General features: G+C 37.3%; 1 protein-coding gene across 2 annotated transcripts; it reads left to right on the top strand.

Annotated features, from left to right (window-relative positions):
• Positions 1–77,382: 77,382 nt before the first annotated feature.
• Positions 77,383–143,007, top strand: LOC131067009 (short-chain dehydrogenase TIC 32, chloroplastic). 2 transcript variants are annotated; one of them, XM_058001922.2, is made up of 9 exons: positions 77,393–77,959; positions 105,033–105,099; positions 139,313–139,341; positions 139,447–139,655; positions 140,560–140,678; positions 140,836–140,940; positions 141,029–141,104; positions 141,429–141,582; positions 142,545–143,007. In XM_058001922.2, exons 1-9 carry the CDS (start codon positions 77,777–77,779, stop codon positions 142,671–142,673), a joined length of 1,071 nt encoding a protein of 356 aa, XP_057857905.2. In that variant the 5' UTR covers positions 77,393–77,776; the 3' UTR covers positions 142,674–143,007. The 2 variants fall into 2 exon arrangements, with proteins under 2 accessions (XP_057857906.1, XP_057857905.2); XM_058001923.2 differs by lacking the exon at positions 139,447–139,655 and having other exon boundaries at positions 77,383–77,959; positions 105,033–105,104; positions 142,545–142,988.
• Positions 143,008–144,179: the final 1,172 nt, after the last annotated feature.

The following is a 144,179-nucleotide window of genomic DNA, read 5'->3' as shown; positions in this document are numbered from 1 at the left end:
AGAGCTACACTATTTTGGAGCTTGGAGAGGAGAGGAACAAAGGAGAAGAAATCAAGAGCATGTTAGGAGGTATTTGGAGATGCCTCATCATATTTATCTCTTTAGTTAGATATCTTATCATGCTTTTGATATCTCTTTTGATATGTTTGTTTAGATTAGTTTTTGATTGATTAACACTAATGGTTTCTTGTGTGTTGTGTGTTATTTATCATTGGCTAACCTTCCCCTTTTGCAGAGCATCAGAAATAATGGTTCATCTTGCCACCTTATGACACACTATGACCCCTTATAACACCACATGGTGTCATTAGAAGTCATATGGTGTCCTAAGGGGTCATGGGATACCATATGACCCCTTATGACACCATATTGGGTCGTTATGAGTCCTATGGTGCCCTAAGGGGTCATATTGTGTTTTACGACCCCTTAAGACATCATATGGTGTCCTAAGGGCTCATGGGACACCATATGACCCCTAAGGACAACATATTACCCCTTATGACACCATATTGGGTTGTTATGGGTCCTATGGTGTCCTAAGGGGTCATATTGTGTCCGACGACCCTTTAGAACACCAAATAACCCCTTAAGACACCAAATTGTGTCATTATGGGTCATATTGTGTCCTAAGGAGTCATATTGTGTCATATGATCACTTTAAGACACCATATGACCCCTTAGGACACAATATGACACTTTACGACTCTATATGGTGTTGTTAAGGGTCCTATGGTGTCTTAAGGGGTCATGGGACACCATATGATCCCTAATGACAACATATGACCCCTTATGACACCATATTGGGTCGTTATAGGTCCCATGGTGTTCTAAGGGGTCATATTGTGTCCTACGACCCCTTAGGACACCATATGACCCCTTACAACACCAAATTGTGTTGTTATGGGTCATATTATGTTCTAAAGGGTCATATTGTGTCATATGTCCCCTTTAATACACCATATGACCCCTTAGGACTCGATATGACCCTTTACGACTCTATATGGTGTCCTTATGGGTCATATGACCCCTTATGACACCATATGGTGTCGTTAGGGGTCATATGGTGTCCTAAGGGGTCGTGGGACACCATATGACCCCTAAGGAAAACATATGACCCCTTATGACACCATATTGGGTCTTTATAGGTCATATTGTGTCCTAAGAGGTCATATTGTGTCCTACGACGCCTTAGGACACCATATGACCCCTTACGACACCAAATTGTCTCGTTATGGGTCATATTGTGTCCTAAGGGGTCATATTGTGTCATATGACCCATTTAAGACACCATATGACCCCTTAGGACACAATATGACCCTTTATGATTATATACGGTGTCGTTATGGGTCATATGACCCCTTATGACACCATATGGTGTCGTTAAGGGTCATATGGTGTCCTAAGGGGTCATGAGACACCATATGACCCCTAAGGACAACATATGACCCCTTATGACACCATATTGGGTCGTTATGGGTCCTTTGGTGTCCTAAGAGGTTATATTGTGTCCTACGACCCCTTAAGACACCATATGACCCCTTACGACACCAAATTGTATTATTATGGGTCATATTGTGTCCTAAGAGGTCATATTGTTTCATATGACCCCTTTAAGACACCATATGACCCCTTAGGACACAATATGACACTTTACGACTCTATACTATGTTGTTATGGGTCATATGACCCCTTTTTACACCATATGGTGTCGTTAAGGGTCATATGGTGTCCTAAGGGGTCATGGGACACTATATGACCCCTAAGGACAACATATGACCCCTTATAACACCATATTGGGTCGTTATGGGTCCTATGGTGTCCTAAGGGGTTATATTGTGTCCTACGACCCCTTAGGAAACCATATAACCCCTTACGACACCAAATTGTATCGTTATGGGTCATATTGTGTTCTAAGGGGTCATCTAGTGTCATATGATCCCTTTAAGACATCATATGACCCCTTAGGACATAATATGACCCTTTATGACTCTATACGGTGTTGTTATGGGTCATATGACCCCTTATGATACCATATGGTGTCGTTAGGAGTCATATGGTGTCCTAAGGGGTCATGGGACACCATATGACCCCTAAGGACAACATATGACCCCTTATGACACCATATTGGGTCGTTATGGGTCCTATGGTGTCCTAAGGGGTCATATTGTGTCCTACGACCCCTTAGGACACCAAATTGTGTCGTTATGGGTCATATTTTGTCCTAAGGGATCATATTGTGTCATATGACCCCTTTAAGACACCATATGACCCCTTGGGACACAATATGACCCTTTACGACTATACAGTGTCGTTATGGGTCATATGACCTCTTATGACACCATATGGTGTTGTTAGGGGTCATATGGTGTCCTAAGGGGTCATGGGACACCATATGACCCCTAAGGACAACATATGACCCCTTATGACACCATATTGGGTCGTTATGGGTCCTATGGTGTCCTAAGGGGTCATATTGTGTCCTACGACCCCTTAGGACACCATATGACCCCTTACGACACCAAATTGTGTTGTTATCGATCATATTGTGTTCTAAGGGGTCCTATGACCATATAACCCCTTTAAGACACCATATGGCCCCTTAGGACACAATATGACCCTTTACGACTCTATGCGGTGTCATTATGGGTCATATGACCCCTTATGATACCATATGGTGTTGTTAGGGGTCATATGGTATCCCAAGGGGTCATGGGACACTATATGACCCCTAAGGACAACATATGACCCCTTATGACACCATATTGGGTCATTATGGGTACTATGGTGTCCTAAGGGGTCATATTATGTCCTACAACCCCTTAAGACACCATAATCTCTCTCTCTCTCTCTCCCCTAATCTCTCTCTCTCTCTCTCCCTCTCTCCTAATCTCTCCACCTTCCCCCTCTCTCCCCTAATATCTCTCTCTCCCCTCTCCCCTAATCTTTCTTTCTCTCTTCCCCCCCCCCCTCTCCCCTAATCTCTCTCTTCCCCCCCCCCCTCTCTCTCTCTCTCTCTCTCTCCCTCTAAAATATGAATGGCAACAATAAATAATAAGGCAGCAACTTGAATAATTTTTGGGACCACAAATTTATACATTAAAATAACATATTCGATATAATCCGATATCCGATTTTTGTAAATAAAAAAGAGCCTCGTGGGCCATTTTGTGGATTCCAACGGCCCACATTCTTCACATTCTATTTTTTGTCGACAATCACGGGTTTTCAGACAGATTCAAACAAATTTGTGCTTTTCAGAGATTTTTTAAAGTCAAATCTTACATTGTCAATCATTTAGGAGCATCTTTGTGGAGGTAAATGGGGAGTAGTAGTCGTCGGAAGTCTAAACGCAAAAGAAAACTTTCAAATGACCAAATTGAAGTGTATAGAGAAAGAGATAGAGAAGGTCATAGGAGGAGAAGACAAGGTATGTTAAATATTGCTAATGTTACTCCAAGTGAAGAGGAAATTGAATTTGAAAATGTTGAACAAGTTATTGAAAACGAAAATGTAGATTTTGAAAGTGAAAATTTTGAACATGTTGAAAATGTTGAAAGTGATAATGAAAATGCTTAACATGACGTGAGAATGGAAAGTGAAAATTTGGGAGTTGATAATGAAGGTGTCCATAATTTTGGTGTAAATATGATTTTTTTTGACATTGGAGGTGAAAATGTAGAAAATTTTGACATAGGAGGTGAACATGTGGAAAATTTTGACATTGGAGGTGAAAATGTGGAAAACTATGACATTGAAGGTGGAATTGCTCAGCCAAGTGAACAATATGTAACACCTAATTACTTAAAAAATGAAGACCCTCTCATGGATGAAAGACAAATTCCAAATCCAAGACCTTTAAGAACCTCTAAATGGTTACTTGAAATTGATGAGAACATTATTGCGAATCTTGAAGGCAAGAGGTCAACAAGAACCGTTCGATTGTGGGCTACACAACTTTTCGACCAAAATTTTAGCAATAAGACATTGACTGAGCAATGCCAACTTTTTGTTCAATTGCTAAAGATGAGACCATTACTAAACAAATTGAAGATTTGTATGAACAAGAAAATGGAGAGAAATTCGATTATTGCCAAAAATCTATTTGATGCTCTCAATTCTATTGGAAAGAATACCAAGGAAAGAGATAAGAGAGCCGCTCAAAGAGTGATTACAACCTCCTTAGTAAGTCATCAATTGAGGAAGGCTCGTCAAATGAGACAAACTTGTGTTTATTTGAACATAAACCGTAAAACTTTGGATAGAGTACTTGCACGAAGACAAAGACTTGACGACCCACTTCAACATGATACATAGGATTTTGGTGGGAGGCTTCCATGTGTTGATAGAAAGTTGGCTTGTTTTAGTCAAAGTTGTGTTCAGTGTGATTAGAATCAGTGTGAGTCAAGTGAGTGGTTTGATACGTGGGTTCCCCAATATCCTTGTCAAATGATGACATGGAAAGTTCACTTGAGTATGACCGTCTATCAGATCTTGTACAACCAGGACGTGTTTTTTGTAGTTGTTGTACTGCAATGGAATGAAGAGAGATTAAAATATTGGTTGGCACAATGTGTATAGGGAAAACAGAAGTTAACACAACCAGTGACAGATGATGATGGGCTCACATATCCTACAGGTTCAGTTGTTGTTGTGGGAACTTGGTTGCGAACATACATGATTAGAAAGAATGGCATACCTGCATTTGAAGACTATGAGAGACACAAAACCATTCTCATGTATTCACACCTTATTATAGCTACAAATGTCAAGTTGTTGGAGCATCAAGCAAAATCAAAGACCAAAGACCTATGGACAGTGGCTACTGTTGATCATGAAGCAATACTGGACACCCTTAAGCAAAGAGATGACACTTGCATTTCATTTCAAACAATGATCATAAAACCTTAATGTTCAAGTCTATTACATGTATATTAAGGATGTGTTCAAAATGCAGGTCTATTGATGAACACTTTTTTTTGGCAACACGGTTTTTGCATGCACATGGTGGGTACACTCGATATAATTCGAAGGGACATATTTTTGCAACACGACTTATTATCATGCATTTGATGAGCTTTACAATTTTTGTTATTAGACAACACTATTTGACACATTTTGATGATATAATTATCACAAAACCTTTATGCTCATGCAGGGCTTTTTGATGATATACAACACTATCGCATTATGATTTTTGCGTTAGTGGGTTCTCTTGATATAATTCGAAGGGATGTATTTTTACGGTATATAATCCCACCTTTTCATTTATTATCATGCATTTTAGTTGAAGTTATTATCACAAATCCTTTATGTTCATGCATACATTTTATGTGTAGACTAACAATTCTTAAAAATATAGGTTCATGCTAGATCATTCGTCGTTGACTAGTTTACTCTTGGTGATGGTACATATTCCTTTGTGCATTAATGAGATTAAATTTTGTGCATAAACACTAAGTCAAGTGAATGTATTGCTATTTAGAAATGACAATATCTACCATCATCTTCAACCATGCAGTGAGAAGGGCTTTAATCAACATGCGTCTTTCTTCAAAGTTATGCTTGTAGACTTTACAGAGAAATTGGTAAGTTTCATAATTATACAATCTTGTACGTCTTAAAAATGTTTCAAATTTTCTATTTATAATTTGACAAAATAATTTGTATTAAGTGTTATAATTTGTTTCTTGTAGCACATTCATTCCACATAAAAAGGTTGCTTATTTTGGTCTTCATTTATATGAAAACATTATTGTACGTAAGCTTTTCTCTTAGGACATGAGGATGTCTGATGCAGATGAAGTGGTATGTTTTATTTGTATATGCATTTTAATTGATGTAACTTTTTTATGATGATATACGATGTCCATGAGCAAATTGGTTTGGTTATATTGATGATATACAATGTATCTGTACATGAGTACATTGGTGTAGTTGTATTGATAATGATGAAAAATCATTATTGCATATCTGTTCATGGATGTCACATTCAAGTGTAATGGTAATTATGTGTATAAAATACATGGAGATATTGATGATCATTATGTGTCTACGGTGTAATGCTTGTTTATCTATATTTTTTTATTGAATGAGACTGACAGATTTTTCGACTGAAAAAATGCTTCCCTAATAAAACCGTAGGAAAACTTGAAAAACTGAGATAGGCTTTTGTAGGGACCCCTCTCGTGGCCCCGTAGGTTCAAATAGATTGTTCATAGGTGCCATGGATTCCGAGTTAGGGTCCATCAAAGTTTGACAATTTTTAGCACTTAGGATGCTCAAGGGACGACGCCGGTAGGGAATGACCTCGAGCGTTCAACCGAGTTGGGGGGGGGGGGGGAATAGGAGCATGCATACGGTAATAATTCCTAACTGGACATGTCAAAACCAACGGTTTGTTATCACGACGAGCACAACGAGAAATTGGCCACACGACAACATTCAATTGAATGAGACTGACGATTTTTTTGCCAACTGAAAAAAGCTTCCCTAATAAAACCGTAGAGAATCTTGAAAAACTGAGATAAGATTTTGTAGAGACATCTCTTGTGGCCTCATAGATTCAAATGGATCATTTGGAGGTGCCACAAATTCCAAGTTAGGGCCCATCAAAGTTTGATAATTTTTAGCACTTAGGGTGCTCAAGGGACGACACTGGTAGGGTATGACCCCGAGCATTCAACTAAGTGGAGGGGGGGGGAATAGGAGCATGCATAGGGTAATAATGCCTAACTAGACATGTCAAAACCAACGGTTCATTATCACAACGAGTAGAATGAGAAATCGGCCACGCAACAACATTCGATTGAATGAGACTGATGATTTTTTTGCCAACTGAAAAAATGTTGCCCTGATAAAACCATAGGGAAACTTGAAATACCGAGATAGGATTTTGTAGGGACCCCTCTTGTGGCCCCGTAGGTTTAAACAGATTATTCACAGGTGCCACGGATTCCGAGTTAGGGCCCGTCAAAGTTTGACAATTTTTAGCACTTAGGGTGCTCAAGGGACGACGCTGGTAGGGTATGACCACGAGCATTCAAATGAGTGGGGGGGCGGGAGAAATAGGAGCATGCATAGGGTAATAATGCCTAACTGGACATGTTGGAACTGATAGTTTGTTATCACAACAAGAAGAACAAGAAATTGGCCACGCGACAACATTCAATTGAATGAGATTGATGATTTTTTTGCCAACTAAAAAATGTTGCCCTAATAAAATCATACGAAAAATTGAAAACCCAAGATAGGCTTTTGTAGGGACCCCTCTCGTGGCCTTGTAGGTTCAAATGTATCATTCATAGGTGACACGGATTCTGAGTTAAGGCCCATCAAAGTTTGATAATTTTTAGCACTTAGGGTGCTCAAGGGACGACATCAGTAGGGTATGACCCCAAGCATTCGACCGAGTGGGGGTGGGAAAAATAGGAGCATGCATAGGGTAATAATGCCTAACTAGACATGTTTGAACCGACGGTTTGTTATCACGACGAGCAGAACGATAAATTGGCCACGCGACAACATTAGATTGAATTAGACTGACAATTTTTTTGCCAACTGAAAAGATGCTGCCCTAATAAAACCAACAAAATTTGAAAAACCGAGATAAGATTTTGTAGGGACCCCTTTCATGGCCTCGTAGGTTCAAACATATTGTTTGCAAGTGCCACGAATTCTGAGTTAGGGCCCGTCAAAGTTTGACACTTTTTAGCACTTAGGGTGCTCAAGGGACTACGCCGGTAGGGTATGACCCCGAGCATTCAACCGAGTGGGGGGGGGGGTGGAGAATAGGAGCATGCATAGGGTAATAATGCCTAACTGGACATGTCAGAACTGATGGTTGGTTATCATGATGAGTAGAACAAGAAATTGGCCACCCAACAACATTCAATTGAATGAGACTGATGATTTTTTCGCCAACTGACAAAATTCTGCCCTAATAAAACAGTAGGGAAACATGAAAAAACCAAGATAGGATTTTGTAGGGACCCCTCTCATGGACCCGTAAGTTCAAACAGATCGTTTGCAGGTACCATAGATTTCAAGTTAGGGCCCGTCAAAGTTTGACAATTTTTAGCACTTACGGTGCTCAAGTGACGACGACAATAGGGTATGACCCTGAGCATTCAACAGAGTGGGGGGGGGGAATAGGAGCATGCATAGGGTAATAATGAATTGTATTGTATTGTTCATTAAATGAATTGTATTGTTCATTATACAAACAACACTTATGATGAAATGAAATGAATTGTATTGTTCATTAAATAATCATTATTAACCATTGTTAATTATTGGATTGAAGATTAAAGTTTTCCATGAGAACACCATGCACACATGAGCAACTATTTATATGATCAAATATCAACTTATGTATATATGAAAATGTCAAATGATTACAAGTGTATGTCCACACACAAATATGGCATAAACACTAACTCAAACAAAATGTATGTCTATATACGTGAATGTATGACCATATACAAAATATACATGCCAACTAGACATGTAAGCATCCCAAAACTATCTATAACATCCTAAGCTATTGATGGATCATCAAAATCGATCCTCTTCTCCGCACTGCTTAGCTCTAAAGGATCCTGCACAAGAAAAAACAAACCACAATTAAGATTAATTATATTATATAACTCACATTTGAAAAGTTAACATACAAATGAACTATAATTGAACTATTCTTATTTACCTCATCTCCACATTTTCTCTTCAGCTTTGGAGGACTCTTGATGTATGTCTCCGGTAGAGGAGGTATGTTTTCAATATTTTCATACACAACCTACATATGTTCACAAACATGACATTGATACAAGTTAGCATATAATTGTCACTGATAATAAAGAATTATATCTACTAAATACAAAATAAAATAAACACACATGTACTTGAGGCATCTCTTCTTCTTCTTCTTCTTATTCATCTTCAGGTATAGTGGGTGTAGTCAACAAGGATGTGAAGCCAAGAATTTTTTGTATATATACACAACAAATATATGAAACTATCAATCTATGTCTAGACGTGTATAATCATTATAAGTTATTTAAACTATTCATTCAATCATATTTGCATTCAATTACCTTTCCCTTGTCTCCAACTGCACTACCAGATCCCGAATCACACAGCCCCGCACTCGTGCTACTTGTGTCCTACAAGAGTAAAATAAGATATACATTCAAGTTACTACACAATCTAATTAATACCAATATAAATGACGAGCATGTATGTACAATAAAATACAAATGACTAGGTGCAATAATATATGTATCGTAAAGCTATCAAGGCCAAATGAAATGGCCGTCAAGGTGCCCTCCTGGATCTGTGTCAACTCCTCCTCTATCACTAACTATTAAATAGACCATGTAAATAAAAATTAGTAATTAATATTATCTAGATTATAAATATTCATTTAAAATATAGAATGAACTATGAAAATACAAATCTTACCACTACATCATCAATGTATGATGAAGGTGCCTCCTCGCCTCTATCATGCGAGGACTCTCCAGGGTATCCTCCAGTCTCTCTCATAACATCTGGTGCATCATGCATCTCATGCACCTCATAATCTATAGTGTGCGTAGGAGGATCAACAAGTTGTCCAACTGGACCCAAGCATACGTGCCCACACATGACACAACTATGGGGCATGCAAATGTGTGGAGATGAGGAGGACGTGTCAGTGCCACCGGATGCACTGCTACCATCAAAAGTAGGCTGAGCTACTACCCCAGCCTGAGAAACCAAAAGGCTACTCAAAGAGTGAATAGCCGATATGGTCTGTGATGTTGTCTCACAGATGATATCTGGATGCTGCACTGGAGGTGGGGGATCAACAGGAGGAGGGGGACATATGGGTCCTGGACTACTCTGACTGCCCCAGGTCTATTTTGGGGCATACCTAAACCCACACCTTGGAAAGGTTGTATGTCAAAGTAGTTCGCATGTTTTCCTAAAACAAACTCGGCATACAATTTTTTGATGAAGTAGAAGGGGACATCATGATTGTTGTTGGGTGGTTTATCGAAAACCATCCACCAACGTTCCCAAAAGTTTTTCACAATACCATCATTTGTGCACCATTTAATAGAAAGTTTTATTTTTTAGGGGTCTATGGGTTGACTAGTGCAGGGATTCACAAACAATGCGGCGATAGCGGCTTTGGATATCTCGAGATCCCTGATCTCCTTATAGGACAAGCCATTCGCATATTGTTCCCTCATAGAATCTCGCCACAAAAGAGCGACATTATGCTCCTCAGTGACAATTTCTATAGTCTTTATGATCGATGTGAGGGGATCAAACATTGGGTTCAGGCGAGGGATCCTACCATAGACATCTGCAATCCCCCTCAATTGGTTCAAATTTTGTGCAAATAAATCCTGAATTGAGGGGGGGTTTGGCAAAGGAGGGTTTGGTTGTTGCGCTTGTGGTTGATCAATGTTTTCATTGCTATCCCCAATCTTTAACCCAATTGAATGTAAACAATTGAATTTAGTTAACAAATTTGAACAATTTTGTATTTGATTTTAAAAAACCTAGTTTTCATGAAAAAAACATATTTTGAATGAAAAAACAAATAAACATTAAGAAAAATACAAACATTTGATTGAAAATGATGAAAAACAATAAAAAAAATCCTACCTTTTAATGGATTTTTTTGTAAATTTGGGTTACAAAATCGGATATCGGGTCCAACTGGATATCGAATTTTAAAAAATCACGCAACACGTGGGTGAAAAATAACTCACGGGCTGTCACAGTCCACTTATATTGTCTCAGAAAATCGGATATCTGATGGATTTTATCGGATTTCAGATTTTTATAGTTAAATTATTTTAAAATAACATTATATTATATAATATTATATATTATATATTATTATATTATATCATATAAATTATTATATAATATAATATAATATATTATATTATATATTATGTATTATATAATATATAATATAATATAATAATATATTATATATTACGTATTATATATTATATAATATATAATTTATTTTTTAATTTAAAATTACCTATAAAAATTGGATATCTGATATCCGATTTGCTTAGGTGTTTACAATGCCAAGGTGTACTAACATCCGGGCCAAGCAAAAAGTCAACACGAATTTTCGCGTTTTTAGGCGAGTGGAAAAGGCTATTTTTTTCACATTGCCACTTTTTGGCACCCCATGATCCTGCACTAACCCTCTACTAACTATTTAATCTAAAAAGGAGAGTATGATATATATATCTGATAAAGCATACATATACACTTTTTATTTTATTTTAACAAAATCAGAAAATAAGGGAGAAATTTTTGAGAAAGATGAGAAAATAAAAACTCATATATTATTTGAACCACCCTCTTTCACATTTAAACAAAATCTATATTTTAAAAGTACATTTACCCTCCAAATTTTATCCACAAGAAGAAAAAAAAAAACATGCATGCAAATATAAACCCTCCCCTTCTTTCCCATTTAAAAAAAAAGAAAAAAAAAAAAAAAAAAAAAAAAAGCATCAAAAAAGAAAATGAGATTGGAACCTAGATCTGCATGATGAGAGAAATCCTTGTCGTTGATTCAACTAAGAATTCCTTGTTCTCATTCCCAACTATCCTCTTTCAATCCTCTTCCTGTAACCTTGTAAGATCTTCTGCCAAACTTCTAAAATCCTATCTCATACAATGTAATATGTGTCTAAAAATTTCTCCTACAACTAATAATTCAAAGACTGCTTAATCACAAAAAAAAAACAATGAACTCCCCCATTCCGAAAAATCTAGACTTCAATATATAGAAAGGAGAGTCATTTCCCCACTACAAAAGAATTTAATTCATTTAGAGATTGTTTTCCAAAATAAATTCCAAGCAAAATGATTAATGTTATAATGGGGGTTACATGCATATTAAATTTGAATTTGAAATTCTTTCATGCAAGATATATTCCTTACAACTTGTCATAGTGGCGGTTACATTTGACCATGCATTTAAAATTTGAATTCAAAATTTGCTTCTAGAATGTTCTCATTTTCTGCTACGACATGTGCTTGATTAATATGTTGAATAAATAAATAATTTTTAAATTTATGTTCTTATGAGTGAGTCACCACTTATTAATTCTTCTTTTAAAATAATTCCACCCTTATTCAATTTCCATCAAGAAATATAAATTTCCACATAGATTTACGACCTCGAGAGTGTCACCACTATTTAATTATTTTTCTTTAAAAATAGCTTCAACCCCATTCTATTTATCATTTCTTAACATTACTCATGAAAATCAAAACAATAATAATAAGCATAGTTGTAATAGCAGTAGTGATAATAATAATAATAACAACAACAACAACAACAACAATAATAAAAATAACAATAATAATGATGATAATAATTATAATAATAGCAAGTCATATCAAGGTCCAAAAAGAGGGTTGTGACATTAATACTTTTAACAAATAATTCTAGAGAATCACCAAACATAAAATGATCATTATAATACTTTGTTATTTTTTATTCAACAACATGCACATCCTCATCAATACTCAATGTCAACTTGAAGTCCTTTCTTACATAGAGTTATCCTTCATGCGAGTACATATGTGTCCCTTGGCTGGACTTATTTTTTGTCTAAAATGATACGTCTTTTACGAATAATCTCTCCTTAGTGAATGTGTGCAATCTTTTGCTAAGAATCCACTTTCTCTAGCAATGTGATGCAGGACCATCCCCGGTTCATAGCAATCTTGCATCAACCAAAAACATTTTTTTTCTATTTTGCTTTCTATTTGCAATTTCAGCTTTTCTTTCTGTGTGTCCCAGTTTTGGCTCATCGGATTCCGTGGAGTTGGATTCTACTTGAAGACTTGATCATCTTTCTTAGTACCAGACCGCATCGCATTTGGATCATTTTCTGGCAAGTTATCGCTATTGGTTTCCTTGACAATTTCCTATTATTGGTTGACAGTTCTTTTTATCAGTTGCCTGGACCTATTTTGGTGATCTAACGGAACCCATTCCGAAGATTGCGGAGCCTTGGGCATTGATTCTGATGTTCCTTGGCGTGTGGCCAAACTTTTCTCGCGATCTACACTTCATCCTTTGGATTTTCGGGAGGAATCTCTTGGCGGAGGTCGACCTTGTTAATTTTACACTTTAGGTCTTGTTCTTCGGGTGTTGATCTCTTTTTGGGCTGACCAGATCCTTTGGATTGTATATATAATTGTAATAGCACATTAGAATATAATCAATCAAAGAATCAAGTAGCGAGACTGTGCATAGATGATAGATCTTAAGATTCAAGGTCCCAGTTGTGACCTATTATGTACATTCTACTAGGCCTGTGAGCCAGTTATGCTATAACCCGGTTGTTACTGGTTGGTTGTAATCAATTTTCATAAAATAAAATAATTTGTTATGCATTGCCTCCATCATATCTTTGTGTTTTCGTTGTGTTACTCTTGTTGACCAGTCCGGATTGATCTCTTTGAGGTCCCTCCTCACTGGTGACTGCTTCAAGTGGTATCAGAGCAAAATTTTGTTCTGGAGGTTGGGTCTCCTAAATTTTTTTTTGTAGGGTGGCGGATTGTGGATCCGACCTACAACTGCAGAGGACTGGCGTAAACAATGGCGCAAAGAGGAGCTAGGAATGGTGGAGTGTGTGGGAATGCAGATACTGCTGTGATGGAGATGTTGTGAGGTATAGCAGCCCAGTTGGAACCGTGGAGGCAACCCAGAGAAGAGGTCGACATATCGAAGATGTACGTGAAGATGAAGGAGAAGAAGCCTCGACAAAACAAGTAAAATTACTGACGGTTGATCCGGATGAGGAAAGTTTTTTGAGGGTTTTGAGTAGGGTGAATACTAAACCTCATTTTACCCCACCGAAATATGATGGGAAGTTAGATTCAGATGAATTGATGGATTGGATCTCAGAGATGGAGAAGTATTTTAATTTTGAAAACACTACAGAAGAGAGGAAGGTGAAATATGCCTGTACCCAATTGAAAGGTCATGCATCTCTTTGGTGGGAGTATTTGCAAATTGATAGACAAAGAAGAGGTAAAGGGAAGATTAAGACATGGGATCAGATGATTGGTCAGTTGAAGTCAAAGTTTATGCTAGCCGATTATCAAGAGAATCTGTTTCGAAAGTTGCTGAATTTGAGACAGAAGGAATCTAGTGTGAAGGAGTACATCGAAGCATTTTACAAGTTGAACATCAGATCTAGACATGTTGATGATGAAGTTGAACAAGTTGCAAGATATTTGAATGGATTGCAGATGTCTATACAAGATGAACTCAGTTTGGTCAAATTGGAGAGTGTTGAAGAGGCTTACTAGTATGCCCTAAAGGCAGAAGAGAACCTAAACAAAAGACATGAACAGAGGCTGAGAGGCTGAAGCAGTCACCGGTGAAGAGGGAGCTCGAGGAGATCAGTCCCAACCAGTCAGCAAGAGTAAACACAATAGAAACGTACAGAGATGATGGAGGCAATGCAGAACAGATAGTTTTATTGCATGATTTTTGATTACATCCAACCGGTAACAACTGGGTTACAACATATCGGCACACAGGCCTGGTAGAATAGATCACGTCAGGACCTTGAATGGAAAAGATCTATCTTCTAAGCACAACCTATCTATCTGATACTCTGATTCTCTGATTGATTACATTCTAAAGCATGATTATAAATATATATATCAATCCAAAGGATCCAGTCGAACCAAAAAAGATCAAAACCCGAAGAACAAGACCTAACATTCAAAATGAATCAAGTCAGCCTCCGCCAAGAGATTCCTCTGAAAAATCCAAAGGATGAATCATAGAAGGTTGATCACACACCAAGAAACATCGATATCAACGTCCAAGGCTCCACCAGCTTTGGAATGGGTTCTGGTAGATCTCTAGAATAGGTCTCAGGCAACTGGTAGCAAAGGAACAATCGGTAACAAGAAAATGTCAAGGAAACCGGTAACGATATCTTGCTGAAAAGTGATCCAAATGAGATGCGGTTTGAAAGAAAGAAAGATGATCAAGTCGTCAAGTAGAATCCAACTCCACAGGATCTGGTGAGCCAAAACTGGGACACACATAAAGGAAAACCGAAACTGCGAACATAAAACAAAACAAAAATGCAAATGTTTTTTGGTTGATGCAAGATTGTTGTGAACCGGGGATGCTCCTGCATCAAACATCTGGGGTTAATGAAAAAGTGAGCCTCTCACTTTGTTGGGGCCAGGGGAAACCAAGACGGTCTATCTCTACCTAAGAAATCTAAGATGAATCTTCAACTGGTATGCTCTTCCAGTTCACAAGATATTCTTTGTACTGACTATTCCAGGTACTGCGCCCAATCCTACTATCCAAAATCTCTTCAATCCGATCAGTTTCCTTCTAGGGAAATTGTTTCTCAAGGTCTACAACACTATCCTCACTGAATTCTGGTTCATGGTACTCATGAAGATCTACAATGTTGAATCTAAGTGAAATACTTAGACTATTTGGTAGATCTATTTCATATGCATATCTAGAACTGAACTTCCTCAAGATCTCACAAGGTCCAAACTTCTTCATCTGCAACTTATTATAAGTTACAATCGGGAATCTCTTTTTTCTCAAGTATATCATCACTTCATCACAAACTTCAAATTCCTTATGTCTCCTCTTCTCATCTGCCTTCTCCTTATATTTTCTATTCATGTCTTCCAAATGTTGTCTAACCTGAATATGCAATGCTACCATGTGATCTGCAAATTCTTCTGCTTCTAAACTCTTCCGGTCTTCACTACTAATGTCTCTCAATTTTGATGCTCCTCTAGGATGTACTTTGGTAATAATCTCAAAAGGTATTTTTTTGGTACATCTATTCACTGAGTTATTATAGGTAAACTCTACTTGTGCAAGGATCAAATCCTAACTTCTAGTTTTATCTCCCACTAAACATCTCAACAGGTTTCCCAAACTCCGGTTAACTACTTCGGTCTGTCCATCAGTCTGTGGATGAAAAGTAGAACTGAACTTCAAATCTGTCTTCATCTTCTTCGAAAGTGTTCTCCAAAAATAGCCAACAAACTTAGTATCTCTGTTTGAAACTATGCTCTTAGGTAATCCATGTAATCTTACCACTTCCTTGAAAAATAGGTTTGCTACATGCAATGCATCTGATGTCTTCTTACAAGGTATGAAATGATCCATCTTTGAAAATCTATCCACTACCACAAATATAGAATCATTCCCTCTCGGTGTCTTAGGCAATCCATGTACAAAATCCATGGTTATATCCTCCCAAAGTCTTACCAGTACTGTCAAAGGTTTATACAATCCCACATTCTGACTACTACCTTTTGCAACTTGACAAACTCTACAACTCTGCACATATCTCTTAACATCTTTATGAATTTGGGGCCAAAGGTACTGCTCACTCACCAATGCAACTATTTTATCAATGCCAAAATGTCCAGCTAAACCTCCACTATGCTTCTCTTTTATCAGGTTCTCTCTCATGGAACTCTTAGGTATGCATAACTGAATTCCCTTGAATAACATCCCATCCTGAACAAAATAATCCAACCATTTGCTCCTATCAATCATAACCGATTCTCTACATGCTTTCCAAGGTTCTGCAAAATATGGGTCTTCATCATACAAGGTCTTCAAATCTTCAAAACCTAATACTGTCACTCTCATCTCTGTTAACAAATTCCTTCTCCTACTCAATGCATCAACAACTTTGTTAGATTTCCCACTTCTATGCTTCAACAAAAAGGTGTAACTCTGCAATAATTCTACCCATCTCATATGTCTCTGATTCAACTTACTCTGATTGTTCAAATATTGCAAAGCTTAATTGTTCAATCTCTCCAATTTCAATTTATTCACCATCTCTTCTGAAACAAGGTTATTTGAACTACCACTATCAATAACAACTTTACAACACTTACCAGATACCCTATATCTGGTCTTGAACAGGTTCTTCCTCTACAAGGGTTCTTCATCTCCTTCGATATGACACAAAGCTCTCCTCATCATCAATTATCCATCTTCCAGTTTATTGTCTGATCCGGTGGGTTTTTCTTCCACCACTGCTGCTCTTCTGGTAGCCTCTATCTTCTTACATTCAAATGCATGGTGTCCTTCTCCACACATAAAGCAGGTTCCTCTAAATGTCCTCATGTTTTGTCTTCCAAAGTTCTCATGCCGGTAACCATCCTATTCTCTCCTTCGATAGAAATTTCTATCATCCTTCCAGTATGAATTACCTTCTTTACTCACTTCCTTGTCTTTGATCTGATCTGTACTGGTTCCTCTTCCTCTAGTATATCCTCTTCCTCCTTGAAATCTTCCTTCGGTAAACCTTCCACCTCTACCTCTCTGTTTAGCCTTTATTGCATACAGGTAAGCCTCTTCAACACTCTCCAATTTGATCATACTGAGTTCATCTTGTATAGACATCCGCAATCCGTTGAAATATATTGCAATCTTTTCAACTTCATCATCAACATGTCTGGATCTGATGTTCAACTTGTAAAATTCTTCGGTGTACTCCTTCACACTAGATTCCTTCTATCTTAGATTCTGCAATTTCTGGAACAATCTACTTGATAATTCATCGGGACAAACTTTGATTTTAACTTAGCAATCATCCTATCCCATATCTTAATCTTTTATTTACCTCTTCTCTATCTATCAACTTGCAAATTCTCCCACCAAAGAGATGCATGACCTTTCAATCAGGTACAAGCATTTTTCACCTTCCTCTCTTCTGTGGTGTTTTCAAAATCAAAATACTTCTCCATCTCTGAGATTCAATCCATCAATTCATTCGAATCTAACTTCCCATCATATTCTGGTGGGGTTTATAAAATGAGGTTTAGTGTTCACCCTACTCAAAACCCTTAAAAACCTTTCCTCCTCCAGATCAACTACCGGAAGGTTCACTTATTCCGTCCGGGCTTCCTCTCCTTCATCTTCACTCACATCCTCAATATGTCAGCCTCTTCTTTGGGATATCTCCACGGCTTCTAACCAGGCTGCTATTCCTCGCAACATCTCCATCACAGCAGGGTCTGCATTCCCACGTGCTCTATCATTCCTAGTTCCTCTCTGCACCATTGATCCACGCTAGTCCTCTACAATTGCAAGTTGGATCCACAATCGGCCACCATACAACAAAATTCAGGACACGCAACCTCCAGAATGAAACTTCGCTCTGATACCACTTTAAGCAGTCACCGATGAGGAGGGAGATCAAGGAGATTAGTCCCAACTAGTCAGCAAGAGTAAACACAATGGAAACACACAGAGATGATGGAGGCAATGCATAACAGATAGTTTTATTGCATGAAATTTGATTACATCAAACCGGTAACAACCGAGTTTCAACATACTAGCACACAGGCCTAGTAGAATAGGTCGCACCGGGACCTTGAATAAAAAATATCTATCTTCTAAGCATATTATATCTATCTAATACTCTGATTCTTTGATTGATTACATTTTAAATCTTATATATATATATATATATATATATATATATATATATATATATATATATATCGATCCAAAGGGTCCGGTCGGCCCAAAAAGAATCAAAACTCGAAGAACAAGACCTAATGTGCAAAATGAGCAAGGTCAGCTTCCGCTAAGAGATTTCTTCAAAAAATCCAAAGGATGAATCATAGAAGGTCGGTCACACGCCAAGAAACATTGAGATCAACATCCAAGGCTCCACCAGCTTCGGAATGGGTTCTGATAGATCTCCAGAATAGGTATCAAGCAACTGGTAACAAGAAACTGTCAAGGAAATGGGTAACGATATCTTGTCAGAAATTTATCCAAATGAGATGCAGTTTGAAAGCAAGAAAAATTATCAAGTCTTCAAGTAGAATCCAACTCCATAGGATCCGGTGAGCCAAAACTGGGACACACAAAAAGAAAAATTGAAACTGCAAACAAAAAATAAAATAGAAAAGGAAATTTTTTTTGGTTGATGCAAGATTGTTGTGAACCGGGGATGCTCCTGCATCAGAGTCAGAGGTGGAAGGTTTACCGGAGGAATATTTCAAGGAGGAAAAGGATATACCAGAGGAAGAGGAACCAATACAGATCAAAACAAGAATGATGAAGTGAACAAAGAAGGCAATTCATACCGGAAAGATTATAGAAATTTCTACCGGAGGAGAGAACCAGATGGCTACCGAAATGAGAATTTTGGAAGACAAGACAAGAGAAAATTTAGAGGAACTTGCTATAAGTGTGGAGGATAAGGACATCATGCATTCAAGTGTAAGAAGACAGAGAATACCGAAGAGCAACAGTGGTGGAAGAAAACCCCACCGGATCAAACAACAAACCGGAAGAGGGAGAACTGTTGATGATGAGGAGAGCTTTGTGTCATACCGGAGGAGATCAAGAGCCCTTGCAGAGGAAGAATTTGTTCAAGACCAGATGCAAGGTATATGGTAAGTGTTGTAAAGTTGTTATTGATAGTGGTAGTTCAAATAATCTTGTTTCAAAAGAGATGGTGAATAAGTTGAATTTGGAGAGTCTGAAACACCCTAAGCCTTATCAGATAGCATGGATTTAGGATGAACATAAGTTGTTAGTGAGTGAGAAATGTTTGGTGAAATTGAAAATTGAGAATTATCATGATGAAGTCTTGTTCGATATTATGCATATGGATATTTGTCATCTTTTGTTGGGTAGACCTTGGCAATTTGATAGACAGGCAGTACATGATGGGAGGAAGAATACATACACTATTGTGGCCAATGGGATGAAGAAAACCTTGTTGCCTTTGGAGGAACCTTTGAAGAATGAAGTCTGTATGAATGCTAGAATCTATTTGGTAGATGGAAGGAAATTCCTAGCTGGATTGAGACATGAGAATGTGTGTTTTGCCTTAATTCTTAAGAAGACTGAGAAATTGGAACCGGAAGGAGAACAACCAGAAGAGATAAAAGAATTGTTGATAGAATATGAAGACATCATTTTAGATAATGTACCTAATGGATTGCCACCTGTGAGAATTATTAGTCATTGCATGGACTTGGTTCCCGAAGCTAGTTTGGCTAACAAAACTACACACCAATTGACACCGACAGAGAATGTAGAGCTAAATAGACAAGTGAAGGAGTTGTTTAAGAAAGGTTTGATCAGCGAGAGTCTGATCCCTTATGCAGTACCAGCAGTATTAGCACCTAAGAAGAATGGAGAGTGGAGAATGTGTACTGATTCCAGAGTAATAAACAAAATCACAGTGAAATACCGATTTTCTTTGCCTAGGATGGATGACATAATGGACTATTTGAGTGGAGCAAAATACTTTACAAATATAGATTTGAAGATTGGATATCATCATATCAGGATCAGAGACAAAGATGAGTGGAAGACGACATTTAAGACAAATGAAGGACTGCATGAATGGTTGGTGATGCCTTTTGGGTTAACTAATGCATCAAGTACTTTCATGAGGCTGATGAATGAGGTATTGAAGAAATTCTTGGGTAAGTTTGTTATTGTGTATTTGGATGACATTTTGATTTTCAGTAAGACAAAAGAGGATCATTTGTTGCAGTTGAGACAAGTTTTGCAGAGGTTGAGAGAAGAAAATTTGTTGATAAATATCAAGAAGTGAACTTTCATCAAGGATGAGTTAGTCTATTTGGAATTTATGATATCTGAGGATGGTTTGAATATGGACCCTAAGAAAGTAAAAGAAATTGTTGAGTGGCCTACACCGGAAAGCATTGGAGAGGTAAGATTATTTCATGTGTTGGCTAGTTTTTACCAAAAGTTTATCAGAAATTTATGTTTAGTTTGTAACCCTACGACTGAGACCATGAGAGGAGATCGGAAGGAATTTAAGTGGACCACCAGAGCAAACAAAATTTTTGAATTGTTGAAGCAGAAAGTGACTGAGCAACCGGTGTTGGCTTTATCGGATTTCAATAAAGTATTTCAAGTGGATTGTGATGCAAGTGGAACAATAATAGGAGCAGTATTGAGTCAGGCAGGGAGAGAAGTAGCTAATTTTAGTGATAAATTGAATGATGCCCAGAGGAGATATTCAATGTATGATCAGGAGTTTTATGCCATAGTTCAAGCCTTGAAGAAATGGAGACATTACTTGTTGCCTAAGGAGTTTGTGTTTTATACAGATCATTAAGCTTTGCAGTATTTGAACAGTCGGAGTAAGTTGAATAAGAGATACATGAGATGGGTAGAATTCTTGCAGAGTTACACCTTTGTGTTGAAGCATAGAAGTGGGAAATCTAACAAAGTTGCTGATGCATTGAGTAGGAGAAGGAATTTTCTGACAGAGATGAGAGTGATAGTATTAGGATTTGAAGATTTGAAGACCTTGTATGATGAAGACCCAGATTTTGCAGAACCTTGAAAAGTATGTAGAGAACCGGTTATGGTAGATAGAAGCAAGTGGTTGGATTACTTCATTCAGTATGGGATGTTATTGAGAGGAGTTTAGTTGTGCATATCTAAGAGTTCTATGAGGGAGAATCTGATAAAGGAGAAACATAGTGGAGGTTTGGCTGGACATTTTGGTATTGATAAAATAGTAGCATTGGTGAGTGAGCAGTACTTTTGACCCCAGATTCATAAGGATGTTAAGAGATATGTACAAAGTTATAGAGTTTGTCAAGTTGCAAAGGGTAGTAGTCAAAATGTGGGATTGTATAAACCTTTGACAATACCGGTAAGACCTTGGGAGGATACAAGCATGGATTTTGTATTGGGATTGTTTAAAACACTGAGGGGGAATGATTCTATATTTATGGTAGTGGGTAGATTCTCAAAGATGGCTCATTTAATACCTTGTAAGAAGACATTAGATGCATTGCATGTAGCAAGCCTATTTTTCAAGGAAGTGGTGAGATTGCATGGATTGCCTAAGAGTGTAGTTTCAGACAGAGACACTAAGTTTGTTGGCTATTTTTGGAGAACACTTTGGAAGAAGAAGAAGACAAATTTGAAGTTCAGTTCTAATTTTCATCCACAGACTGATGGATAGACAAAATTAGTTAATCGGAGCTTGGGAAACTTGTTGAGATGTTTATTTGGAGATAAGATCAGAAGTTGAGATTTGATCCTTGCACAAGCAGAGTTTGCCTACAACAATTCAGTGAATAGGAGTACTGGAAGAACACCTTTTGAGATTGTTACCGGAGTGGATCCTAGTAGTATATTAGAATTGAGGGATATTAGCAGTGAAGACTGGATAAGTTCAGAAATAGAAGACTTTGCAGATCACATGGCGGCCTTGCGTATTCAGGTTAAACAACATTTGGAAGACTTGAACAACAAGTATAAGGAGAAGGCAAATGGGAAGAGGAGACATAAGGAATTTAAAGTTGACGATGAAGTGATGGTATATTTGAGAAAAGAGAGATTCCCGGTTGGAACTTATAACAAATTGCAGATGAAGAAGTTTGGACCTTGCAAGATTTTAAGGAAGTTCAGTTCTTGAAATGCATATGAAGTGGAGTTACCGGATAGTCTGAGTATTTCACCTGTGTTTAATATTGAAGTTCTTCATGAGTATCATGATTCAGAATTTAGTGAGGATAGTATTACAGATTTGAAGAAATAGTTGCCCCAGAAGGAACCGAATCAGATTGCAGAAATTTTGGACAGTAGGATTGGGCATAGTACCCGGAGTAGTCAGTATAAGGAGTATCTTGTGAAGTGGAAGGATAGACCAGTTGAAAATTCATCTTATATTTCTCAGGCAGAGGTAGACTACCTTGGTTTTCCTCTGACCCCAAAAAAGTGAGAGGCTCACTTTTTCAATAACCCCAGATGTCTAATGCAGGAGCATTCCCAGTTCATAGCAATCTTGCATCAACCAAAAACATTTTGTTTTTGTTTTGCTTTCTATTTGCAATTTTAGCTTTTCTTTCTGTGTGTCCCGGTTTTGGCTCACTAGATCCTGTGGAGTTGGATTCTACTTGAAGACTTGATCATCTTTCTTAGTACCAGACCGCATCACATTTGGTTCATTTTCCAGCAAGTTATCGCTATCAGTTTCCTTGACAGTTTCTTGTTACCGATTGACACTTCTTGTTATTGGTTACCTGGATCTATTTTGGTGATCTACCAAAACCCCTTTCAAAGCTTGCAGAGCCTTGGGAATTTATTATGATGTTCCTTGGCATGTGGCCGACCTTTTCTCATGATCTACACTTCATCCTTTGGATTTTTTGGAGGAATCTCTTGGCGGAGGCCGACCTTGTTAATTTTACACGTTATGTCTTGTTCTTCAGATTTTGATCCCTTTTTGGTCCTACCAGATCCTTTGGATCATATATATAATTGCAATTGTGCATTAGAATGTAATCAATCGAAGAACCAAGTAGCAAGATTGTGCATAGAAGATAGATCTTAAGATTCAAGGTCCTAGTTGTGACCTATTCTGTGCGTTCTACCAAGCCTGTGAGCCAGTTATGTTGTAACGTAGTTGTTACCGGTTGGTTGTAATCAATTTTCATGAAATAAAATAATCTGTTCTGCATTGCCTTCATCATATCTTTGTGTTTCTGTTGTGTTACTCTTGTTGACCGGTCCGAATTGATCTCTTTAAGGTCCCTCCTCACCGGTGACTGCTTCACAATGGGGCAGGTGTGTATTCTTAGTATTCCTCCCCTTTCAAAATGTCATCTTTATTAAAGATCTCTTCTATTTTGGAGTTAGATCTCTTCCTCCTTGCGTCCCTCAAAAGGATCCCTTTACACTTGTACAAGATATCTTTTTACAACTATCTTTCCCTTGCTCATAAGAGTTATGTCTCTTTAGCTTGGAGTTATGTGCATTTTTTATTAAATGATATCTCCTTGGTGTCGAATGTGTTTATTTTAGTTTCTCTTTCTATCTTAAGATATCAACATAGGGATATGTTGACATTTTAAGGGGGGGGGGGCATACATCACGGCCTCCTTGTAGCATATGTTCAATTCAATTTGCAGATTTCCTTGCATACAATTCTTTGCTTGGTTATCCTTATTCAAGTTGTATATTTCCTTGCATACAATGCTTTTATTGGTTATCCTTATTCAAGTTGCAGATTTTCTTTCATATAATGTTTTTCTTGGCTATCCTTTTCAAATTTATGTTGCGAATTTCCTTACAGACAATGCTTTGTTTGGTTATCCTTTGCACCATTTTGCATGATGAGTTGAATAGCATAACACAATTTTTTGGACCTTTTGAATCTTCCTTTTCCTTTTGCAGGATGAGTTGACTAGCATAACACAACTTGCTGGACCTTTTGACTCGTCCTTTTTATTTTGTAGGATGAGTTGACTAGCATGACACGATTTGCTAGGTCACCTTTTGAGTCTTCCTTTTCATTTTGTGGGATGCGTTGACTCGTATAACACAATTTGCTAGACCTTTTGAATCTCCTTTCACAGTGATTACACAACATAACACAATTTATTGTCTTAGAGAATTTGTGGCTTCTCATGGGTCACTTAGCATAACACAATTTGCTATCCTGTAGAATCCTTTCTCTCCCCATGAATCCCTAGCATTACACAGTTTGTTAGTTGTTGGATCATGGTTTCTTGCTTTATCACTTGACAAATGGTCTTTCTTCTTTCATGTGACCACTTTTTCTCTTATACTAACATTCTAAGAATGATATTAGCGGTTGAGACATTTTGACTATCGAGGTCTCTTCAACTAGTTGACTTGGAACCTTTGTTTCTATTACTAACCCCTTTTATGTGTTTTTTTGTTTTTGTTTGACTTTTTGGTCCTTTTTCTTATTTTGTCTTGTTTCGTGTGTCCTTGCATATGATTGTGTGAGCTAAGATCCTAAGCTTGGGGTCTCGTTCCCTCAAATTTATTGATGTTTTATCTCTTAGTGATCTTGATCCCAGTTGCTCATATCTCTCTCTATCTCTCTTTCTGATCCTTTACCGTGATTATGTGCATAGTCTCATACTCCAACTAAAGTGGGAGATAGATGAAGCATCTTAAATTGTAACTATTGAAATGTGGCGACTGATCAGCAAAGTACTGTACACTCAGCACGTATCCTCACCAAGGTCCGAGGTCGGGCAAGGCCCTGGGCAGGGGTTCGGGGGCGGCAGCCCTCGAAATTTTTTTTTTTGCCATTTTTCATTGATGAAAACCAACATTGTAATAAAACCCTAAAAAGGCCGACTTTGTTTGTTGCCCTAAAAATGCATGTTATAAGCGGTTGGGATGCTTAAGGCATTGTAAGGTTGATGTACTGTTTTTGCTCGATAATAAGAAAGATTGGACGGCTGTGTATGGTGGACGTAACCCATTGTGGGTGAACCACATTAAATCTCTGTGTTCTCTATGTCCTGTTTTATTTCTTTATCTTTTGTATTTAAATCTGCATATAATTGTTAGTTCATATTTGCTTCGGATCTGATTGAAACCCTAACAATTGGTATCAGAGCGAGGTTTTCTGTAAATTGGCAGGACTTTCAGATTTCAGTGGGAGCAATGGAGGATTCCAAATTCAAGGTCGAAAAGTTTAACGACCAGAATTATCAATTATGGAAAATGTAGATGGAGGATTACCTGTATCAAAAGGATTTGTTGCGGCCATTGGAAGGAAAGGCAAAGAAACCGACCACAATATCAGATGAAGAGTGGGACATTTTAGATAGAAAGGCACTAGGATCCATTCAATTGTGCCTTGCGTCGTCTGTAACATTCAATATAACAGAAGCAAAAATGACTGTAGATTTGATGGCAACATTGGCTAAGTTGTATGAGAAACCCTTGGCTTCGAATAAGGTATTTCTTATGAAGTGTTTGTTTAATTTGAAAATGAGTGAGGGAGGATCTGTAGTGGAGCACTTAAATGAATTTAATACAATTACCAGTCAATTGTCTTCGGTAAAAATTACCTTTGCAGAAGAGGTTAGGGTTCTCTTGATTTTATGTTCTTTGCCAAAAAGCTAGAATAGCTTGGTTATGGCTGTAAGTAACTCTATCTCTAGTAAAAATACTTTGGTATTTGATGATATTGTTGGTGTTATCCTAAGTGAGGAAATGCGAAGGAAAAGCACAGGTGAGACTCCAACATCATCGGGTAGTGTTTTGAATGTGGAGAACAGAGGAAGATCAAAGGAAAGAGGAAAAGGCCCTGGGAATGAGAAGTCACGAGGGAAGTCAAAGAAAGGATGCTCTCAATCTAGAGGAAAGAAAGATTGCTGGTACTGCGGAAAGCCTGGTCATCTAAAGAAAGACTGTTGGTCTCGAAAAAACAAAGAAGGAGAAAAAAATGAAAATGACAGTAAGGAAGCTAATATTGCAAGTAATACTTTACAAGATGCTTTAATCTTATGTTTGGATAATGTTAATGATTCTTGGCTAATACATTCTGGGGCTTCATTTCATGCTACACCCCATAGAAAATATTTTCTAGATTACGTTCAAGATGATTTTGGACAGGTATATTTGGGTGATGATGAGCCTTGTCAAATTGTTGGAAAAAGAAAGATAAAGATCAAGTTGCAGAATGGTAATGACTAGTTTCTGCAGGAGGTAAGACATGTTCCTAATTTAAGAAGAAATTTAATTTCTGCAGGGCAACTAGGTAGTGAAGGTTGCATAGTTACCTTCTTAGACAATATGTGGAAGGTCACTAAAGGATCATTAGTAGTAGCTAAAGGTGCGAAGGTAGGCACATTATATATGTGTATTGGTAACACTTACTCTACCTTAGCTGCTACAGATAAAGTTACTGCAAGAACAACAACAATAAATGTTGCAAGAACAGATTCGATAATGTGGCACCATAGGCTTGGGCACATGAGTGAGAAAGGGATGAAAATCCTTCACTCCAAAAATCTATTGTCATGATTAAAGAAGATTGATTTAGAGTTATGTGAAAACTGTGTTTATGGTAAACAGAAAAGAGTCAGATTTCTCAAGGTTGGGAAAGAGAAGAAGAGTGAGAAGTTAGAGCTTGTACATTCAAATGTATGGGGACCGGCTCAGGTATCATCTTTTGGTGGCTCTTGTTGTTATGTTATTTTTATTGATGACTCAACCAGAAAAACATGGGTATATTTCCTAAAACAAAAATAAGATGTTTTTGAAAATTTTAAGAAATGGAAAGCTTTGGTTGAGAATGAGACAGGAAAAAAGTTGAAGTGTCTCAGATCGGATAATGGAGGTGAGTATTGCAGCAAAGCATTTGAACATTACTGTTCCTTAAATTGGATTCGAAAGAAGAAGATAGTTCCAGGAACTCCACAGGAAAATGGTGTGTCAGAGAGAATGAATAGGACTATTATGGAACGTGCGAGGAGCATGAGATTGCATGTTGGATTGCCCTTACATTTTTGGGTAGATGTTGTACATATTGTTGTCTATTTGATAAACAGAGGACCTTCAACCCCTTTGGATAGTGGTATTCCAGAGGAGGCGTGGACTGGTAAAAAGGTAAATTATTCTTTTCTAAAAACTTTTGGTTGCGAAGCTTTTGTCCATGTTGATAAAGAAAACAGAACCAAGCTTGATGCTAAATCTCAGAAATGTACCTTCATTGGATATGGGATAGATGAATATGGCTATCGGTTATGGGATTTTGAAAATAAGAAAATAATTAGAAGTAGAGATGTTATATTCAATGAGAAGGTTATGTATAAAGAACAGATGTAGGAAAAGAAGCATGAACAGGAGAAACAAGAATATGTGGTGTTGGATGAGATTCCTGAAAATGAAATGCCACAGGTACCTGATGCTCAGTAACAATAGATTGTCCCACAAACTCGTGCAAGTGCTAGACATTCTACAAGGACAAGTAGACCCCCTGAAAGATTTTCTCCTTCTTTGTATTCTATTTTATTAATGGATTCTGGTGAACCAGAAGAATATGAAGAAGCAATGCAGGTAGATGCCAAACAACAGTGGGAACTAGGCATGAAAGAGGAGATGGACTCCTTGATGAAAAATAAGACTTGGGACTTAGTCCCTTTACCTGTAGAAAAATGAGCCTTGCCTAACAAATGGGTTTATCGGTTGAAGGAGGAGGAAGGAGGTCAGAAAATATATAAGGCCAGACTTGTGGTAAAAGGTTTTGCACAAAAAAAGGGTATAGATTATGATGAAATATTTTCTCCAGTTGTAAAAATGACCTCGATTAGAACTATACTTAGTCTTGTGGCTGTAGATGATTTACATCTTGAACAATTAGATGTCAAAGCAGCTTTTCTCCATGGAGATTTGGAGGAGGAAATTTACATGTTGCAACCACAGGGATATGAGGTCAAAGGTAAGGAGAACTTGGTGTGCAGGTTGAAGAAAAGTTTGTATGGCCTAAAGCAAGCACCCCGACAATGGTATTTAAAATTTGATAGTTTCATGGCTGAACACGATTATCATAGATGTCATTCTGATCATTGTGTATATTTTAAGAGATTTGATAATGGCAGTTATATTATCCTGTTGCTTTATGTTGATGACATGCTTGTTGCTGGGTCTAACATGCAACATATAAATGATCTTAAACAAAAATTAGCTAGGTCATTTTCTATGAAGGATTTGGGTGTAGCTAAGCAAATTCTCAGTATGAGGATTACACGGGACAGGAAAAATAGAACCTTGAATTTGTCCCAAAGTGAGTATATAAAGGTGTTGAAAAGATTTAACATGCAGGATGCAAAAACAGTTAGTACACCTTTGGCTAGTCATTTCAAATTGACTAAGCAGATGTGCCCAAAGGCACAGGAAGAGGTTAATAAAATTTCTAACATCCCATATTCATCAGCTGTTGGCAGTCTGATGTATGCAATGGTATGCACAAGGCCAGATATTACACATGCAGTGGGAGTTGTGAGCAGGTTTATGAGTAATCCAGGTATGGAACATTGGAATGCTGTGAAATGGATTCTTTGGTATTTGAAAGGAACTACTATGAAGGCATTATGTTTCAAAGGATCTAATGCTACTCTGAGTGGATTTGTTGACTTTGATCTGGCGGGTGATATTGATTCACGGAGGAGTACTACAGGGTATGTTTTTACTATAGGGGGAACTGTAGTCAGTTGGATTTCTAGGCTGCAAAAGGTTGTTGCACTTTCAACCACTGAAGCTGAGTATGTTGCTGCTATAGAAGCTAGCAAGGAGATGATTTGGTTGCAATGTTTTCTGAAGGAATTGGGTTAGACACAAGAGGATAGCCCATTGTATACTGATAGCCAAAGTGCCATTCATCTTGCAAAGAACTCTGCTTTTCATTCAAGGTCAAAGCACATTCAGCTCAGGTACCACTTCATCCGGACTGTTTTGGAGGAGGGTCAGTTACGGCTTGAGAAGATTCACACAAGTGAGAATCCTGTCGATATGTTCACAAAGATAGTTCCACAGGAGAAGTTGATTTCTTCATCAGTTTCTGTTGGTCTTCTTGATTGATAATTGTGGAATTTATACCAGTCTAGTCCTAGTGTTTTATCCAACGGATGTTGCATGTACAGTGGTGTCGTGTAGTATCAGTCTCTAAGTGGGAGATTGTTTGGTGTGGAGCCTGATCAGTCTCCAAGTGGGAGATTGTTGAAATGTGGCGAATGATCAGCAAAGTACTGCACCGACATTGTAATAAAACCCTAAAAAGGCCGACTTTGTTTGTTGCCTAAAAAATGCATGTTATAAGTGGTTGGGATGCTTAAGGCATTGTAAGGTTGATGTGCTATTTTTGCTGGATAATAAGAAAGATTGGACGGCTATGTATGGTGGACGTAACCCATTCTGGGTGAACCACGTTAAATCTCTGTGTTATCTATGTCCCGTTTTATTTCTTTATCTTTTGTATTTAAATCTGCATATAATTTTTAGTTCATATTTGCTTCGGATCTGATTAAAACCCTAACAGTAACCCTACATAATTTACACCACTTTTTGTGCCTCTACTTTAGTGTGTCCCATCTTAGCTCTTCCCTAGGTCCATTTTTGGCCTTTTCACCTCAAACCTAATGTCAATTGTTTGCATGGAGAATTGAACCTGTTCCTTTAGTTCTGCACTCTACTTTCCCACTCTTTTGCCCTATTTTTGGTGGACCATGGCATCCTTGTCCAGGGCCATCATGTTCGAGGTTTCTTTGTCCTCCTTAAATATGGCCTAAATTAAATATCTTGGTACACTTCCCCTCAATGATTTTGATTCTCGGTGTCTCAATTTGACCATTGGGCTGGCTTAATTGGTAAATTACCTTGGGAACCCTATATAAGAGAATCCTTTTGATTCATAACGAAACATAATTTCATCTACACCCATCATTTGTGCATTCATGTCAAGCGTCTTCAAGCATTCAAGGCAACATTTCATCCCTCCATAGTTTTCAAACATCATGGAGCAGCAAATCTACATCAATCTTCATGCAAGCACGTGTGTTTGATTAGGTCATTCATGTGCATGTCGTGTCAAGTAATGTTATTACATCAACACTTGTGATTACATTCAAAGAGTATTGTATCATCATCCATTATTGATTGAAACAAATCTGAGGTATATCATCAAACATTTACTTCAATATTTCCATTTAAATTTCAATTTAATTCATGGGTTAATTCCAAACCAAGATTTGACCTAGGCAAACCCTTATCAACAACACCATTTCCCTTCTTTCGATGTGCAGACGATAGATTCAGGATCCATGAACAAAGATTCTAGTAGAGAATTTGGCAATGATCAAAGCTAACTTTTGTAGAAGCAAAAAATGAAGGACTAGGTCGATAATTGCTTCTTGGTCCTACAATTTTCCAACAAGCTTTTGAAAACAAATTCCGAGCAACATTCTAATTCTAAAGGTTTCCTATTTGTCCACATTTGATAGCTAGGGATCAGGTCGATAATTCCTTCCCAATCCTATTTTCGATCCAAATTTGCTATCATAAGTGCCTCTCTATTACTTTTGCTCATACTTGGCTCTGGCTCTATATATTGTACCTATAGCTTGTTGTTTATGTTATTTTATGTCAAATTCCCATCATTTACCCTAGATCTAGCCTTTAAATTACATCATTTAAAGTGCATCCTCAACTCAATCAAAAGGGGAGTATAATTCAATTTACATTCAAGCATTTTCCTAATAGAATTATTGTTATATCTATTGGGTTCACTCTCCCTTTTAATGCGTTGTTTGGAAATAAGTGGATTCATATCTTAACCTATGGATCGCTATTTTCACCATCTAACAGACTGAAACCCATAATTTAATTCCATTTAAATTGCATAGTAACTTTGATCTAATTACTTTCGTGGATCAATCAATGATAAATTGAAGAATTAAATTCTCTCAAAACCAGAAGGTTGGTTGATCTAAAAACAATATAAGTTTGACATAATACCATCAATATTATCCCCATAAAATGGATTTGCATCAACCTTCATAAACTTTGCAAAATAAGTGTTTTTATAAATCTTGACAAGTTGCATCATTGCTTTTGAAGTTCCTATTGAAATAATGGAAGTTCCACTTCAAAATGGCAAGAGACTTAACATTTGTAGATGACTAGTGGTATCTTTAAGTAGGAGGTACTCCACATAAGGATTTAAAAGTAAAAAGTTAAAATTTGTCAACTTAAAAAAAGGGACTAAAAAGTCTACATATTGATATCTGAATCTTGCTACACATGGTCACCTACACATGGGAGCTTATCCCACTTCCACTTCTAGTGAACTCATAACTGACCACACTTCCAAGAAGTTTGATAGTCAAAGGATCTTTGGAGCTAGTTGCTCTCCTATATAATTGTTCACAATATCAATGGTGCAAATATTCTCCTCTTGTCAAATTTTTCACTTTCATTTGTAGTAAGTCTAACTTTGGTATCTCATGATCTTGATTCAAATGAAAGGTACCTCTCATTAACCTTTCATGGTTTTCACATAGGCTTGCAACAAACCTAGACGCGAATTAAAAACTCACCCATCTGTTTACCTCATATGGTTTTCAAGATTACCACTAACCTTTTCAAGATTCATGAACTGCTTTACATTGGGGTTTTTTGTTAATACAACATTTTACACTAGGAGGTTACATAACACATAATTTGATAAAATGAAATAAAATGAAATGCCACTAATACAAAAGGTGACCTCATAGGTAATGTGTGATGAGAGATGCTATTATCATCCAACCTCCCATGCCTCCATCCTCCAATTGATTTGCTACATAGAATTTTTTTCTTTTAAGGCCCAGTTTTAAAATTCCCCTCTCAAGATGAATGTCATGTATAAATGATAGGTCATCATTGTGGTATGTTGTGGGAAAACAACAACTTATTTTTCCAAGTTTTGTAAACATGTCACCTTCATCATTTGGCCCATCTACTACTTCTTTATTTTCTGCTTTGGCTTCCTTCACAAGCCATGTTGCCTCCAAATTATTATGGGAATCAAATGTCACCATTTTCTCTATGAAAATGTGTAGATCAAGACTAAGATTGCTGCAATAATCATAGAAAATTGACAATTTTTGAATCTTGGCTTCTTTCTAAAGCAAATAGCCTTTGAACACCTTTCCATTTTCAAGCTTCACAAGAGAGAGAAAATCTCTATCTATACTGCTAGGACTTGTTGTATTGAGATGACTTTTATTTCATGTATTACCATTACGAATCACCTCCATGTCAAGTTCACATTTTCTTCTACTTAGAACTATTAATAGATTCAACATTATTTATTTTGATCCCTACATAGAAAATATTTCCATCGTCATTGTGTTGCCAGTTGTACACACAACATAGATCACATGGCCATAAAATATGGAAAAATAGTTTAGGTGTAATCTATTGTATAGAATGGCAGTATGCCCATTGATCTCCACTACCAAGCTTCCAAAAACTCTTTGAAGATTTGAAAACCATTTTGGCAAGAAGACCATATCCAATGTAGAAATTCTCAACATCATTTTTTGGTGGTCCATAATCTCCTACAATCTAATTTTTCACACCATTTTTGGACTTTTGAACATCAAAATTAATTGAATATTGATCTCTAAAGTACTGGATATAAAATGTATGTGATAACAAAACTACATAACATGCAACAAAAACATATCAAATATAGGCACATATAGTGTATAGTCTATATAAAATGTGTTGAGATAAGAAGTTTCCATACACTATGATAGGGAAAGATTCATCGAGAGTCTGCTTGAACCATTTACAATAATAATGATATATTCTATAAACATGAACTTCATGTCCATGTGATGAAAGTTCAACAACTGTTGCATCGACCATTAATCACTATGTTGCACTCCTATTCCATGTCTAGAGCATGTGATTGGCTTGTACAAAGTCTGCCATGGTAAAGGAGATCCTCTAAAACTTTCATTATCAATTTTAAAGAAAATGACGCAGTCAAAGCAGGGGGATCCAATGAAGGACAACCCAAACTTGTAGCTTAACACATAAATCATGCACAACATACTGGTAACCAGTAATAAGATGCCAAAAACAATAGAAAGAACAACCGGTAAATAATTTGAATAAATCTTAATACAATATGAAGAGTTATACATGCCACATATTGGATCGCATTCTAGGATACAAACAATGCTTACAACACAATTACAAGATTCGTAGATCATCCACATATCAAATCGGCTTCTGGGGATAGTCTGTCGGTTCTACGCTAATCTAGACCTCAGCCTTCCGGCCTCAGTCCAACCGGATCAGAATCCCGCCAGATCTACATCTTCGCTCGATCTCAATACTTTGTCTTTTTTATTCTATCTTCTATCTCCTCAAATGATTCACAAACTTTCATTTATACCATCTGCAAATAATTACAACTCAATCAAGTCAACCCAAGACCAACCGGTTCATGAAACATGCAACAGTAACATGTCATCTCAAATCACTAAGAACAAACACAAAACATAAAATGATGCATGGACCTCCAGGAATACCGGCCAAGGCCCAAAGCAGTGTCTCCAACAATATGCAAGTCACAGAGATCAACTGCAACCCGATCCAACTTAGCTCAACATACTCCCAGACTAACCAGTAGGAACATATCAACTGGGCCAATACCAGAATCCACATCTCACCAGAAACAAAGACAAATGCTATGAAACTTGAACACAAAAAAGATCACGAACACAAGGGAACAAACCCAAAACTACAACACTAAACACTCAAACTAGAAGAAATGTCATGCTCTCAAGCAATTCCACTAAAAACTGCCCAACCGGTAAGAACTAGACCGTTGCTCCTGCATCAGACTCTCGGGGTTAATTGAAAAGTGAGTCCCATCACTTGATCTGGTTTGACGATCTGTTAGTAGGTACTTGCAACTGCCTCAAAGGTTCAACGATTTGTTCAAGTCTCCACCCACTAACTGCCTCAAGCTCAAGCTCCAGGATTAGTGGTATACCTACAAACCTTGCTCTACCTCACGTTCAGTGATCTGAATAAGTCCACAAATTGCCTCAATTTTCTCTCCAACCAACCGGTGCACAAACAACACTCTGTCCAACAATAGGTTCACAAACCAGCTCTGATACCATTTAACGTAATCAAAGCAGGGGGGTCCAATGAAGGACAACCCAACCTTTCATCTTAACACATAAATCATGCAAAACATACCGGTAGCCGATAACAAGATGCCAAAAACAATAGAAAGAACAACTAGTAACAACATAGAACACACAACCGATAAATAACTTGAATACATCTTATTAAAATCTAAAGAGTTATACATGCCACATGTTGGATCATAGTCTAGGATACAAACAATTCTTACAAAACAATTACAAGATCTGTAGATCATCCACATATCAAATCAGCTTCCAGGGACAGTTTGTTGGTTCTACCCTAATCCGGAACTCAACCTTTCGTCCTTAGTCCAACCAGATCAGAATCTTGTCAGATCTACATCTTCGTTCGGTCTCAATACTCTGTCTTTTTTCTTCTATCTTCTATCTCCTCGAATGACTCACAAGCTTCCATTTATACCATCCGCAAATAATTACAACTCAATCAAGTCGGCCCAAAGACCAACCGGTTCATGAAACGTGTAACGGTAACATGTCGGCTCAAATCACTAAGAACAAACACAAAACATAAAATGATGCATGGACCTCCGGGAATACCGGCCAAGGCCCAAAGCAATGTCTCGAATAATCCGCAAGTCACGAAGATCAACCGCAACCCGATCCAACTTCTCTCAACATACTGCCAGACTAACCGGTAAGAACATATCAACTGGGTCAATACCGGAATCCACATCTCACCAAAAAAAAAGTCAAATGCTATGAAACTCGAACACAAAAAAGATCATGAACACAAGGGAACAAGCCCAAAATTACAATGCTAAACACTCAAACTAGAAGAATTGCCACGCTCTCAAGCAATTCCACTGAAAACTGCCCAACTGGTAAGAACTAGACCAGTGCTCCTGCATTAGAAAATAACCATATGTGTGTTTAGAATCTTAAAGACTTTGATTTGAGTTGAAAACAAAATCCAACTCTTCCAAGGAATCCCACACTACTACCTTCTTGTGAAATTAAGAGAGAAACAAGATGCTTTGCCTTCCACACTCTACAATTACACACACAATGATAGAAATTATATAAAATCATAGAACCCACAACCCAAAATCTATATTGATGGATTCAACCCTCTATCACTTCCCATTAATTTTTCTTATTTTAATAATGCATAAAAAACTTGATTTAGATATTTTATTAGTTAATTTTTATTTATGTCAAAATGAATTGTTTAATATAATAATAATATACTTAGTTTAAAAATGATTAAATTAGTTTTAAATGATGTTTCAAAGTTATATGTGAAATTGATGATGATTTAGACTAGATATGTTATGATGATAATGATTTTTGGGCTAACCTATTAATGTGCAAATGAGATTAAGTGGACGTAGGACTAGTCAAAGATGAGAACATGGTCAAGGAGAGGGGTCCTAGCCATTTGAGTAACAATATCAATGATGGGAACCATATCACATACCACATAGGTCATACATATGAATGATAGAATGAATGTTTTCATTTGATTGTCATGCATACATATGATCATTGTTGCTCATGAAAGAATGACTAGAAAAGAAAAAGTGAAATTTTATACCTTGTATTTAATTGTGTATTGCTTGATGACAAGTGTATATTGGAGTGTTATGATAATATATTGTCATCTCTACCTTTCATAAAATGACATATGCAGAAAATGAACAATACAAAAAAATGTATATAATATTTCCCTCTTAAAGAACAATTGCACATAGAACTTATAAGCATACCTATAAGCATGATTGCATCACCATAAGTGTACAGATATGTGGGTATATATGAGTACATATTTATATGCACTCACATAAGTGTATAATGGTATAGGAACACCTACATGTGCTCATAATACCAAACCTCATAACATGGAGGTCGATTATACTAATAATTGCATCCATTAAAACATTGTAAATCATTTACAATATATTATTGGATGGAACTATTTTAATTTATATTGAATTTCATTATGCTACAGTGCATTGGCAAATCAAAATCTATTCATAGAAATGTAACTATAATGTTTTCAATTTGAATGTTGTCCTTAATGATTTAACATGTGGAATCTAGGAAATGAAATAATCATAACATTGAATGTATATCATAGCCGAGCTAATACTGGGTGAGTTGGCCGCCAACCTAGTCATTATGCCACTGAATCTTTTAGAGGAAAATAAGTTGAAAATAACATATAATAAAAAGATAATGAAAACACTCATACCAAGTGGCCAATAGAAGGAAATTAACTTGCAAAAAATATTTAAGTTTTGTCACAACTATGCCAAGAAAGGAGGTCTAAAAGTATGCTAAGAAGAAAAATCCACTCTCTTTTTTTGATAGGTCATAGATTCATTATTCTATGAGAGCTAGAAACACAATGCATGAAGAGTTTTTTTATTCATTTTTGTAAAACAAGGTGAAGGAATCTTGCAATGTGAACTTTAGATTGAATATTATTGCAAATCTAAAACTAAGATTAAACCTTATCAAAGTGATTGTAGAACTAAAACAAGAACAAGAAAACATTACACACACCAAATTTGTGTGGAGAAACTCTTTCGGGAATAAAATCCACCATAGGAAGAGAGAAACACATATTACTAATTCAATAAAGAATACAACAACAATACACATCTTTGTATACCTTTGTAAAATTTGGCAGCATTCTGTTACCTTGGAAACTAAGCAAGACTAAATGAATAACTCTAGCTTAAGGTCCAGATTTATAGAGGTTTGTGACGATGAATGACGCTATGATAAAACCAAACAATAGACACCAAAATCACCTAGAAAAAATCATGCCTACCTCCCAAAATAGTGTCTTATAGATGTTTCTTATAGTTGTCATATGGATCTAGCTAATTTGGGCACCCATGGACCAATACAACAATATATAGTCATAGGTGTTGTGATAGAATCTTATGAAATCTATCATAACCATCATAGATTCTCTTACAACCCCTTACAAGTATCCAAACATCTCAAAATAGAAGATTCCAAGAGGGGATACCTAACTATTTTATCCTTTTCCTAGAGGACAAACAGTAAAGTAACTTTTCTCTTACATGATCACTTTCACCAATGTTGGTTGAACGATTTAACCTCTTATGGGTAAATTATAAAAGACATTAGAAAATAAATAAATTAAATGATTTACAAGGTTTATGCCACCTAAATCCTAACATTCTCCCATTGGACATCATACATAGTAAATTACCTCATAGAGGTACATAATACAAATCAAGTACAATGATCAAGGTCCATGGCCTTCCTGCACCAAGAGAACTTACCTGTTGTTATTGGCTTCGTAAGAGAATTTGCAACATTATCCAAAGAGTCAACTTTTTTAATCAAGACCTATCCATTCTCAACCATTTCTCAAACAAAATGATACTAAACATCAACATGTTTAATATAAGCATGATACATAGGATTTTTGGCCAAACATATGGCACTCCGACTGTCATATCCAATCCTCACTGTCCTGCAATCAAAACCAATACCATTACCAAGTATTTGCAACCTAACTTCCTCCTTGGAAGCATGTGTAGCAGCCATATACTCTACTTTATTTGTGGATAATTCAACTATAGGTTGTCTTTTACTCATCCAACTCACTGTACCTCCAAATAAAGTAAGCACATAGCCACTAGTGGACCTTCAACTATCCAAGTCACTTGCCCAATATGCATTGGCAAAAACCTATATGTCCAATGACTTATCAATATCATCAGTACTATGATACACCAAATAGTAATCAAAAGTACCTCACAAGTATCTTAATACCCTTCTAACAAAAATTGAATGCTCTTTAGCTAGGTTAGAAATAAACCTGTTTAGAACTCCTAATGCTTGGGTTATAGCTGGTCAAATACAAACCATTGCATACATTAAACTACTAAAGACAATAGCATAAATAACATTAGATATCTCTTCAATATCATCATCAAAATTAGGACACATGTATAAACTTAACTTAGTATCATTTGAAAATGGAATACTTACTAGTTTATAGTCCTATATTTTAAATTTCTACAAAATAGTATCAACATACTTACTTTGACATAACCAAATATTTATTTGAACTCGATCCCTACTAGTTTCCATTCCAATAATATATCTAGCAACCCTTGAATCATTCGTATCAAATGTTAGAGAAAGCTAAGTTTTGATCTCTCTAATCATTGTCTTGTTGTTACCAATAAACAACGTATCATCAACATACAAGGCAATGATTAATAACTGATCATCAATAACCCTAATATTAACAAAATGATCCTCTTCACTTCTAACATAGCCCAACTTTAATACAAATGCATTAAAATATTTTTTTGGTCAATAATATAATATTTTATTATTAAGATTTATCAAAAAGAGTACATGCTTCAAAAAACCCCCAACAGTATTGATGGCATAGCATACCACCCACATTTTCTATCTCTTCAATAAAAACCCCTAAAACCCTCCACAGTCACTCCAAAATGGAAAGGTTCAAAGAAACAATATAGAGCATATACATACAATCCAACTGTTATCATGATACAACATATTAAAATTATACCACTGTCATTAAAATTACTATTAAAAAGTCAACTATACTAAACTAAGAAACTAAGGATTCTCAGGTTCATCTTTGAACCTAGCCAGGATTTTCACAACTTCCTTTGTACACGCTCTTGATCTAAGCTCTCGGCCCATCTCCACATGTGCCACTTCATACGCCTCTCTAAGAGCCTCCTCATCTCTCATCAATTCAACAAAAGTCTTGAACATCTCCCAACCGCGTCATGCCATAGCTTTGCACCTTGCATTCAACTCGTCCTCTTGCCTGCGAACAAAGGGAAAAAGATTCACATGTTTCACTATCCCTTTCGAAATGTGAATTCCCTCTCCTGGAATTGCCCATTCAAAGATTGAATCCATACATCCCAAATATTCATCCACTATTAGCTCATGCAACACCCACTTCACAAAAGTGAGGCCTAAGTGAGGACAAAATTGTAAGCGAGTACAATTTAGGATGCTACAAGTCTACACCTTGATTGGACATGAGTTCAAAATGGACCTATGAAGAGATTGTTCCTAGATGAGTTGTGATAACTTCAATATCTCAAAGGATCATTCTCATTCCCCACTCTTGGTCTACTTGATGGTTTATCATTAGAGAGGTATTACCCATCTTTCTTTTAGGTGTATTATGTTTATGCTTTGACTTCTCATGGATATGGATCTTGAGCTTGTTCATTTAGTTCTAGAGGGGTCATTTAAGCAGTTGTCATGTTTATCTATTTATACATTATAATTTATTTATGATGACATTCATTGATATTGAGTTTAGGAGATGTTATTAGGCTTATTCTATTTAATTGGCAATGCATTTTGCTTGAACTTCCTTGGTTTGAGAGACTTACATCCATGTTGGTTACCTGATATATATTTTATTTTATCTATGAGACTTAACAAATGGGTGTTGTTGATGCTATTCTCTTTGTTTTTTTTGATGGAAGAGATCATACTTATCAAAAATTAGCATTTAGAGGCATGTATAGAAGAACATGTTATAGGTTTTGATTTGCATATTCTCTTTGTTTTTTTTTATTTTCTTGGATGGTTGTTTTCACATGGCCTTGGATGTGAGGTCTTGTGTGGAGCTATGACGATCACTAGTTTTGTTGTCATGTGTTGTCACTTGTACTTCATTGTTTTTTGGTGATGGCATGGTGGATCCTTTATCTCTTTCCATTGTTGAGTGTAAAGAACTTTAGATAGATATGGAGACTTGTGGTTAGAGTTGCATATGCAACATATTGATTTTCACATTTTTCATGTCATTGTGAATGTTCCTTGGTACTACATGATAACGATTATACTTTCTATGTGATGCTATTGGTGTAATTTGGGCACCTTGATCTTTTTAAAATTTGACATTAATGGGAATTATTAGATGTGTATGTTCTTTATTGATAGGTTGGGCATTTGAAGCTTGTGATTGCATGTATGTATTTATGGCATGAGGTTCACTTGTGATGACATGTATACCTTTGAGGTATGGAAAGTTGGATGTGTTAGAACTTGGTGTGGGTGCTATTTTAGCTATAGAGATTATTTATTGATACTTACTAATGCATATTGTAACCTCTGGATTGAGTGTTTGTGTTGGGATACCAATTGAGATAGGACTTATGCTTCTTTGTGACAATTAGTGTGGCATGTCTTTGGATAGCTTCTCATCTTTGTGCATTGTCATGATGGAGCATGTGCGCTTTCATGCTCGGGATGGTTGTCACCTTGTTTCTTGTTACTAGTACCTCGAGGGATCACATGTAGAACTTTGATTCTTTGATGGTATATGTGGCTATAGGGATTGTTTCCTTGTTCATGTTTGAGGTTACTTATACCCCCTATGCAATGTATGCATCAAGTGGAACTATTTTAGGAAAAAGGGGTGTTGTACACCCTGCATAATATTTTAATATATAAATCATTATTATTTGTGTGCACTTAGGGGACATAGTGATACATGCATAACATGGGTTTAACATTATTGGGGCTACTTTATGTATTGTATGTAACACCGTGATAAATATTTAATGTGGGGCTTCATATGAGAAAAATATTTAATATTGGAAAAACTTGGTTCCAATATCAAATGAGGGCTTAATGGTTCTATAATTTCATGGTATTAGGCACATGGATTTATGTAATACCACTTGGTTGTTTCATGTGAGTTTATTTCTATAAAAGTAAATTCATAGGTAGTTCTCTAAGGTTAGATACTTCACTATTTGACAAAGGGATTGAGACCGTATCTTGTTAGAATTTGTGAAGGTTTGAAGCATCAAATGGGATGTGTTGTTACATGCTTGTTTATATTGAGTACTTGTACAAAGCTTGTGTTTGAGAAGTGTTCATGGAAGACTCCAAAGATGTATTTTAATGTTTTCATTGTTGAATAATACATGAGTGATGGATTCTTTTGGAGGTTGGGTTTTTCCATTTTTGAGGGTTTTCTTAGGGTATATCTTGCGTCATCTTTGATGGTATGTTGTCTATTCTTTTGCATATGGATTCTAAATGCTTGTTTATATACATTTATCTATTTGGGTTATAGGAGATTTGTCATGTATGGCTAGAAATTTCTAGCAACAAGTGCATAGTTATAAAGGGTCACCTTATGAAAAGTTACATATGATAAATCCTTGGTTATTCTTGCATGATTTTGTACATATGTCATGGTTTTTGTGGGTTAATCATGAAAAATTTCATTTTAATGCTTGTTTTAGAGGTTTAAATGTTGCTCTTGTTATTAATCAATGACAAAAGAATGAAGCCACAATATTGTGTAGTGCAATATAAATCACCGTAGTCAACAATAGAGGATACATGATTGCAACCAATCTAACATTTTCTTGGTGGTATTTTTGGCTTGGGTGAAGGTCTAGACCTTTTAGTTGCCATTATATGTGTGTGTGTGTGTTTAAGGGATGAAGAGTTTAAAACTTTTTCCCCAAACTTTTCCTACAAAAACAAACATATAAAAACATCACATAGATTAGAGACATCAATGGTAGCTCTTGGATGTTGTATATGTTTCTATCCTTCGTTGGAGTGTATTCACTAAAGACAAAATCAACAGGCTATTATGCATTGAATAAACTGTTCTTTATAACTGCTAGTTTTGATGTCATAAATATTTAATTTTGAATATAAATAATTATTTTTGTAGTAAGAAACTTAAAAATTGCCTTGTTTGGGAGCATTTAGGTTTGAATCTTCATGATAGCTACAACATAATTATGAGTAGTAAAATTTCAAAGACTTGGCTAGGCGTGTTTAGTAATTGACAACATAATATTGGACCCTTACACTCTAATATCAATGATATAATTTCTATCTAAGATTATCTGTAATAATAATGAAGATAGTTTTATTTCCATTTGATGTTTGTTATGCATAATATTTATAGATGAAGCATGCCACAAAACAATTAAGCATAGAAATAATGTAAGAAATATATTGTCCTTCATTCATTGTTATTGCATAAATGTACACATAATTATAAGGTGATGGTGAGAATATAGGTTCTCATGATTAAAAATTCCATCTTAATTTTTTTTGGAGTAGAATGGAGTAAATATAAATAAGGCTATATAATGTGATAAAGGATCACTAGGGTAGAATATTTTATATAATATTCAGTGATGTCTATTTATAGAGTAGGTTATTAGGTATGCCTTCTATAATATGATGAGAAGTGTTGAATGCATGTGTGGTGTGCTTTCTATTATTTGGAAAAGGTTTCTTAACCTTGCATTCTCAATGTTCATATTTATTAATTAAAAAAATTAAAAAAATATTTATTTTTTATACCCAACTTGGTGGAGTAACTCCTAGCCTCTTTAACAAAAATCAAAGCTCTTGGATATGCCACTTTAGTAATCAAATTCTACGGATCTTGAATGGACTAAAGAAGGAATATGGAAGGAAAGTAGATACAACATTGATCTATCTTCTCCACATCATTTAATAGCATTGAACATGTGTCATATATTAGTAACAATATTAATGTGCTCCAAATTTAGTAGAATTCCTTTATTTAGCCATTTCTCTTGCTACTATGTTATATGGTCAACTTTTAAGCTAATGTAAATAAAAGCGTCTAAAGTTAGGATCTCATGTAAGGGGGCTTCCTAAAAAAATTTAGAGGGTGTTGAAATTTTAGGATTATTTTAAAGTGGATGGTCCCATAAATTTTGTAGTATAGTTTAAGCTCCAAAATTAATGGAAGCTAGTGGTCTCATGAATTTTATTATTTAGCTTATTCTATTAAATATTGTAATAAATATAAAAAGAATAATTGTTACAAATTTCAAAAAAATTGAGATGGTTGACAAGTAACAAAAAAATGCCTAAGTTGATGGGGTGATTTTTAGTCCCCTAACTTGTAGTTCTAAAAAGTAGGGTTGCTATTTTGCTATTTTTTAGAAAAAAATTCCAATTAATTTAGTAGCAATTTTTTTTGCTCTATGATACCTCTTATTCCTTAAAAATAGATCTTGAAGCCTATAGGACCCAATCATAAGCTTAAAAAATAGAAGCTCATTGGATGGCCATCAAGGTCAAGTACACAAAGCAAAAAGCTTAAAATGTTATTATGATGAAGGCCTATTGTACTCACATAATGGATGTAAAAAAGTTTGTTAATAAAAACCAGACACACTTAATTTGATGTGTTTGTGACACTTAAATGCATGAAAAACAAAAAAATATATATTTTATTTATTTTCCCTCTCAACTACCACCCATGCAGAGTTTAATTGATCAATCAATTTTGTCTATCTCCATCATGCAATCACTTAACTTCATAATTATCTCAATCTAATATTATAATAATAATATAATGATACGACTACCAAGAGGCAAGTCTCTATGGATTGGCTTCCCACCGGAAGCCCATGATGATCATGTGGACGAGGAGGATCTGCAGGCGAGCTCCAAAGACAAGGGTGGTAAAGGCAAGGAGTTAGTCGTAACTAGCAGTCCATAATTTGGTTTCAGTTAGTTTTTTGTAATTCTATGTTACTCTATCTCGAGGGTTACATGAAGTTTTTTGTATACATAGGGGTTTTTTTTAATATGGGAAATCATGGTGGATATATGCATTATTCGAACTGCTGTCATATTTTGTGTTATTTAATCTTTTTTTGAAAAATTAATATAAATCATCAATTACCGATCAAAAAAATTAATAATATAATGATACGATAATGCAATAAAAATAATGTAGTCTTAAAAGATTTTTTGCTTTGATCAATAGTTTAACATAATATAAAAATAAAATAACATAGTAATATCTTAATAATAATTTAATATTAATTAAAATATCATAATATAATAATAATTTGATACTCATTACAATATAATAATTTTTTAAAGTAGAATAATGAACAAATATGGTATCTTTCCGCTTACTTTACCTATATTACTCTAAAGATAGGTATGCTAGTTTTATTAGTTTGACATAACGAATCCAAAATTAATCAAATAATTAAATTTGTTAGGTCATTTGTTAAAAAAGGTGTCTTAGCTCTCCAATGATCATAGAATTCAACATTCTTAAAACTACTATATATATATTAAATACATATATCTAAAGAAATGAGAGAGATATCAATTGAAGCTATTTTATTTTACTTTAAGTTATATTTAGAACATACATTAACATTTAAATTTTTTTGATATCTACATTGTTTTTTCCTTCCCTAATACAAATTTTTTATATTTTAATTTTTTTAATTCAATTATTTCCATCTATTTTTTAAAATTTTAAATCTTAAACTTCTTATCATTATTTAAAAAATAAAAAATTATAAAACATTTTCTTAAAGTGAATTAATTATTCTTAATGTCTATTAATAATCAAAAAAATATTTGCTCTATGGTGTAATCATGAAATGGTAGATTAATTTTTTTAAATATATTTGTTTTTATTTTATATGTATATAAAAGTTATAATTTTGATGATGATATATCTTTGTTTTTATGTGGTGTTTATTTTGAAAATACTATGTTTATGATTAATATTAATATTTTGACTTGTAAATGGTTGTAAAATTTAAACTAAAAGGTATGAGTTTTTGTTAATAGTTTTTTGATTAATTGAAAGTTAAGAATCAAATGCCCATTTCAATTCATGTGAAGCCAAAAATTAGATTTCTAAACTATTTAACCAATAAATTTATAGATAATGAATTTTAAAAATATTTTGGAATAAGAAATTCATATGTTGAAACTAGCAAAAAAAAATATAATATTCATTAATAAGCCTTAATAATTATATATTTTGATTTTTTTTTTTTAAATTTATAATTTTGATGATTATATCATTTTTTTATCGGTAATATGTTGATTTTTATTATATCATGAAATAAAGCACTACAGAAATAGAGTCATTAAACATCCAACCACCCTAAACCACCCACAAAAACCCCCAAACCACCCAACAAAACCATAAGCAAGAACCAAAAACCACCATCCAACCACCCTTCAACCCAACAACCCACACTTGAGTAACAATTATCGAGCACAAAAAAGCTCATTACAATATTGCCATTATCAAAATTTGTTGGCAATTCAAAAAATAACAAACTGAAAGCATAAGAGTTCTGAACTAAAAACTAAACTATGCATATGTCGAACAAAAAATAGGGGTACCCGAGCCACGTCTTGAGCATGGGTGAGTTTCCTCCTCCTCCTTCACCACCACTGCATGTGAACCTCCACCCGTACCTTTCATTGTCACTCCACCATTACTCAGAATCACTACCAGACATGCATTTCTCACCGCCATAGCCTCAGACATTCACCTAGTTTGCGGCCTCAACCTCCATCCATACATCTCAGCATCCTCTGCTTCCCCACATGCCTGCCAGATGATCTCTTCCAACTCCAAGATTTGGACAAACAACTTCAATGCCTCCCATCTGCGTTTCGTTGTCTCCCGGAACCGAGCCTTCACTTCTTCTCTTTGCTTGAGGAAGGGGATACTCCTACATCTTTTTCCGAGTTCAACCTGCTCAACCGGAATACCATTTGTTATATCAAAACCCCACCCTGACACCACCCACTCAAGCAACGAATCCATATTCTATAGATAATCCTTCGACACAATTTCTCGCATAACCTTTTCGATTTCCTCACACGGGGTGTCGAATTCTAACCCCCACACTATAATGAGTGAATAAACATCCACCCTTGAGTAGTATCTATGGTCGATAACTGCCACCTCCTCTCCCAACACCAGTTACATGACTTTCAAAAACAAGGGCTCCTTAGACTTGAACATAGTTTGCAATCTTCTCTCACGGATTAGCCCCCCAAAAAGCTGACATCAATTTGTTGGATTTAAGCGTAAAATTAGCCTCCATTACATCCGCCACCTACAAAACCGCCTTCCTATGTCACAAAAAAATCTCTCAACCTCCAACAATCATTAATCATCCACACCAGTTAGGCATTCATTCTCAAACTTTCCATAAATGCATCCCCCGCAACCACTACAAAATACGTCGGCATTAATTGCCAACGTCAGAGAAATTCACCTAGGCTCGCGTGCAAGGGGTGTGTTGTCCTCATTTTTGTTTTTAAAAATGAAGGACCATTACATAAAAAAATTATCAAAAAATGAAAATTTTACTCTATGGCACGCTTCCTGATGCATAATTTTGCATCTTGGACTGGCTTAATCCTCAGTCCATCCTCAAAACTGTGTTTTTAATTTCATCGCATTTTGGGTTCGTTTGCTATGTCTTTCCTTCAATTTCAGGTTTTTTCTCCCTGACTGTAGGTGGGAAAATTTCCTTCAATTGCAAGTTTTAATGTTTTCTTTTGTTTTGGTCTTTGTAGGGAAATTTTAGGCTAATTACAAGTGCACTTTATTGAAAAATAAGAACTTGTAATTTGCTTTTTATTTCTCCCTTGTTGCTTTTTGGTTATTTAAGTTATAATAGGGATTTTTTGGATAAGTTACAAGTTAACTTGTAATTCTTTTGAAAAAACCCTGTTTTAATGTCTTTTGCTTGTAATAGGGATTTTTAACCTCTATTACATATGTGAAAGTTATTAAAACTTATTGTAGGGATTTTACTTTCCCTTTACAAGTAATTTGTAACTTGAACATCTCTCTCCAAATCCCGATTTTGCCTAGAAATGAAATAAAGTGACATTTAAAACTTGCTATCTTGCTCAAAAACCCCGATTTTCTCTATAAAGTGCATTTTGGGAAATTTTGAACTTGTAATTGCATTTTTAAAACCTGATTTTACCTTGTTGATGGAAAAGTGCAATTTTAAACTTGTTATTTCATCTAAAAAACTCGATTTTCTCCAATAGATGCAAAATCGAACTTGTTCATCTTTTTCAAAAACCCGACCAACCAAGAAAACGGATTTGTTGAAGATTTCAAAGCAATTTTTGTGGAGATTTGTTGAAGACGCAAGGCATTTAGGATTCCATCCTATTCTCATGCATTTGCAAACAAATTTCACGCCATTTGGGGTTTATTGTTACTGGTTTTTTGAGCTAAATTAGCAAACACGTGGTTCCTTATATCCATATTTTTGGCGATTTTTACTCCACAAATCTATAAACTCCTAAGGCATTTTTGCCTTTCATGCCTAGGCATTGAAGTTGGGAGAAGTTTCAGTCACTTCTTGTGCCATTTTAGATGCATTTGATGCCACATTTTTCCCACGTGATCCTTCAAACGCTGCGTTTTGGAGGGTTTTGATGTCATGTGTTCATCTCTCCCTTAGGCGTTTTGCTTTGGGACTCTTAGGCGCAATTCCTCTTTGGCATTTTGGCTCTTCAAACTTGCATTTACTGCCACATTTTTTAGCTTATGGCATTCTGGTAAAAACGTGGCTAGGGTTTTCAATTACGGTTTGTCTCTATTTAAGAGCTATTCTTCTTTCTTCCAAAGATTTATCATCTTTTGGAGAGGCATTTTCAGATTGAAACAAGGTATGATTTCTTTTCTTTTCTTGTTTTCTTGTTTTCCTTTCTAGTTGTAAATAAATATGTTGTTCTTGCCCCAAAAATTGGTTTTGTGAGAGAGATTTTCCCCCTTGATAAGCAATTTTTGAATTGCATTGATCTTCCCCATTTCCCCTCTTTACTTGTATTCGAGATTTTATATCCCAATTACAAGTTGGATGAAAATCATTGTTCTTCCCTTAAGGTTAAAATTTTTAACCATCTTTTGTTGAAATTCCAAGTTGTAAAGATGAAAAATGCCCGTCTTTCCAAAATCGGGTTTTTAAAGCCGGATTGCATGTTCAAATTTCTTCCCATTTTCATGAAAATGTTATTCCCAAAATCTTTCCATTTTTATCCACTCATAACACCTATATCCATACTTTCTATTCACATCATTTCCCGCAAGTCTAATTCCCATTTTTCACCCAATTCTCCATTTACCATTTTACAAGCATACTTGCATTCAGGTTTTAAAAATCCGATTGCATGTGCGCTCTTCCAAACTTGTATACATATAAAATTTTCCCCAATATTTGAAATTGGTCAAAATCAAGATTCCTGGCATTTCCCATTTATTTCCCCTCTTTCTCTCACAAAATCGTGAAGTGCAAGGGTTGGAGTTCTTCCCATTTGAAGAAGGAAAAATGTTAGTTTTAGTTTATTATGATGTTGCCTTGACAATTTAAGTCTTCATCGCAGTATACCAAGTTGTCCTTCAATGCCAGATTTGTCGTCATCTCCAATTCCAAAAAAGATGAAGTATAAATATGACAAGTACCAAAATGAGGTTCCACCTTCTCAAGTATCTTCTCCTTTGGATCGCATAAAAGATACAGAGATAGGGCATGTGGACATGTCGAAATTTGTCAAGAGGGTTGAGGATCCGCAAGATAACAATATGCAGTGGCTGTTGGACAGCCATATCCATCATGCATCTTCTTTCCCAGTGGCTACCCTAGAACTTGAATTTGTTCTCTCTTGCGCCCATCACTTTGACAATGAGACAAGAGCCATTAAAAATGATGATGGTGAAGCAATAATCCACCTTTACGCAAACACAATTGAGAAAGTCTTCATAATACCTCCTGCACCTGTTTATATGGAGATCTCCAAAGATAGTGCAACTGAGTACTATGTGAAAAGGGAGAAGGACTGCAAACATCATATTAATAGGTGGATTCATGAGCCATTAGCCACCTTCTCAAGGTGGGCTAAGTTGTACTGTTGTGACTTCAAATGGGAGATTGGAGACATCATAACCCTCCTCAACAGGATAATCGGTCTTGAACATTCTAATGTTTTTGAGCCCTGGATGTACTAGTTTGTCATGTTCATAAGGCAGTCCCATCATATATCATGGGGAGAAGTCATCAGCAATGCCTTGTGCGAACAACTTGTAGCAGTCCCTTCCACCATGACTTTCTATATGAATTCATACTTAGTGTATTTGGCAGCGTCACTCAAACATTTCCCTAGTCTTTCTACCAAGGGTGACCACTCGCTTATACCGGTATGGGAATACTATGATCAACTGCCTTTGAGACCCAACAAATTGCATTTCAGAAGAGTTCAAGATGCATTCTTCGGTTACTTCATGTGTCAGTTTGACAGAACTCTAAAGAACAAAAGGGTATCAGATGAGGCATGAGAAAGAGTGAATGAGTATGGATGCATGTTTCTTCAATTCCCGACCTTTACCTATATGAGAGTCAAATGCTAAAGTGGGCAGCCATACATGCTCCCTAGATACCCAACTGATAAGATCATTATTATGGAGTTGGGAAGATAGATCATGGCTGTCCACACTCGTCAGTCTGTCAGACATAAGGTTGGAATGAGGATTTCTACAACAAACCCATTGAAAATTGACCGGTATTCTCTTGTCACATCCGTCAAAGCCAAGGCTATGGAGATTGAGATGCAGGAAATTAAGCTCAAAAGGTTTAAGTCCAAAGCTGATTTTGATTACCGGGGTATGAAGGAAAAGATCAAAAAATCCTTCATGCACATGCATCGTATTGAGGATATCTGGGTAGATCTTCGTGCAGAGGTGGAAATTCTGAAGATGGATTATTGCAGGCTCACTGTTGAGAAAGTTGTTGATTTGAATTTGGTGGATATTCCACAAGGGATGATTGATGATGGGCATGTACTTGATCCTGAATATATTTCATGAAGGGTTGAGGAAGCTCCACTTCCTTTAATCCAATAGTCACACAAGGAGTGCATATCCATTCTTGAGAGATTTCAGCCTATCTTGGGTAACACCAATGCTTGGCTGAAAAGTAATATTGTTAGACTCATTAAAATCAAGATTGGAAAAGAAGATGATTAGATGGGGCCTCTTGGACGTAAGTCTGAGATTCGGGTTGACAACAAGGAAGGCACATCATCTTCTGGCACTAGGATCAAATTGTGAGTTAGTCGGGTAGTAGTGCTTCCTCCTGAGGAGGCGACAGTTCGTGGGAAGGAAACGTCATGGTTCCATGTTCAGGTGATTGATCTTGATAATCCAAAAGAAGGGCAACAATCTGATGATGCTCCTAAGTCTCTAGGTTTGGAATTGCCTCATGAGATCCCTTCCTCAATTTCCATTGAGACACCCCTTTCTCCTCCTGACTTAATGGTGGAAGAGTCTCCTCAGAATGTCATTCCTATTTCATCATACGAGCCACCTCCTGATCATCAACAAGAGAGTTTGTTGGAAGTTCCTAAAGATACTCTTGCGTGTATCCAGCTGTCAGAGATTGATACCTCCACTTCTAGTTTTGAATAATTTATGAAGCAATCTTCATGCCCATTGGTTATTGAGCAAACCGTGGTTGCCATCCAAATAGATACTCCTCCCAGGATGACCACAATTGTTCAAACAGAAATTGCTTCTCCTTTGCTTGCAGCTGTTACTAAAGGAGAGTTGATGACTTTACCTCCGTGGCTTAGTTATTTTACCCCAAAAAGGAAGAAGCAAGAAATATTGCCTGATGCCTTTGATTATCAGCAACTTAAACAGTCTAGACCCAAGGTTGCTAAAAAGGCCAAGACTATCTCCAGAGTAACTGTTGACAACAACAAGATGAAGGTAGCTGAAATTGTTGAAACCATTGCAGATAAGCCACTTGAAGAGATGTCAAGTGATCATTACAAAGTTACAAGGATAGAATTGGGTAAGCAAGTGCATGAGGTGATTAAAAATGATGCCTAGTATTCTGTAGCCTCATTGGTACAACGGTATGATGAACTTCTAGCAAAGAAAGACAAGCTAGAAGAGGAAAACCGACAACTTGTGGCAACTGTTCATAAAATTACTAAACCTGTCGTTGAAGGGAGTAATCCCACAAGTTCTTCTGGTTCCCAAGATTCAATTCGTGGAGTTGAAAGGGCTGCTCAGAAGGTACAAGCATTGGATTCCTAGGTTGATCAACTTCATGATCTATGTGCACAATGTTGGTTGTAAAATGGGCTTTGTACTACTTGTTAAGCTACGTTGGTTAAGTATGTTAGTGTCATCGAGGGTAGTTGTTCGTTGCACGACGGTTCCCCACGGGTGGTAACCACAACCCTCGACCATGTCTTTATATATTCTCTTGTACTTGTTGTTGGATACACTGATGCAGAGTGATTATTGTACTAGACATTTTGGCATTAATGAAAGCATTACTCTGAGTTTCTGGTTACTATTCTATCCTATGGTTATCATTTGATTGTTGATACGCAATATTAATAACACACCCCACGGGGTAAACATCTGGCGTCGTTGTCATCTGAATCTGGGTAGCCCCGGAGCATGAATGGACTACGAAGGATAATGGGCTAGCCCATTGTCAATATTATCGAGGGGGATGATAGCCGACTGAGAGAACTTTACGAAGGGGAGAACGCATTGGCAAGCGACTTCATGATCCGGTTCCAAGCGGCTATAGAGACTTTCGTACAAGGGGAGGCTACATAGGAAGAGGTAATCGAGGGTGTAGTTTGGGACGCCCTCAACGTCAGTTCGACGGCAAATAGGTTGTTGCACCAACTCCCATGTCTCCTAGCCCAAGCAACCCTTGCCCACCAGCACTGAAGGGAGGAAACCCAACATGAGGAGTGACGCCAATAGGTCCTCCGAGAGTACGAAGAAAACAACCGTCGCTGGAAAGAGGAGCGTAATGGCAAGCGACGGTGGGAAAACTTGAACCTTGAGCCACAGGGGCAGAATAAAGAACACTCCTACATTATGTACGAGAATTAATGCCCAACTTATTAAATAAGGATATAAATAAGAAGGCACAAAGTGAGGAGTGGGAAGTCGTACAGAGAGCCTTGATTCTGGAACAACAAGTAGAACGTTGACAAAGGCTTAGGCAACTTTCCAAAGGATGACCTACTGAAGGGTTGCCCGAAGGGAACCAAGGAGGTGTCGCGGAGGGTGCAGGAGCACAAGATGAAGGAGATTTCTACGTGTTGCTAGAACACCGTAAGGTGAGAAGCTATGAAGAATTTTTGGAGGAAACAAGGCTACAAAGAGATCTAGTCGAAGAGACCCGGGATCAGTTCAGGAATTTATCCCTTACACCGCGCACGGAGGACCACCAAAGGGAGCAAATAGACGACTAGGGTGAGAGCCAAGGGGAGGGAAATCGTAGGATCGTAGGTGCGGAGGAGGCACAAGCACACGACAAGAAGTACCCCCTCTTGGGACCCATCACACCAAGCACGCGGGTACAAACCACCGTACCCCCAGTCACTCAAACAACAAACACCACCGGTGTGGCTGGGAGTGGTGCAGGTGCACGACAGGCGACACGACCCCCATCTATGGCTAGTAAACAGAAGCTATTGATGTTCAATGACGATGGGAAGGAAGATCCCGTCCGCCATTGCCGCACTTGCGAAACCATATGGTCAGCGAACGGTGTTACCGACTAGGACAAATGGGTAACACAATTTCCAGCAACCTTAAGGGGAGTGGCCATCGACTGGTACTCCGATATGGATAAGGCCAAAGTCAGCACGTGGCCCAACCTGAAGAAGGAGTTCGAGATAGAGTTCTGCCTCCTCAGAGATGACAATGAAATAGTAGCTGAAATCTATGGCACAAAGCAGAACAAGATCAAGATAGTCTGAGCCTATAGTCGGTGGCTCAAGGAACTGTTGGGGAAAATTGAAAGTCAACCAGCGGATGGGTTGAAAAAGAGATGGTTCATGGAGGGACTGAAACACTTCTTCCAGAAGAAGATGAAAATTGTTCCACCAACCTCATACGAAGATGCATATAATATAGAGATGGATCTCGAGAGAGAGAGATCAAGACATCCAAGAAGAAAAAGAAGGATAGCTCATCCGAGGATGATGACTCTTCTGAGGGAAGCAACAGTGATGGCGAGTCCAGAAAAAAGGTGCAAGCCCTGTAGAAGGACATGCTGAGGATGATGAAAGAGTCAAAGGTTATGAAGGGAGGCCCGAGCAAGACCGACAAAAAAGAGCTTTGGTGCACAAAATGTAAGATAGATGGCCACATGACAGGCTCCTGCCCAAAGAAGGCCTTTTGTGATATATGTCAGTTGATGGGGCATGCCACCAGGGAATGCCCCTACAACATGAAAACATGAAACCAATAAGTATTTCTTACGCAAGAACAACCAACTACCTCGGGCGGTACCGACAGCTCCCAAGCGAACAACAATGCATCATCGGGAGGCTACCGAGATAACCTGTGGGGAGGAAGAAACAACAATAACAATACAAGGAGCCAGATCCAATACGACTCCAAAGGCCAACTGATGATACAATGTAGAGCATGCAGCCAATGGGGGCACTTCACCCAAGACTGCCCAAAGGGAGAGGCCACACAATATTTGTGCAAATGGTGCGGACCGAGAGACCACAAAGATGCCACCTACCTGAAGTCTGACGTCAACTTTCTCAATATCGAGGAAACCAAAGAAGAGGAAGTGTTGGCCGTAACCCAAGATAGACAAGAAACGTGCCCAGACGCAGAGATGAAGAAGCGAAGGGTACGGGAAGTACGAGAAGAAATTGAGAAAGAGATACAAGAGAGGGCGAAGGCGAAGGGTACGACGGGTACCTCCAACCGATCAGAGGCGATGGAGGCTATACTAAATCAAATTTTAAAACTGGAGGTACCAGTGAAGGTACACGACCTCCTCCAGATGATGCCTCAATTATGAACAATGTTGCTGAATAATCTCTCCCAACCATGCACCAATAACAACCACCACACGGATGTTCCTGGGGGGTTTGCAATAGACCCTAGGCTTCTGGCAGTTAACACTGGAAGGAACCCAACCATTGTGGAGATGGGTATCCTTGGCACCATTCTAACTGATACCATCATCAATGGTGGATTGGGAGTGAATGTTCTTCCAGAAGAAACCTGGCAGAAGTTGGGGAAGCTGACGTTGTGGCCATCTACATTCAATCTGCTAGGAGCAGATCAACATGGAATCAAACCCATTGGGACACTGATGGGCCAACAAGTTACCATCGGGGCACAACCCTTCATACTGGGCTTTGTGGTAATCCCACTAAATAAAAAAGGGTATGATGCGATCTTAGGGAGAGGGTGGTTGGTGGCAGCCAAGGCTACCCAAAACTGGAAGAAGAATACTCTGTCTATGGAGAATGGAGGAAGGACGTTTATCATAGACCTTGGGACGCAGTTGGTTAGTGAGGAATTGACATCATCTTTGAAATCAGAGGGTGAAGGAGAAGGAAACCCAAGGGACGAAGGACAGGGTTGCATGGAGCCCAACGACGAAGGGATTCTCAAACTGGGAGAGTGCTTCGAGGATGAGACTGGGTCAGTGAACGAGCTCTTCCACTAGCAGATGGAGGATTATGAAATGTTCCAGAGCTACATGATCAAAGTAGACGAACCAAACCAAGTAACAAAGGAGGTGTACCTACCTGAATACAATGAATATTGGAAGGGAGATGCTCGTGTGAGTGACACCACTGCACACCAGTTCCCGAAGGAAGAACCCATCAAGTATCAAGAGGTAAAATTGAAGGAGACAAACCTCAGTGATGTAGATAATCCCAAGATCATTCGTGTCGGCAATGATTGAAACCCTATGTGGAAGGCCGCAGCCTTCAAAATCTTTATTCTTCTTTTTATGTATGGGAAGGAGACCGTAGTCCCTATAGAATTTATGGTTCCAGGTCTTTGGATGGCCATTGAAAATAGACTTGCCATCAACGGCTCCAAATTGAAACCCTACCACGAGAAGCGCGCAGGGGACCTAAGAGGATGGAAGGAGACCCGAGAGGCCGAGCAGGCAACTTGAGAGGCACGGGACCAAAGCGGGAGACTCTGGGGCGAGGCAAACCGAGAAGGATGAAGGGTGATTCGAGAGGCACGGGACCCAAGCCGAAGACTCTTTGGATAATTAGATTAGGAAATTAAATAAAAAAATAAAAACAAAATCAAAAAAATTGGTGACCACGGTGGAACCACTGTCGGTGACCATCGTGTGGTGGAACCACCATCAATGGAGGTCACCAGTAGTGGAATACCATCGTAGGCCTGAAGGAGCACAACGACGACGACAACGGTTTTTTTTTTTTAAAAGGGGTGAAAGGAAAAATACCACGACACGACAAGGATAAATGGTGGTGATGGCATGTGAAAAGAAAAATTGCACTGACATTCAAATAAGCATGCATTTAATTTTTTAAAAAAAATGACGACCATATTGAAAAATCATTCGATGGAGTCTGGAGCCAGGACATTGAAAAAATTAGAATGGAGAAGAAGGTTTTTGGCATCTTAAAATATCACAAAAATGATGTGCACCATGGACTTCCGTGTGGTTCTAAAGGTTGTAAATGATGACACCGCGAGGGGCGTTGCCCCTCAACCTCGTTGGGGCGTTGCCCCAAACCCTGCTAGGGGCACTGCCCCCAGACCCCCAGTTTATCTTTGAGCTACAATACACTTTTTGAGCTGGGCGAAGGGCATCAAAGAAGTCATGATAAGTGTTGGGGTTGTTCCGTACTGTGAGAAAGAAGCTTGAAGCTAAGCATTGGCAGGGAAGCCATAAGCTATAGAGGGAGACAGATTTGGAGGTTATGAACAAACAGAGTTTGAGGGAAGGCATTGCAAGAACACGAAGTCATACGAAACCAGGGAGTTATTCAGTTCAGTTATCAGCCTTTGGGGAGTGTGATGGAGGATTTGAAGTGTATCCTAGCCTTTGTGCCAAAGGGTTGTGGCCACTTCCAGGCATGAATGGTATGCTTTGAGGAGCTTGAAGTATGTCTCGGCTGGACGTGAGGTTGCCTTGGTGGATGCACAGAGGGCTCGGGAGGAGCTGACCACCAGGTTGGAGGCAGTAGTAGCATGAGACTTAGCTCAGTGTACCTAGGAGTGGCTATCGAGGACAAATTGGCTAGGGAGACAGTGTCATTTGAGTAGCAGTTGGTGGAGGCTGAGATTGAAAAACATGTTTTGCAGACAAGTTTGGTTTAGGCACAGGAGGACTGTGATGTCAAAGAAAAAAATAACTCCTTGCGGAAGCAATAATGGTGAAATCCGCTCTTGAGCATCAGATGGTAGCAGAAATGGGTTTTTAGGTGAGGACGCAACAGGTGTATGAGTTTTGAGCTCAACTGGCGTCACCAGTTCCTGCATCTTCTTCATCGGCGGTGCAACTACCTCCTTCAGGGACGCCCCCTTAGCCCCTTCTTCTTAGTGATTTTCTTATTGTATACAGTGTACTTCATCCCCATTTTGTTGTGTTAGTCCTAGATTTTTGTCCTTGTCGTCCAGAGATGACTTTTCTAGGGGGGGATGATGTTGGTCGTAAAATGGGCTTTGTACTACTTGTTAAGCTACGTTGGTTAAGTTTGTTAGTGTCATCAAGGGTAGTTGTCCGTTGCATGACGGTTCCCCATGGGTGGTAACCGCAACCCTCGACCGTGTCTTTATATATGCTTTTGTACTTGTTGTTGGATACATTGATGCAGAGAATGATTATTGTACTAGACATTTTGGTGATGAAAGACATTTTTCAAATGATGTCTAAGTTGGAAACTGTTGAAAATAAATTGGATCAGACTTCTAATACTTTCAAAAATAATTTGAAAAGTGTTGAAGGTAGTTTGACAATCTGGTGCACCATGCCCCAACAACAGTTGAGTGTTCTTCAAGAGCATGCCATTATTCCTTCCAAAGTCATGTATTTGGAGTTCGAAGAGCTTCTGGAAAATAAAGCCCTTGTACTTAAATCTCTCAATGAAGAAATTGATGATGCAATGAGATTGCAGGGAGAAGTTTTCCAAGGTATTGTTACTCATTGTGAGAAGGCCTCTTGCAACATAATGAGTCAGGATAGAGAGCTGTTACCAGAAGAAGAAGTTCTTGCAGATTTACAGATGAGGATTCATAATGAATGGAGAAGCGAACAATTTTCAGCTGCCTCAATTCAAGTTTTGATGAAACATCAAATCTTCTTGCATGAAAGCCATTCCATCTTGGAAGAAAACAATTCTATGCTTCTTCGATGTCACGATACCATCGTGAAGACCATGGTTGTTGCTAAGAATACCCACAAATCAAATCCTAATGAGCTGCAAATGATCATCCAGAAGTTTGAAGGATTCATGTCTTCGCGTGCTGCAGCTTAAGTGTTTTTCAACACTTGGTTGTATTTTTTCAGATTTGTAACCTTTTATTTGTAGTTTTTCTTTTGACAAGTTACATGTAAAAGTCTTTTTGTAAATTGCAAGATAAATCATTACTTGCACTTTTGTAATTACATGTAAGGCAACAACAAGTCTTTTGATAAATCTTCTAGCCTTATTTCTCATTTAAATAAATACATTTATTTATTTAAATTATCCTTTTCTTAAATTAAATAAATATCTTATTTATTTAATTGATCCCTATTCTTCTATTAATTAAATAAATCTTTATTTATTTAATTAATTCATTAACCTTTTCTACCCATGACACATGTCATTCATCTCTTAATTCATACACTACCTACCCTCTTATTATTTTATTATTTTCTTTACCTACCCTTTAATCATAGCCGACCTCCTTTTACACCTCTTAATCTTATCCCTCCATTTTCATATAGTGTCTTCTATATAAGGAGATGCTTCCTTCATTATCTAAGCCTAACTACCCAACTACTTGACTACACTACGCTTTTCATATGCGGTCCTACTTGCAACCACATTCTGTTCTTTGTTGAGCTCTTGTGCACATAAAATCTGAGAGCAAATATATCAAGCAAGATCAATGGAGATAGAAAGAATGGAGATCCAAACCCTATTGGACATGTGATGGTATGATCTTTGTGATTTTATTTGATTTGCATTGTCTTAGGTAATCTTCATATGTTATGGTGGATCTTTGTTGTTGTTAGGCTAGGGTTTTATGGTTGAATCCAGTTAGTCTTCCAATATTATTATTGTTGTATCCATTTCACCGTAAACATTTTGGCACACCCGGTGGGACTCTTGTCCCTTTTGCATTTAACATCCTTGTTGCAGATATTGTATTTTGAAGTTGCAGATCTGACATTTTCGACGACATTTTGGTATTTTCGCATCTGTGTACTTTTGGATCGCGTTTATGGTTTTCTGTTGCGTTTGTGACATCTTGGTTCGCGTCTACATCCTCGACAGTATTTTATTTTTGCAGATTCTGAAAACTGCGTCTGTGTTCTTTAGTCGCGTCTGTGGTGTTTTTAGCTGCGTCTGTGTCCAGAAGTCACGTCTGCGTTCTGAAACCACGTCTATGTTTCATAGAAGCGCATCTATGTTAGAAAGTTGCGTCTGTGTTTGGGGTAACCGTGTCTGTGTACACTTATTTGCATTTCGGATTTTTATTGATTCAAGTTTATAGTCATTCGGTTTTATTTTTAGCTAACATTTGTAGATCTAGCTAATGAAATTGGTGCAGCTTGCCTTGAAAGCAAAATCATTTTGTTAAAGGCCCCTATTTTCACAAAGTCTTTTGGATCGAAAATTTACCTAACTTGTGTGCTTGCAAGAAGGGGTGATTATTTCAAACAATCCAAACTACTAACAAATCTTTGTTGTAGGACCTTGGCAAGGGTTTTTGGATTTATTTTTTATTGTGTGCCTTGTTTTCATAGATTAGCAAACACTTGAATTGGTGCACTAAAATTGAATCATTGTCTTTTGTGTCTTGAGCAATAGGCTCTTTTTGTTTCATCTTTAGAGGGTCTGTCTCCCTGTGTGGTCATTAGGACTACTAGTGAGGAGAGAACGACCCAAGTGGTAGCAAAAGAAAAGCCATCTTCTTCCAAACCACTATAAATAATTGTATTCATGGTGAAAACTATGAATAACGTGTGTTGATTAGTTCATACCGACACTATGTCTCCCCATAAACCCGTTTGATCAAATTTATTTGATCATTTGTAGGGCGTAACCCCTACCGGCTGGGAGCCTTCTGTATTTATAGAGCTGAAAGTGCCGCATGTATGGCCACATGAGCGGATGCCCTTACTAGCACCTTTTTGTTTTAGAAGCCCAAATCCTTCTAGTTGTCGGGGCAGGAGGTCGGACCTCTGGTAGTGGCCCACACACATACGGTTCTTAGTAGAGATACAAAGTTTGCCACGGGGAGTTTTCGTGGGGACTGATGCTTGGCTGACCCGAGAAGTGAGTGCCGAGGGTGGAGCCAGTGAGGTCAAGCATCTAAGTATCCACTCTGAATAGCGTAGCCTCGAGGGTAAAACCCCATGTGGGATCAACAACTATTGTCTTGGCCAGCCATAAGAATTGTGCTTGACTTATTTTAAACATTCAAACATTCAAGACCAAACAACAAAACATTGTGTCTTTTGTGTCTTCAAGTGTATGTGAAACATTTTTACATCAAACAACACACTTTCTTTGAGTCATATTTTTTAGTCTAGACACTTGCAAACATTGAGTCCTCACCAACATTGTGTCCTCTTGTCACGAAAAATAGTCAAACATTCAGATTTGGTCACAAAATAACTTCACAGATTAGAAAAAATTGCACAAATTTTGCAGAAACGCATCTATGTCTGATATAACCGTGTCTGTGTTGTATAGCCGCGTCTGTGAAGGGCGGAAACGCGTCTGTGTTTTCAGTATCAACATTGCATTTACAAAGTCTCAGAATCGCGTTTGTGTTAAACAGAACCACGTCTGCGTCAGGAAATCGCGTCTGTGTAGTATACAGGCGTGTCTGTGTCTAGAATTGAAAAACTTTTACAGTCCAGCAAACAAACATAGTCAGTTTCAGAATTCTTGAGCTTCCTAGGTTATCTCTTCAGGTTTTCACTTAGCATTCAACCTGTCTTTGGGTTTCACACAGTCCATCATTGCTTTACACCTTACATTGCATTCACATTTGTTTAAACTTGAGTCGAAAGGTCTCTTGCTCGTCCTGATCATACTTTATCAACACACTACATACACCAACATTTTGCTAAGTGGTCCCTCATCAAGGTCTATCACCTTTGGGTCTCATTTGGTCTTACTTAGAGTCAAGGTCAACTTACCTCATCAAGAGAAACTATCCTCTCTTTGGAAGCCACACCTACTCTACTACATACATACTTGGTCTTACATTTTGGACATTGCAAGTAAACCTCAGATTCATTTACATTCCATCCAAACTCTTGGTCTTCCATACTCTTTCCATTTTCATCTAGTCTCACACATCTTGTTCAATACCTAGTTCATGGTTGAAACCCGTCTTCAAAAATCTAGGAGAGAAGCTAAAGAGGCTCAAGAGTCTGCAAACATGAGTTCCTATGAGTATGACAATGATATCTTTTTCAATTCTGATCATACTACATTACCTGACATGGATGCCTATAGAAACATTCCAAATGTTGAGAACATGGACACTACAAACAACAATGATACACACAATGACAATATAGACAACTTCTCTGTACATTTAGCAGATGTGGAAGAATCCATTATGGATCCCCGTTTCAATCGATTGGTTGAGGAAATAATGAGGAGGGATAGACAATACTTCTTACAAATGATGGCACAAAGTGGAGCCAAGATCCCTCATGATTTTGACATGTCTCAAATAATGGAACATAGACCTTTGCAACAATCTCACTCCAACATGGATCAAAGGAGGCCTAATAGTGGAGGCAATAGAGGACCACATATGGTGCCTGAATCACCATCATCTTTGTTTCAAAAACTAGAGGTCCCATACACACATGGTCAAGCATATGATACTCACCTTCGCAGACCATTATGGAAGTCTTATGCAGAGAAATATGCTCAACCACATACCAGTGCTAAGGATCAACCACCAAAGCAACTAGATATTCAAAGGCATGCTCAAAATTTGGACACAAGGAAACCCCGCGTCAAATTTGGGGACAACACATTAGAACATGACATGCCTGTAGAGTATGGTATACATGGACAAAGCAAATATTTCGTTCCTCAACATGAATCTATACCAAGTGGTCCATATACACAACATCATTGTAGACCTCCTCCATATGAACATGTGTATGATCAATATCATCCATATATGCAGCATGCTCCTCCTCCAATTGGTGCCTCAAGCATGGGGTATGGTCCAAGGAGTCGATCTCCACCTAAGAGCAATTTGGAGCAACAAATCAGGGACTTACAAAAGAAAATGGAGGACATAAATACACTGAAGCCAACATACACAATGAGAGACATATGTCCTTATCCATTTGACAAAAGCATTCCAATGCCTCCATTTCCTATACACTTTGTGACGCCTAAGTTTGATAAGTACAGAGGCAAAGGGGATCCTAAGGCACACATAAGACAGTTTTTCATAGCTTGCATCAAGGTAGCTTTCGAAGAGACATATTTGATGAGATTATTCCCACAAAGCTTAGGTGATCAAGCTATGGAATGGTTCTCCCAACTTCCACTTGGAATTAAGTCATGGGGTGACTTAGCAGAGGCATTTATCCAACATTTCTCATACAACATAGAGACAAACATATCAATCACTACTTTGTGCAACACCAAGAAAAAAGAGGGAGAGTCTTTTGCATCATTTTTACAAAGATGGAGGAATCTAGCTAGCAAATGCTCTTGCAAAATTCCACAAAAACAAATGGTAGAGATGTTCACCCAAAATGTTAACAAAGACATTGGCTATGATCTAAGGAAAACTTGTTTGTCCCCCTTCAAGGACATCATTGAAAAAGTCTTAGCAACAGAAAAGGTCCTAATTGAACAAGGAGTCATCAAGATATTCAAGGAAAACAAAGATGACTTTAAAGGAAAAGATAAGCCAAGATTTTGGAATAAAAACAAGAACACAGTCAATGATGGTGTTGTTGATGCCAATACAGTATGACCCAAAATCATTTTTTCTAGATCAAGTGAATACTCAAACAAATTCCAAATCATGGAGGAAGTACACTCCATTGGGAGAACCACTTGAGTCAGTTTTTAAAAAGATAGTGGCAAACAAGATAATCACAATTCCAGATTTTCCTCCATATGAGCCAAAGGTCAAACCAAATTGGTGGAATGATGACGTGTATTGTGAGTTTCATAAGAGCAAGGGTCATAAAATAGGAAATTATCATCGACTGAAGAACATCATACAAGATCTCATTGATACAGGTGACATTGAGATTGAAGGACACTCATCCAATCAAGAACATGAAATGTTTAAGGAACCATTCCCAAGGCATGACAAGGGAAAAGCTAAAGCCACAGATGACCAAACCAACTATACCAGAGCATCTTATAACTATGATTCAACCATCAATCACATTTCAATGGATAATTATCTCTCTACCATTATCATCAAGGATAAAACCCCTGAGAATTCTACCCAGAGACCCAGGATCGTTCTGAAAGGCGTTGGATCTTCTTCCGAACCTACCTTTGAATGTCATGTTACAACCTGTCGAGGTAAATTCACTTTGCAAGGTGCTCTAGCTAAAAATACCGCTTCTTCATCAACCAAGCCTAAGTATGACCTTGTAGAACAGTTGGGAAAAACACCCACGCTTATTTCCATCCTTGAGCTTTTACGCATATCCCCCTCACATAAAGCTATTCTTGACAAAATCTTGAGAGACACTGTCGTTCCTACTGATCTGAACATAGACCAGTTTCAAGCCATGGTAGGATACCTTTCCATTCCACACTCTCTTACATTCATGGAAGCCAATGACGCCTCCATAAGTTAGCCACATAATGCACCATTACACATTGAAGCCTTCATATACAAGCATCGCATAAAACGAGTCCTGATAGATGGAGGAGCAGGTCTAAACATTTGTACATTGAGCACTATTAAACAATTGGGATATTTTGATAAAGATGTGAATTCTACAAACAAAATTACCATCAAAGCATATGATGATGAAGAGCGTTCATCTAAGGGCACTGTTACCTTACCTCTCAGAGTTGGGCCAATTACAAAGGATGTGATTTGTCAAGTACTTGATCTTGATCTCACATACAACATATTGCTAGGACGTCCTTGGATTCATGAAATGAGGGCAGTCCTGTCTACATATCACCAATGCATTAAGTTTCCCCACAATGGAGTTGAAATAATAGTTAATGGTGATCCTAATCCATTCATATATTGCAATAACTTGAGACCAAAAACTGAGACCATCATTCCCAGTAATTGTGAAGCTATTCCTTCTTCTGCGTACATTGATCCTGAATCATTAAAACGTTCGACATCAAAACAAGGTGAGCTTAAAGGGAAATTCCAGGACAAAGGCATGAGTGAATACACTTTGAATCAGACCATGTACTTACAACAAGTCATGAGTTCACCAAAAGAATATGGACGACCACATCCTACTAAGCAGGTATCTATCATTACACTTGAATGGGATCCTACAATCTTCCAAAAACGGGGTGAACTGGAAGAAGAAGACTTTTACAAAATGCTTTACAAAGACCTTGAAAATGATACACAAGATCACATTAGTTTACCGTGTGAGAAGTATGGCAAAGGGTTCAAGATTCTACAAAAAATTGGGTATGATGGCAAAAGTCCTCTTGGGTTAAGAAAGGAAGGCATCATTGAACCTTTACAACTTGAATTGACATTCAAAAAGGAACGCTCCAAAGGACTTGGTTTCATGACTTCCAAGGTTCATACTCAAAAGACAGAAGAAGCATTACAAATCAAAGATGCCAAAATTCAACAAGAAAATCGCTATTCTACAGACTCCAATGAATGGGAATGGGGTTCAGACAAATCCTCCAGTGACTACGAGCTCACCAAGACATTCAGAGAACCAGATGAACCCACAGAAGAAGAGGAATTTTATGAAAAATTCAAAGTTGGTCAAGAAACAATCCCTGAGGATTCCACATAGTCCTTGTCTCTAGGTACTAGGTCGAAATCACATAGAATGAGAACACCTGTCCCAGAATGCGCTACTAGTGATGATAATTTGGATTCGTTCATGATCGAGATTGATGAGGAGAGTGCCAATGATGACCTCGATAACTACCTCGACATACCGGAATATAATTGCATCTTCACTCTTAGCCCCACTCACTTCGAAGACATTAAAGGCCTTCCCCTTGTCCACCACCAACTTATTGACTGGGATCATGAAGGACCTGCACAGTTTGACACATTCCAAAATGATGAAGCTTTTATTGACTATCTTGGCATATGAGATGATCTTCCTCTTGGGGACCATAAAGTGGGATACACTATAGAACTCAATAGTGTGGCATATTTCAGAGAGGGTGTCTGGCCTTCTAGTCGCACAAATATAAAAATAAAAACAAACCAAGGGTCTTATGGCGAAAATCACACTGTGGCGCTGTCTAATCCCAAAAAAGTAAAAAGAAAGGATGTATCTGAGGGTGAAAACCTCTCTGAGGCACCCGAAGATGGAAGGCTCAACATTCTCCCAACATCATATGAGGAAAAGTCATCTAGGTTGGTAGAAGAGACTATCAAAACAAATATTGGTACGGAAGAGGTTCCACACAACATATTCCTGGCCCAATCTTTGACGGAGTCAGAAAGGTCAAAGTTCATAAGTTTCTTCAAAGAACGACAAATCAACTTTGCATGGTCATACGCTGATATGCCAGGATTGGATCCGGATTTGGTAATGCATCATTTGACAGTTAAACCGAGGGCAAAACCAGTGAAAAAGAAATTAAGAAAGATGCATCCACAAGTGGCATTACTAGTCAAAGCAGAACTTGAGAAATTATTGGATGTAGGATTCATATGCCCGATTGATTATCTTGAATGGATCTCCAACTTAGTGCCTATCAGTAAACCAGACCGTAGCATCAGAATATGTACAGATTTCAGAGACATCAACAGAGCTTGTCCTAAGGATGATTTCCTGTTACCAATTATTGACTTGATTGTCGATCTTACAGCAGGTCATGCGATGTTATCCTTGATGGATGGATTCTCTGGTTATAATCAAATAAAAATTACATCCGAAGACCAGCACAAAACAACATTCACTTGTCCTTGGGGAACCTTCTACTAGAATGTCATGCCCTTCAGGCTAAAAAATGCAGGCGCTACATATCAAAGAGCCACGACTACTATCTTTCATGACCTCATGCACGTTACTGTCCTTGGGGAACCTTCTACTAGAATGTCATGCCCTTCAGGCTAAAAAATGCAGGCGCTACATATCAAAGAGACACGACTACTATCTTTCATGACCTCTTGGGCAAATCAATAGATAGAGATACACATTTGGACATACTTTTAGTCATCTTTGATCGGTTGGAAAAATATAAAGTAAGATTAAACCCCAAGAAATGTGTCTTTGGAGTAACCTCTAGGAAGCTCCTGGGATTCATTGTCTCAAAGAGAGAAATAGAAGCAGATCCAGCAAAAGTCAAGGCCATCCTAGAGATGCAACCACCACGAAACATCAGTCAACTTTGATCTTTGCAAGGGAGACTTCAATCTATACGAAGATTCACAGCAGAACTTGCAGATAAGTGCAATCCTTTTCAGCACTTGCTACATAAAAACATTAAATTCAAATGGGATGATAATTGTCAACAAGCTTTCCAGGCACTCAAAGATTATCTTTTGAATCTGCCAGTTTTGATGCCGTCAATTCCAAATCTGCCTTTATTACTATACATATCAGCTACTTCAATAGCACTGGGGGCACTCTTAGCACAACAAGTTGCTGAGGGCAAAGAAAAGGCAGTATATTACATCAATCGCACATTGGTGGGATATGAGCTAAACTACACACCAATTGAGCACGCATGTCTTTCCGTGGTCTTTGCTTCGCATAAATTACGACATTACATGCTAACTCATAAGACTAAGTTGGTTGCAAGGATCGATCCGTTGAAATACCTTCTCAATAAAGCAACACTTACTAGGCGACTAGCCAAATGGGTAATGATCCTAAGTGAATTCGACATCGAGTATGTGGACAGAAAAGCAATAAAAGGACAAGCCATCACAGATCAATTAGCAGATGCTCCCATGATGGATGATGTTCCTCTAATTTCAAAATTTCCAGATGAATCCATTTTAACAGTGTCACATGCAAAACCATGGCAATTATACTTTGACGGCTCACACACACAGCATGGGGCAAGAGCTGGCATCCTCTTTATAACTCCTCAAGGGGATTCTATACCAAAATCATATCGATTATCATTTCCTTGCACTAATAACATAGCAGAATATGAGGCATTAACAACTAGATTACAGATTGCTGTTCAGTGGAAGATCCAGGAACTTCGTGTTTTTGGGGACTCTCAACTTGTAATCCGTCAAGCAACTAATGATTACCAAACAAAGGATGAGAAATTAATGCCTTACAAAAGAATGGTGGATGACTTGAAACAACGTTTCACAAAGATAGACTTTGAGCAGATACCAAGAGAGCAAAATTGAGCTGCAGATGCCATGGCTACAATTGTTTCACTGATCGATCTACCTTTGAATGAGACCCGCTATGAGTTCTTGGTGGATAACCTTTTGGTTCCTTCGTATGAAATCTCTCCTACTGAGATGATATGTGTCATTGGTCCTAACTCCCAGTTATATGGTTCCATTTTCACATACCTTCATGATAATACCCTTCCTCCCGAGTCTATCCCTCTCCCTCTCCGGGTCCTGGATCTCATCTGCCTGTCCCTGACAGATCTCCCTTAGCTCAACTAGCTCATCCTCCTCCGCCTCGGCCCCCTGTGCCTCTGCCCGTGGCTCCCCCTATACGGGTACCTATCCCTGTGCCTGTGCCTGTATCGGTGGCTGTACCAGTACCTGCCTCTGTCCCTGTCCCTGCACCTGTCTGGGACCTTGTGTTGCTGGCACCTGTAGCGGCAATCCACCGCGACCCCTCACCACCCGAGCATGTCTCTCCTCTCCCCCCTCCCTCTGTGGCACCACCCTCCTCTCTCTGGCTACACCCTGCCTCCCTTACACAGACGTGCTTGAATTTCATAGACGCGCCTGCATGACACAGACGCGACCGCATTCTGCACAGACGCTTTTCCTAACATAGACGCGCCTAGCACCAACGTAGACGCGCCTAGCGAGCATAGACGCGCCTCGACGTTTTTGACATTTTTTGGACCCTATCCTAGAGCGCATTTATTGCACTACCTAGCATGCATTTATGACAACAATTAATACAACAAAGAACAAGGAGGTTTTGTGGTACTTACCGACTCTCCTGCCTCTGCTGGCCTCTGAAATCGGCGAACGCGATCAAATCTGTGAATCATTGCCATCGCTGTTGACTGCTGCTGCTCTATCTCGCTCTGCACTCTGATCTCTTGAAGGTGTAGATGATAATGAAGATGTTTTCCCCTCGTGGTCTATTTATAGACTACCCTAGCCCTCGTTTCCCGAGTCAGTCTTCATTATCCCGTGACTCTGTCACTTTATCTGGTCAGTCCATTCTAGCTTTTCTTTCTTATTGAAAGATTGTCTGCGATCTTTCCAGACATTTTCATCCAATCTCTCGAGGGGGCATATCATTCTCATCTTGGGGCAACTTTGTATCAGTTCATCTTATCTTCTTTGAAACAACGCGACAAGCCGCATTGTCTCAAAGAGGGGCAAAATGTAGACACCTAAAATTGTCATGTCTAATTAAATAAATATTTTATTTATTTAATTATCTTTAGCTTAATTCTTCTATTATTTAAATAAATATTTATTTATTTAATTAATTCATTTATCCTCTTCTAGCCTTATTTCTCATTTAAATAAATACATTTATTTATTTATTTAAATTATCCTTTTCTTAAATTAAATAAATATCTTATTTATTTAATTGATCCCTATTCCTCTATTAATTAAATAAATCTTTATTTATTTAATTAATTCATTAACCTTTTCTACCCATGACAGATGTCATTCATCTCTTAATTCATACACTACCTACCCTCTTATTATTTTATTATTTTCTTTACCTACCCTTTAATCATAGCCGACCTCCTTTTACACCTCTTAATCTTATCCCTCCATTTTTTCATATAGTGTCTTCTATATAAGGAGATGCTTCCTTCATTATCTAACCCTAACTACCCAACTACTCGACTACACTATGCTTTTCATATGCAGTCCTACTTGCAACCACATTCCGTTCTTTGTTGAGCTCTTGTTCACATAAAATCTGAGAGCAAATATATCAAGCAAGATCAATGGAGATAAGAAGAATGGAGATCCAAACCCTATTGGACATGTGATGGTATAATCTTTGTGATTTTATTTGATTTGCATTGTCTTAGGTAATCTTCATATGTTATGGTGGATCTTTGTTGTTGTTAGGCTAGGGTTTTGTGGTTGAATCCAGTTAGTCTTCCAATATTATTATTGTTGTATCCATTTCACCGTAAACACTATGTTTACAATTAATATTAGCATTTTGACATGTAAATGGCTATCAAATTTAAGCTTAAAGGTATGAGTTTTTGTTAATAGTTTTGATTAATTGAAAGTTAAAGAATCAAATGCTTTTTTCAATTCATGTGAAGCCAAAAATGAGATTTTAAACTATTTAACCAATAAAATTATAGATAATGAATTTTAAAAATGTTCTAAAATGTAAAATTCATATGTTGAAACTAGCAACAAAAAAAAAAGCTCTTAATAATTATGTATTTTGATATATATATATTTTTTATCGGTGACATGGATTTTTAGCTTGGTCCAATTGCCGGGTGAGGCGACAAACCGGGGCCCTCAGTCCCGCATTACAGATGAGGTATTAACACCTCTAAACATTAGTTGTTGGCATTGACAAAACCAATCAATCCAAAGAACCAATATATGAGCTAAGATTTGTCATTGATGTCTAACATTGACCGGTGAAGTGGTATCGGTGGACTGGTGTATCTCAGTAGCAAAGGTGATGAATTGAAAACACATGGAAACAACATTAGAAATAGATGACCAAAGTTCAATCAACTCAAGGGAAGACAGACTAAGCCTATTGGTCTGTCACTCAAGAAGATCAGTCATTTTGATGATGATGAATTCACAAAAGGTGACTCAGGCAAGAAGACTTGAGGTTGTATGCAAACCAAAACCTCATTGACAAATAGGGAAAGAGACTTAATACTAGTACAAAAAACTAACAATGAAAGGATGCATCGGTAATATAGAGTGCAATGGTATACTGGTACACCGGTAAGGCAGAAGGAAGATAGGTGATCACCATTTATCTGGGAGTGGTGATCGATTATTCAGTTGTAGTGGCAAAAGGTGAGTTGGTGCGCTTGTGTCTACGCCAAACTAAAAGTTGGTGAAGTCAACTTCAGTTATCATGCAGTCAAGCGATGATTACTTGCGGATTTTTTGATTCACACTTAAATGACTGAACTCGACCCAGAAGTCACTATTTTTTGGGGATGTGGTGGTAGAATTAATTGAACAGTTGGTGAAATTGTTGCAGGGCGCGCAGAGAAAGAGTGGGAGATTTTGAATTTGAAATCTTCTGAAATCTGTGATTTCTTTGATTGAGGAAACACCCGAAGGTGACAACAGAAAGTGTATAGTATTTTTTAGTTCATTCAAAAATTCTTGATCGTAAAATTTGCAAAAAGATCCTGTAGAAGGCGATCCAAAGTGAAGAGTAGAGTGAGAGGAAGAGCTAAAAAGTTTTAGCAGAGAAGAGTGTACAAGGTAGACCGACAAAGTGCAGAGTCGAGGGACAAAGGACCAACAAAGTGCGAAGCCAAGGGACAGAGGACCAACATAGTGCAAAGTCGAAGGTCAGAGGATCGACAAAGTGCAGAGTCGAAGATATAAGCAGAAAACTGGTGTTGCACAGAGCAGACACAACCGGTGTGGATAGAGTATGATTCTCATTGTGATCTGATCAAGCTATCGGTAGCTAATTCGACATATCATCATTTTGTTGCTTTCTAATCATTGCAACTTAAATCCATTAACCGGGTGGACTTTAACATGTTCCTTTGTAAAATCCCTTAACCGGGTGACATCTTAATTGATGTTCTTAAGTCCTTTAATCAGGCTACCTTTAATAGGGTAAAAGAATTAACGGTCCTTAAACAAAATCCCTTAACTGGGTGGCACCTAACAGTGTCTTTGTAATATCCTAATAGGGATGGCTTGTCATTGTGTGTACTCGAGAAGAGTACAAAATTTGTAAGTTCCTACTCACATCGTGGTTTTCTCCCATTTGGGTTTCCACGAGATAAATCTTGGTGTCACTGTATATCTTTTCATGCATGCATATTCTTCTGTAGTAATTAAGTATATCGATAAATATTAAGTGCAGATTTGAGTTAAAAGTTTTAATTGTGAAAAATTGATAAAGTGTTGATTCACCCCTCCCCTCTCAGCACCGGTTGGGACTAACAATTGGTATTAGAGCACAGGTCCTTAGATTCAGAAGAAGCTTAAACAACTTAAGGAAAGATCCAAGATGATGCGAAAGGAGGGTCCTAAGTTCTCTAAAGAGAATTACACCTTATGGTGTGGAAGAATGAAGCTTTATCTAAGATCCCTAGGAGAACATTACTGGAATCATTTAATCATAGAGTATAATGAACCTTGAGGGGTTCTCACTCCTGATCAGATCAAGTAAAGGCAAGACCGTACTGCTGTTATGGATCCGATTGTTAGCACTCTTTCTGATAATGAATATGCTGAGGTTCAAGATTTGAAAACAACTTTTCATATGTGGAATAAGTTGAAGACAATCTATGGAGGATATCCTCATGTTCAAAAGGCTAAAGTAGACAACGTGAGAGGAAAATATGATGAGATGAGGATGCAGGAAGGAGAAAATATAGAGCAGTATAGCAAAAGAATAAATGATGTAGTAAACTCCATTAAAAGTGTTGGAGGAAAGCTTGAAGAGGATGATGTGGTTAGCAAAATCCTGAGAACCTTGTTGCTACAATATGCCATAAGGGTTTCTACAATCGAGGAACTCAGATCCTTGGGAACAGTTAATGTATCACTTGACTCACCGATCAGTAAGTTGACTGCTTTTGAATTGAGCAACTATGACAACAATGTAACAAATATTGATGTTGCTTTCAAAGCTTCCATGATACATGCACCAACAAGGAGAAGAAAAGAAACCGGAAGTAGTTCTACTACAAGAACCGGTCATTCTCATGAAAGTGACAATCTGTTATCTGAAGAACTTGAACAAGATGAGATTGAAGCTCTATTGGCAAGAAGACTGCCAAGAAGAAAAGGAAAGTATAAAGGTAAATTACCCTTAAAGTGCTTCTTCTGTAATAATATAGGTCATATTGCTTTAAGATGTCCTAACAATGATAGGGACATAAAGGATAATTTCAGAAGCTACAAGGACAAGAGCAAGAAGGAGTGTTATCTTGCAGAAGGAGTCACTGATGAAGAATCAGAAGGATTTGATGGAGATGGAATTGCATTTGTGGTAGTTAAGGAAGATAACACAGAGGAAGGTGATATGGCACTGATTTCTAGTTCAAACCGGTGTGAAGATTGGGTAATTGATAGTGGTTTCACTCACCACATGACCGGTGATAGAAACAAATTTCTTAGCATGGAGGATTGCAATGGAGGAACTGTGAGATTAAGAAATGATGCTCCTTGTGTAGTAAAAGGTAAGGGATCTATAGCCCTAAATGATAAAACAAATTGTGAAGATGTCTAATGGGTAGAAGGGCTAAAATATAGTCTGTTAAGTGTTGCACAACTTAACAATAAGGGTTACCGGTTAGAATTCAATGAAGGAATATGTAAAATAAATGACAAATCAGGAAGTCTGATTGCTACCGGTAAACAATCTAGAGGCAATTTGTTTCACCTAGACGCCACTATAATAGTTGTCTAATGGAAAAGGTAGAAGACAGTTGGCTATGGCACAAAAGACTATGTCATGTTAACTTTGATAGCATAGCAAAAGTCAGTAAGACGAAGTCTATTAGAGGTATGCCTAAAATAGTGAAACCTGAAAATGCTATGTGTAAAGAGTGTCAACTAGGAAAGTTGACCGGGTCTAGTTTTAACAACAAATCTTTTTCATCTAAAAATGTGTTGGACTTAGTTCATATAGACCTGTGCGGTCCTATGAGAACCAAGAGTTTCTATGGAGACCGGTATTTTATGTTGATTGTGGATGACTTCTTAAGAATGATGTGGGTTGTATTCTTGAAGGAAAAATCTGAAGCCTTTCACATGTTTAAAGTCTTTAAGGCTTGAGTAGAGAGGAACCAGTAAGAATCTGAAATGTCTGAGATTAGATAGAGGAGGAGAGTTCACCTCTCAAGAGTTCATGAATTATTGTGAAGAATAGGGGATTATGAGACAAATGTCTGCACCTAGAACACCTCAGCATAATGGGGTTGTCGAAAGAAGAAACAAAACTCTTATTGATTGTGCAAGGACTCTGATGATACAAAAGGATATTCCACATATTTTTTGGAGAGAAGCAGCGAGCACTGCTGTATATACCTTGAACCAGATACAGATAAAGAAAGGGACAAATAAAACTCCCTATGAATTATGGTGTGGATACTCACCTAATGTTTGTTATTTCAAAGTATTTGGAAGCATGTGCTATATCAAGAGGGATGAATACTCTGGAAAATTTGATCCCAAGAGTGATGAAGGAACCTTCTTAGGTTACTCCACAAAGAGTAAGGCATACTGATGTTTGAACAAAAGGACCGGTAAGATTGTGGAGAGTGCAAATGTCATAATAGATGAGTACTTTGAGAAAAATGAACATGATAGCAAGAGTGAACCAGAGGATTATAAAGGGTTTGAGTACATTGTATCGGTGGAACCTGCTGAAGAGGATCCTGTTGAAGTGGAAAATGAAGAAGCTTGTGAAGTAGAACCTGCACAACCGGTAGAAGAAGCTCCAAGAAATGAACCGGTATTAGCGAAGTATGTCAAAAACAATCACTCTGCTGAAAATATCATTGGTGACAAAGATGCAGTAGTACTAACCAGAAGAAGAGCAAGAGAGAATGCCTATATGCTCTCCATAAATGAGCCCAAAACAACAAAGGAGGCTCTAAAAGATGATGAATGGATCAAAGCCATGGAAGAAGAACTAGAGCAGATTGAGAAAAATGAAACGTGGACTCTAGTGCCCAGATCGAAAAACAAAAAAGTGATAGGCACTAAATGGGTGTTTAGAAACAAAATGGATGAAACCGGTAAAGTGATAAGAAACAAAGCAAAATTAGTCTGCAAGGGCTATGCTCAGGAAGAAGGTTTGGACTATGGAGAAACCTTCACATCGATGGCCAGGCTGGAAGGGGTCAAAATTTTGCTGGCCTATGCTGCTTACAATTTTTTTAAAATTTACCAAATGGATGTCAAATTGACATTCTTAAATGGCGTGTTAGAGGAAGAAGTATACATAGAGCAACCATAAGGGTTTGCATCTGAAGATGGAAGAAATATGGTATGCAGGTTGCAAAAGGCTCTATATGGGCTAAAACAAGCACCAAGAGCTTGGTAGGAGAGGTTGCACTCATATCTACTAAGCATAGGGTTCAAAAGAACCAGTGATAATAGTAACCCGTATCTGAAGACTGGAGATGAAAGAAAAAATCTAATTGCTGAGATCTTTGTAGATGACATCATCTCTGGATGAGATGATGAGATGAGTAGAGGTTTTGCAGAACAAATGAAGCAAGAATTTGAGATGTCCATGATTGGCGAGATAAATTTTTTTATTGGCCTGCAAGTCTCACAACTAAAGAATGGCATTTTTATTAGTCAGACCAAGTACACAAGGGAAATTTTGAAAACTTTTGGAATGGAAGATTGCAAACCTGTTGGAACTCCAATGGTTATAGGTTGCAAGCTCTCTAAATATGATGAGGCTCGTGAACCGAATGAGATACTTTACTGGTCCATGATTGGTAAGTTGCAGTATGCAGTACACAGTAGACCAGACATAGCACAAGTTGTTGGCTTGGTTGCCAGATTTTCTGCAAATCTGAAAGAGACTCACATGGTTGCAGTAAAGAGAATATTTAGATACCTCAAGGGGATTGATGAGTATGGTCTCTGGTATCCACATAAGGGAGACTTCAACTCGAGTGTCTTCACTAATTCAGATTGGGCAGGGAACATTGATGACAAAAAGAGTACTAGTGGAGGTGCATTCTTTCTTGGAGATAGGATTGTATCTTGGACAAGCAAGAAACAAAATTGCATATCTCAATCCACAGTTGAGGTTGAGTATGTAGCTGCTGCAATCAACTGCACACAGATAGTTTGGATCAAACAATTATTGGAAGGTATCCAAGAAAAGGTGACTGGACCGGTAGTGATTCATTGTGACAACACCAGTGCCATCGACATATTCAAGAATTCGGTGATGCATTCCAAGACAAAGCATATAGCTATCAAATATCACTATCTAAGGGAACAAGTTCAAGAAAAAGAAGTGATGTTGGAGTATATACCAACAAAAGAGCAAGTGGCTGATATATTCACCAAGCCACTACAAAAGGATACCTTTGAATATCTCAGAGGTAAGTTGGGGGTGATGCCCCTACCTGCAGTAAAGTAAGTAAAAAGGGCTCTATATCAATCTCGTATGATTTCTTAAAAATTTATTTTCCAAGACTAGATTGATAAGTGTGAACTACTCCGGTTAGGGGGAGCAGTCTTGTAAGTGTACTAAAATGAATCTTTGGCATTGTTGTCAAAGGATGAAATATGATTATAGTGTTTCAACATTGGTAAGTAGTGATTGAGCTGAAGTTACTGAAACAAAGTATTACCAATGTTAGGGGGAGATATTCATTACTTAGAGCAAAAGTAATGACTGGTACGAAAATAAAGAAAGAAATGAAGAAAGTACATGTAATTGATAAGATAGATTTTGAAGTGTTGCCATCAATGCCAAAGGGGGAGATTGTTGGCATTGACAAAACCAGTCAATCCAGAGAACTGGTATTTGAGCTAAGATTTGTCATTGATGTCTAACACTGACCGATGAAGTGGTATCGGTGGAGTGGTGTATCTCAGTAGCAAAGGTGATGACTTGCAAACACATGGAAACAACATTAGAAACATATGACCAAAGTTCAATCAGCTCAAGGGAAGATAGACTATGCCAACCAGTCTGTCACTCAAGAAGATCGGTCATTCTGATGATGATGATGTCACAAAAGGTGACTCAGGCAAGAAGACTTGAGGTTGTATGCAAACCAGAACCTCATTGACAAACATGGAAAGAGACTTGATGCTAGCACAACAAACCAACAATCAAAGGATGAACCGATAATATAGAACGCGGTGGTATACCGGTACACCGGTAAGGCAGAAGGAAGATAGGTGATCACCATAAATCTCAGAGTGGTGATCGGTTATTCAGTTGCGGTGGCAAAAGGTGAGTTGGTGAGATTTTGTCTACGCCAAACTAAAAGTTGGTGAAGTCAACTTCAGTTATCATGCAGTCAAGCCATGATTACTTGCGGATTTTTTGATTCACACTTAAATGACTGAACTCGACCCAGAAGTCACTATTTTTGGGGGATGCAGTGGCAAAATTAGTTGAACAGTTGGCAGAATTGTTGAAGGGCATGCAGAGAAAGAGTGGGAGATTTCGAATTTGAAATCTTTCGAAATTTGTGATTGCTTTGATTGAGGAAACACCTGAAGGTGACGACAAAAAATGTATAAAGTATTTTTGAGTTCATTCAAAAATTCTTGATCGTAAAATTTGTAAAAAGTAGATCCCGTAGAAGGCGATCCAAAGTGAAGAGTAGAGTGAGAGGAAGCGCTAAAAAGATTTAGCAGAGTAGAGAGTGTATGAGGTAGATCGACAGAGTGCAGAGCCGAGGGACATAGGACCAACAAAGTGCAGAGCTGAGGGACAGAGGACCAACAGAGTGTAGAGTCAAAGGTCAGAGGACCGACAGAGTGCAGAGTCGAAGATATAAGCAGAAAATTGGTGTTGTGCAGAGCAGACACAACCGGTATGGATAGAGTATAGTTCTCATTGTGATCTGATCAAACTATTAGTAGCTAATTCAATAGATCATCCTTTTGTTGCTTTCTAACCGTTGCAACTTAGATCCCTTAACCGGGTGGACTTTAATAGGTTTCTTTGTAAAATCCCTTAACTGGGTGACATTTTAATTGATGTTCTTAAGTCCTTTAATCAGGTTTCCTTTAACAGGGTAAAGGCATTGACAGACCTTAAATAAAATCCTTTAACTCGGTGACACCTAACAATGTCTTTGTAATTTCCTAACATGGATGGCTCCTCACCAGGTGTACTCCAGAAGAGTACAAATTTTGTGAGTTCCTACTCACATCGTGGTTTTCTCCCATTTGAGTTTCCACGAGATAAATCTTGGTGTCACTGTATATCTTTTCATGCATGCATATTCTTCTGTAGTAATTAAGTATATTGATGAATATTAAGTAAATACAGATTTGAGTTAAAAGTTTTAATTGTGAAAAATTGATAAAGTGCCGATTCACTCCTCCCCTCTCAGCACCGGTTGGAACTAACATAAGTTCTATTATCAACAACCATCTCCTCCTTATCTCTCCAACAATGACCATCTCCAAATTGTTACCCATGAACCAAGACCCCTTATCACTCCATCGATCGCGGTAACACCTTATCTCTCCACCCGCGAAGCTTGGGCCACCACCTTATCTCTCCAAGTCAGGTCTCCTTATCTCTCCATGCTAATACCAAAAAAAAAATACAAAATTATTTTTTAAAGACAATATGCAGTAATAATTAAAAAACAAAAAATAGTAACACAAATATGCTAAAAAATGCAAGATAATGATTGGCTCCTAGCCCACAGAAGATCTGCATTAAATTGGGCGCGGGCAAGAGACATTTTCATGGATAATAAATAGCCAAACATTTTAAAATTTTGCTTTGTGTGTTCTATAAGATGCCGTGGTTTAAGAAGTGGCTACATGTTTCCAATGAGACGCCGTGGTTTAAGAACCTGCTATCTGTGTCCTATGAAATGCAGTGTTTTAAGAATTTGCTATCGATTCCCATGCGACGCCGTGGTTTTAAGTATGCATAAATTATTTTGCATCCAGTCTGATAAACTGACCCGTGGGATTTGAGAAGATAATTAAGTGTAAGAGGATTCGGAAATGCCATGTCCCATGAGCCGCCGTGGTTTTAAATATGCATAAATTCTTTTGCCAGTCTAATAAATCCACCCGTTGGATTTGAGAAGATAATCTACTGTAAGAGGATTTTTCCCATCTGCAATGGACCGAAAAACGAAGAATTTACTATGGCCAGGAAATATTCTTCGAATGGGACTGCTGTGGACGACGGCCCTCTTGTACTCCTATTTCAAACTCTTTTACAAGCGCCTGTTCGGGACCCTCCGCTCTTACCCGCATGTTCTACCTCAGTCAGATTACAAACCAGTCTGTATCGTAACAGGGGTACATATTCTTTAATTTCATCTCCTCCATGCTTATGAATTATGCATTTTATAAGGGTACAAAATAAAAATTTGATGAAAATAATAATAAAGTTTGGTAAAAGAGCCAATTCAATTTGTTCTACAAATGTCTCAGGAGAAACAACTATAATTCAGACTTGCTGTCCTTGTGAGATCATTATTCTCAGAGATGATGGATTGTTCATGTAACTTTTGATTGTTTTTAATGCCCTGCATTACAATGCAGAGTTTTAGGGCATTACAATGCAGAGTTTTTCTTTTCCTTGTAATTCGATAGGTCATTATATTTTCAGAGTAGTTAGTTCTTCGTAACAATGATTTTGCATGCTTCTTTTTGAAGTTGTGGGAAGCCGAGTAGGCTCAAGTCGTGCTGCCGATGCCTCAGTATTAGTCTTCCTAATTGCTCTATAAACAACTTTCTATTTGCTTATGAATTATGCATTGGTACCCTTATAAAATAAATTTTTAATGAAAATAATAATAAAATTTGAAAAAAGAATCAACTCAATTTATTCTACAAATGACTCATGGGAAACAACCATAATCTAGACTTGCTGTCCTTGTCAGATCATTATTCTTAGAGATGATGGATTGTTCATGTATCTTTTGATTGTTTTTAATGCCCTGCATTACAATGCAGAGTTTTTCTTTTCCTAGTAATTCGATAGATCATTATATTTTCAGAGTAGTCAGTTCTTCGTAAAAATGATTTTGCATGCATCTTTTTGAAGTTGTGTGAAGCCGAGTAGGCTAAAGTCTTACTCCCTATGCCTCAGTATTAGTCTTCCTAATTGCTCTATAAACTACTTTCTCTTTGCTTGCAAAGGAAAGCACAGGTATTCTAGAGAAAAGATTAATGTGCAAAAATTAAAATAATATTAAAGAAAATTCACAATGCGCTCCTAAAATCCCTTAATTTGGAGGAAAAACGAGTCACTCTGGTAGTGACAATGTACTTTGACTACTCTTTTTTATTAAGAGCAAAGAGATATACAAGTGGACAATATTGCTTTCTATGTTTGATTCTCCTACAATAAACCCGAATAATCAATAAATCAACTACTTTCTGTTTGCTTGCAAAGGAAAGGGCAGGATTTTTAGAGAAAAGATTATCATGTAAAATTAAAAATAATATTAAAAAATTCATGATATACTCTTGGAAAAACCTCAATGTGGAGGAAAAATGAGTCAATTTAGTAGTGGCAATATGCTTTGACTATCCATTTTTATTAAATGGCAAAGAGATATACAACAAGTGGAGAATCTTGCCTTCTACGTCTGATTTCTCCTACAATAAACATAAATATACAATAATTATCAATTCTCCAAACACTAATGATTCGTATGTTCTCATACAAGTCTTATTTATATATTTTTCAATGCATGGATGAGTTTTCTTTGGCCTTGCACGAAGATCACTAGTAATTGGATATTGAAACTATGCCTGTATAGTTTGTATCTTGACTTTGAACATTAGTATAGTTGTGGAGGCTACTGCAATTGTGGTAGAGTTTTGGAAACCTATTCACCTGCAGTATCATCTAGACTTTGACACAGCCACAGTACAGTATGTGCTTAGTATAGTTCTGCAGCATTGTCAAATACCTATCTATACATCTAAATTTTGTTTTTGTTCCCGTTTTCTTCCTACATATACTTTCTAGATCCTTTTGGATCACAACTCCCTTCTTAAGAAGGCTTTTGGTCCCAAAAAAGCTTAACGAGACATCAAATGAGGAAAGAGTTCTCCTACTCTCTCCTTGGAGTATGTCATGTCCCCTTTTTCAAGAAATTTGTGTTTGTGGACCAAAATCCTAACCCCTGTTTCTCATGCCTCTTTTGGTCAAAATTTGCATGTGTTCTCCCTTTTCACCCCCCATGTGCATGTTGGGTTCTAGAAGTTCTAAGTGGGCAGCTATGTTCATTTTACTAATTTTTTTGCAAGTTGTAAGAGTTTTGGGGTTCCCCTTCCCAGTATGCATTTCTGTCCAATTTCACTTTTCCTTTAATCCTATTAGAGCATTGGTTTTTCCCTTACCCAAGTACCCTTTCATGATCCTATAGATCTCTCGAACCTCGACTCTTTGACCCTTTGCACTAAGTACCTTGTCAAAACAAAAGCATAAGATTTTTTGAAAAAATGGGGAAAAAATTGGGTTTACAAAAACCGTAAAAAATTGCATAAAAATAGTCAAAAACTACTTTTTTCATATATTTAAGGACATTTTCATAGCATAGAGATATTGTAAGCAAATCAAATAGAGACTTTAACACATGATTTGTAGAAAATAGATTTTTCATTGTTTATATTCATATCATTGATTACATTGCACAAAATATGCCACAACAACATAAATAATAGCTAGATGGTGACAGTTGTCAAATTGCCAATTACAATATAGTTTGTGACTTTGTACAAAGTCAACCTATAAACTAAGAACAAACTTCCAAAAAATCAAATGTATCCAATGACATGCTAGAGGGTAGGAGACCTTGATGATGAAGATCATGGTGAGAGCCTATTCTAACTTGTTCAATAATATGAGGATCCAAGCTGGCCTGTGTGATGATATTAAAATCATCAGGCCCAAGAAAATAATCATCATTAGCAAAAATCCACTCAGACTTTGGATCAATCTCGTTGAGGTCAACTGACTCGTCTTCCTCAATAATTCCTGTTTTTACCCATGTAGAAATTAGTCTTTGCCTTACAAGTGAAAAACACAATGAATACAATTTCAACCAATTGCAAGTATATTGAAATTCTTACCTTGAGCTTTCTTTAGCTTCAAGTGGGGGTTGTGAACAAACACCAAGTCATTCATCCATTATTGTGCTAGGCGATTGTGTTTCTTGGAATGTATGTAATGTCTCCACTTTGAAATATAATTTAATAATAAATAATAATAATAAAATTATAATACAAAAGAATAAAACAAAAAATTCATCAAAATATAAAAGAATATAATAAAAAAATTGATTAAAGTTAATGAATGGTCAAAAGGCATGAAATGATAAGTTGTGACTCCCCCAAATATGAGGTATAAAAGGGAGAGGAGAACTCATTTGAAGGGGGGATAATTTGGGAATCAGAAGTGCAGATATGATTGTGTCCCTTTCAAGGGGCAGAAATAATGAAGAGTTGCACCCTTTCAAAGGGTGCTAATGGTGAAACTGTGTCTCTTGCCAAAGGGCATACATGATGAAGAGGTGTGACCTCTCCCTCACATTGAGAGATATAAAGGAAAGGAATCAAAAGCATCCAGTAACATCACCATGGATCAGATCAGATCAAAACTGTTATTAAGTTACAGACAATAACATCTTGTTCTTGGTGGTATGCATGGGGATGTTCTTAATATGTATGCTTAATTAATGAAGCCTGATAATGTTCTTATGCAGAATTCAATAGTAATATTAATATAGATTGCAATATGTATGATACTCATACTTAATTTCATATACATTCATAGTACAACAAGATATTGACATATTTACAGTCCCAAGCTCTTAACCAGTTCTAATTCCTTTTTCTCGAGGAGTGGTGTGATGTTGTTAGGGAGAGGCAGAGTAAAACCATCTCATGATAGATGAGCCCCAAGGGTGAAAGAACTCATGATCTTGAAATCTAGGCTACGGGCCCCAAGGGTGAATCGATTGAGGTTTTGGTAATCTAGGCTGCATTAGGGAGATGGTATCATCTGCCCTAGACAAGCAAGTCTCCCATCTAGGATTAGAAATTAGAATGGGATTAAGATTAGGCTTGAATAAGGACAATGCCTAACTGTACTATGAGAAACACTAATTATTAATTCGTAATTATTGTAACATGGTTGGTAGTAATGTATGTTTCCCTTTGGGGGAATTGACAGCCTATAAATAGGGGGCATTACAATGTATGTGTTAAAAAACACTCCAATTGTGCTCACAAGCGGATGAGTTGCATAGTTGGGTCAAAATGCATATTGTCATCCACCTAAGATTTTTGCATTAGTGACCAAAACAATCCCACCATTGAGCTGAAAAAAGCATTATATGGAGATGATATATAAGAATATCTTAAAAATCTTAACAAATTTAATGACCGTGTTGACAAAATAAAGAGACTCTCTAAAGTTCATAGTCTACTTGGTTGGAAGGTCTTTTTGCCTTCCAGGGCACCCCTAGAAGAGAGAAAACCCCTTGCCTACTTGTACATTTGCAACTCTGACATAGTTTCATTAAATTGATCCCGGCTTGGAAACATTTTGTCCATGCACTTGAAGAAGCCTTGTGTGATTTCAGCATCAATGTGTCTAAATGCAGTCTTGTAGAACAACGATGGATTGAGAAAGTATCCTATAGCATGGAGATGAGAGTGCATCTATCCATCCCATCTCCTATCAATTATGTCCCACGACAATATATACCTATCCATGTTATTTTCCATCCCACTCCTCATCACCTCTTTGGCCCAATCTATGGCCCCATACAAATATCCCATGGGGGATTTTTCCCCATCCACTAGTCTCAAGACTTTTACTAGAGGATCTAAAAATTCTACAATTTGTTCAACTGCATCCCCAAAACTGGTAGAATACAGGTACTTTGCCACTGCTATGCCATTTGTTTGATTTGTGAAGACAAACTCCATCCACTCGACTGAAATAAACATTCGCTTCAAATTAATTTTTTGTTCAAGTATAGTTTGTAGTGCAAGCGAATGTGTTGCAAATCTTGTCACCCCTGGTTGAACTAGCTCCTTGCCCCTTGTGAAAGAGTGCATTATAGACAAAACCCTTGTGTGATTATAGATAAATTTGATAACCATGTGAGCCTTCTAGAATGCCTCCTTAACCCATTCAATTTTTCCAATGTCCTCTAGGGTTAGATCAAGGCAATGTGCTGCATATGGGGTAAAAAACATAGAGGGGTATTTGTCTATTAGGAATTTCCTAGTAACAACACAACTAGCAGCATTGTTTGTGATAAATTGAACCACATTTTGTGGCCCTACATCCATGACTACCAAGTCATACATCTCAAACAATGCAGTTGCAAATTTGATTATATTTGATGCATCCACAAATTTTGAAAAAATAGTGCCAATATCACAAGAGACAAGGAAGTTAATAAGGGTTCGGTTCCTTCTATTTGTCCATTGATTTGACATAATGTTGCAACCACCAGTAGCCCACTCTAATTGATTCTCTTTAACAATATCTTGCACATCTTGTACTGCCTCTTTGAGAATACCAACTATCAATCTCTCATGAGATGGGGCTTTGAAACCCAGGACCTGTAGCTGTAATAGCATCTGCCATACCTTGCCAATATGGAGATTTGGCAGCATGGAATGGCAAGCTAGAGGAGTACTGAAAATTTGCAATTGCCTTATTTACTTGTTCATGGACATTTTTCCTTCATCCTGTACTCTCCAAAGTGGTTTGTGATCTTGGTATAGTACGAGGTTGGAAGAAATCATTTATGGTTCCTTCACTTGTGTTTGGTCCACGTGTTGTAGAAGAAGGTGCTGACCTAGATCCCTTGAAGCCCCCTTGTTCACCATCCTCCTCACCCAAACGATTCCTCCTAACATCTGCAAAACTAGAACCTATTTCAACCCTAGTTCTTGCTTTTTGGCCTTACTCTTAGCAATCCCATCAAGAGATTGTTTTGCTTGACATGTGACATCTGCAGGGCACTATGTGCAAATAGTGGTGTTATTTCTTGTTTCTTTTGCCAAATGCCATTTGAAACGATAAATTCTACCATTGATGTCACCCAGACACCAATTGCATTTAACCTTTGTGCTACTAGCAATTGGTGTACAATGTGTCCACACAAAGTCTTTCTGATGTGGCATTGTGATCAAGAATCAATTCTACAAAAGCATTTTAATGTTGTAGTTATGTGTTGATAAGTGATGTTCACTATTTAGATGGATAAATTTTAAGATACGCACAAAGTTTTTGTAATAAAAAACATGGACAACCTTTCTGTTTTAAGTCCAAATTGTTTTTTTGGAGGCTGCAATCTCTGTAAAATGGTTTGGTTTTCTATGATTCCTCATATTCTTGCAACTTTGTTTCATATGTTTCTTACAAAACCAATTCTTGGATTGAAGCTCAAATTAACTTATGACAGATAATCCACTTCCAATATCTAGTACTACGTTTAGTTGTCAGGTGGACATCGCACAAGACAAAACAGGGTTAAAATTTCAAGATCAAAATTGCATTAATAGGTGACCACCCAATAAAGAAAAAATGTCATTTTCAGTTTCAAGATCAGATTTATATGCATAAGGGCACCTAAGTAAAGAAGAATGAAGTTCACTTTGTAAAATTCACAATTCCCATTATAAGGGGCCCACCTGTATGAGGTAGACAAAGATATGCTTTCAAAGAATGGAATTGCACTATGAAATGCAAACCTTATAATGGAGAATATGTTTGGTTTTTCAAAAGTAAGATTTGTACTATTAGATGCATAGCTGACATGGCTGGACGCTGTTTTGAATTTCAAGATCAAACTATATTCCGGAACTAGCAAAGTGAGAAGTACAAAATCAGTTTTTCGTGTATTTAAGTGCACCCCTAACTGAAGGAATATCTTTTTAAAGATCAAGACTGATTTCACATAGTCAAGTACACAACTGTCATGTCCCCTTTCTAGAGTGGACATCAGAGACGGAGGAGTTGGCCTATCATTGGAGTCTCGTAGGCTAGCAGAGGTTGATGGGGACTCATTCAGTGCATATAGTGATTGGATTTTGGCTTTACAGGCAGTTTGGAGCCAGTTTGGAACAGTTCCTAGATTTTAGGGGGTCTCTGGAAGAGCTTTTTAGCATCTAGGATGCCAACCCCAATGCCTTGCCTGTTTGGGACGTAGCCCCCAATACAGTGGTTTGGATTTGTTTGCAGCTATTAGCATCTTGGAGATTGTATGGCATTCTTTCTGGAGGTTCAGCGATTCTGACAGAGTTCAGCGTGGGGTTTGGGGTTTCTAACCAGTTGGGTGTACTTGGCAGCCGTACGGCTGTACCTGGCAGCCACTTTCCTTCCCACGTGCAGCACTTGGAGGGTTGGAATCTTGCCGCAGCTTCATTCCTGGTTATGTTATTCTTTTAGCATCCAGGTCGGGATTATTCCTGATTGTAATCTACCTGAAATTATTGGAAATCTTCATCTGGTCAAATATTTGATTTTATATTCAAAAATCTGCCTTGAATCGAATTTGTTTTGGCTGTATATGAACTTCATTTTCAGTACTTTGTTCATGTACTTGTACTTCATTATTTACTTGTTGAAAAATCATCAAAATACAAAAAGAATCCAACCCTTCTGCAACTTCTGTCTATTTCTGAAAGAAAATATTAATAAGCAGGAAAAAACTATTTAAAATAATAAAAATTACAGCAGATTAGTAAAAGAGATCCATTAGGGATCTTTCAACAACTGTATAAAGGATATTCTATTTCAAATTGACAAGCACACACCTGGGGAAGAGAAAAGTCACCAACAACTTTGTAGAAAATTTGTACAGTTCGGTGCACACCTCAATGAAAGAAACTGTTTCCAAATTGAAGACAAATTTGTAAATATAGGTGCACACTAAGGGAAAAGAAGTCGGTGAATTTAGAAAGGGTTTGCATGTACAAGCATGCACTGGATTGAAGGAAAAACATTCCAAACGTTCAATCCAAAATTGCATTATGTAATGTCCCCATTTTTCCAGTGATCACTCAAGAGTCCTAGTTTCACCTGTTAGCCACCTACGCAAGTGAAATCAGTGGATAGGAGATGTTTGGCTCACCAGGAGGAGCTATACTTGGTCAATTTTGGAGCCTCATGAAGACTTTTTTCAAATAAAGTTTATAATAAAAGCTTATAAAAGCTTATAAGAGGTTCTAAGTCACTTTTTCCTATTAATAGAAAATTTTAATAAAAGTAACTTTATGAAGTTATAACTTTATTTTACAAAAGTAACTTTATAAGTAACTTTATGATTGAATAAGTAACTTTATATTAAAAGTTACCTTGTACGTCCCTAGGAGTATAAAACATTTTAAAAAGGTGGATAGATGTTAATGATGAAATAACCTTCAGGCTGGGCATGGCTTTTGAGAGAAGAAGATTCCTTGGAATCTTAAAAATGATACCCTTGGAAGTTCGATGTAGGGTTTGGAGGCATAAAGGAAAGGAGGTGATTCATTTTGGAGGTATCTTGATTCATTATTTTTCTTCTATTTGATGATTTGAGGTCTGCAACATCACGTATTAGCTATGGCAGCCATTGGATGACAAAATCCCTTCCAAATTTGACTGTGTGGACGAAATCCCACACTTCTAGCAGCACCATGGCAGCACTGTATGAACAGTATCTGACCATTAAGGGTCATAATTTGCAAAAATCCACCTTCCTCAGCTCTGGCCAGTCTGATCCAGCAATTCTGGGCAGTTTGTAAACAGTTTGCAGCAAGTTTAGCAGTCTGATTTTCAGATCGTACCACTTCAGGTAGGGCCATACCATCATCTCTTGCCTGGGGACCTGTTGTGACCATTTCACACATCGCCCCATTGCAAATGGGGACCCATGTTTTTTTTTTGCTTTTTAGGGTTTGTTGTCTAGGTCTTTTAGGGTTTTGTCAGTTGGCCTTTGCATTTTGAGTGCTGTCGGGGAGATCAATAGGATAGCAAGTCAGGCTTGAGTGATGTTCTGATCCTGAAATTTGGCTAAGTCTGGAATGTCCTGATCCTGAAATTTGACTAAGTCTGGAAACCTGAAAAACCTCAAAAAACTAGATTTTGCAATATAACTCCTGGAGGTCTGAAACCACTCTCAAACATCCTGAAAGTATATATGGAATATAACTTAAAGTATAAGTTCTTATACTTAAATGTTATATTCCATAAAAATTATCCTGATAGAGAGTTCAAAAAGTCAAATTTCGCTCCTGTCCTTCATTGAGGATCTAGAGCGAATTTCGCTCCTGTCCCTCTCCCAGGGACCAAGGCAAAGCGCTCCTGTCCCTCATCAAGGGTCCAGGGCGAAAAGGCTTATTTGAGTCATTCCTGACCTTGTTTGGTCAAATTGAAACATCAAAGACACAATGAAGGACGAAATGAGCATGATAGAGCATCCAGACTTGACAATGAAATGATGAAGTTTTTTTGCCTAGAAGGTCAAATTCGCTCCTGTCCCTCACTGAAGGACCAGAGCGCTTTTCTTTATATGCACAATTTTAGACCTTTTTTGGACATTAACTTTTATTCATAGCATGAAGTAAGGTGAAATCTTCCCTAGCAAAGGAAATTTGAGATGAAAATTGTAGTGATTTGGCCTTGAGGACAAATTTCGCTCCTATCCCTCACTAAAGGACCAGAGCTTGAATTCCAAATTTGCATTATCCTCACAAGATTTAAGTAATTTCGCGATTTGAGGAGGACAAGGGAAGTATGTTTTGCTCGTTGAATATAACTTAAGTGGCTTACAAAGGAGAAAATCGACCCAAGTTGCAATAGGCGCTCCTGTCCCTCTCCCAGGGACCAGGGCGATTTTTAAAGGAAGCTCCTGTCCCTCTCCAAGGGACCAGAGCGATTTTCTCACAAGACAAACTTCGGGCAAAGGCAAAACAAGTTTTATGTTTGAAATGAATGAAAAGGGGCGTGATTGGTACAATGAAGATAATTTCGAAGGCTAGCAAAACACAAGTAAGCTCATAGTTGCAAAATCGCTCCTGTCCCTGTCCAAGGGACCAGAGCGAAATCTTCAAAATGCCTACTTGCCTAACATTTTGAAATGCTATTTCTTGTTGCTAGGACTCAAGATGGAGTGGGGAGTGATGTTCTACGTCTAGAAAGTAATTCGAGGTTGATATGATTAAGAGTTTGTGCAATGAACTAAAAGGTGCTCCTGTCCTTCACTGGAGGATCAGGGCGAAAATCTCTAGAACATCAATTTTGCCTTGCAAAAAACGAGTTGAACATGCACTGAAGGGACGAAAGGGATCATTGCTAGCCCCACAACGTGAATTGGCAATTAAAAAATGAAGGATTGAGGACAAAAGTAGAAAATCGCTCCTGTCCCTCACCAAGGGACCAGGGCGAAAATGTTCTAAGGCACACTCCTTCCAAAGATTACATGAATTGAACTCAAAGTTCCAAATGAAAATGCCATTTTGGACGCCAAGGATGAGGTTTTGAACGTGAAAGCAAGGAATGCAAGGCTTAAAATGCAAGAGCACTCCTGTCCCTCTCCAAGGGACCAGAGCGAGGTTATTTACATTCATTATTTTTTACCATGCTTGGGCGTTAATATCCTCCAAATCGCATTAGATGCCAAGTTCGCTAAAAACTTCGAAATGTTTGAAAAATTTAAATTAAATTGGCATTTAGTAAAGGCGCATGGCATTTAATAAATTAATTTTGAGCCTTAGAAAATCGAAATTTTAATTATAAAGGCATTTAAAATTAATTTTTTATTAAATTAAAATTAAAAGATGAAGCGCTTGAGGTATTATTTTTATTCATTTTATCAAGTCGGCCCCTTCTTTTTTTTAATTTTATTTATTTTTTTGCCTTTATTTGCAAGGTCGGCCTCATGGGTAAGTGGAAGATGAGCGCTCTATATATTGGAAGTGGTTTTTTCACAATTCAAATCATTCTTGCATTATCTCTCATGCGAACTTGAAGAGCAATTTGAGGAGGGCGAAATTCATCTTGAAGGCTATTAGAGAGGCGTATTTCTTGCTAGTTTGGAGGATAATTTCCAGATTTTTGAAGACATTTGAAGGCAAATTTCCAGATTTTTGAAGAGGAAGGTGGAGTTCTTTTCCAAGCTAAAGGAGGTGCATTTTATCCAAGGGAGAGCTTTGATCTACACTTTGCCTAGCAAAATTCATCTATTTTTACATCATTTCTTAGAGTTTAAAACTCAAGAGGAGGTATGGCGAAATCATCTTGACACCCTTATTCAAGGTTTGATTTTTTAGACATTTTTTGGAAAAATCTAAGTATTACATGGTTAATTAGGAAATGATAACTCAAGATTTATCATGAGGTTTCCTAAATTAAAATCTTGAATCTTCCTTTTAAAGTTTAATTTTTAGATTTCAAGATATATTACTAATTTTGAAATGTTGTGTAGGTATCAAGATGGCGACTCCAAGCTCGAAAGATCTACAAGTCGGAAGACTGTCCTCAAGGAAAATCAAGCCAGATCAAGGACGATCAAGCAAGGACAAGGACGACCTTCTTCGATCCAGTCTAGCATCGACAAGGACGGCCTTCTTTGGACTAACGTCATCAAGGGCGACTTCTCCAATCTAGTATTCCAAGGCGAGGTACATCAATCATCCTGCACATGAAAGACACAAGAAGTTAGAACAAGGGTTCGTTGAAGAAGCAGATAGTTCCAGATGAATTAATTAAAGCTAGCTTCTCAACAACATCAAGTTGAATATTTACCAAGTTACAAGTGTCAGACGAGGTGGCATCCTAGTCATCACTTCTCCAGTCAGTGTGGTCCACTTCAGCATTTCTAGATTCAATGTACCTAACTCATGGAAGGTGGCACAAACTCCGATGTACCTACCCCAGCTATCCATTGGTGGAATTTTCTAGAGAGGACATGTGTCCAAGCAATACAATTTTATCATTGGTCAAGCATTAAATGTTATGTAATGGTTGTGACAAACCCTAATTAGGGTTTTCATTATTGAATCTTGGCCATTGATCTCGAATTGATCTAAGCCATCGAATTGTATTGAGGGCACTATATAAGCCCTGGCATTTCATTTTGTAAAGGCAATGGTTAGAATAGTTAGGAATAGTTGGAAGCAGTTAGAAGATAGAGAGAGAATAGCAATTAGAGTAGAGTAGAGAGAGAAGGCAAAGATTGTTGCCAAGATGTTGTTGTAAAAGACTTGTAACTTCATTGAAGAAATGGTGAAATTTATGGGTCGATTCGACAATTTGCATGGTCTTTATACTTCTCATATTTGATTTCATGTTATTAGATGAGTGGAAGAAATGTGCTTGATTGATGGTGGAATTCGTATATCCATACTACTAGCAGTTTGTTGATTGCAGACTTGCCTTGTGTAGTCAACTGGAATCATTCAGCGTAAGCTTAACTTCAATTGTCGCTTCTTCATTGATATGCATCAACCTGATGGTGTCTATGCCTGCAGTGATGATTTGAACATCATAAAGCTTTCCTTCGAAGATCGCACTAACCTTGTGGAGATGTTCCTGTGATGTCAAAACAAGACTTAGTTAGAATTTCATCAAAGATCATCCATTGTTCTTACATTCTTAGTGTTAGGATTAGATCCTTTCCTCGCCCTCATCTTTTTTCCTTTTTTTCAAGTCAAAGCTAGTAAAATCTTGTGTTCCAGCAAATATTCAAAGCAGATCAGACATTCAATCATCAAATGTAAGTCCCCTTGTGATTCCAGCAAATCACATCATACCACAAAGAGCTTATCCACACGTAGAGACCCTACATACAAGAACCTTGAAGTCATCCCGATTGATCCTTTTCGCGACATCTTCAACATTCGGAGGCTTTACTCAAGAGAGGATAAGGTACCTTTAGGTATTTTATTCTGTGTTTGATAGTGTACAAAATACACGTCAACAGGACCATAAAAAATAAATGCAAGGGTTTAGATTCAGTTTTATAGCTCAAAATTTATTGTCAGCAGTAAATAAGAAGAAGTCAAGGGTTTGTTGGGAGAAATTGCATCATACTGGAGCTACATCAGCGAATTAGTGGGGAAAATAGGGACAATTTGGTGATCTCTCCTGGCAAGATTTCAGAATAGGCTTCAAAATTGTCAGTTATTCATTCAATTGTTTTTGATAATTATTAGTTGGGAGAATAAAACATGTTGGAGCAGTTAGAGCACCTTGGAAGCTCCTGTAGCAGCATCTTCATTCAATAAAGTCAATTAAGAAGCTCTCCAGGCAAGGTGTTGGACTCCTGGTAGGCCAACTTGGCATGTTAGTGTTGAAATTCATTTATTCTTGGCATTTGTTAGTTGCTGTTAATAAATCAGATATTCTGAAATTTAATGTTAGTAGTTGTAAATTGTTCGTGTATTGATTTCCAAAACTGCATTATTTATTCTTTCATTCAAAAACCTCAAAACCGCATAAAAACCAAAAGAACCTCATGAAAACCAAAAAATTATATCGCTGGTCAAATATTCAGTTGAGACAAACCAATCAGATTTGTGCCGATCCCTAGTTGGCATCTTTCACATTATAAGGCAGATGCTTGACTGTAGCAGAATGATTTTCACTTTTGAAAGGTGGTTTCATATACATGGGTGTGCACTTGAAAAAGAATGCCAACTAATTTTGTAAAAATGCAATTTTAGCTTTATTGGGTGACAACTGGACATTGTACTAGATCTTGGAAGTAGATTATTTGTCATAATACAATGTTTTGTATTATAAAAACACAAAAATTGGTATTCTATAAAGCAAATACTAAATACAACATTTTAATACAAAAATTTTATTTAAAAATATTTTTGATTAAAAGAAAAAAAATTCCATAATTTTTTGAAACAAAACAAAGATTTCTCAAAAAAAAAAATAAAAAATTATATTGAATGAATATTGAATATGAAACAAAAATGATGATTTCTGAATACCTGGAGCCGCTTATTGCTTTCTCCAAATTCCGACTGTTCATGTTGCTTCCTCCAAGAATGGAATTGCATTGTGAAATGCAAACCTTATAATGGAGAATGTGTTTGGTTTTTCAAAAGTCAGATTTGCATTGTTAGATGCATAGTTGACATGGCTGGATGCTGTTTTGAATTTCAAGATCAGACTACATTTAGGGACTGGCAAAGTGAGAAGTCCAAAATCAATTTTTTGTGTATTTAAGTGCACCCCTAATTGAAGGAATATCTTTTTAAAGATCAAGATTGATTTCACATAGTCAAGTACACAACTCTGTAAAGGATATTCTATTTCAAATTGACAAGCACACACCTGGGGAAGGGAAAAGTTACCAAAAACTTTGCAGAAAATTTGTACTATTAGGTGCACACCTCAATGAAAGAAGCTTAGTTTCCAAATTGAACACAAATTTGTAAATACAAGTGCACAGTAAGGGAAAAGAAGTTGGTAAATTTAAAATGGGTTTGCGTGTACAGGCATGCACCAGATTGAAGGAAAAACATTCCATACGTAAAGTCCAAAACTGCATTATGAGGCAGATGCTTGATGGTAGCAGAATGATTCTTACTTTTGAAAGGTGGTTTCATATAGTTTGTAAAATTGCCATTTTTGCTTTGTTGGGTGACAATTGAATGTAGTACTAGATCTTGGAAGTTGATTATCTGTCATAATACAGTGCTTTGTGTTATAAAAACACAAAAATTGGTATTCTATAAAGCAAATGTTAAATACAACATTTTAATAAGCCAATTATAATACAAAAATTTCATTTAAAAACAAATTTTCAATTAAAAAAATAATTAAAAAAAAAATTCCATAATTTTTGGAAACAAAACAAAGATTTCTCAAAAAATATAAAAAATTCCGAAATAAAAAATTTATATTGAACGAATATTGAATATGAAACAAAAATGATGATTTTTGAATACCTGGAGCTGCTTGTTGCTTCCTCCAAATTCCAACTGTTCATGTTGCTTCCTCCAAATTCTGAGTGCCGCGTTGCTTCCGATTGTGCACATTATTCTTGTCGATTTCTCCTCTTACATGACCAAGGATACCATGAATACATTGCATGACATGATTTATAGAACATTCATGGCATTTTTTCACTGTTTTGTGGCCGTTTTAGGGTTTTATTGCTGTTTTTAGGGTTTTTTTTTGTGATTTTTACACCATTTAATCACACGATTTAAACTGAAAAGTTGGTGGAAAATTGTTGATGAATCTTTCCATAGTTTTTTCAGGAAAAAAATGTCGCTTGCAGTGATTCACGATTAATTGTGACTGATTGTGATTTATTCTCGACTAATATTTAAAAAAATATATTTTAGCTTCAATTGTAAATTAAATGGATAACAACTTTCTTTCCACTTTTTGATTGCCCAGATCCTATAATGGGTAAGGTGAGAGCGTACAATGTTAGGATTACAATTAACTGAAAACAAATTGTTCAAAGCGATTATTAGGCAACAAGCCGACCAAGAACACTTATTTAGTGGGATGCATATGCATTACTAGAAATTAAAATTGCATCTTCCACTTGTCTAGTGGTGAGTGAGGGGCACATTCACTTATTCAACGAGAAAGCTTATACAAACCTAAAAGTAAATAACAACTTTGAGCACATCCACTTGTAGTGGGAAAGCTTACGGGAACTTCCACTTGTTAAATGGGAAAGCTTAACAATATTGAAAGTAAAGCAAGCTCCTTCCACTTGTCCAGTGGTGGGTGGTTATAAAAAACTACTTATTTAGAGGGGTAAGTATCAGTAGTAAACAAGAGCAAATCGCTGGCGGTACTACCATATAGTGTTACAATGCTAGCGCAAACATAAACATGTCAAACTAGTGATATATTTGTTGTCATAAAATGCTGATAAAGATAACAATGCTGACACAAGTGCTGATATGAAAAAATAATTGATGAAATGCTTCAGAACAATGTGCAATATGAAGAACAAGCCCACCCAACTTGAATTGACAAGAATATACCATAAATGGATGAATGGAAATCTGGTTGCAGGTTTGCAAATGGACTGTAAACAAGTTGTAACAGGTGGAATGGCAAGGATAATCACCTAGCAAACTGACTTTCACACATCCAGCACACACCCAACTTGCAACTTCACTTGTAATGCTTTGAAATCACATCAAAGACATATCATGGCATCATCAAACTAAAGCAATATCAGACTGATAACTAAAAGATCATGTGTAGGTCTGAAAACACTCTGAAACCTGCTGTAGCAGGCCCAATCAGCAATTTTAAATACTTAGAAATATCAACATACTCACTCTCAACACAGTTCCAAGCATTCATAAGCTGGAAAACACATCAATGGTCATCCAAACTTCAATCTGACAGATTGGAGGGTCATTATATCAAGCTGATAACACATTTGAGTCAGGTACAGGTCTGGATTAGGTGCTGGAAATGTAGGAGCAACACCATTAGTTTGCATCACCACTTTACCAAGTTTCAAGATCTCAACGCTAAACTATTTGGAGATGAGTTAGCAAGTCAAGGTGCCACTGTTAAGCATGAAACAGGACCCAAAAGCAAAGCAGCCTACTCCTAGCATGATCCACACCACCTTACAGCAATGGTATGGTTGGTTCACAATGGTACAACCTTCTTTGCAGTTTTTGTGCACACCGCAAATGTATGACCAATAATATAGGTGACAAGGTGTTCACTATCAGCAATGAATAGCACCAAAATATGGAATGCCTAGATCAACAACCCTCACACCATCTGGTCATACACATGTACACCTGTGAATTCAATACAGCCAACAACAATCCACCTCTTCAATCGCTCTTTTTAATGCTGAAAAAACCCTTAACAAACTTCACCAAAAATATCAAATCAGCAACTTAGAAAGCATCGAATACATCCATGACTGGAATCCAAAATCTTAACCTTCGATTTGCAGCAATGGTGATCTCGGAATGAAATCGCATCAAATCTAGCTAGGAGGTTTTCGTCTCCGAAACTAGAATTCTTAAGAGGGTTTTCATCCTCAAAAGATTGTGGAAGAACCCAAGTTCATTCTGACAGCATAACAATATGATTCATTAGTATTCGAAAAAATGAGCCCCAACACCTCCTTATATAGCCTCTTTTTCATAGAGAATTTGCAATTTAAAAATTATAATAATTCATTTTCACCTCAAATTGCGTTTTTGAAATATGAAAATTCATTTTATGTGTTGAGGCCCCCTTATTTCTCCTAGGCGTCCACTTTTGAGGGACATAAACATCTTTTATGAAAACATAGCTCTTAAGACATTACTTTATTAATTCAACTTTAGAAACTGAAGTGCACCTGAATTGCAGAAAGCACCATAACGATATTGGAATATAACTATGACCACAACATGATGAAATTTAAGAATTAGGATGATGATCCGAGCTAATTGGGTGATTTACTAAAAATAGACACTCTCTCCAAGAAGTTTGGAGAACACCCCAAAACTTAGAAAACACTTTTGAAAGTGTCATGACGATCCTTACCACCAATTGGGCTCATTGCTATAAATAGAAATCTTTAAATCTTGAACCTGCATCCTCCAAGTTCTTTGGAATCCTCTTTCCCTTACCAATTAGCTTATGGGAACTCAAGAAATAGCCTATCTATCACCAAACTCACTGGGCCTGAGAAGCAGACATTACAATTAAATTTCAAATGTTTATTGTAAGTTTGCCCTTCCACTTAATAAAGACAGACTTGGGGCTTAGTTGGGTTAATTCAGCTTTAAAAGAGCCAAATGAGGATGTTTGGGAAAAACCAATGGAGGGATGGTGGAAAATTAATTTTGATGGAGCATCTAAAGGGATTCTTGGGCCATCAGGAGCTGGTTTCATTGTTCAAGACTAGAAAGGGGATGTTTTGGCATAGGGGCTGAAGAAGTTGGATGATGGAACGAACACTGTTGCTGAAGCTTTAGCAACTTTAATGGCTATTAGATTTGGCAAGAACTTGGCAGCTCAGAAAATTCATTTAGAGGGTGACTCCTTGATAATCATTCAGGCAATTATGAAGGGGAAAATCGATGCATGGCATCTTCAAAATCCAATTGCTAATATAATGGAAGAACTAGCTTTTTTTTGAAGATTTTCGTATTAGTCACATGTCAGGAGATCTTGGAATTCGGAAACTGACAATTTATCAAAATGGGCTCTAACTTTTGGAGTGGTTGGTGAATTAAGGACTGAAGATTTTAGGCATACTACTTTAGAGGAAATTTGTGATTGAATGGGTGATGTGCTTGCAGCATTTAATGAGCTTAGATTTATGATGGCTCAAAAGGAATGCAATGTATGGGGAAGTGAGATGATGAAGGGTGGCGGAGTAATGAGGGCACTTAGCATTTATGGTCGAAAATGTAGCGACAATGGTGTTTTAATTTATCTTGTCCCTCTTTCTCAATGCTTCGATAGAATTATTCGTGTAGAGGAAGCTTTCGTGTTGATTGCGGAGTAGGGTGGTGGCACTGTTTGTGAAGAGAAATCATGGAGGCAAACTTTACTTTAAAGACCAGCAAACAATTGTGCCCCTTCTTTGGCAATGTATCTGAAAGGAGATTGAAGGGAATGTTTCTGTTTAAAGATGACAAATTGGTAAAATGTGTGCAATTGATCTTGGGTAAGGTGTTTGGAGACTTGAGGCACACGTACAAAACTAATATGGATGTCTACTCTCTAATCATGGCATGGGGCTTGGATTTAGGTGAGTCACAGGAAATGGTGAAAGGGGTAATGGATTCGATTGTACACTGAAACTACTTGGATGGAATAGACTCAATTCTTGAGTAGGCAATATCGGGTGAAGGGTTTGATGTTCGTGAATGCGTTGAAAATGATGAGCTTGAATGCTTTGAGAAATGCATTCCGTTTATTAGGTGGCCGGAGGGGCGCTTTAAAGCACGTCGTAGAGCAGAGGCGAGGCATGGTTGGGAGGCTTTGAAAGTCTTTGTGCAACTAATGAGAGTTGAAGCTTTGATTGAGCAAGCCAAGGCAGAAGTGGAGCTTTTGGATCGAAGAGGGATTCGACCGAGAAAGAAGAAGGCGGCGAGCGAATAGATGGAAAGAGCGGACCCGGGGAGCTCGCAAGGTTCCAGCTAATGTCCTCTGTTCTGTAATTCGCAGTATACTTTTTGTTTTTATCCTGCATCACTGGGGTTTAGCACTGTTTAGTCTTCAGATGTAGATTTTGTCCGATTTTGTAGGATGATGTTTTGTCCTTTTTCTGTTGGCTTTAAAAAAGACTGTTAATTGTTTTATTGAGTGAATTTTTGAGCTCGAAATTGATGTAAAGGGGTTAGGGTTGGGCGGTATGCTTGAAAGCTGTTTCTTGTTTTGAACAACTAGTTTTGTGTTCTGTAGTGGTTTTTTGGGTGGTTGGATTGATGATTGAAGCATCATCTTTGAGAAGACAATGTACTTTGTTTTTGATAATTGAATAAAATAAAATCTTATTACTGAGCAAAAAAAAAGAAAAACTTTAGTTTTTGTGAGATGCAGGAGGTAGATGCATGAACCATTATACAATGTTTTGTGTGTTTGCATTTCAATTCTGCCCCTCCACATCTGTTTTATTTTGTGGGATGGTGGGAATCTGGTGTGGCTCTTAAGTTTTGCTTGTAAAAATCTACAAATTAAGTCTGCAACTCCCAATGAGATTCATTAAATAGACAAATTTGAACTTGTGAATATACCTTTTGGACTTATGCTGACGAATTTGCTTGAAATCTTTTAAATTTTGGATTTATGCAAATGAAAAGTTTAGCTGATCATATATTTTAGAATTTTGCCAAATTTAATAAAGTTGAATTTGGAAATTGATTTTTCGACCATGCGAAATTGTGACTTTCACCAACCAATGTAGTTTCACTCATGTTCTATTTGACTTTTAATTAATGGTAACAAGTTGAAATACAACTCCAAACTCATTGCCAAGCTTTCTGGGGAGCATGTGCATTGTGCAAGAACTCTCCACCATGTGTTGAAACTTCCAATGATTGTAAAAATTCACACTTGTGAAACAGTTGTAATCATATTCATACTTGAAATATTTTGATGTCAACATGTCTGAATCTCAAGAGAGGCCCTTAAGGCTTATTGAACTTTTTGAGCTAATTTGTGACTTTGCAAGGCTATGATTTGTGTTGTGCTCGCACACACACCCTGCTTCACTGCTTCACAGGGGACCCCCCGTTGTTTTTGAAGTCTGTCCAATAGAGAGAAAGGCATGTGAGGTCGCAGAAGCAAAGGGAAAATTGCGAAACCTTCATAATACCCAAATTCGCCCATAGGCCTAAGTTTGATAGAAGATGAATAAACGTTAAAATCTTAGGCAAAATACCCGAAATTGCAAAGGAGGCTGAAATACACAGCCTGTCGAAATCGGCTCCCAGGCAAAAATTGGCAAGGAGCAAACTCGCGAAATCAGCTCATAAGCCAAAAACGAAATTAGAAGTCCAAAATCGCGCCAAGAGGCCTCTAGGGCCAAAAACGCAAAGACCTTCAAAATCGCGCAAAAACCATTGTTTGCCCGACGAAACTAAGAAGATTATAAATTGCGCCAAATGGCTTCATAGCCCGAAAATGACTAAAGAGTCTGAAATCGCACAATGTCTCCTTAAGACCCGAAATAGACTTAAGGTAAAATCGTGTAGAAAGGCTCAATAGGCCGAAAAGGTGAGAAGGTAGAGAAATTGCGAAGTTCAAATCACGTCTTCATAGCCCAAAAATAGAGTGAGAGCTCAAAAACGCGGATTCCTCCAGGGCCGAAAACACAAGGACCTCCAACATCGCGCCTCTCATTTCGGCTTGGTAGCCCGAAATCCACAAAAAGGGCGCATTAATATAAAACCAAAGTCGCGCAAATGAGCCTGTTAGGCCGAAATCATTCAATCTCGTAAATCCCCTCCATAGGCTGGAAAAGAACTTAAAACTTCACGAATTCATGCAAAGTCGTCTTAAAAGCCGAAAAGGAGAGGAAAGTTAAAATCGCGATGTAAGCATTTTAGCCGAAAAGATAACTTAAGGCGTCAAAATCACACAAGAGTTCTCATAGGTTCACAAAATAAAGGGCGTTTAAATACAAAAACGAAAATCGCTCATCTTCCCTATTTGACCCGAAATTCACCAAAGCTTAAAATTGCGTACGAAGACCAAATAGTCCGAAATCGCTATAAAAGAGCATTTTAAACTTAAAACAAAAATCGCCCAAAACCTCTTAAATGACCGATTTTCTTCCAAAACGTTAGGCAAAATGTGGAATAAAGGGGGGGGGGGGCGTTTTAAAATTCGCTGATTTCATTAAAATTACAAAAAACACAAAATTCTGAATTTCATCTAGGGGAACGTTTAAAAACAAAGTTCGGCATTTCATATTGCTTTGTAGGACAAAATAAAGTTCGCTTAACTCTCATTTTGGTTCAAAGGGCCGAACTTTGTCAAGTAAAAGGAAATAAAGTATTTTAAAGCATTTGCAATTTGGCTAAAAGAGCCGAGTTTTGCCAAGGGGTCAACCAAGCGAGAACTCACTCATTTTAATACTCAAGCCCTAATGAATTCAAAGGATGGGGCTTATATTTTAAAAGCAAACGTCTTTCATTTTCAAAGCCCGACCATGCCTAAATATTATTAATATTTGACAAATTAATTTAATTAATTTTTTCAAATTGATTGATTAAAAATGAATTTGATTGTTTGCAGGTCGAATGCATCATCGGGAAGAACCAAGAGAAAGCCTGAAATGCAAATCGAAGAAGGATCGCAATCAAAGCCAGGCGTTGGAGGCTGGAGAAGAAGATGCAGGAGTGCGAGATCAAAACCAAGCATTGGGAAGCGTCCCGCTGGACCCTGTTGATGTGTTTTTTATGACAGCGTTTAACACAGAATAAAGTTGCCTAACGGTCACTTCACTCTCTCTTGATCAAAGTATGATTGCATGCTAAGATTGCAAGAAGTTCAAACAATCGACTCCAAGGTTCCTTTATGCTACGGACGTGACTCAGTTGGCTGATGTGTTTGCTGGTAATCCAAGGGGCCTTACGTTTGCATCATTCTTTCACTTCTTTGTTGTGGTTGGAACTCCATCATCGGATATGACAATTCTGCGATGCTGCTACTTCGAACGGACTAAAATGAACTGAAAGAAAAGGGAAAGGGTTCAAAAGGATCTAAATCTACTCCTAAGGGCAGTGATAACAATGAATAGTGCTTTGGTGGACAAATTTCAAATAAACCAAGCTCTGCTTCGCCTAGATAAACTACAACTCTGCAAGAACCGGTGCAATCTTTTGAGGATATTGAAGGATTTTCAAATCGAGAAAGTGCATTTGAATACCCAAAATAGCGCAATCCAAACGACTGTCCACAACCGAACTTAGCACAAGTTTAGTGGCTCAGGCTAACTTTACACTACAACTTACAATCAGCAAGATACAAAAAGTATGAACCATGGAAATTCATCAGACACCATTACATTCTCCATTGAAATCAAAGCACTTTACTACTTCTAATCTAAGTGAGGAAGGTGAAACCATGCAAGTTTTGAAAAAATAACTCAAGTGGACACCATCAGAGAACAATGTTTCACTATTATTTTCTCAAAAACTTATTGCAACAATTTCATACAAAGCTCCCTCGTTTACAAATGAGGGGGGTCACCCCTTATATAGGTTTCAAGCCCTGGCTACATGCAAAACCCTAATTAGGGTTTTCCCTAAAAGATTCTCCACTCAAGATGCAACAAGGTGGTAATCTCCAATTAATAACCAATCATGCCCATATACCATTAATTCAAAAGTACCCAAAATAGCATCCATTGTGCATTAAATGCACCACCTCCTTCAAATTCGCCCAACATGCGTTGAATATTTATCCATGCAAAAATCACCCCATTATGTCATAAATGCTCCATCATTTCCACATGCGGCGGTTGCATGCAAAAGGAATCTGCCATAAATTCAACATGCAATGACTAGGTTGCCATTTGGTCAAATATTCCGGCAATGAATGCGCCACCATACTGCCATGCGTTCAATAGATCCTCGCCATGCAAATGGACTCTGCCGTTGTATATCCGCCCCTGCACATCTGGAATTGTTGGAGAGGGAAAATTCGATCCAGGAAGAATTTTCTTGAAGTCTCCTCAACTTTCCTTGCTTGAAGAAGGTTTTTTCATCAATTCTGCACATTTCCTATTTTTTAGGAAAATTTCCAAATTAGGGTTCCACAGTCCAGGAGAGAGAAAATTTTCCTACGAATCCAAATCTGTAAAACTTTTGAAATTTGGATGTGATTTGATGCCCGAGAATGAATTTTTCAAATTTTTCCTTGGAGGGGAAATTTCTTGTTCAGTTCATCCCTGATTCCTTCCTTGCCTTAGAAATTTTATGTTCAATTCATCCTTGTGTGTATTTCTTCCTTGCTTGGAATTTTGTCCCGAAGGAAGGAATTTCCAATACTTAGCCAAATTTTCATCTTTCCTGGAATTCTGTCATGAAGGAAGGAATTTCCAACACTTAGTCAATTTTTCACCTTTCCTGGAATTATGTCCTGAATGAAGGAATTTCCATTACTTTGTGAATTGTCCATGTCTCCTTTTCAACATCCCTATTTTTAGGGATCCTCCTAAAATTTATGAGTCAGTTCATTGGATGGAGAATTCTGCCACAATTTCGAATCTATAAAATTTTCCACACTCTATCGAGATTTGGTGTCTTAAAATAGCAAATTCAAAAATTTGCCTGAGGGGAATTTTTTTTTTTTTTTTTTAATTCCTCCTTGACTCCTTGGATTCCATGCCTTAGGCAAAATTTCAATTTTTTAGCTTGGGCGGAATTTTCATCATGTCCATGGATTCATGGATTTTTCCACTTGTGAATGCCTTCTTGAATTCAGCGCCCCGGCCCAGCCTTGGGCGCATTTTGGCTTTATCCATGGATTGACGGATTTTTCCAATTGTGAATGGCATCTTGGTTTTGGCGCCCCAGTCCAGCCTTGGGCGCATTTTCACTTTGTCCATGGACTGACGGATTTTTCCACCTGTGAATGCCTTCTTGGTTTTGGCGCCCCAGTCCAGCCTTGGGTGCATTTTCACTCTATCCATGGACTGGCGGATTTTCCCACTTGTGAATGGCATCTTGGTTTTGGCGCCCCAGCCCAGCCTTGGGCGCATTTTCACTTTGTCCATGGACTGGCGGATTTTCCCACTTGTGAATGACATCTTGGTTTTGGCGCCCCAGCCAAGCCTTGGGCGCATTTTCACTTTGTCCATGGACTGGTGGATTTTCCCACTTGTGAATTCCTTCTTGGTTTTGGCGCCCCAGCCCAGCCTTGGGTGCATTTTGGCTTTGTCCATGGATACATGGATTTTTTTCGCAAGTTCCAGGCTCTTCGTTAGGACATAGATATGAAATATAACATTTAAGTATAAGAAAGGAAAAAGACATATATTTCATATATATTGTCAGGATGTTTGTGAGTGGTTTCAGGTCCATAGGAATCATAATGCAAATTCTGGATTTTGGAAGATCTTCCAAATTTCCAGACTTAGTCAAATTTCAGGCCATTTTCGGATCAAGATGACATTGGTGGATTGATGTGAATTTTTGGACTTGGATGATTTTGCATGCTTTCCTCTTATGGAATAGGAGTTCCAAACTTAACCATTTTTTGACCCAAGTTGTCTGCCTTCTGACTCTTCTGGATTTAGAAATGATCTTTCAGGAACGTTCAGTCTTCAGAGATATTCAGCTTTCAGTGTTTTCCTGTGAAGAACCCGCCAAAAATAGATTTTCCAAATAGTAAGTGTTTCAAAATGTCAAGGTTTGGGCAAAATAGGTCAGAAAAGCACTTACTAAAAATAGAACTTACTAAAAATAGTAAGTTTAATTTTTGGCAAAAGTAGACCAATCCGAGACTTAGTAAAATCCCTAAAAAATAGGAACTTTCTAAAAATAGAAAGTTGCTCCGTTTTGGCTCAAATTTTACTCGGAGGTTCCTTGAAGGGTCATGATTCCAGTTGTATGTTCAGCTTTCTTGAAACCCTAACAGAAACCCCTAAAATTTAGGACAGAAGGCAAAAAACCCTAAAATTCACAAGACGAGTCCCAGACTTAGCCGAATTTGCTCAAACGAAAGGCAGACTTGACCAATATGATCCTCGAACACCTGCAAAGCAAAGAGACTGACGAGACTGCTGCGAAAAGACCACAAAAACGCAAGCCAAAAAACCGGGAGGGCCTAAAAAGAAGGGGGTCCCCATTTGCAATGGGGCGATGTGTGAAAACATCACAACAGACCCCAAGTTGAAGTCCACCACCGAGACTAAAGACCAAAGAACATTCAGAATGCAACAAGTATGCATTCTCGAGAAATACACAGCTGGATTTAATTCCAGAAATTCAGTTTCTAAAAAACTGAAATTGTTTAATGTAAAACTGCTTTTGGGCCCCACTTAAGATATTTTGAAACAATGGAGAAACATGTCAGTTATAGACAGCTATTCCCAACCTCCTGGAGGACCGAATTAATGCCAAACAGTAGTAGGCAGTTGAGATAGTGGCTGGGTAGATAACTGAAAACTGAGTGGGCATGGGTTAAAGCTGCCAGCTTCTGGAAGGCAGACCAGGGCTCTTGGATGCAGTCCATCCTGGCCACCAGTTCAAATTGTAAATTCTATAAAAGGCAGAGGCCTTTCTTTTGTAAAGGGTTAGACTCTAGTTAGAAAGTTAGATTATTGTTAGATTTTTTAGGCAGTTAGGCTCTTAGATTTCAGTTAGAATAGGTTAGAGTTTTGTAGAGGTTAAATTTTAGCAGTAGCATAGAGATGATGCAGAAATTGTTGTAATGGCAGCTGAAGCAAATATATGAACATTGAAATATGGTGTTTATTGTCTTTGTTTTCTTTTGTTTGCATGGTTTCTTTCAGCATTTTAGATAGTCGTTTTGTTTTGGGTGTGCAGGTATTTGATGGATTCGGGCTCATACCATTGAGGATATACTGATTGTATGTTCTTGTGTATGGTTAGTCTGAGCCTTTAATTGCGTTTAGTTCAATTGCAGGTGTCCGTCTGAGCTGCGCTAGAATTGGGTGCTTAGCCATGCTTTTGCAGTCTGAAATCTTCCATGTCCCCTTGAAGATTGCACCGTTCCTGCAAGGTTGTGAGCCATTCTGGCCAAGCAGGGATTGGTTATGTTGAAACCGTCTACCTGCACACCAGCCTGGCTAATCTTAGGTCTCTTAACCCTTCTCTTTTGCTTTTATTTCCCAGTTCGAGAATCGCAGCAGACCAACTTGTTGCAAAACGTAGGACCCCTTGTGCTCCCAACAAAACATATCGACCGTTGAGCTATCCTGCAGTCAAGAACTGACATTTGGAACCTTGAGGTTGTCCCCACATGATCAAACCAAATAGCATTAGGGATTTCTTATACAAGAGAGGATAGGATACTCGGCGAGATTATTCTATTTTGCGTTGGTCAGATAGAGTTGCAGCAACACGACTTTAGCCACGTCAACAATTTGCAGGAGTAAACTATGTGAATACAATCCTAACACCATATGCTTGTCAAACTGCATTGAAGCCCTTTGTATTTCTGCCATTCAGATTTGATCAAGCATTTAAATTTCCTTCGCATGAATTACGAGGTTGGTAGGGAGTTACAACTCAATTTAAGCAATCATGCAACACTTTTAGGTGACTGAACTTGACTATAGTTTTCTTATGATAGTGGTGAACGATTAACAATATTCGCCTCAATAAGTGATTTGACATCTCAAAGTGAGCGAGAATTTTTGCAACCATGACTAATTGACATCCACATTTTCAACTTGATCAATCCAAGGTGACAAAGAAATCTCACATATGACTTGGAACACTGATGCAACTTTGGAAAGACAATGACGACATGTATCAACTTAGAGAGTGCAAAAAGTTATAAATTTTCTAAGGTAAAAAATGAAGACTCATTGGAGGATTGTTAAAAAAAATGACTTTTTCATCTGTGCAAAGCTCACTAGAGATGGGTTTTAGCCTAGAAATTTGCAAAATGATAACTAGAATATGACTTTGGGAGTGGACGGAAAACTGAGTGAGAAATGTAAGGTGAAGATAGTGAAGTGTGCAATTTTTTACCTTACAGTAGCAACTTATTTGATTATTATGCTTGGCCATGCAATGGATACAATCTACAATTTACAATTGATCCACAATTCGTTATATCTGATTTTCATATGTTGCCTTATTTTCATTTCATTGCTTTGAAATGTTTATGAATATTGACATACAATATTTAATTGAGTTGCTTCACCTTATTGATCTGGAACATACTATATGTTTTTTGGTTTAGGCAACATCAGGTCTGGGAAAAAGCACTGCAGAGGCTCTTTCTGTTCAAGGTTATCACGTCATTCTAGGTAAGGTGAATTATTTTTATCCTTAATACAATTTATTATGATTTTTGTTTCAAGTCTTCTACAACATGGGTCATAGTATAATCTAGAATGTTTTCAAGTTAAATCTTAAAATTTTGATCAGATTATGGATTTTAATGGATTTATTTCTTATTATGGCTTGGTATTAATAGCCTCTACACAGATCCAGTAGAATTCTAGGATATATATCTTAGGCTCTGATATTGCTTTCCCAATGCCAACCCTACATTGTGCTTTCCATTAATTATCACCTTTCATCCTCTTGACCCATATCTTGTTGATCATTAGTCCTAAGTTTCTTGAAGAGATATTCTTAAACTTCTACTGAGAAGCTGATGAAATATTTGGTGCTGAAGTTGAAGCATTAAAATTTGACGATAGCATCTTCTTTTTTAGTTATTAAAGATTTATGTTATGAAGCTTTCAGCAGTTGCATTAGAACAAATTTGCCCAAACTATATTCTACTTTTGAAATATTTTTTTTGACAAAACAAAAACCAATAATAGTTGTTGCATTTTGCATTGATCTTTTTAGCCTCTTGTATTCTCCAACTAACTATGGCTTTCTTGGTAGCCATTTCAGGATAAGAAGCCTTCTTAACCTGATTTCTGGTTTTCATTAGCATTGAAGTTCTACTTATTTCAGACCTAACTGACTGGCTTGTGGTTTGGCCATTTATTATCATCATGGTCTCTCAGAAAACACTAGTGACCTGGCTTGGAATAATTTAATTAAAAAGTGACAACACTTCCCATCATTAAAGCACATTGCTTTTAGCCATCATTAAAGCACACTGCTATTAGCTTTTCCATTGAATTATATTCTGGTAGCAAATGGTTTGGACTTATCCCGATTTCTGGCTTGCAACAGAATTCAAGTTCCACTCCTTTCTCACCTAATTGACTGACTTGTGGTTTGTGTTGTTGATTGTAGCGGCGGGAGTCTCCTTAGCCTACTATGGTCAAATATGCAATTAGCCTCTTGGATTTGCATATTTATATCTAACAATTTAAATAAAACGTCTTGTTAATAAAAAAAACATAAGTATTCATTAAAGACCGCCACCCTTGGTGAAAGTCATGCTGATTGGAATATAGCCGACTCTTGGTGAAAGTCGTGTTAGTTGGAATAGAGATGACTCTAGGTGAAGAGACACCCATGTATGAGTATAAACATAGATCGGTTCTCTCTCTCCAATTCATATCGAATATCAATAGCAGTTCGTGTACACCTACAGCAGATCGAAGATTATTATCACCTGCAGTCCGTGTCTCTCCTACAACAGATCGAATATCTTCTATAGCAGGTCGTATACCTTCATCAGCAGGTTGTGTATTTTCTACAGCAGTTCGTGAATCATCTAAGGAAGATTGATTCACACAGCAGATCGTATTTCATCTAGTGTGGATTGTTTCACTCATCTAGCTTGAAGGAGTGAAGCAATTTTTGTGAAGACATCTTGCTGTTTAATAAATATAATAAGAGACATTTGTTGCTGGGTTTTTTCTCCCTCATGTTGGAGGGTTTTCCCAGGGTATATGTTGTGCAAATTTGATTGAATTGTCTTATATTTGCATGTTATTAATCTGATCATAAAAAATAACATGGTATCAGAGCCACGGTGAAGTAGATCTTGATCAGATTTTTCTATAAGCAGCGATTTATTCTCATTCTAAGGAGTAGTTTTTAGCAAGCGAAAATGGTGAATGGACTTAAAGTCGAGGATAGGCTTGAAAGTGCATCAAACTTCAGTTCGTGGAAATATAGAATTCTAATTGCTCTTGCAGAAAATGATCTACTTGAGTTTGTAGAAAAAGATGCAATGTCTGAACTAGTCGATGAAACTGAGAAACTTCAAATGAAGAAGAATAGCTTAAAGGCCAAGAAGATGTTGACTAATTCGGTGAAGGACCATTTAGTGCCACTTATCTCCAAGATGTCAACCGCTAGAGATATGTTCAAAACCTTGGAAGGACTCTATGAGATCAACAACACTAGTAGAGCCCTAGCTCTAAGGCAACAACTTCATCAAATCAAGATGGCGAAAGGAGAAATCGTCATATCATTCTTCATGAAGATTTCTGAGCTAAGAGATCAACTATGCGCCATTGGAGATCAAGTTATGGATAAAGATCTAGTCATGTTGGCATTGAATGGTCTTCCTCAATCTTGGGAACCATTCATTCAAAGTATTAGTGGGAGATCCAAATTTCCCAAGTTTGATCGTCTTCGTGTTGATTGTATCCAAGAAGAATCTAGGTTGGCTTCAAGAGGAAATGGCCGAAGCTCTCACAATGAAGACAATCATGTTCTAGCCTCTCAAACTTCAAAGAAGAAAGGAAGAGATGGGAGAAAAGGCAACTTCAAGAGAAATAGAGATAGAAGTACAATTTCCACACCTAATTCTAAGAAGAAGAAAGATCTCTCTCACATCCAATGTTTTAGATGTGACAAGTATGGTCACTATGCAAGAGATTGTTTGACAAGGTCAAAGCAACATGCTTCTATGGCAGATGTTGGCGAAGCATCTCCTCAAAAGGAATCTAGGAACAATCAAGAAGGGTTTCTATTCATTTCTGCCCTATCTAGCAATGTTCCAACTGATAGCAACACTTGATTGATTGATAGTGGTGCTTCTCGACACATCACAGGTTATAGGGAACATCTTTCAGACTTGGTGGAAAGAAAGACCAATCTTCAAGTGATAATTGGAGATGATGCATGCTACTTAGTGAATGGTTCCAGATCTACCTCTCTCAACCTAGAATCTGGCATCCCTCTCCATCTAAGTGATGTCTTGTTCATGCCAGGAATCAAGAGGAACCTTGTCTCCATTTCAGCCTTGAAAGACAAAGGTTATCAAGTTGCATTTTCAGAAGGGAAAGTTCTTGCTTGGCCCAAGAACTCTAGCATCAAGACAACACGTGTGATTGGCAACCGGCATGAGAGCCTATACAAGCTTTCCATCAGTTCAGTTCAAGCTCTTCTACATGACTCTACCAATTCTAGCGAGCTATGGCATAGAATATTTGCTCATTTGCACTACAAGGCCCTCCCATCATTGGAGAAAATGGTTGAAGGTGTACCTAAGCTTAGTCATGAGCATGATGGCACTTGTAAAGGTTGTGCCATGGATAAAAATACTAAGAGTCCATTTCATAGTAGTGAAAGTAGGTCAAAAGAAATATTAGACCTTGTACATTCTGATTTATGTGGTCCAATGGCAATGGCATCACTAAGCGGATTTTTGTATTATGTAATTTTCATAGATGATTACTCTAGGAAGACTTGGATTTATTTTTTGAAATCCAAAGAGTCTGAAGAAGTCCTAGATAGGTTTAAAGAGTTTAAGGCTCAAGTAGAAAACTTGTTTGGGAAGAGGATTAAAGTGTTAAGGTCTGATAATGGGGGTGAATACACTTCCGCAAACTTTCGTAATTTCTGTATTGAGGCAGGAATTAAGAGGGAGTTTTGTGTCCCTTACAACCCATAGCAAAATGGGGGTTGTAGAAAGAAAGAATAGATACATAGTTGAAGTAGCTAAAGCCATGATTCATGACCAAGACTTGAAAACATTTCTTTGGGCAGAAGCTTCTAGAACAACAGTATATGTTCAGAATAGATGTCCTCATTGGATATTGCAAAATATGACTCCCGCAGAAGCCTTTTCAGGGGTTAAGCTTGAAGTCAGTCATTTGAGATTCTTTGGTTGTCCAGTGTATGTCCATGTACCTAAAGATAAAAGAACCAAGTTAGAACCTTCTGGAAAGAAAGGGATATTTGTAGGCTACAATGAAACTTCAAAAGCCTACAGGATTTACATTCCAGGATGGAAACAGATAGAGGTCAGTAGAGATGTCACATTTGAGGAAAATTTTGCATTTAGGAGATCTAAAGGTTCATGTATGGAGATAGATGATGATGACCCGAAAACTTCTCAAGATATGGATGTTGATCATACTCCTAAGATTCAAAGGGAGTCCACTAAACCTGTAGAGACTGTTGATCCAATTGAACCCTTGGAACCTACTGATGGTCCGAGAGACATTGTCATAAGCAAGAAGAGACCTCTTTGGGCTAGGAAAACTATGTAGGAGGTAGATAAGTTTGTATCTCCTAGAGGCACATTCAGAGAAAGCAAAAGACCTCAGAAATTTTCAAGCTATATTGCATTAATGAGTAATATCATTGAATCTAAACCTTCCAGTGCTAAAGAAGCTTCAAGTCAGCATGTATGGAGAGATGCTATGGATGAAGAATACCAATCCATTATTAAGAATGATGTTTGGGACATTGTTCCAAGACTTGAAGGTAAATCAGTTGTATCCTCCAAATGGCTCTTTAAGATCAAGCATGTAGCAGATGGAAGTATTGAGAAATACAAAGCAAGATTTGTAGCTAGAGGATTCTCTCAAAGGGAGGGAATAGACTATGAAGAAACATTTGCTCCAGTTGCCTGCTATACTTCTATCAGGACCATAATTGCCATCACAACATCAAAAGGATGGAAGCTACATTAGATGGATGTGAAGACAACTTTTCTCAATGGGGTAATTGAAGAAGAGGTCTACATTGAGCAACCTGAAGGCTTTGTGATTCATGGTAAGGAGTCTCATGTTTGCAGACTGAAGAAGGCTTTGTATGGCCTTAAACAGGCTCCTCGTGCTTGGTATGAAAGGATTGATCGATATTTGATGGGCTTGGGGTTCTTCAAGAATGATACAGATTCAAATCTCTACTTCAAGGTAATTAATAGTGATGCTTTAATTTTGGTTGTTTATGTTGATGACTTATTTATTATTGGAGAAGATCACCTCATTGACAAATGTAAGGAGTTAGCTTCTGAATTTGAGATGAAGGATTTAGGTCTTATGCACTACTTTCTAGGATAAGAGGTATGGCAAAGATCCAATGAAATCATACTAAGTCAAGGGAAGTACACCATTGATATCCTAAAGAGATTTGGTATGATGGACTGCAAGTCCATGACTACACCTATGGAAACAAATCTGAAGAAGTTGAGGGAGTCTGCAACTAGTTCAAATTTGGTAGATCCTACCATGTACAGGCAGTTGATTGGTTCATTGATGTATGTAGTCAATACTAGACCTGACATTTGCTATGCAGCGAGTGCTCTTAGTCAGTTTATGTGTGAACCAAGACATATTTATCTAGTTGCAACAAAACATATCTTGAGGTACTTGCGTGGCACAATAGGATATGGTTTGAAATATACTTCCAGTGCAGACTTGAAGTTGCAAGGTTACACTGATTCTGATTGGGCTGGAAGTGTGACTGACAGAAAGAGTACATCCGGTTGTTGCTTTAGTTTGGGGTCTGCAATGATTTCTTGGTGCAGCAGGAAGCAGTCTTCAGTGGCACTAAGCACAACAGAGGCAAAATATATTGCAGCATGTGTAGTAACTCGAGAAGTAGTGTGGCTTCGAAAGCTCCTTGCAAGATTGTTTGGATAAACATTGGAGCCAACTATTATTCATTGTGACAATCAAAGTTGTGTGAAGCTATCTGTCAATCCTGTGTTCCGTGATAGAACAAAACATGTTGAGATCCAATACCATTACATCAGAGATATGGTACAGAGGAAAGCTGTTCAGTTGAGATATATTTGCACTGATGAACAAACGACTGAAATTCTACCAAGCCTCTTGCCAAAGTGAATTTTGTGCATTTTCAAGAAAAGCTTGGAGTTGTGGAGAATGAAGCCCTTGCTGAGAGGGAGCCTCAGCATCAGTGATTTCTTGAGATGTACTTTAATGCATTCTTCTCTGTGAGAGAGAAGTTTGAGGTGCAAGCCCTTGTTAATGCATTCTTCTCTGTGAGAGAGAAGTTTGAGGTGAAAGCCCTTGTTCCACCCTTTGGGAGTAGCCAAGGTGGATGTCATGTTGAGAGACTCCATGACAACATCACTTGTGTTTGTTCACCCTCTGGGAGTAGCCATGGTGACTACCATGATGAGATGACATCACATTGAGTGACTCCGTGATGGGCACTTGTGTTCATATTCCATAGCCATACATGGATGTCATCATGTTGAGTGCCTCCCTAATGAACTCTGTTTCACCCTTTGGGAGTAGCCATGGTGAATGTCATTCCATGACACAGTTATCAGGAAGGATTCCTCCCTAGCTAAGAGGGAGTGTTGTTGATTGTAGTGGCGGGAGTCTTGTAATATTCCCACTAATTTTTTCGGTTTTTGAACACAACAAATATTACAATGCACCTGTTAAAGTTAGGAAATATAATCTCAATACTACTGAGAGTAACCCTTCCACTTTTTGATCACCAAGAGCCCAATGTGGGAAGGTGAGAGCATAGGGTGATAAGGGGTTCGTTAGCTCACTGATCTGCTGGAAATTACAATGCAAGTACAATATTGGGTGGCAAGCTTGCCCCTTCCACTTTTCAGCGGGATGAAAACTAAGAACTTGGCGGTAAACCAGCCAAAGGTAACAAGAGCATAACCAGAACCAAATCACTCTACTGCTTATGCAGCGGGAGGACTCTTACATAAAAGTATCACTCAACCGCATATTTCAGCGGGAGGACAATATCACTCAATCACTTACTCAATGGGAGGACCAAGTTGAATTACAAAACATGAAGGCGGCTAAGCCATCCTCTTCCACTTGTTCAGTGGGAAATGCAACTTAGAATGATTGATTAGTACTATTGAAGCAATCTTACAAAGATAGAGATGCGAGATAAGATAGAATTAAGTACATATTTCAAGTATTCAATATCAAATTCCCACCACAAAACACTACTTGCTGTTTTGAAATCAAAGACAATAAATCGCAGAACCAGCCACACCCAAAACCACTAAAATGCTCGTAACTTTCTCAAAACTGAATGAAATCATGCCAAACCAAAAGCAAATGAATAGTATAACATAGGCGATTAGTTCAATACCTTGAAACAACAACCTGAGAGAAGCAAAGGTGATGCACGCAACCCAAGGCAATTCTGGAAATGGCGTTTTGGCTGAATGTTTCGATTTGTAACTGTAAATTGAAGTGTCCCCCAAATGCCACACCAATGTAGGAGAATTATTGTCTCTCCAATACGCTTCCAATGAGCCTTCACCCAGAACGATGCACCCAACACGCAGATAGCTATGAACAAAAATACACTTCCAGCCAACACTCACTAGCAACACCCAAAAAATGCAGCAGCACACAACTCTTCACAAAAACACCCAAAAACCACCAAATAGCTCACAAATTCGAACCACAGCTAGGAGTGATGTCTCACACTCGAAACTGGAAAGAAAGATCTAGGAGGTGTTCACCCTCGAAGAAGTCTGGAGTCATTCCGACAGCATAACGATATATTTTCTCTGGATGAATGAAATGAGGAGCCAAAGACTTGTTTATATAGCTTTTCAAGTCTGAAATTCAAATGAAATTGCCTCCAAATTCTCCTCATTCAAACTGCATTTCATTTCATGTGGTGGACCCAAGAATGGCGCCCACTTCCCAAGTCAAAAATTGAGTCTAAGAGAGAGGACCACGATTTTGGCATAATATAACTTTGAAGTATAAAAAAATAAAGACTCCTTTCAATCATCAAATAATTCACCCAGGCATGACTTAGGAAAAATATCATATTTTGCACAATTCTCCATAACATCAATTAGTAATAAAATAATTAATAATAACCTTAGGATAAGGAATAATATTTAATTAAATCGCTTATAACTCCAATACTGATTATCAACAAAATCCGGCTGAGGTCGAGCAATGAGGATCACTGAACTGTGTTGGATCAGGACCAAATCCAGGACTGCCAAAAATAGAATGCCCAAACTGCCACTTACTAAAAATAGTAAGTCATGAAATAATGCTCAGAAAATCGTGATCTTCGCAACTAGAGAAAGAGCTTGGCGAGCTTAGCAACTCTGCGCCATCCCGACAGCCAAACCCTAACTTACTAAAAATAGTAAGTTCACATTCCACCCCTGACAAGCTTGGTCGGAACTCCAAAGAACATGGAAACCCTAATTCTCCTTTCCACAGCCTACGGGTCTCTGGAATAGGCCAATGGACCACTGAATGCATCATCACAAGGAAGGGGACATTACAAGTCTCTTTAGCCGATTACGATCAAATATGTAATTAGTCTCTCGACTTTGCATATTTATATGTGCCAATTTAAATAAAACATCTTGTTAATAAAAAAAATAACTATTTGTTAAAGACCGCCACCCTTGGTGAAAGTCGTGGTGACTGGAATAGAGCTGACCCTTGGTGAAAGTCGTGTTAGTTGGAATAGAGCCGACTCTAGGTGAAGAGACACCCACGTATGAGTATAAACATAGATTGGTTCTCTCTCTCTCCAATTCATATCGAATATCAATAGCAGTTCATGTACACTTACAACAGATCGAAGATTATTATCACCTATAGCAGTTCGTATACCTTCATCAGTAGGTTGTGTATTTTCTACAGCAGTTTGTGAATCATCTAAGGAAGATTGATTCACACAGCAGATCGTATTTCATCTAGTGTGGATTGTTTCATTCATCTAGCTTCAAGGAGTGAAGCGATTTTTGTAAAGACATCTTGCTGTTTATAAATATAATAAGAGACATTTGTTGCTGGGTTTTTCCTCCCTCATGTTGGAGGGTTTTCCCACGGTATATGTTGTGCAAATTTGATTCAATTGTCTTATATCTGCATGTTATTAATCTGATCATAAAAAATAACAATTTGGTCACTCATTACGATCATGGTCTGTCAGAGCACACTTCTGACTTGTCTCAAGACAATTTAATATGAAATTGACAACTCTTCTCATCCTTAGCACATTGCTATTAGCCTTTCCCTTGGATTATATTCTAGTAGTACATGGTTCAGACATTAGGTGAGATCTGCTTTAGTTACATGGACAAAACTCTTCTTCTGAATACATGACTTTCTTCTTTGCCTGGCATTTGCTCCTCGCATTGGAAATGAGGGCACTTTGTTGAGACCTGAAAGATCCCTGACCAAAATCTGATCTGATTTTTGGTGATTGTTTCAAAATTTAATCTTTGACCAGCGATAAAGATGATTGGTTTTTGTTTGGTTTTTGAATTATTTCTAATTTTTGTGTTTTTAATGCCTTTCATGGAAATGTATACAGAAATACAATGAAAGAATTGACTGAAATAGATCTTTATATTCTGAAAATTCTAAACAGCAACTATAAAAGCAAACTTTGGAAGCTTAATAACTAGAGAGATCAATGCTGCATACCAGGTAGTTCCACGCCTAGCTTGGGATGTGAGTTTTATTGATAATTTGCAAATTAATGGCTTCCAATGCAATTCAACCCTTCCATTAAGGTTTATTCACCATACAAATAATTATCTAAAACAAATTGATGATCAGACACGAGATTTGAAGCTGATTCCAAAAACTTGCCAGGAGACTTCATTGAACAAGGGCAATTTTCCTCACTGTTTTGCTCATATCTCTCTCTGGTGGTATCATAAACCTGAAAGGATGAGTCCCATGTCCATTCCCAATGCTGACAATCAGAATTGTACAAAAAATCCCATGTAAAACCTTTCAATTTATTTTTTCTGAGCTCCAGGCAAGTGGGAATAGTATGGCTGGCCTAGGGAGCTACACGGCTGGCATTTATTGCTAATGGTTTGCTTCAAACTCTGTCCAAACCGCCCAGGTCTGATCCTCAACCTCTGGAATTGCAGACAATATCGAATTTATTGCAGATCAGCCCCAAAAGGTGCAAGTGCTGCCCAAAATAGCTGCCGTGGTGAAGAGGGGAGTGTGGGTATCCTTCCACACAACCTGAATTTGAAGGGATTACGTCCTCCAAATGTTGCTCCAGCAGAAACTGTGCTGTTGCAGACCATCAATGTCCAAAGAATGTGAAAAAACAAAGTCATGAATGAATCCAAAATGACCCATACAAGCCTTTTTAGCCAAATCGAACCCTAGAGGCATCTAGCAAGATTCTTTGGAATCTTCTATTCTCCAAAAGTGGCGCCCACTTGAGGGGAATCCCATCATGACTTAATAACCACTTTTTAAGGTTTGGGAATTCGCCTAGGCAGGTGTGCCATGGACTTTTTAATAAAGTCATTTATTAAGTTTTATTAGTAACTTACAAGTTACTTTACTAGTTTTTTCTATTTTTAGAAAAAATGACTTATGTAACTTTTATATCATAAAGTTACTTTATTACACCCACCAAAGTCAAAAGAAATGACTAATCTAAGTCCCCTTTGGCTAGCGAATTCATCTCCAAACATCAACTTCACCTATGGAGATGGGTGATAGGTGAATCCGAGCTCTGAATGGCACTAAAGAAGAGGGGACATTACAAGATTATATTTGAATTGTGAAAATCTGAATTTTTTTTATCCCTACTCGGGAATTCTTGCCAAGTATGCCCATCCAGCCTGCAAATTGAATACCATAGCTCCTCCCTATGATCCTGCTTTCTGCAGATTTCTTTTTCATCAACTTGGTTATTGCAATGAACTTCTACATAATGAATCTTTATTATTTTCATTCATGGATGCCCTTGCATGGTCGACATGATCTTCACTTTATCTTTTTTTATTGTAATTTCGCAAACATTTTCTAGTTGTATCTTTTAATCTTTAGAATTCTTGATGAGGAAAAACTTGCATGGGTTTTGTTTAAGAGGGCACAAACATCACACAGGAAGAAATCTAAAATTCTCTTGGAGGTAACGACAAACTCTGAAGTGATTTTGGAAAGTTGTGGACAATTGATGGGGCATGCTACAGAATCCTTAATGTGTAGTTGCTTGTTATTGAGATCCTAAATTAGTAGAGGCAGATTGTGTGATGAAGGCAGGAGATGAAGGCAGGCTTGTTTCATATGATAAACAAGGTGGGTCGTGATGATAAAGCTAAGCATCATTTTGAGAGGGAAGCTTGTAACTTTTCAAGATCTAGAAGAGAATATTTGGTGTAGCCAAAACAGGTACAAGTTGGACACATTAAACTAATGGTAGAAAAACTATGGTGCTCCTGCTCCCATGCTGTAGATGCTTGCCTTTTGAATCACCCATTTAATTTTCCAATGCTTTAACATGTGAATCAATTATTGATTCCACATGATTTGATAACTACTGACAAGAGGGATTGACTAAGGTCTCAAAACCTCCTAGTTCTTGTATTATTTCAGAAAATTAATGATATCTTATGTTATTTTTTTCCAACTAAACGTGGTATTTCTCATATTGGAGAATAACGATTCAAAGAACATAAAAAAAAAGTTTACATCATGGAAGTGAAAGTGTTAATACAGCAGGTCAAGATTCTTGGACTAGTTTTGTCCTGTCCCCTTTTTGAGCAATCAAATTAATTTAATAATTTAATATTTAGTTGCTCAAAATAACTTTATTGCATTAATAAAGTGCAACTAATATTTTATTATTAAATTAAATGGGTTTAAGGATAATAACTTATTTTATGGCAGCCTAGTGCAAAAGGAATATTATTTTATTAAAAGTGATTTTAAAAAGATATTATTTGGAAAGTTCTCCAAAAGGTTTTAAAAGGAGGCTGAGGAGACAAGAACTCATTCGGATTATTTTATGAAACGCTTTATTTCTGAGAGATTGAACCTGCTTCATTCTTCAGCCAAGGGACAAAAAGCCTTCTGGCTATCAGCTTTGTGGATGAAAAACGCTTGGTTGATTGAGTGGATTTGTATGGAGCTCAATGTTGACCTGAACACTTGCACCTTTTGATTTTGTAGTCATTGATTATGATATTGAGGAGTTTGTCGAGAAGGTTATATTTTATGCAGGTTTGTGTATATTGTTTCTAGGAGATCTCATTGTGGTTTTTTGTGAAGGGATTGTGAAGGTTTGTGGGCATTTGAAAGAGGGTTTATTTTATATAGTTTTCCAGCAGCCATCTTTGGAAGAGTCTTATGAGCTTGTGGAGATGGCTTAACTAGTGGCTAGCTAGTATTGCTGAGGAAGGTAGTCATCACTGCTTCCTGATGGAATTTGCGTGGTGCCTTTAGGCTATCCAAGCTATCCGATCATGATTAAGGTAGCTGTTTAGTATAATATTATTTAATTAGCCACCTCTTGGTTTATCGCTGCATTGAATATTGTCATGCTCACTTAATCAAGTCATAGGATTGATGTTTGGAGAATATTGAATGAAGAGGAATTTAGTTTCCATGAAATAGTAGCAATAGGAAAGTAACCAAAAATACCCACGCATGAGGATATTTCCAGCTGCTAAGCACCAGTTGTAGCTTTGTGGGGGATGCATCTAAATTTTCAAGTCATGGGTTCTGTTTGTGGCGATTTGGAGCTGTAAGGAGAGTCATCCGAAGAGTTGAAGGAGCTGCCATCCAAATAATGCCAAATCATGGGGGTGGGAATTGACAGAGTCTTGGCCGCTTGGCAAAGATCATGTTTTTCATAAATATGTTTTAGCTGTAGCTATAGAAGACTGGGTACCTAAGGAGGTGACTTGGAGTCAAATAATGAGCAAGGGAGATTATCAATGAGGCTATCAATGGTCTATAGTGCTGCTGGGTATATAAGACAAGTTGTGGGCATTTGGACCAAACAGCCGCAGCCTTTGGAAGGTCAAAAAGAGAGTGCTGGTTGGAGTTTTGACCATCCTAGACTATCAGCTGTAAGTAGTTTTCTGAGAATATATCTTTGTAACAACAGTATTATGAATGGATGCCAAAAATGTTTGTTGATATGTCTTTTTAAGTATATGAATGCCAAGGTTGAGTTTTATGAAAATAAATATGTTGTCCAAGGGGTTGAGATTAATTGGTTAAAATGGTGGGTTTTCATTGTGGAGATCTAAGTTCAATTCTCCATAGGGACATCTATTGTGGAATTCTAAGTTATGACTCTTGGTCTTCCAGAGTTGGCTTATGATATGGAGGTGGTTTCTAAATAAAAGTTGATTTCTAAATAGTGACTCTTGGTCTTCCATAGGTGATTTCTAGTGTGTTTGCTCGTAAGGAGCTTGTATTGGTCTCATGTTGATGCTCAAATGAGCAAGATATTTGTAATCGATATGCAATTCAAAAAAAGGAAAAGAAATATGTTATGATAGCATTGAGAAAATCATTCAAGTGATTATATTCAGACCTCTTCAAATGAAATGCATACAAACTATTTGACATAATGCCTACCTAGTAAACTGTGGAAAACTTTGCAAAAATTGGTGTAAGATTTTGGGCCAGATCATTACAAGTTTTCTATTGATCACAAATTAGATCATAGAGCATGTTTTGAGCCCAAGGCCTATGCTATAAACTAGATCATGCAGTTGGTTTTGATGATAAATTTCAGCTTAGGTTCTAGACTATGGCATATAGTGCCTATTTAACCATTGTGTTGAATTTTGAAATGTTGTGAACACTGAAGAATATTTCTTTTCATTATTTTAAGCATTTATCTTGTTGCCTATGATTTTATTTTGTGATTGGAAATGGTTATTATTATTATAATTATTTATGTTGCTGCTCTGCAATATGTACAGTTTTTATGTTCCATAATATTGAACAATTTTTTGAACTTGGTAAACTTAGAAAAACATTCAAAAATAGTGAATTTTAGAGGCTTTTTGTGAAATTGTGTTCCACATCAAATTATCTTCACACACGTAAAAACTAATTAGCTAGATCAGCCACAGATGAGCGTACATGAAAAGGTAAGTAAATATTCACTTTTGAAAGTTGAATTTAAAACTTGGAAGCTGAGATGAAAGAATATTTGCTTTGATATGCTTAAGATTTCTTTCTTGTACACAAAAATGGATTTAGAAATCTGTGTGGGAGCCACTCCATCCAAGATTAGATACGAGATGTTGAATTGTGTGACACTTTGTGTAAATCAAATAAGCTACCAAAGACACTCTATGAGTAGAAGAGATCGTGATAGGATTCCTCTAGCAAGAAAGAAAGAAATTATACTAATGTCCATGAATGAAATAGTTGGTCAAAGGGACTGAAATGTACATCTGTTACAGTAAAAAGTACTGTGGTAGGAAGGGCCATGGACTCAAAAAACACAAGGCGGCAAAGAAAAGAAAGAGAAACAAAGAAATATACAAGCATTGGTAAACCTAAAATGGTAACCCTTAAAGAAGTACAAGTATGAAAACAATTGAGAGGGGAGGACCTCAAAGCTATGGGAGTAGATCAAGACAAAAATGAGCAATCCAGGCAAGAAGAAAAAACCATTAAGTGTTTGTATTGTGGAATGCATTGGAAGAGTTAATGATATAATCATCAATCATTAATTGAGTACCAATGGAAAATCTGAAAATACTTGTGTTTATTAAAATAATATTGTAATATTGATATAATGGTCATCTTAGTCATTTAGTTAGTATTTAGAAACTTCTACTTATGTCTTTCGTCTTTAGTTAGTTTTAAGAAGTTTCCTTTCTATCTTTTGTGTTTCTATTCTCAATCATTTCTATTATGCAAAGATCGTCTTGTAATTTTCTATGATGTCCCCAAGCAAGACTCCGTCAAGCATTGTTGATATTGAGAAAGCTCCTTGTATTATCTTTATAAATGATAATACTTACAAACTTAAAGACGATGATTGTTCACTAAGTGCAAATTCATAGAAGCATACAAAAGCAGCACTATTATTTTTTTTTTGATAGGTGAAAGCAGCACTATTACTATTTACTATGTTAAAGACAAATTCTATATTGAGAGGCAGCAATTAATCTTTAAAGACCAAATACAATGATTATTTATTAATGGAAGGTGACACATAACTTTGTTATACACAATCAAGTAGTTTGATGATAGAAACGACTTCCTTAATAATATTGTGGACTTCTTTAATGAGCAGCAATTTAATATGGAAAACAGTGATCAAGTAAGTTGAAAAAGGTGACGATTTGTTTAGATGGAAGCAATTAATTGCTGAAGGTAATGTTAACATTTGGCATACCATTATCGAAGGCAGTAATTAGACATCGATTCACAGAAAGCAGTAAGTATTGAATCAAATAAAGCAAATAAAGCAAATAAAGCAGCAATTATTAAAGGCAATAAAGGCGCAGCGATCATATGATAATAGTGTTCCAATAAAAGTTGGCAGTTTGTTTAAAAGAAAAAACAATGATCTTTAAATCCAGCGAACAAACCAAAAGCCAAGTAGTGACTTCATTCGCAATCAAATTAGGATGCTGGCCGACTAAACTGATATTAGAAGTGACTAGTTTGATATTAAAAGACATTAGACGTGATTCATATGTTCGACTTTGTTGGGTGAGCTTCCCTTAAGCAAAAGGGACGCTTCTCTTTAACTAGTCGCTTCTCTTCATAAAGTCACACTTTTCATTGAAGGCATATAAAAGGGAGTAAGTCTTTGTTTTGTGAGGGGTGTAAAGATTATATATTATTATTGAGCTTTTGACAGCAAAGTAAGGAGGAGAGATCTGCCACCCATTACAAAGTAGAGACACATAAGCACAAGGTGGAATAATCAGACATAGCTCCAATTTTAGCAGAAGTATAAGGACTAAGTCAGATACGGCTATCTCTTTGAGGCATAGCCTCCAAGATACTCATTGCATAAACATATAAACATATTCTGAAGCAGCGGTTAAATTTTATTTGTTTGCTGCTATATCTGATAAATTAAGTACAGGAAATAATAATACAAATGGCAATGCATACCAGACACGGCATTAAAATATATCTTTATTCGCACATGCAATTATTATAGAGAAGAAGACCAGAGATGGTCGGTCGAGGATTACAATTGACCTGAGTATTCCATACTGCTTTCCTTGGCGGTACACAACACATTTAAAGAACCCGACGATTGTCGAGAGGAACACAACCGTCAACCAACCAACACATTAACTACCCGAGAGTGTCAACCCACTTAATACAAATAATTAATACACTGGCATATAACAAATATTATCAAACATAACAATAGGCATTTAAAATTTATGTCGACTACATCATCCCCCCAAAAAGAAAAAGGCGTCTTCCAGACGACAAGGAAACATCAAGTAATCTTCGGGAAGACTAATGACAGACAATGACGCAGAATGGACAACCCCAACTTGTAGTGTACCTACCAAATCAAATGGGGGTTTGGGGGCAACGTCCCCAATCTCCAATGGGGGTCAAGGGATAGTGCCCCTTGCGGGGTCGAGGGGCAGTTTCCCTCGTAAGGTCTTGGGGTAGTGCCCAGGATGTGCTCCCTGTCACCAATGACAAATTAAGACCTTCAAAACCACACAGAACTCCATGGCGCACATGATTTTCATGATTTTTTAAGAGGCCAAATACAATGTTGATGAAGCTAGAAGACAACGATTTCATATCAAAATTATGTTCAAGTCATACTCTCCACTTCAAAATTGATGGTTGTATTAGAAATTTCTTTGTTTTTCCCGACTTACCCTTGTCCGAAGTAAGTCTTCCTTGGCTGTACGGATCACTCTCATATGGATTAAATCCTTCGTCCTTGTACGTCTGGCCAAGGTGCTGTGTCTGAGATTGACCCCTTCCTTTCCGTACGGCCTTATGCAAACTACCCCCACGTACGGTTTTTGCTTCCTTTCGTACAAACTTCTTCAATTGCCATTCCTCATACGGATTTGATCCCTTTTGAAACCGTACATGCACCATATGGACTCCTTGTACGAATTTGTTTCTTCTTGCCACCGTACAGACTTCTTCAAATGCCATTAAAACTCCTTGTACGTTTTAACTTGTATGAACTTCTCTTCCCGTACGATGTATGGATGAAGCGGTTGGTGTGCCCATACATGTTGTGTTTGTATGGTGGACGATGTATGCCATTGTTGTGCCTGTACAGTGAATGATGTATGCTATTGTTATGCCCGTACATGATGTGTCCATAAGATGGATGACGTACGCTGTTGTTGTGCCCGTACGGTAAATGACATAGGTGGTTGTTGTGCCTGTATGGTGAATGACTTGCTCCTTGCACAACCCCTCCCTGTCGTTCGTTGTTGTGCCCATATGGTGAATGACTAGCTCATTGCACGACCCCCTCCTGCCTTCTGTATGGTGTACGGAAATAGCCTCATGGCCAATCTTTGTGCTCTCTGTACGGTGTACGAACTTCCTACGTATTGTTCTTGTCTTTGCCTATATGGTTCTTTTTGTTTAAATTTTTCTCTCAATTCCACATTTTTTAATAGTATGGTTGTCTGTAGCACCTACCAAACTATGTTCTTCTCTGACTCTTGCAATGATGTAGCTATAGTTCCATTGGAGTTTACTCATTCCTTCACCAACACTTGTTCTCCTTCGGCTCTGGCTTCTCAGAGTTGTTCCTTCTCTATACAAGCGTCCGGGTACATCACCTTTTTCATCTGTGCTCTCGTGATTGTTGGAACTGCCTCATCTTGTTCGTCTACATCCAACATATTAATACCCTTTTGCTTCGGGCAGTCAGTGTCTTCATGATTCCCGAGTCCACACCATTTGCACCATAGTTGTATGTTGTCTTTCTTATTGTGGTAGTCTCTCGCAAAGTGTCCCGATTCACTACATTGTCGGCCTTGTATGAGAGGACATCCTCTAGAGTCATACTGTATTTGGTTTCGCCCTTGTTGATTTGCATTGCTGCTAGGCGATACATTTTGTAGTTTTGATGGGCTAGACTCTCCCTATGTGAAGAGTACTTGCGTACTTCTAGTCTTAAAATTATATGGACACTCCTTTATTGAATGACCCATCAAAACAATTTTTTAGGACAATGATCTTCCGTGTGCCTCCCAATTTTGCACTCAGTACACCATAGTTCATTACTTTCTTTATTGGTTCCTTTCTCTGCCTTCAATTCTTTCACCATTCTCAACATATCCCGTCGAAGGGCCTGTACGATTTTGGATTCTTCATCACTGCTACCTTCGATGCTCTCGTTATCGGTCTTCCTCTTCCCTTGGGAGGATGTTTTGTTTCCACTCTCAATGTCCATCACCCGATTGTAGGGACCGGTGTATGAGGACGGAGGCACTACTTTCATCTTCTTGTGCAACGAAGGTATCAATCCATCAGTGAACCACCTTTTCTTCAACTCGTTGGCCAATTGGTGTTCCATTTTGTTTAACAACTCTTTGAGCCTATAGTTGTAAGCGCATACACTCTCATTTTTCCCTTGCTTGGTATTATAGATTTCAGCCATGGTCTCATTGTCATCCCTCAAGAGTTTGAACTCCTCTTCAAATGCCTTCTTTAGTTCACTCCACCTGGCCTTGTCCTTAGCATCTAGGTCTGTGTACCAGTCAATAGCAATTCCTTGAAGGCTGGCGGGAAATGCCTTCAACCAGTAATCGTGGTCATCTTGGCCATTCGCCTCCCACATCGTTATACATGTCTTACAATGTTGTACGGGGTCCTCTAATCCATCTCCTGTAAACTTTGGGAGTTTTTGCCTCTCCTAGATATTTTGGTTGTGCAACATTGTTCTCGCTTGGAAGGTACCGTGTGTGTTCGACCAGATTGGACCATCTTGCTCCCCGCGTTCCTATGCCTCTCTTGCAATCTCGGCCACGCTCGAGCTCTCTATGCGTCCACCTTTTGCGTCTTACGCACCTTGGTCACCTTCATTTCTATTCTCTCTTGCCGGGAGTCTTCGGCTCAAGCCCCCCTATTCTTGATTCCTTGATGAGGGGCAAGTTCGTGCGAATTGGTTTCTCGCTTGCTTACTCCATTGTGTGTTAGACCTAGGTGTACTATTTCGACCGGTGCTTTCCCTGCACTCTCGCACATGTGCACGTCCTCTACATGTCCACCTCCAATGCCCCCAACACTTTGGGTACTTCTAGGTGTGCAAGACTTGGGTGGACTATTTTGACCGCTACGTTCTAGTGCTTTCCTTGCACTCTCAGCCATGCACGTGTCCTCTACAATCCACCTCCAGCATCCCAACACTCCGGGTACTTCCAGGCTCTGACTTGTCCCTGTGCTTCCTTCGGCCAAGGGTCAGCAGATCACCTAATTGCTTAGTCTTGACCACCTTGTGGCCTCTTCTCACCTTTATTGGGGTCTATGGGCATGAATCACTCAAGGCTTACCTGATTTCTTTTAAGGCAACGACGCCAAAAATGTTTGCTGGTATATCTGATAAATTAAGTACAGGAAATAATAATACAAATGATAATGCATACTAGACACGGTAGTAAAATATATCTTTATTCGCACATGCAATTATTACAAAGAAGAAGACTAGAGATGGTCGGCCAAGGATTACAATTGACCTGACTATTCCATACTACTTTCCTTAACAGTACATGACACATTTAAAGAACTTGACGATTGTCCAGAGGAACACAACAGACACATTAACTACCCGAGAGTGACAACCCACTTAATACAAATAATTAATGCATTGGCAGATAACAAATATTATCAAACATAACAATAGTCATTTTATGTCGACTACATTATTAATCAAGATAAGAAGTCATACCTGATTTCGTTGTGTCAAACTATTTCAGTTCTCAAATCAAAATCATAGCATTGTTATTAATTTATATATATATATATATATATATATATATATCTCTGTGTGTGTGTGTGTATATATATATATATATAGGATCTCAAATGAGAGGGGTAGACTTCCTTTTATACTTGATTTCCCAAAAATGAATTGAATTTCCAGAGTAGGCCGACATGTGATCAAATTTATTGCTCATCTGAGATGTCCATAATGAAGACCAAAAATGGGTCCTAATTGAGAGGACCAGGGCGCTAGGCGCCTTGGTCTTGACAGCCGGGACTCAGGCTTGCAGGGAAGGCAGAGAAGGAGATGAAAATGTAGGATTGCAGGCGGTGTGAGCAGAATTAGAACAAGCTTTGGGCATCGAAAGCCGAAGTGCCAAGGTGAGGCCTAGGTGAGGACAAACTTGCATTCGGATACAATTTACGATGCTACAGATATAAAGTGCACGGATACTAGATTATTTCAATAAAGTAGTTTATAAATGCATAAACATTTTAAGTGCATAAATATTACAAGTGCATGGATATCATAAGTGCACATTATTATATTGTTTTCATTTGTTCATACCAAATCGCAAGGGTTAATGTCCTTCGTGCTGGATGTCAGAGATCTGATGTTTCTTCCTTTTTTCCCCCCCTCCTCAAATGAGATCTTCTTCCCTTTATATCTTCCCTTGTGAGGGAGAAGTCATACCCCTTCAATATGCCTGCCCTTTGAAAGATTCACAAGCTTTCACAATCACCACTGGAGAGTTACAATCTTTCACAATCAACACCCTTTGAAAGAGTCACAACCTTTCATAATTTCTGCCCTCCTTTGGAAGAGTCACTTCCTTATTTACTTCCCATTCCTTCCTTCTTCCATTGAATCTTCCTTGATTCACATTCTTCTTTCTTTCTTTTCTCCTCCTCCTCCCCTCTCAAATGAAGTTCTCTTCTCCCTTTTATATCTCATGTTAGAGAGAGTCACAACTTTTCATTTCATGCCTTCTGACCATTCATTAACTTAATTAAATTTTAATTATGTTTAATTTTATATTTTAATTTAAATATTATTTTTGTTCTTTTGTATTTTAATTTTATTATTATTTATTATTAAATTCTATTTCAAAGTGGGGACATTACATTGGAGGATTTAAATGTCTTGGTGACATTTTAGGTTAATATTTTTAATTGAGATTTAATAGTGTTTTTAATGCATTGTTTGGGGGCATTTTTACATAGACTCGGCAAGTGAAGGATCTGACCTCGTCTTAGTTCCTTGGATCAAGCCATGCGAGCCTGGTTAGGTCCTTGGCAATTCTCAACACTGTCATGTGAACAGGGAATGAAATTCTGAGATTATAAATATCTGGAATTTTTTCTTACAAGCTCCAATGAGTATGGATGAACAATCCATTGAAGGTCAGGCAGTTTATTTTGGTTCCTTACAGCTGTATCTTAGGTATTTTGAATATCGGAAAGCATAAATTAAACTGTGTTTACTTTTATATTTACAAAATTTAAGATTAGTGCTGTTGAATCTTCCATTTGAACCAAGGAGTGAAGTGTTGGATTTATTGTCATTGATGTTAAAGGGCCAATTGGTGGCATGTGATTTACTGTGTGCCAAATCTATGGCACCAAGATCAAGATTTTGTAAATCAAGGGGAAGGCAATTTATTTACTAAATTGCACAAATAATAAATTATGGCATCCATGATAAAGGTGACTTATCTAAGGCAAAATAATATTTTATTTTTTGGACAACCCCCTCTTGGAGCCACCCCTCATCAAGGGTAATTAAAATAATTTTTAATTATTTTTGTGGAGCCCCCTAAAATAGGGCCGACCCCTTTGGAGCAAGCGCCCACCTTGGGAAGCTATTAAATTAAATATTATATTTCTGCCTATGCTGGCCGACCTGCATTAGGAGGATGTGCCTCTTGATAAAGAGATGTTTTGGAAGAGATATGTCCATTGGGAAAAAGTATATGTGAGAGTTATTTAAAGGAGTCTTTTAGCACTCCATTGATCACCAATTTATTGCAATATCATTCTGATATTTAGAGCAGACCTGCTTGTGTATGAAAGGCAGAAAGAGTTTATTGCAGCAATTATTCATCATACACTTGAGAAGATTTATGAGCACATGTTAGTGAAGATATTCAAGGCGATACCATGGAAATTGTGTGAAGACTATATTGCAGATTTATGAACAATTATTGAAGATCTTGATGCAGATTTGTGTGAAGAAATATTTCAGATTTGTGAGCATATTTTTGAAGACTATATTGCAGATCTGAGTGAGGGTTTTAGAGCAGAATTTCAAGGCAGATCTGTGTGAAGGAGTGGGTAGATTTTTGTTGAACTCCTTGAAGGGATCTAGGGAAGATCCAACAATATTATAATCATTTTGCTTTTGAAGGTTGGTGCCTTCTACTTTGCAAGTTTAGGAGGTTGGAACCTCTTCCTCAAAGAGATTGGAGTTTCTTGCTGAGTTGGTGCTCAGTGGAGGGGATTGATGTCTCCTGTGGGTTGGTGCCTACGAAGTTGTAAGAAGTTTTTTATAAAAAGCAATATTTTGCCGTGGTTTTCTCCCGCAAGAGTTTCCATGTAAAATCGTGTGTGCATCTTGTGTTCTAATTTGCTAGATCTTACTTGTGTGGATGTTTTGATTATTGCTTATGATTGCTAAAGTTATAAACCGAAAAAGTTGTTCCTATTTTGATTCACTCCCCCTCTCAGTATAAGTGTGTGTGTTCTCTTCATGAAGTTTTGAGCTTATAAAATATTTAAAATATGAACTTTATTTCTGCAAGCTCCTGCAGATATGGATGGACAATCCATTGAAGCTCATTTGAATTTTTTTTCATTCCTTGCAGCTACATATTAATTAGGTACTTCAACTATCAAAAAAAATTGATCCATTTTTTTGGCCCATATTTCAAATATCTAAAATTACAAATTAAACTCTTGAGGCTTGCTTTTATATTTATAAGATATAAGCTTGGTGCTTTTATATATTCCATTTGAAGCAAGAAGTAAAGTTCTGAACTTACATAAAAATTAAACTTTATTCATACAAGCATCCACGAAAATAGTTCATTCAATCCAGGTCATGCAATTTTTTGGTTCCATGTATCTCTATATAATTATATTAGCTAGGTATTTTGAAAATGTAAAATTACAAATTAAATTTTGTTAGAGTTATCTTTTATTAGCTAATAATTATTTATTTAATTATTAGTCTATTATACTCTATACTTAAGCTAAACTTAGGAATCTTATAATTGTTTAGGGTTTTCACCTTTAGGGTTTCGAGTATCCTTTTATAAGGATTCTCTCTTTGTAATTTCATAACAATTGTAATTATTGAATTACATTCTTGTTGCACAATCAATATGACTCCTCTTTTCTGGATCTTTGAATTCTGGCCTCCATAGCTTTTTTGCTTCTCTCCTTCTGTGACAGGTTTGCATGCAGGTGATCCTTGGGAGTTGTAGAGTTGATTTTTCCTCAACTTCTATATGGTATCAGAGCTCCAGATCTGCATGCCTCTGTTCCCTACATGAGAGATTTTGGGCCTTGTTCTTCAGATTTGTGTATTCGGGGGTTTGTTCAGTTTCTTTTTTCCATTTATGGGGGTAGCTGATTTTTTGGTACATTTTGGTGCCAAAAGGACCTCACGGTTGGATTCAAGAGGCCGATTCCATGAATTTTGATATAAAATTCGATATATTTTGGTGTCAGGTGTTCAGGAGGCAAAAAAAATTTAGGCCCCAGGCCGTAAGGCCTCAAGGCACGCAAATCGAATTTTTTTTTTTTTTTGGGCAGTTTAATGGCTTGCCTAGGCCGACGGGGTTAACGCAGACCATCGGCGGTCACTTAACTGTCGGGGCCGCTTTGGTGGTTACCGTCGGTCTCCGCCCGGTGGCGCCCGACGGTTTTCTAAACCGCTAGCTCCCATTGCAGGTGGTCAACACAGCGCCCGACCGCCCCCTGCCAGGTTGTTGCTCACCGCCTGACCACCGCTCCGCCCTCCGCCTCTGTTGCCCTTGCATCACTCTTGCGCCGCCCAGGAGCCACCGACCTGTTTTCGGTCCTCCCTTATCTTTTCCGGCGATTGGATTTTTTTTTTGCAGGGACTATTTCTTTTTCCAGTGAGTTTTTCCAAGCAGATTGGTTTTTTTATGGTGACAGCCATACGACCGTCAAATTTATGCTCGTAGTCTGATGACGTCATCGTTGTGTAGGCAGTCTTCAGGCTCCTTTTGGGCCCATCCGGAGCACCTTCAGTCTTTTGGCCATATCTTCGGCACACAAAGGTGTTTTTCGACAAACCTTATATCACCGAAAAGCTCTTTCCGAGCTCTATCCAGATCTGGAGGTTTGAATATTTGATTTTTTTTTTTTTGATGGTGTTTTTTGTTGTCAAAGTTAGAGGTTCATTTTTGCACTTCGGGAGACATAACTTGAGCATCCAAACTCCTTTTTTTGAAAGCTTTATATCGTTGGAAAACTTGTTCTGTGCACTTTCCAGTCATATGAGTTTTATTTCCAGATTCTGCTCCAGGTACATTTTATTCAGTTTTTTGCTTTTCAGCACTCTGGTGAATATCTTGGATGTTTCAGGTCCTGGGAGCTCTTTCTTTGAGTAGGATGTCTCGTCTTTGGCTGTTCTTTTTGTATTTCCATCTTTATGTCTCTTCTGATCATTGTAGACATTTTTTTGTAAGCATTTCCTTTATGCAAACGCACTAAGATAAAGTGCCACTATGCATTGTATACTTGGGATCTTGCACATCTTGTGTCTTATTGTACATGCACTACATTATAAAGTGCCATGGGGGGGTTGATGTTTGCCTTTGTTTTCCATCTACCTTTGTCACGTAAGTGTTCCTTCCACAACATTCGCCTCATGATGTGTGTCAAGTGAGTGTTCCTTCCACGACACTATGTACTTTCTTTGCACCTTCAATGTTCCTGGTTCTTCGTCATGAAGTTCTTGTTGGCATTCAGTTTCAGTGTGCCTGTCATCTCTCCCTTGTCAGCATTATGGGGGAGTTTGTCCTGTTGTTCTAATGCTTCCTTGATTTGATTGATCAACTCTTCAGGCTTTGGTGTTTTATGCCATCTGTATCTTCGAGTTCAGTTGTTTCCCTTTGTTTGCCATTTGATTCGAGTGGTATCATTTGAGGGCACTCATGCAGATTACAGTCTTCTCTACCTGGTCATGTTCTATTTCAGTGGAGGTTCTTCAGATCAGCAGTTACTTTTCGACAGTGTTTGCAGCTTCTTCATGCTTCAGTGGTGTTCTTCATGATCTTTCTTTGTTTCTGTTTTCTGGGACATTCTCTTGTTTGGAGGCTTCTTTAGACCTTCACTAGTCTTCATCTCTTTTTGGAGTAGAGTTTTTTTCCCATGTGGTTTTTTCTATTTCTCCGCCTTACAAAGACTCTTTTGTACTTGGATACCTCATTAGGCCTAGTTGCCGGGACCCATTGTTACTTTCATGAAATTTTTTGTTTACATGCTTTTTTAGTTCTTAGTTGTTTTTTAGCTACTCCCTAAGTTCATCTTAAGGGGGCGGGGGGTGTTAGAGTTATCTTTTATTAGCTAATAATTATTTATTTAATTATTAGTCTATTATACTCTATACTTAAGCTAAACTTAGGAATCTTATAATTCTTTAGGGTTTTCACCTTTAGGGTTTTGAGTATCCTTTTATAAGGATTCTCTCTTTGTAATTTCATAACAATTGTAATTATTGAATTGCATTCTTGTTGCATAATCAATATGACTCCTCTTTTCTGGATCTTTGAATTCTGGCCTCCATAGCTTTTTTGCTTCTCTCCTTCTATGGTAGGTTTCCATGCAGGTGATCCTTGGGAGCTGTAGAGTTGATTTTTCCTCAACTCCTATAAATTTTTTAAGAGAGCAAGGATGTCTCTTTTGAAAATTAGTGCACTTTAATATTTATCGGCACTAAATTCACATCTGGATAGATTTGGTTTTAATTTGATTATGAAATTTGGTAAGGCTTGCTTTTATAGTTTGATTGCAAAAAGTGGCTAGGTCTGCTTTGGTAATTTCTTCACTCCTTGCTTTAGATGGAATATTCAATGGCACCAAGCTTATATCTTGTAAATATAAAAGTGAAATATCCCATCCCTCTGTGGATATTTAATTTTCTGATTTTTGTCTCTTTTTTGTTTTCTAATTTCTGATTTTTTCGTGTGTTTTGATATTTATTGATTGCACATAAATGCTTGAAAATAAATTGAAGTAACTTAAAATACTAAATGAGTATTTATTACACAAACCCACAATTCTTTTCCAATAATTAAAATTAACAAGTGTACTAGATGAAATGCCTTGCCTCACAGAGGATGATTGGCAAATAGCAATTGTCAATTTGATAATTAATCTTTATCAACAACAATACAGTCAAAACCCAATTCTGAAAATTTGGAAATGGCACAATTTGCAACGCTCTATGACAAACCCCAACTAGTATCACTCTAAATGCCTCTTGAAGGATGATGGGTAGAAAAATGATGAGGGGCGGCTAGGTATGAATACCTGGTACGGCTTGAAGATAGATAAAAATTTGATTTGAAATTCTACTATGAAACCTACATGCCAGTCTTAGGGAGGTATGACCAAGCTAAGTAAGGTACAATTGGCTTAGGAAGTGATTAGTGATCTCCAACCTGTTGTGCTTTGTGCACACATGCCCTTGTTTCAGGGGATCCCTATTGCGCAGTTAGAGAGAGAGAGAGAGAGGCATTTAGAAGAACCAAAATTGTACATCTACACTTTCAAACTCGAGAGAAACCCTCGACGCTTCTCAAGCGGATAAAACATCGAATGTGAATTTGCAAGGGCAAAAAGGGAAAGCCGCATTTTGTCCTTAGAGTCGAAAATAACCCACACGATTTTCGCGCAACCCCTTTACATCGCCAAAAGTCTCCCAGGCCATCTACTAAGCCGAAAATGCTCCAAAATATAAGTCACACGATTTGTTGAAAATGCCCGAATTCTCATGTTGCAGAGGGCAAAGAGGAATCGCGCATTTCCTAAAAAATGGCCGATTTTCTTCCAAAAGGTGAATGGTGAAAAGGAAGCAAAACTTGGTATTTTTGCGAGTTTTGTAAAAGAAGACATCGCCTTAAGTAAAAGTTCGCACTTTTTTATTGAAAAGGCCGATTTTCAACTAAAAGAAGTGTTAAAATTGCGATAGAAGGAAAGGGGGTGCATTTCATAAAATAAAGGTAAAATCGCACTTTTCCTCCCAATAGGCCGAATTTCCAAGCAAAGAGGGAGAAAAAACAAAAGTTGCACTTTTCCTTAGGAAAACCGAATTCACTTGGCAAAGGAGCAAAGGGCAAGAGGTTCGGCATTTTTATTGGTTTTAAGAGAAAAGTTTAAATCGCATGTTATTTCCTAAAAGCCCGACCTTCCCCTTTAAAAGCAAGTGATAAATGAAGTGAAGCACCAAAACGTAGAAGTTCGACATCTCCAGTAAATTTGCAAGGTTAGGCGATTGGAGTGTTTTCTTGTATTTCTCTCTACAGGGCCAAATTTCTCCCTTTAAATGACTAAGTGGCAATGTTAAAAAGCATAGAGAAGAGGGCGTTTGATAAAGTCGCACATTTATAACAAAATTGCCGAATTTTGTGACAAGTGAAAAGGCGTCTAAGAACTAAAGCAAACTTTGCCCCTTTCAACCAAAAAATCCAAATTTTATGATAGGTAAGGAGGGGCATCTAAATGAGAAAAGTCGCACATTTTCGTTAAAATTTTCATGTCTTAGAGAAGAGGGCATCCAAAAATCTCACAAAAGCTTTGAAATGGCCGAATTTTATATTCTATCATGAGGCGTTTGAACTTAAAAGCAAATTGCCCAAAGCCTCCAAAAGGCTCGAGTTTTTTTTAACTTAGTGAAAAGGGGCATTTTAAGTATAAAGGAGAAATTGCCTTAAACACATTTGAATTTAAAGAGCCAAATTTCATAAAGAGGAGAAATTGTGAGTTACGTTCAGTAACAAGGGGCATTTAAAGTTAAATTTATTTAAATTATTTAATTCTTCAAAATGATTAATTCAGGATGGAAATTGATTGTTTGTAGATTGACGTCAACCTAAAGCTTAGATTGAAGACATGATCGCGATCGATGCCAGGAAGCAAGAATGCAAGAACACGTCGTAGAGCGCAAGGTCGAAGTGATGAAGTGCGGAGAAATGTGCCACCACCGGATGACAAGTTGCAACCCACCTGTAAAGACTGAAAATAAAAGAACACCCAAAATGTGCAAACTTAGAATTACACAACTGGAATTAATTCTAGAAAGTCAGTTTGCAACACAGAATTGTTTAATGTAAAAAATTACTTGTGGGTCCCATCTAATGTATTTAAAATGAGGGGACATAGGTCAGTTATGCCCCAACTACCTGATTGACCAAATTGATGCCAAACAGTTGTAGGTAGTTGAGAAAGTGGTTGGGAGGATAACTGAGGATTAACTAGGCATGGGTTAAAGCTGCCAAGTTTCTAGAAGGCAGATTGCAGCTGTTGGATGCATTCAATCCTGACCCTTAATCTGAAATTGTAAAATCTATAAAAGGTAGAGGCCTTTCTCTTGTAAAGGGTTAGATTTTTTAGGGGTTAGAACTAGTTAGATTTTTAGGAGTTAGAAGTAGTTGCAGTTTTGTGATTATTAGGAGTAACATAGAACTGCTGCAAAAATTGTTGTAATAGCAGCTAAAATCAATATATGAACATTGATTTGGTGTTTGTTATTTTGGTTTTATTCTGTTTGCATGGTTTCCTTCCAGCTAGTTAGAAGTAGAGTTCAATGATTTCAATGGCAAAATGTGGGGGGTATTTGATCCATTTCAGGTTCATACCATTGGGGACCTGCTGATTGTAGGTCACTGTGCATGATTAGTGTGAACCCAAAATTGTGCTTAGTTCAACTATAGGTTTTCGTTTTAGGTTGCGCCAGAATTGGGTGCCGAAATGAGTGTCTTTGATCTGAAAATCTTTCATCCCCTTGGAGATTGCACTGTTCTTGTCGAGTTGTGAGGGTGTCTCTAGCGAAACAAGAATTAGTTATGGAAGTCTGTCTACCGGCGACATTAGTCATTCCTATCATTGCACTTAGGATTCCTAAACCCTTCCCTTTTGTTATTTATTTCCCAGTTTGAGAATTGCAGCATCGTTGGATGCAGACCAACTTGTTGTAAACGTAAGACCCCTTGTGTTTCCAGCAAAACACATCAAAGCATTGAGCTATCCCGCAGTCATGAACTGACATTTGGAACCTTGAGGTTGTCCCCTTTGATCAACTAAAACAACATTAGGGATTCCTTACACAAGAGAGGATAGGATACTCAGCAACATTCTATTCTACGTTGATCGAAGAGAGTTGGGAATCCGACTTTAGCCATGTCAACACAACCTTGAATAAATTCTTCAATGTGCCTTCAAACAACTCTATAAACCCCTGAATAACTTTGGAAATCTGTAACAATTATGCCTTGGTATAATCTTTGAATGAGATTATCAACTAAGTTCTCTTTAGTGATCTCTCACACCTGCAAACAATGTCCACATTGAGGGATTTCATTCTCAATAAGCCTGAACCTTAAGCAGCAAACCCTTGCTCTCCAAAAAGCTTCATCAATTTGCAAACAAGAATGAATTAATGAGCCCTCAAGAGCCGTTTTGTAACATTCTCAAAAACCCACGACTTGGAGGAAACAAAATGCACTTTTATAATCTCATTTCATCTCAATTAATCATTTAATGTAGTTGGTGCCCCATAAAGGCTTAATAAATGACTTTATAATCATTAAAATAACTTATGCAATTAATACTCCTTGTATCCCCTTAATATAAATTCATTAATTTAATTAATATTATTAAAGTCAAAACTTTAATAATTAATATTAATCACTACCCAGTAATAGTCGTGGTACCCTCCAATTGTCCAAATGACTAGCTATAAATAGTATACAAGATGTATACACATTAACACCAACCAACCCAATCTCTAAGATGAAGGGTACTGAAATAAACAAGCCAAGGGTCAGCCGAAAAGCCCCAAATCACCCACAAAGGGCCCCCTAATCACCACATTAGCCTATGGTGACCGCTGATAATAGGCTAACCTCTTAAAATAACCGATGCTTAGGAAGGCACAAAAATGGGGACATTACAAAATGCAAGCCTCAAGAGTATAATTGAACTTTATTCATACAATCTCCCATGAAAATTGATCATTCAATCCATTTAAGCTCATCAAATTTTTCGGTTCCACGAGGCTGCATATAATTTCATTAGGTAGCTATTTTGAAAATATAAAATTACAAATCAAACTTTATAGAGCGGAAGGATTCGTCTTCTTGACAATTATTGCACACTTAATATTTATGAGCGCTAAATTTGCATCTAGCTAGGTTTAGTTTTAGTTTGATTCTGAAATTTGGTAAGCCTTACTTTTAAAATCTGATTGTTAAAGGTGGCTAGGCCTGCTTTGGTAACTTGATTTCTTTTTTGTATGGTTTATGTTAAGGTTCAGGGATCAGATTTAGGTAAATCTAATTTCAGAATTCTTGAATTATATTGATCACAGTAAATGGATCAGTCCTTTATGCTTTTGACAACTGATAAATTTAATAGGCAGTCAAAGAATCATATGAATGTATTTTTGGATATGATGATATCGTACCCCTGCTGTAAATTTGTTGAATATAATTGATGATGAACCGAAACTCAGATTGACACCAAACTGTGCTGAAGGAATGTATTTATTCTTGTATGTATTGAATGCCTTACAAATGCCATTGTAAGGCATATGTATATCGAGATCAAAGGTCGCATTCATGAGGAACACGTCCCTTCAAAATCGTGTCCCTTTATGATTCAATAAACACTGATTTGTTATCATAATCCAATACACATCGATTGGTTAATCAAATCGTAATTGCAATCTATCTTTTGTTAGTTATTATTATTTACGATTAAATCTTTTGTTAGTTATTATTATTTACGATTTGTAGTTTAATTTTCCTCAATCGATATGCAATGAACACAGGACATATATCGAAATGCTTACGAGGTGACACAGAGATTTATAGTTGATCGATTTACAATGACAACTAGATCTGAAACATATATTACTGATATATAGTTATTACTAACAAATTTCCTACCGAAGCTATATATATTTAACACTCCCTCTTAGCTAGGAAGGAAATTCTTTTATCCTTCAATCAATAATCGTTCCAATTATTGTGGAAGAGAAAGATATCACCTCACTGTGATATCAATGGTTATGGCATATCCACGGATATCACATCACATGATATCCACCATAATCACCTAATGTAATATCCACCAATATGGCTTGTCCATAGATATCACGTCTCATGATATCCACCATTATGGCATCTAAGGATATTACTTCATGGCATGTCCACAGATATTAAGTCACATAATATCCACCATGAAAATCTCTTTATGTAATATCCACCATTATGGCTTATCCATGGATATCACGTCTCATGATATCCACCATTATGGCATATCCACAGATATTACTACTAGAGATATAAACCATTATGTCTAGATATAAACCATTATGACATATCCATAGATATCACGTCCCATGATATCCATCATAATGGTATGATCAATCAATATTGTAAGATTGTCACCTTATGATAATGATCAGATGTACAAGTGTTCACTATTGAGAGATCGTCACCTCACAATAATGTTCACAAGGGCTCATCAAGCATTGAACCAAAATTGTCATGGAGTCACACACATGACATCCACCATGAACCATATCAGAGGGTGTAGATAAGGGCTTTCTCCTTGAGTCTCTCTCAAAGAGAAATGCAATCACAAGAGTTTACACTTTAAAACATCTTTTGAAAAGAAGAATACATTAGTGAATAGCATACCTTTCCACAATGTCTCTAACATAGTGATACTTGATCTCCACATGCTTTGACCTTTCATGAAATACAAGGTTGGAGTCTGCATCACTCTTGGTGTATTCCAAGCTCACCAAGTATTCATCTATCCAGGAATATCATGACCTAGAAGTCAACATAAAGGCCTTCAGCCTACATAAATGGGACTCCATCTCATGAATCATAGTCCTTTGACTGATCACTAGAGAAACTATCTTGACATGGTCCACTCCCTTTGAACCAATATAACCAAGATCCTCAAATATCAATAGAAGCACATCCTCTTAGCTTCTCCCTCTGTCACAGAAGCATCCCCTGCTCACATGGTCCCAATCATGGAAGATATCTTTCTTTAGGAGACCCTTATCATCTGGTATGATCCTCATACAGTTGGAAGTGCTAGATCCAAAACCACCATGGATCTACTGTCATAAGATCAAGCACTAGGCAGGAATATGATCATCTTGAGATTTAGAACAAAATCCCCTTTCAGTATGCTCCCTCTCACTGAGAGAGCCCTCTTGTCTCAATCTTGGCTTTGTAACCCTAGATGCTATCATTACCAGCACAAGTGCCTCTATGGCTTTCACAAGTAAACTGTTGCACCTTTGCAGGTAGATATTTGTTTTATAAAAATGGAAATGCAAAATCTCAAAATCTCCACTAAAGTCCTCTGCATATTCCTCCTGAATTTTAATCTCTTCATTACAAATAGAACTTCAAAACTCTATAGCCTGAAAAGCAACAGACTGTGATTTTAAAGATGTCCTAAATGTAAGGGACAAATTTCTCATAGTAAATTGAAGAAATTTAAAACACAAGGTATCCAAATGCAGCTGTTGTAAGGGAACATCTACTGACAAAGTTGTTTCACAAATAACACGCATAATGTATTTGCATGAATTAACAAAAAAACTACATATTAAATTCATGAACATTATTCAACCAAAAAGAAAACTTACCTATTTCAAATCAGAATATGAATCCATTTGAATCCTTTTGTGGAATAGTCTCACCAACATCCGCAATGGAGGCTTGAGGCATAGTTCTGGTTGGACATTTCATTGCGTAGTGACCATATTTGTCACATCTAAAGCATTGGATTTCTGAAATGTCCTTCCTTCTTTTATGTGTAGGAGCGCAATTTGATTCTTCATCTTTCTTTCTTTTTGAGTGTCCTTTCTTACCCTTCTTCTTTGAGGAGTGTGCGGCAAGAACATGAATATCTTCATTTGTGGAGCTTTGACCAATACCTCTTGTAGCCAATCTTGACTCTTCTTGAATGCAGTCTGTCTTCAATCGATCAAACTTAGGAAGTTTAGATCGTGCACTTATCCCTTGAATGAATGATTCCCAAGAAGAAGGGAGACCATTGAGGGCCAACATGGTTAACTCTTTACTTTCAATTGTGTGACCAATGGTGGAGAGCTAGTCTCTCAGTTCTGTTATCCTCATGAAGTATGAGGTGATAGATTTGCCCTTGATCATTTTTACATGATGGAGTTGTTGCTTTAATGCAAGAGCTCTACTAGTGTTATTTATCTCATACATACTTTCTAATGATTTGAACATGTCATAGGCCGTTTCCAATTTTGAGATAATTGGTACAATATGATCTTTCACAGAGTCAACCAACATTTTCATTGCTTTGTTGTTCTTTCTCTTCCATTGAAGCTTCTCATCCTCTTCTTTTGGTTCCGGTATGGCATCTTTCACGAATTCGTCTAATTCATTTTCCCCCAAGGCAAGCATAACTCTGAACTTCCAAGATACAAAGTTTTAATGCTCCTTCAAGTCGATCCTCAAATCTAACACCATTCACCATTTTGATGCGTAGAAGGGAGTTGAAGAATTTGAGGATAAATAGAGGATGGATTTGCCTATATCAATCTGATCTGATCTTTTCTTATGCTGGCTCTGATACCATGTTAAGGTTCAGGGATCAGATTTAGGTAAATCTAATTTCAGAATTCTTGAATTATATTGATCACAGTAAATGGATCAGTCCTTTATGCTTTTGACAACTGATAAATTTAATAGGTTGTCAAAGAATCATATGAATGTATTTCCGGATATGATGATATCGTACCCCTGCTGTAAATTTGTCAAATATAATTGATGATGAACCAAAACTCAGATTGACACTGAACTGTGCTGAAGGAATGTATTTATTCTTGTATGTATCGAATGCCTTACAAATGCCATTGTAAGGCATATGTATATTGAGATCAAAGGTCGCATTCATGCGGAACACGTCCCTTCAAAATCGTGTCCCTTTACGATTCAATATACACCGATTTGTTATCATAATCCAATACACATCGATTGGTTAATCAAATCGTAATTGCAATCTATCATTTGTTAGTTATTATTATTTACGATTTGTAGTTTAATTTTCGTCAATCGATATGCAATGAACATAGGACAGATATCGAAATGCTTACGAGGTGACATAGAGATTTATAGTTGATCGATTTGCAATGACAACTAGATCTGAAACGTATATTACTGATATATAGTTATTACTAACAAATTTCCTACCGAAGCTATATATATTTAACAGTTTAACTAGCTGATCTTATTTATTAACATAGCTATTTTTTAGATAAGTTTATGGTTTGATGGTAAAGAATCTCTGTTGAAAATTCTGTTTTGTCGGTAAAGAATTTGTATGAAATTTCTAACTTTGTTGTCTGTGGATTGTTTGACAGCTGGTCGTTCATTCCAATGTTTATCCAAGGTAAATTCTCTGAAAAAACCAGAGTGTATACTATTTCTACAATAATTTTTGCTGCTAAAGTGGTTCAATTTGTGGTTGTACCTTTATTCATGTATGTATCGACAGACAATAGCAGAGATTCAGCATAGACATGAAGGAGTAAGCTTAAAGGCAATAGAACTTGATTTGTGTTCACTGGAATCAATCTTGAAGTTTAAAGATTCTGTTTTAGATTGGTTGAAAGCAGCCAATCTTCCTTCCTCCCTGCAACTATTGGTAAACAATGCTGGAATTCTCGCAACATCACAGGGGTTTACTTCTGGTGGATATGACAGGTGGCTTTCTTGTAAGAAATGATCCAAGTTACCATGCAGATTCTCTAATTAGCATTATATTTACTCATTATTTATGGGCTAGACATCTGGGAATAACAAGCAATAGGTTAACAAATAAATTAATTTGATTTCAGTAACCTGACAAAGAAAGGTGCTCCTGGATCTGATGAGAAACATATGTATATTCCCCAATTGACATAGGTAAAGCAAAGCTGCAAACCACACTTGATATATCAATAATGGAACCCCAGGTTGCATAGAGTGTAGAACAACAGTTGACTGATATATGAAAATGGAAAGAGCCATGAGTTCAAAAAAAAGAAACAATTTTAGGAGGAATGAAAACAATATAATGAGATTTTCAAGATTAATAGCTGTAAGTAAATATTTTATTGCATTATACAATTTGATATCATCTCTGATATAAGAATGATTGAGATGAAATAATGTCTATCAAAACTTAAAAGTGAATTTTGATCACCTCATTTTATATCTGTTAGACAGTTAAATAAGTTTTATAAAAAAGATGTCAAGTACATTGATAAGTATTTACTTTGAAATTCACGGTAGAAAGAAAAGCCATTTGATAAATTTCAATTGCTCATGATGAATTTATTGGGCAGCCCTAAATGACTTAAACAGTCCAATTAGACTGAGGGGAATTTAAACTTTAAGTCAAGGAACAGTTATAATTAAGAATCACTTAATAGGTGAAGGGTATATGAGAAGTATGCTTCCATGCCGAGGAGTAAAAGTGCATTTTGAAGCTAGTTAAACCAGGATTATGACATGCAAATTTAATTTAATTGTTTCTAAATAAATAACAAAACTTTGTCTAATTCTTCTTTTGTACATCCTTAATGTATGCCTCAATTCCAGAAGCTCTTTCTTATCTTCTGTGCAGAATGATGGCAAGTAATTACTTGGGAGCATTTATGCTTACACACCTGCTTTTACCTCTACTCCAGTCCAGTTCCTGCCCTCCTCGGATAGTTAATGTGGCTTCATTTACACACTGGTGTGGTGAGTAATAACAAGTGCCTACAAATTAACGGCAAAAATTGATTGGTATCTTTGTGAAGCTATCTATGTATAATCATGGTACAAATACTGCACCTGACACTAAATGAGAGTATTTGAAATGACTGATTCTGAATGTATTGGATGTACTTGTATGTAGTCCAGGATATACAAGTGAATGAGGCAAATCTGGCAAAAGGAGATGTGCAGAATTCCTCAAATTTAAATTGGTACCAATTAGCCCGTATATATGAATCAACTAAACGTAAGATTGCACTAGTCCGTCACCTTTGCAATCTGTTTATATACAATATAATGTTCAAGTTTCTGGTCTAACATAAAATCATTGGCAGTGTATTTAATTCTCTTCACATTCGAGCTTCATCGGCAGCTTTATATTGGAAATCATTTACATCCAATTTCTGTCACGTATGTATTTTTGGTGAATAGGCACCCACACTCATCACAACTCCTATATATTTGTCTCTTTTTAGAAAATTTAACAAAAAATCAATTCCTTGATACATTCCTTTAGAGGAAAAAAATACAACTATTCCATAATGCTTCTGATAGGTCTAATATAAGAGAAAGATCTCTTTTTATGCTTTAGTAAATAGTAGAGATAAATCAAACATAGAACCGCTATTGGTATTTTTATTTCAAATTCAGGAAGAAATGAATTTTATACACAAATCTTTGTTCCTCATAATCACATTTAGACTTTCTTAAGCTTTTTCAATATCTCATGCACAGGGCTGCTGATCCAGGAGCTGTTGAAACACGCATCTTGCGTGAAGTACCTAACTGGCTTTCATTTGTGATCTTCAAAGTGATGAAATACTTATGTCTTATGCAGTCCCCAACAATGGGTTCCAGGGCAATCGTTGATGCAGCTTTAGCTCCTCCAGTATGTATCTAGGACATCTTACTATGTATTTCTTGGTTGGTTAAAGGTTTAGTAATGTGAAACTAGTAAAACAAGGTTAGATCACTTTCACTTTCTGTTTGAAGATGGAAGAGTCAAATATTTTGAAAGTTTGGCTATACAATTCAGGGTTTCAAGTCATTCTTTTAAATAATTGATAATAAATCTCTTTAATTTGCATATTTTTGTATCTCTTCATCACGGATATTTCTTGCTTTGTATGCAGTACGCTATTTTATAGTTGCCTTTGTTGCTGCTACATCCATTACCATCCTTCTCACTTTAAATCTTATTAGTTGTTGGCAACAGTGATTTGTAATTCCCAAGTGCACAGAAACAAGAGTCATTTGAAATCCCACAGAAAGGCCTAACTGAAGTTGTCATCCTTGGTCTACCACAACCCTCTAAATCTATCACAATACAAGCTCTATGGAAATGCAATTGGAGTCCTACTTTTCAAGTAGGAAGTTGTGACCTATAAAATTAGAAAACTAAATGATGTGAAACAAAGTTACCCAGCATTGAACCAAAAACTTACAGTACCGATCTGCACAATTTAAAGTTAGAAGTATTACCTTAAAATGATGACCTCTGAGCGTGTAGAACTACAAAGTACTGTTACAGTTTTCCCCAATAAAACATCAGATTAATGTCAATTAGTGTATATGGTCACTATTTTTTTTATTAATCCAAGGTTCAAACCAAAGATTACGTGCAAATCAGGAAAAGTAAATGTAACAATTGATGCACTGTCATGGATTAAAAATCTTAGTTGTCCAAAAACACTTAAGCAAGATATCTAAAAACAATAACAATAGTCATCAAAGTATAGTCAATCTTTAAAAACATAATGAGGTATTCTTTTAAGTACTCTTGGTCACCGATTCTGTATTTGCTTGTGGAAGTATTTAGCTGATATATTTTTGGGTTATTGACATTCACAGGAAGCATCTGGCAAGTATTTTTTTGGAGGAGGGGGAAGAACAATTGAGCCATCAACCCTTTCAAATGATTCAGAGCTTGCACAGAAGTTATGGAAAGCTTCTGCTTCTCTACTTCATATAGCAACATGAGGCTTCTCACGGATAGAAATCCTTTACTGCATAGTAGGATGTGAAGTGTGGAGAGATTTTTTGAAAATGCATTTTATCCTTGTTTTCTAGATGAGATGGAAATTGAATTTAAATACAACCTATAAAAACGTTTTTTTGTATGTATGTATGTTAACACGCTTGTAAATTACATGCACTCTTTTTAAAAGCACTCATAGTTTTACATTGATGTGCTTGCTAGTTGAAATTATTAGAGCACAATTTATGAGTCATAACATGGCAAATAATTTGCACATCATGGCATAGTGAATGTAACACCCTTTTATAAAAAATGCTATAATTTCTGACATTAAAGAAGATTTGAAGCTTCCAAAGTGAACCAGTTCACCATTGTTAGGAAAATCATGTACTTTATTTGTAAAACATGTCTTTAAGATCTTATATAACATAGAATCCAAGTTACTTCAACAAACCTCGAGTATCAGAAGTATTTTAATAAAAGCATTATTACTACTTACAAAGATATACTTCACTAAAACCGAAGGCCACTTTATAGTAAGGTTGGATAGCTAATTGTGGAAAATCATTTCTTTAAGATTTTATATAACTATAAAGTCCAAGTTACTTCAACCAACAGCACTGTTGAGTAAGAAGTAGTAGTCTAGCAAAAGCATTATTACTACTTGTGAAGGAATATCACACTAAAACTGAAGGGCACTTCAATAATCTTGGATAGCTAGTTTCTGTAGTGTAGGCTAACAAATGAAACATAAAGTACAATTCCCTCTATGGTTATGGTGAAGGAATAGGGAAGGTAAGTGAGAGCTTGCCCTATGAAATTATCTTTTGATCACCCATGTGAGCACATAGAGAACCCGTCTTGATCATATGTATGCGTACATTAATTCGTAGTATTGATGTATATATGAACATAGCAGATTATCGTTTAAGATATTAAACTCCAATACAGTTATATGAGCAATCTGAACTTCTTCGAGTTCTATTAGAATCCTCTAAAATTAATTTGATGATTGTCATTTATTTATAAGAACAAGCATTTTGATTTTTTAATCTCTATAAACATATATTGTTTTGATCTCATGTAATGTAAAAGATTAGTAACAATGGTAGAAAGTGTTCTCAATAAGTTAGAAACCTTTAAAAATTCATTAATATTACCCAAGTATCTTTGGATAATAGATGGTTTCTATTAGTTCAATTGTCTAACCTTTACATATATTCAAATTGTTAGTGTATACTTTTTTATTACCCTTCTTTGCATAATAGATGGTTTCTATCAGTTCAATTGTTTAATCTTTACATATATTCAAATTGTTAGTGTATACTTTTTATTTTCACTATGTTAAAGGGCTTTTTTTTTCCTACACATTATTTAAGTTTGCTTAGATTTATTAGGAGTGGTTAATATGAGGACATATGACGAAATACATTCACACTCTCCCACACATGAGTAGTTTAGTCACACAACCTATTTTGACTTGTCCCACCTTTTAGATAATTCGGTGA

Source organism: Cryptomeria japonica, chromosome 3 (genome assembly GCF_030272615.1).
Source record: "Cryptomeria japonica chromosome 3, Sugi_1.0, whole genome shotgun sequence".
NCBI classification, from domain to species: domain Eukaryota; kingdom Viridiplantae; phylum Streptophyta; class Pinopsida; order Cupressales; family Cupressaceae; genus Cryptomeria; species Cryptomeria japonica.
Note: the sequence above shows the minus strand (reverse complement) of the source record. Positions and strands in the feature narration are given on the sequence as shown.

Coding starts and splice junctions, on each gene's coding strand:
- LOC131067009 (XM_058001922.2), top strand. CDS start 77,777: ATGGACCGAAAAACGAAGAATTTACTATGGCCAGGAAATATTCTTCGA. Junction 105,100..139,312: donor AGGTTATCACGTCATTCTAG/GTAAGGTGAATT, acceptor ATTGTTTGACAG/CTGGTCGTTCATTCCAATGT. Junction 139,656..140,559: donor ACTTCTGGTGGATATGACAG/GTGGCTTTCTTG, acceptor TCTTCTGTGCAG/AATGATGGCAAGTAATTACT.